Source organism: Spermophilus citellus (assembly GCF_964194105.1).
Source record: "Spermophilus citellus genome assembly, chromosome: 8".
Lineage (NCBI taxonomy): Eukaryota > Metazoa > Chordata > Mammalia > Rodentia > Sciuridae > Spermophilus > Spermophilus citellus.
The window spans coordinates 97,355,539-97,499,717 of NC_138189.1; the positions used below are offsets into that span (position 1 = coordinate 97,355,539).

Below are 144,179 nucleotides of genomic sequence, written 5' to 3' on the forward strand. Positions count from 1 at the left end.
AAGATTCAATAAATGTATTCTTGCTCTGTATTCTGTCTTGGGATGAGAACTTGGAGATATAGGAAGTAGGCTAATATGCTAAAAAAGGATCCAAATGGACTGGGTAATGGTATGGCTCAATGGTAGAGCTATTGCCTAGTATGCTCAAAGCCCTAAGTTTGATCCCCAGAATTTCAATAAATAACTAAACAAACGAAGATATGAGATACAATCCCTCCCACTAAAGCAGGTTGCTGTGTAATAAAAACTGAGAGGAACATATAAAAATTGCTTAGTGTTTATTTTTTAAAAAGAACCGAAACACATGGCTTAATATTATAAAACTATATGCTATTAACTTTAAAAGAATCCAGTATTACACTACACAAGCCTTAATACTATTTATAAGTTACTTAAAGTAGCACATGTTCACTGGCTACATCATCAATATAGTGTTAAAAGCAAAGTAAAAGGTAAGCAGATTATGCATATTTGTTTTAGGAATGAGTATAATTACTTAATTTCTACTGAGAATATTTAAAATCTTGCTAGAGAAAACTAGAAAAATATACTGTAAAATATGTATATATACATCATCACACATTAATCAAATTATCTATAACAGTCTAAAAAGATTCCAAGTTAACATGTACCCCAAAAGCAAAAAGAGCAGCAAAAACCATGAAATCCCAATAATGACGACACACTCAAAAGAAAATGCCTGAGTGTGATACAAGGTGGTTTCTGTCAGTTATCTTGTAAACCATCTGTGAAACAGGATCTGTATATGTACTTTTGGGCACTCTTGTAAAATTATAAACTTTGTATGTACAGTTAACAAGCAGAGTCCTTAGTAAACTCTAATGGTAAATACTGATTTTCATTTTTGGATACAAATTTTCATGATCTTTAGTAACTCATGGGTTACTAGTAATTAATACTCATTGGTCTAAAAACAATGAAAGTCTACAAAGCTGTACATTATTGTTCAATAATTGAAACTAAAAAAAAAAAGGAAAAAAAAAGTCTTTCATTTTTGTAACAGCTCATGTTACATTAAAGGCAACGCAGTAACAATTTCTGAGTCTCCTCATGATGGTTACCTTCCCCACTCAAGCCATCTACACATACATCCCCTGCCTACTTCTCATACACATCAAAAGGCAGGCAGGAAGATACAGATCATGTCTCTGAATTCAGACCAAAGAGAAAATTAATTATCAAATGTCTTCCTACCATTTTATTTTTCAGGTATTTTTTGCATGTTCCAAACCAAGCTTGAGTGTTGCTTTTATTTTTCCCCTTGAATTATCTTTTCTTTCAGTAATTTGTGATCCTATCTGGATAATTTCTGCAGGGTTCTCTTCAACTTTGTATGAGTTTTCCTCTCTTCAGAAATATTTTTGGAGGAAAACACTTTGAAAAGGAGGGCTCATGGTTTCCTTAATGTAACACTTTGTTCAGCTGTGCATTTCCTGACTTCATGAGTTTCCTGCAATAGAGTCATATCCATAATAGCCATCAAATAGTACTTACTACATACACATAATACATAGAAACTCTTCTAAAATACAGTATGTATATATGGTCAAGCCATTTCCCAGGTGTTGAATATCAGATTTGGGGAGGAAATTCTGTTTTCATTCCCAGCACCAACACTCAGAAAGAACCAGTTTTAAATGAAGTGTCAACTAATTGAAAAGAGGACTCCTGGCAAGCATACCCTTTCCTCTCACCCAATATTTGTATGGCTCACGAAGCAACTGGCCTAGACACTTCTCCCATTAAGGGGTAATAGGAATAGCTTATCATCTTTCTTCAGGATTGATTTAATCATGCCTATACCCTGGTTTGTCAGTCTCTACAAGTTGACTGAAACCTGACTGTTCTCTCAGGACACTATTCCTTGCAAACCTTTCAAAGAGTGGCTATTTTTTTTTTAAATTTTTTCTTAGTTATAGATGGACACAATGCCTTTACTTATATTTAGGTGGTGGTGATGATTGAACTTAGTGCCTCACACATGCTAGGAAAGCACTCTACCACTGAGCTACAACTCTAGCTTCAGGAGTGGCTATTTTTGATCCCAAATCTCAAGAAGGTATCTCTTTATTGCTTGTCTGTAGGCTTCTGGATTATTCTTGCTCCTTTTTCTCCCTAGGTCCTTCATGCTTATGCTATCCTGCCACATCATATGCCTTGCCACTCCTTAGTACAATCATTACAGTCCCCATATCACCACTACTTCTGACATTTTGGGGCACAATTGTAATAATCAAATAGAGAATTCATTTAAAACCCTGGGCTCCATGTCTGCCCTCTTCCCTTCTAGTTATCTTTAAGAGCGTCAATACTCACTCCCATGGACATTCTCTACGTCTTATTGCCAATATTTAACCTTCCCCTGCAATCTCAATTCCAAGTGGCCCATATCTGACTACTATTTCTTTTCTTTACAGCTTATTCATTCTGTTATCCGTACTCTAATAAGTTTTTGACCTCAGCAGAACCTCCAAACCACTGGGCTCACTGATTTTTCTCTATTACCTATTTTCTCTAGTTTGTGTTCCTTTAAGACACTCTCTTTCTCAAAGCCCTGACTTGTTTCTTATACCAACCCTGATTAAATCCAACTTTCCACCAAGCACTGAATGTAGCTGAAGGGAAGAGACACGCAATGCTTTAAGTTCATCCCAGGATGGGCCTGCAGTATTGTCTGACAATCCTACTTAACACCACTAGCCAATATCTCACTATTATTACAGACTAATTCATGAAATCACTAACATTCCTATTTATTTGCTAATAACTCTGCAGTGTCTTTCACAGAGAAAATGGGAGTAATCTGAAGACAACTTCCACATTCATCTGCCATAAAGTCCTCCTTCTTAACCTCGTCTTCCAAATATTCACAGGACTTGAGGTCTTTGCTCCGCTCTTTTCATAAGGGACTTCTCTGTTACTGTGAAAAATTGTATTCTCAATCCCTTTACCCAGATTTATTTTTCTTCACAATATTCATTGCACTTGACAAATTATATAGAATTTTTTCTCTCTCAGCCTTCCACATTCCAGCACCAGAGCATTAGCATCATGGAAGTAAGGATTCTGTTTTGTGCTTGGAATGGTATCTGACAAGTATTAAGTGCTTTTAAATTATTCAATGAATGACAGAATATCCAAAGGCAAAATATTTGTTTTTCTTAAAGTAGAAATACTGTAGTTTTTGTTGTAATATAAAAGCATTTATTTGTCCTTGGGGGTACTGCAGTTTCTACTGCAGTTTAATAAGATTCTTGCTGGAGACAGCATGGTATGGGGACAAGTACAGTCCTGGGGAGGGGTGGGGGTGGGGGGGCGTATCACTGGGTGGGGAGAATACTTGGCATTTATTGTTGCCTCTGTCACTATTTAGTATGTTATATCATTTAGGATGAGTCATTTAACTGCTCATTTCCATCAGGGAATGTAAGAGTACTTTTATTTTTATCTACAGCAAAGGGATACACAAAACCAGTAAAGATCACTCACCAAAACACGAGTGCCTTTTTTCCTTTCAAAGTTCATCACAGGGATGTTTGCAGTGAACAAAATAAAATTCTATTCTTTAAGCTAATGGACCATTAACAGTTTCCTCATAAATAAGCTGACGTAGATCAGAAATTTCTTCTTTTTACTAGGTGCTGGAGATTAAACCCAGGGCCTTACACATATTAGGCAAGCATTCTACCATTAAGATACATCCCTAGCTCAAGAGATTTCTTTTTTTTTTTTAATAATTTTTTTTATACATTTATTTTATTTGTTGATTTTTATGTGGTGCTGAGAATCGAACCCAGGGCCTCGCACGTGCTAGGCGAGCGTTCTACCGCTGAGCCACTACCCCAGCCCCTCAAGAGATTTCTTAATCCAAGTAAAATCACTCTCTAAGTTCCAGACAGTAATCAAGTCAATTAAATAAAAAGGACAGTCATGTTATTAAAATTTTGTTATAAATATGCATGAAAAAATGCTTAATTTAAATGACAAAGACAATTTGAGATTTATACTTTGCAATTGAATGTATTTTGGAAGTAGCACCATTTGTTTTTAAGAATACAAACGAAAAGTTAGTACTTGGAAATGTCCACAAAGTAATGAAAATTTACTGATTCACATGTATTCCTAATTGAAAAGCAGTATTGCTGCATTTCCCCCAATAATTAAATTTAGTATATCCTAGATGTTAAAACAAAAACAAAAACAGAAACAACACACATCAAAACAAAAATAAAAGCAAAAAACCCCACAAAAAACAAAAACAAACAAACAAAAAACAAAAAAAACCACCAAACCAATTGTCAAGCAAAATATTTTTAATTAGTAGGCTGATCATAAATAAATCCACATAAAAGATTTAACAGAATTACAAAGAGTTTGTGTTTCTGTGGACTCAATTCATAATATGCATTAGTCAACCTCATTCTCCAACTGTGACAAAAAGAGCTGTCATCCAACAATGCAGCACAGTTTAAGCAATTCATATTCTGTAGTTACATTTTTACATTTTCTTTACAAATGTAACATTTATGTACATTATATATATATATATATATATATATATATATATATATTTTCTATAGTTTGTGTACTGAAACTCTATTGTCTTTACAGGGAAAATGTTGAATTCATTTAATGAGTACGAATCATTCCTTGTTAAAAAGTAATTCATATAAACAAATAACACGGTACCACTGCCTTTTGGCATCTCTTGACAGAGTTCAAGTCCAGAAATGTTATATTAATTATAAGAAAAAAAATTCATCTAATTTTACATTATGACATTCCACACAGCTACGTAAATTTGCCAGCTTGCAATGAAGAGAGCACTGAACTGCTGCACTACTGGAAATGTGTAGAAACCAATTCAAAATATACTTGTTGAAACAGCATCATCATTACCATTAATTTATGCTGAAGAAAATCTGCCAAGTTCCTTCTTCCCATTTACGTTTTGCCAAAACCTCAGAGGGCTGTGCATTGTCTCTTATAACAACAAATGCTTTCACTTCAAATTTCCTATGTGCTTCTGTGACAGATTATGCTTTACCTCAGTTATGGATCTTTTTCTTCTTATTCAATTTTATTTTCCTTCACTTACATATTTGCTGCTGTACATGAAGCAAAAATTCATAGTAAGAGAATGCAGCTTCTGTCCGGTCTTCAATCAAATGTTGAAAAAATTCTGTTTTGGCAGGACTCTCATCTCTGACAGAGAGAAAAAAGCATTTATCTAAAAATATATAATATAAAAGAATAATTATATATTTAAGGAAGCACTAATACATGAGGACTTTTGGGAAATGTTATTAATCAGGTAACAACACTCTACCACTAGAATATATTTTGATATTAAAGCTGCGTTAAGGACAAGTAATTTCAAAGGTCACACTGGAAAAGACAGCTTCTTATTAAATTATAGAAGTACTTACTTTACCACATGAAGGACTGCACTTAACGGTCTGCCATCTTTAAGCCAAGTTATAAAGGATCTGGTCCGTTCTGATGAAAGTGTGTCTAGCTCTGGAAGATGTGTCTGGTAAAAGAAATATAATTAGGAAATTATTTCCTTTCTCATAGACTTTAGCAGTATTAGAATTAAATCACGATTTCCACTACCACTAATCTAAACTACCTAAACTACCTATAGTCTTATCTCCAGTCCAATAATAGTAGCCACATAGATAAAATTTAAATTGCTGAAAAATCTGTTTATATTTTTCTGGATAAGTTAAAAAATGACATTTTAACCTGAATAACCAGATAAGTTTATATATAAAGCATAATTGGTATGACACTATAGATGTGACTCTGCACCATGTACAGCCAGAAGAATGAGAAGTTGTGCTCCATTTGTGTACAATGTGTCAAAATGCACTCTGTCATGTAAAACTAATTAGAACAAACAAAAAAAAACACCACAATTGGTATGTGAATAGTAGTATGTTGCACTGTTTCTTCTAATGGAAACATTCAAATGAAGGGGACTTCCACTAAGTTCCAAATTCCTTTAATGATTTTTACACACACACACACACACACACACACACACACAGATTTTTCTTTTACAAAGCCAACTTAATAGTAAGCTAAATAATAGTATTTAATAAAATTTAAATTAAAAAGTTAGGTTAATTAAATTTGTAATGTCAAAATTAAAAAAAGCAAAAAAAATTCCACTTTGATGTAAAAATTTCCAGATATTTTCTAAGTGTTTATAGCTACTACTACTACAAATGGATCATATTATGCATTCTAGTCTCTTCAGATTTTTTGTTTTTGTAATTTTTTTCTAGTTGTAGATGGATACAATAACTTTGTTTATTTTTATGTGGTGCTGAGGATCGAACGTAGGGCCTCACACATGCTAGGTGAGCGCTTTACCTCTGAACTATGGCCCCAGCCCAGATTATTCTTTCATAAATACATATTCTTTAATAAATACATAGATATTACTTATTTAATGAAACAGAATGTGTGTACATACACATATTTCTATAAATATATCTATGGGATATATTTTTAGGAGTAAAATAATTTACTGTGTCATACAGTATGTGATTTTAATTTTAACAGATAATTTTACAGGCACTAGTGCATGCCTGTAATTCCAGCAGCTGGGGAAGCTGAGACAGGAGGATCGTGAGTTCAAAGCCAGCCTCAGCAATGGCGAGGTGCTAAGCAACTCAGTGAGACCCTGTCTCTAAATAAAATACCAAATAGGGCTGGGGATGTGGCTCCCTGGTCCAGTGCCCCTGAGTTCAATCCTCAGTACCAAAACGAAAAAACAAAACAAAAAAAAACAGATATTGTCAAATGGCTCTCCAATAAGGTTTAAAAATCTTTTGTCGATGTGGTAAAAGAAATGCTGTTATTATTTTATTTTGTTTTTCTTAATTACAATGAGGTTGAATGTTGTTTCATATGATCATTACAATAATGTTTCCCCCCTGAGAATTGTTTGTTCAAATCTTTTACCCATTTTTCTTTTCTTTTTTTTTTTGGTAGGAGTGGGAATCATTTCTTAAGCACTTTTCATACTAGAGAAGTTAGCCCTGTTTAGTCTTGAGTTATAGATAATCATACAATTTTATTGTCTTTTGGCTTTACTTTAAAATTACCAAATAGAAACTTTTCATTAATCTTTCAGATCACTGGCTTACAAAGGCCTTGTCCATTTTAACATTATTCAGTGGTCTCAAGATTATTTTTGCAATATTCCATTTTTTCCACAGTAGTTTTAAATGCAATCTTACCACATTTTCATGAATGAGATCCATTTCTGATCCACTACACTACGTTCCACTGATGTGCTTATTGTGCCAGTATGACAGTGTTTAAATAACTACAGCTTGAGAATAAGGCTTCCCATTTATTTAGTAGCATTTTTATTTTTCATGGTTCCTTTTCTGCTGACATTATTATTCCTTTTCAAATGTTTCCAACTATTCTCACTTGCTGAATCTTAGAAATGAGTCTGAGATTAACTTGTCAAAATAAACAAATAAAATCAATAAACAATGGATTGCGACAACTATTACCATGAATTTATGTTAATCTGAGCAAAAATGACACACACATATATATAACATCCAAGAATAAGGTAGACCTTCCTTTTAGTTAATTACATAAACATGACTAAGGTAATTAAAATTAATACATAGAATTGCTTTCAGCATCACATTTCCTTGGTATTTGTTAACATATATATTCAGTAAAGACTACTTAAAAATATTTGTTTATTACTAGCAAAATAACTTAAAGTTTAAATGTGTTGGGAAATAGTGTGGCAGTTCTTCATAAAGTTAAACATGAAAGTTATCAGATAACCCAGCAATTTCACTCTTAGATATATAACCGAGCACAGAAAACATGTCCACACACAAAAAATGTGCACAAACATTCATGGTAGGGCTATTCACAAAAGCCCCCAAACAGAAACAACCAAAATGGCCAACAATTGATATTTTTCAGTCATAAAAAAGAATTAGGTATTAATTTAATACATGTCAGCACATGGATGCATCTTGAATATGTAAAAGAAAGTAAAAGAAGTAAAAGAAACCAAACACAAAAAACCACCTATTATGTGATTCTACTTCTTTAAAATATTCAAACCAGGCAAATCCACAAATGGAAGAGAGATTCATAGTTGCCTGGGGAGAAGGGGAATGGAGAATAAGAAGTTAAAATTTGGGGGGGGGGGGCCAAGGGGGACTTGGCGGGTGTTGATGGAAATGTTCCAAAATAACAAAAAAAAATTTTAAAAGTTAAAAACAAAAAGTTACCCACTCACTGACCATTTTCTGTGGTATTGATGCAAAATTAGGATACCCAAGCACATCCTCAATGAAGTTATTGTCACAGCCTTTTCCAATCCAAATGTAAAAAACCTTAAAAAAAAAAAAAGCAAAATATTAAAACTCCCTAATAGTTTAAAATCCATCATAGTTAATTCTCTCAAAACTATGGTGTATAAGAGGTCAAATATACAATCTCAAATACAGTAGAAACAGACATAAAAGACAGAAATCTGTAATTGGCACATTGAAAATCTATATCCAAGAATAGGAACCTAGTTCTTATCTCCTTTGCCTAAATTTTAAGATTTCTCAGAAAATATATTTTACCTGCTTCCTCACTTATTTCCCTGGGAGGAATGTAACATTTTAATCAGGATAACTTATTATGAATACTTCCATCCACTATTTCAATTACTATCTCTGTATTTCAACCCCAGAATTTTCCCCCTCTTCGGTGGGTATCCAAACCCTTTTCTTGCTTGTAAGATACTATTTTGAAGCTTCACTGACCATTCTACATCCTTTAGCATTACCACTGTATGGTTACCTCTGCTGGACTCTTTTTTTTTAAATATTTATTTTTTAATTGTGGTTGGATACAATACCTTTATTTCACTTATTTATTTTTATGTGGTGCTGAGGACCGAACTCGGGGTCACGAGAGCGAGACGAGTTCTCTACCGCTGGGCCACAACCCCAGCTCCTCTGCTGGACTCTTAATCATTAACAGGATTTCTGATAATGGATGTAAGTTGAACTAGATAAATTCTTGAGTTCCTTTGAATTTTATGATTCTTATAGTAAAGTCCTTGAAAACAAGAATTCATCTCTCTACTCTTCTTTACCAAGTACACATAATCCATGATAATAAAACTTATTAATCTATGATAATAATATAATGTCCAACTCGAAAGGTCTAAAGTAAGTTGATTCTTGTCTCAGTCGACAATTTATTATATCATATCTCCAGATCTCCCTTTCACTGCTTGCTCTGTGATAACAGAACTAGACCCTGGTAAAAGTTTCCTCCTTTACCAATAGAAACAGTGAGAATTTTTGTAAGTAAAAGATGCTTACAGAGCCACAGTCCATAAGGAAAGCACCTTCTCTTGTAAGCTTCTCTGCAGACAATTTTTGAAGAGGTGGCTGAGGTACCACCCTGTCATTAACATGTATGGCACCCTGAAAAGAAAAGGAAGAATGTGAATGAGTTAATAATACTATCAACAAAGTGTGGGAACTAATGGCCACAAACTCTATAGGAAATACTAAAATATGACACTTGAGAATTTTTTTAAATTTTTTTTTTTGTCTTTGGGTATCAGGGATTGAACTCAGGGGCACTCAACCATTGAGCTACATCCCTAGCCCTATTTTGTATTTTTTTTGTTTTTTTAATTAGAGGCAGGGTCTCGTTTAGTTGCTTAGCATTTCTCTAAATTGCTGAGGCTGGCTTTGAACTCATGATCTTCCTGCCTTCGCCTCACAAGCCGCTGGGATTACAGATGTGCACCACCGTGCCAGGGCCCACTTGAGAATTTTTTAGGATGCAAAAATATTGATCATATCAATACCACTTTGGCTATAGAATTAATACACCCCAATGTATTCAAATTTAAAAAGTAAAAATGTAAAATAAATAAAATGATTTGTCCTGTTTACTCTCCTTTTGGGATCAAGATGTATTAATAGTACGGTTGTTGACAGGACTGCACAGCAAACTACTTCTTTACATTTGTTTAGTAACATAGTATTATTGTAGGATGAATACTAATTCCAAAGACTATAGTTTCAACACAAGGAAGAAGAAAGAGTCTACACATTTCCACATTAAAATTATTGTTGGATACTAGATTTAGTTTACTACATAATCAATACCACAATCTGATCATATCAGAAACTGCCAATGTCTACAATATATAAATAGAAATATCCATTATATAACTTTGCTTTGTAATAATAAGTTATTTCCTATACTTTTGAAAACTCCATATTCACACCTGAGAGTCCTATTCAGGTCCACAGCTAGTGTCCCTTATTTAATGTATTATTATTTTTTTTAAAGACTTTTTTTTAAGTTGTAGATGGACATAATACCTTTATTTTATTTATTTATGTTGTGCTGAAGACCAAACCCAGTGCTTCATGCATGTGAGACAAGAGCTCTACCACTGAGCCACAACCCCATCCCTTAATGTATTATTACCATAGGAAAAAAAGAAATGGAAGAAACTGCAATAATATATTATCATCTTAGCAATAAAATAGACTCTCAAATATACTCAAATTTACCAATTTCAAATGCACTAAGATGCATACCTCATCTGTCAATCTGTCTATTCTATATAGGTTGGGATGAATCATTTTCATTAGATGAACAAGAGGCTGAGACTTTATCTGACACATGGCATACACACGATCATCCAGGCGTGTGCTTGTACCAGTTCTAAATGCTTTCTACAAGAAAAAAGACAGGTTTTTAAGGAATACATAAAGGTAGTGGACAGATACTAAAGAAAAATATACTACAGACAATGGAAGAAGTATGTTTTCAAATCAGACAGCTCTGACACTTAATAGGTATATAAATGAATTACTTAGCTTCTCTTTCCTATACTGTCATCCTGTGAGGGTTAAAAAAATGATGTGTACACAGTACCTATTACAGTGATTGAGTCAATGGAAAGATGTTCAATAAATATTAGATCCTTTCCTAAGAGTTGGCTATGACCACTTCATTCTTCAAACTATTCACACATATTAAAGAAAGAGAATATGGTTTCACAAGAATCATACTGTATTTGTCTGCCTTCATTTTCCTTTGATTTTTCCCCTATTTTTTTCGAAACACTTCCAATGCTCAAGTACATCACCCTCTAAGTATTAAAAGATTATAACCACCTAGACTTCATCTATTTACATATGTATCTGAGAATTTTTAAAAACTTCATTAAATACAACAACATATACAGAGCTACCTGTTTGAGAAGGGCTAAAACATAGAGAGGAAACAACTTGAGGGAGCCAGGTGCTATCAATGCAGAGTGCTGCAAATTTGAGACAGTAGAGCCATAAGCAGACAGTGAATCCACTACAGCATTCACTAAGGCATCTCTTGCATCTGACAGACTTGATGAAACTGATCGATCCACAGCTATAAAGCAACCCAAAAGAAAAGGTGTTTAATCATTAGATTCCATTAGTTTCCAAGAAACACTACAAAAGATAAAGTATTTATGCATTATTTAAGAAACAAACAAAATGCATTTCATCTGTTTTCTCATTTTAAGCATCTCCTCGTTACACATTTTTTTCTGAATTAAAAGCTGAGTAAATCTGATAATCAGAACAAGTCTAGATACTTTTAGACTGTGTTTAATCTTTTAAATCTAAAAACACTTAAACATTATTGATATTAGAGAACATATGTTCCTTTTAAGATGTTTCCATTACTCAAATGGAAAGCACATGTTAAAAACACCATTTTTTTCCCTATACAACCAATACAAATTTCATACTGTAAGTCATCTCTAGTGATCTCTAATGATCTTTGCAAAACATTTCAGATCAACCAATTAAAAAAAAAAAAGAGGGCCAACTGAATTTGGGTTTTCATATAGACATTAAAGAGACAAATATCAATGTGAAACTTTTTCCTCTAAGAAAATATTTTATTAAAATAATCTATTAAATTAAAATAATCTAAAACTGTGCCCAAATACTTAAAAAAATAAAATAGAATGAAAAGCAATCAATTATGGTATAAATAATTAAAAATCTACATGTAAAATGACTCTTTAAAAATTGTGATCCCAGGGATAGGTATGGGGTTGTGGCTCAGCAGTGGAATACTCGCCTAGCATGTGCGAGGCCCTGGGTTTGATCCTCAGTACCACATAAAAAAATAAATAAGATAAAGGTATTGTGTCCGACTACAACTAAAAAACAAATATTCCAAAAAAAAATTGTGACCCCAGGCTGAGCCTATATAGTTCAGTGGTAGAGTACTTGCCAGCATGCACAAGGCCTGAGTTTAATCCCCAGAACTACATAAAGAAGGGACTCTTTTAGTGCTATTATAATTAATTCTATTATAATTTTTCTCAAGTGAGTAACCACTGTTTTCTCCAGGACTATATGGAAAATAGCAAGGCTCTTTTTATGTCTAAATTTATAAATAAGGAAAATTTTTGTTCAAACACTCAGTAGTATATTAATTCCCTAATGGATTTTTAAAATTCACTAACAGTAAAATTTATTTTTGACTATAGTTCTATGGTGGTTATGTGTCAAATGCATAGCCATATAACCACTACCACAATAAAATATACAAGAGTTCTATCACCCTAAAAATATCTCCCTATAGGCACCTTTGCAGTAAAACCTTCTCCCTGTCCCCAGTCCTAGTAACTATTGATCTATTCTCCACTAGATAATTTTCCGTTTTTGAATGTCACGTAAATACAATTATATGGATGTGGTCTTTTGAGACTAGCTTCTTTCCCTCAACATAATGTCTCTGAGAATCATCATGTTATTAGTCCAAGTAATGATAGTTCATTACCTTTCATACCGAGCTATACTCCATTGTAAAGATGTATCAGTTTATTCACACATTCATTAGCTGAATGGCATTTAGGTTTTTAAAGAACAGTCTTACTCTTCTTGCAAGTAAATGAAAATGCAAAATACATACTTTTTAAATGAGAGAGTACAAAGCTTAAAAAAAAAAAACCCTCAGTTCCAGTTTTTAGAATACAAAACTATATTTTGCCTGCTCCTCCCCTTTCTACTCACCCATGTTTGCTAGGAGGCAGATGGCAGCTTGTACATCTACTCCTGCATATACATCTGCTAGCGAACTTACCACTGGCAAACAAAGTGTATGCACTCTAATTCTGCGTTCACCTAGAGAAAATGGAGAATAACTGTCATTGTATAATACATTAAGTTAAGAAAGAAATAAGGCAAACAGGTCAAAATCTTATTCAAATACTGGTTTGGCTATATTAAATTACCAATAGGATTCTGAAATGTAAAAATGTGTTTTACAGAAAATTAAAAGACTCTCTAAGTCTGTAGATCATGAACATTATACTACATGTTGCACAGAGTTGAACATTAGGCCTGATTTTATTTTAATGTCACTCATGCTAAATTATTCCCAATACAAGCTGGGTGTGGTGGCACATGCCTGTAATCCCAGTAATTTGGAAGGTTGAGGTAGAAGGAACTTAAGTTCAAGACCAGCCTCAGCAAACTAGCAAGACTCTGTCTCAAAATAAAAAATGAGAGGGGGGGGGGGAAAGGGTTGGGGATGTCACTCAGTGATTAAGCACCCTTGGGTTCAATACCTGATACCAAAAATAAATAGACAAATCAACAAATTATACAAATAAAATAAAATATCAGAAAATGCAGATTGTCAAATAACAAACAAAGGCCTTAATTACTACATAGTTCATTTTATGGGGCAAAACAATACAAAGGATGGCATAATTGGATTTAGCATGAGGTGCTTATGAGAAACATATAGGATCCTACAAGTTTTCCACAAATTAAAAAAAAAAAATGTATTATCTGAAGATTCAAAAGGAGAGTTAAAAAAAGGAGAGAAAATAATAGAACATATACTGGATTAATGCAAATTCTACTACTTCACAGTTTGAATTCATCTCCCCCCCATCCTCCAATCTACTGAAGAGAACATGAAAACATTTCAGATAACATTACCTTTGCTTGATGTATATAACAGGGCTGTTTGGAAGCACACTAAGGAAGTATCTGTCAAACTTTCTTCAATTGACAACTGCACTGCAAACCCAGCATCAGGATTGATATTGGCAAGGGATAACAAATCAGTGGAACGCACAAAGAAGTTTCCATGGAAAGTATGCATTGAAAGACCTAAGAAAGAAAAACCTGATATAAAAAGACGAAGTAACACCAGTATCTTCACCTCAAGCTAGTTTTGTTTTAAAGTTAAAGATGCCTCTGATTTTGAATCAAAGGTTAACTAGGGAGTAAGGTTGGAGTGCTGACAGAGGTTCTAAAATACTAATTAAAAAATCCAATGCAGGTTATATAAAAGTGAGACTGTATGTTTAACTTGTATTGATACTTATCTTATTACCATGTTTCATGGGTGACCTGGAGACATAAACCTAATATATAAAACTAAATAATTCAGGATTACTATACAACTCCTTTTAGATTTAAAATAAGGGATCATAGTTCTGTCAGTAAATAATCACATAAAATGCCAATGAAACATAAATTATGTGTTAATAAAGGCAAGGATCCTTAAAGATTTCATTTAAGATCTTCCCTATTCCCCTAATTCTCCTCAAATCATTTGCAATATGGACTTTCTCTTAGGTTCTTCCTAAATAAACCAAAACATTATTTTTACCTACTTAGACAAATTATCTTAAAAAACTGCACAATGGCTACTCACAAATATATGTTGACTTAAAACAGTGTATAACCAAGTGGATCAAACACCAAGTTCTACAATGAACAATCATCATCACTGGGAGTCAATATATGAATGCTCACTCATTTTGATATATGTAATGTAAGGCAAAATTTGATACGCATACCTTTAGTACACCTTATTCTCATAACGGCTTCAAATCCAATTTTTCTTGTGAGATATCGTTTTAGGTCTTTTTGTAACTTTTCTGCCTGTGAAGGATTGTGAGTATGGTGGAAAGATGGATAATAATAGATGCACCCTGCAGAATACTTGGACATACAAGCTTTAGAGAGAAATACAGAAAGTATTTTCTTTAGAAGCAATAATATTCTACTTCTACAGTAGTACAGATGCTATATTATGAATATAAATAATAAGAAAGCTTAAGTTGTCAAAGTAAGAATAACATTTAAATCTGAGAAAACAAAAGTATTTATAAAATATACAATAAAGTTAAGCAGAATGGTAAGGGAATCATATAAACAAAATACTAATGGCATTTTATATTTGTATGGGGCTTTAAAGTTTACTGATAATCTTCATATTTATCTAATTCACATGCTTTCCCCCAAAATATTGAGAAAGCTTACTAAGAGTTTGGATTTAATAATATACTAAAGTGTTTAGGTAAATAGATAACCATTACAACATATTCTTACCTAGAGAAGCAAGATCAGAATATTGTGAACTTAAAAGGAACAAATCCACCGCAGTTTGCTGTCCTGAGCAATCCAAAGCAAGTTTCTTATAAAAATCAGTTGCAGGGCCAAGATGCTGTACCACCTGAGCCAACAGATCATAAAGTAAGAGTCAGAGGGTTTTAACTATGCACATGTTTGTATGCATCTATTATAATTAAGGAAGAGGACATCTGCTGCCTCACTACCAAACTAATGAGTTTTAAAAAACAAGGTCTAGACAGGTGGCACAGATTTCCTATAACAACAGCTAATATTTATAAAAAGTTCTGTAGATACAAATAGCTAACAAATATATATATATATATAATGTTCAACATTATTAGCAATTAGGGAAATGCAAATCAAAACTACAATGAGATTTCATCTCACATCAGTCAGAATGGCAGTCATCACGAATAAAAACAGTAATAAATTCTGCAGGTGATATGGGGGGAAAAACATTTACACTGGTGGTGGGATTGTAAATTAGTACAACCACTATGGAAATCAGTATAGAGGTTCTTAAAAAACTAGGCAAGGAACCACCATATGACCCAGTTATATATACCACTTCTCAGTATTTAATCCCTAAAGAATTAAAATCATCATACTATAGTGATACATGAATACTCAGGTTTATAGCACCGCAACTCTCAACAAGCAAACTATGGAACTAACCTAAGTATCCATCAGTGGATGAATGGATAAAGAAAATGTGATATTTATGGAGTTTTATTCAGTCATAAAAAGGAAAAGAAAGGTGGAAGGTCAGGGTGCGGAATCTCGTGAAAATCTAGGGAGAGCAGTAGAGGATGGGGTCCAAGGGTGGGAGATGTGGAAGGAAGGAGGAAGTACTAGGGAGTGATACTGACCTAATTATATTGTTACACTGTGTGCATGCAGAATATATAACAACAAAGCTCAATATTATGTTCAACTATAATACACCATTAAAAATGTGGGGACAAAAAAAAAGGGACTTTCTGTGCCAGAGATTTTATATAAATTAAATATATATTATACATAACACAATTCTCAAAGGGTTTTAATGATTTACCTTTAACAGATGAGAAAACTAGGGCAAAAGCCAAATAACTTTATCAAGTTTATACAGTTATTGAGTGGTGAATGCTAGATTAAAAATTCAAGAAATCTGATGAGAGTAAATGCTGTTAAATCAGTATTATGTGCTATTGTACAACACAAAGTGTAAAAGGAAGGTCTGATTACTTGGCACCCAGCCATTGAATAGTTAAATTAAGTACTTTCCCATTTACCAAGATGTATATATTTTTAAGAGTTTTAGGAACCTCAAATAATATTCATGAGAAAGGCCAGCTAAAAAATATAATATGTATTTATAAATGATGCCCAATTATGCTTATTTGTTTGTATTAACAATGCTAATCTTGTTAATGAGATTATTAGTTAATTATATATTCCTCTATTTTCCAGGTTTTATATAATAATAAGTATTATCTTTATAATTGCAAATGTTTTAGGATAAGCATGCTAAATTATAGCAACTCAGATTTAGTAAGTTTTTCTTTGTATAACAGAAAAGAACACAGGAGTCAGGAAATCATGCCACATCTTTACCACTAGTTATTTAACCTCTGGCAGGACACTTTAATCTATTTCCTCATTTGTAAAATGAAAAGATTAGACTAAATGATTTCTAAATATTTTTGGCTTGCAAACAAATAAGAAGAATGCACTGCAACACAAAATAATTTGAGTTCCACTCTCTTGCTAGCTTATTACCATTACTAATGAAAAATAGAATAAAGAACAAATAATTATAGTCTGTAATAGGTAGAAAACACAAGGGGATATGACAGAGAAACTAAACATAAAATACCTTTGTACTTGACCTTTGATTAGGATCTTCTCTGGACTGCAGAAGCCCTGCACCCAAGGAAGGTAACTGTGTCTGAAATACAGACACACGGCCACCTGTTGGAGACATTAATTTAAAGGCAGCCTGAAGCGCAGGACCAAGGGCACTGTGTGTTTCTCTTGTATTGGTGAACATATTTGGTAATGCATTCAATAAGTCTTTTATAAGCTGGGAAAACAAAGATTAAACGTTGAATTACTGAGCAGGCAAGGCAATGTTCTTCTTTAAAACATTCCAGAGTACGGTATGAGTCACTACATCTCTGGGGACTATAGAAGAGTCAATAGACGTGTCACCTACCAATGCTTATTGTCTAATATTAATATATCAAGTAAACAAATATTAATATCTAGTAAACAGTGGAGATGACAAAAATAGTTGATGTTTTAAGAAAATCAATCAATCTCACCTCTTTACTTTCATAGAGATTCACAAGTAAACTATCTGGAGTAGGTAGAAAAACATCTACAGGGAAAACATAAAACAATGCATTATTAAATACATATACTCTGTACATACTATACATACATATACACATGTAAAAACATATTTAGTAATATGTAAGAAACTTTAAAGTATTTCCAAGAAAACTTTTTTTTTTTTGTACCAGGGATTGAACCCAGGGACACTTAACCACTAAGACACATCCCAGCCTTTTTAAAATTTTTTGATTTGAGATAAGATCTTGCTAAGTTGCTTGAAGTCTCACTGAAATGCTGAGGCTGGCCTCAAACTTGTGATTCTCCTGCCTCAGCCTCCTGAGTGGCTGGCATTATAGATATGCATCACTGTACCCAGCTTCAAGAAAACATTTTAAAGCAAGTATCAAAATGGGCCAAATTATCTCCATAGCATATGACAAGATGTACTGTTAAAGAAGCCTCCATTTCAAAGCCTGTAGTTAGAAACACTTTAATTTTGCTGACTGCTTACCATCAATATCAGATACAATCAACATTTGAGGCTGTGATAATCCTTCCTGTAAATTATAGAAATGAATAGTGCTGTCAAAGGTCATGAATCCTATTCTTGTCCGTGAATCTCCAGGAAGCCTAAAGATAAAATTATTGATAAAGATAAATTGACAAATGCTCAGTAACATTTTATTTTTTAAAAAAATAGAGAAACAGTAAGCCATGTCTAAGGATAATTTTATAGGCAATAGAAAAATTATCTCAATCTAAACCCGTACAGAAAATAGAAGAGTAAGGAGGAAATATTTTGTTTTCAGATGAAACCACTTATATGATTAGAATTTATAATTCAGAAAACTGAACTACATTAGTATTCAAATAAAGGGTAAACCAAAACTAAAAATGAATTTATTTTTAAAATGTAAAGATTTCTTGCTAACTTTTCTTTGAAACATATTCTTTTAAGTGAAAACATAATTTTTCAGTTCACATATTACAACACTGGATCCTTTTTAAGCCTTTTAAGGGTGGAACGACAAAAAAACACTTTTCAAGAAAAGGTTGAGTGCAATGCAAATAAGATTTCAATGTGCTAAATTTTAAACAAAAAACACAGTTAAGAACATTCAAACATTTATCTATCATTAATTATTAAAATTTTTTCTATTAGAACTGTTTCAGAAGGCAATGCCATGGAATAAAAAAGTAAATTACCATTTCATCATCTGTCAAGCTTCCCTTATTAATACCATGATGGATGCCTCATTTTATAGATGCATATTTCAATAAGTACCACCAACTATGTTAACTGCAGTTATGTAATTTATTCTTTTAGCAATGCTTTAAAATACTTCTGAATATTATAATATGCCAAACTAGAATGTGCTTCAAAGCAAGAAGAATTCTTACTACTAAAGATGATCAATCAGGCTACTCAGTCTGCAAGGTAGGCTAAAAGAATTCCAGTGAACAGAAGGCACATATTTGGCTTACCAGTACTAGTCAAGATTTATGATGTCGCCAAACACCAATTTCCACTTCTTTTGAGATTTCTCTGGTCACTTACATTTAGGGTCATTTATTATCAGTTACTCGGAGATTGCTGATCCACCCCCCAAATCAAAATATATGAAGTTGAGCAGGAGCTGCTGCAGCATCAAACTCTTCTTTCTCAAAGATGTTTGCAGAACCCTTTCTAAAACTATGTTACTATACTGTTGCTGTCCTATTACCTTTATTATTCTTTTCTAATTTTCTTAAGTCTTCTATTTTCCATTGTAATCAAATGCAAATATCTTTAAAACACTTTCTATCGTTAATATTATCCTTCTGGTTTTGTAATCTTTTAATTTATAAAGTCACTCATTTTTGTCAGTGGCTCTTTCTTTTCTGAGAACAATATAGTTAAGTGGATTACTAGAACAAGGAGATGGAAGACAGCTTGTTCCATTACTCCATGAACAATTCTGGTATTGTGGTACCTCCAGAAGCATTATACCCTTGAGAGAAATTAAAATTTGGTGTTTACTAGAATGGAATCACCATTTGGACCCAGTTATCCCACTCCTCAGCATATACCCAAAGGACTTAAAATCAGCATACTATAGTGAAGCAGTCCCATCAATGTTTATAGCAGCTCATTTCACAATAGCTAAGCTAAGATGCCCTTCAACAAATGAATGGATTAAAAAAAGTGGTGTATATACAGTAAATGAATGGAACTAGAGACCATCATGCTAGGTGAAATAAGCCAGTTACAAAAAAACCAAAGGCCAAATGTTCTTCCTGATATGCGAATCTAACACACAATGGGGGAGGGGAGCAAAGAAGAGAAGTTCATTGGATTAGACAAAGGGGAATGAAGGGAAGGTTACAGGGTTGAGAATAGGAAAGACAGTAGAATGAATATGACATAACTTTCTTATATTCATGTATGAATACATGACCAGTGTAACTCTACATCATGTACAACCACAAGAATGGGAAGTTAGCTGAGCGCGGTTCGGTGGCACACACCTGTAATCCCAGTGGCTCGGGAGGCTGAGGCAGGAGGATCAAAAGTTCAAAGCCAGCCTCAGCAAAAGGGAGGTACTAAACAACTCAGTGAGACCCTGTCTCTAAATAAAATACAAAATAGGGCTACGGATGTGGCTCAGTGGTCAAGTGCCCCTGAGTTCAATCCCGGGTACCTCCCACCTCAAAAAAAGAATGGCAAGTTATACTCCATGTGTGTATGCCAAAATACATTCTACTATCACATATATCTAAAAAGAACAAACAAACAAAAAAAAAAACAAACTTCTTGTTAAAAAAGATCAAAGATTTTTATTCAGTGTGGTCTTTTGCTACTTGGTGTTAAAGCTATTTCTGACATAAGCACTTGTGATTAAATAAGGTAAACATTTAAACCAATGATAAAAATATAAAAACTAAATTATTAACAAACTAAAGGCAAATCTTTCAATACATCTGAATTTTTAGAATCTTGAATATCTTAATAATGTCAGTTTCATTTATAGGCCAAGATTAGTGACATGCAGACCGTAGTGTCTACTTGTAGCTTTGAAAGACTCCCAAGTTCAAATAAAGATGGGGGAGAACTTTTTGGAATTACCCACTGTACTCCTGACAAAGTATATATAAAGATATACTGTAGTGGGCTGGAGTTGTAACTCAGTGGTGGAGCACTTGCCTCGCATGTGTGAGGCACTGGACTAGAGGCTCAGCATCACATAAATAGATAAAATAACTAAGTAAAGGTATTGTGTCCATCTACAACTAAAAATACTAAAAATAAAACAAAACAAAATAAAAACCAACCAACCAAACAAACAAACAAACAAAAAAACCACTGTAGTAGTGTACCACTGTCATTAACAATCTTAAATCATTATCTCTTATGGATATTGGAATGAAAAAGAAATGTACAAAGAACTTTGTTCCCAGAGAAATGTATAATTTTTAAAGCTAGTTGAGGAAGTCCTTCACAATTAACATTGGTAGACACACAGGAAGGAATTATGAGCCACATATAAACTACTTAGCCTGTACTCTGTTCCTATTTCCACAACATGGTTGTTTACTAATGTGCTAAAATGAAAAGGATTGTCCTGGCTTCCTAACATATTTAGCACAAAATCGGTTCCCTCCTCCCCTTTCTTCAACTCATTTTATTCATTAGTGAATAAAAAATAGCTTATGTGGGGCTGGGGCTATAGCTCAGTGGCAGAGTGCTTGCCTAGCATGTGTGAGGCACTGGGTTCAATCCTCAGCACCACATACAAATAAACAAATAAAATAAAGGCATTCTATCCATCTAAAAGTACAAAAAAAAAAAGTAAAATTCCATGCTCAGGCATAAATTATAGGTATATTTCTCTCATCTAGATTATTATCTTTTAAATTTTTTGTTTGTTTAGTTATAGTTGGATATAATACCTTTGTTTTTATTTACCTATTTTCATGTGGTGCTGAGGATCGAACCCAGGGCCTCACATGCCAGGTAAGCGCTCTACTGCTGAGCCACAACTCCAGCCCCCCTCCTCATCTAGATTCTTTGAAAAATCTTTTAAATTTATTTTTAAATTTTAAATTGTGGATTGACTAAACCTAGTTAATTAACATAGGTATTCCCTCATAAAGATATCATTTTTGTGGTGAGAATGTCTCAGATCTGCTCTTAAGTGTTTTTCAAGAATATAATATATTGTTACAAATATAGACAGCATACTGTATGATAGATCTCTTGAATGTTCTCCTTCTAAGTAAAATTTTGTGTCTTTAGACCAAAATATCCCAACTCCACACCCCACTGACATCCTAGCCTCTGGTAACCACCATCCTACTCATATGAAATCAATTTTTAAATATTCCAAATATGAGTGAAATCATGTGGTATTTATCTTTCAGTGCCTGCCTTATATCACTTAACATAATGTTCTTTCAGTTCAGCCATGTTTGATAATAGTCTCATATAGATTCTTGATACTCTGGCCAAGTTAGGCTTTCTGTGTTGGAATTCTACGGAATTTGACCAGTGTTCAGGTCAGCTAAGTCAGAGGGAAAACTAGACAAGATCTAAATTCTTTACTAAGTATTAAAATTTTTATGATTGAGGTTACCAAGTCATTAAATCATCATAACTGAAGTAGAAGGACCCTTATTCTATGGTAAACAGGAAGTACTCTTTTAGTTTATAGGAAAATACAAGGTTAACAAAACCAACACTTTAAATTAGTAATAAATACTTCACATTTACATATATTTACATAGACACGATATTATGAGCAAAAAAATATTCTTACTTGTCTAAGTTTTCTAATAGTGACTGGCACAAAATTGTCAAATACCCAGCTTCCACTGCATTATGAGACACATCTAAAACAAACAAGTAAACTGCAGGTTGAGGAGGACGAAGCTGAAAGAAAAAAAATAATGTAGTTTATTTAGTGGGTACAACCTATTCTTTTTTTAATCACTATTACTGCTGAATATCTATTGAGTATATTATACCAAAAAACACCCAAATAGGATTGCTATTTATAAGCTCTTATGTGCTAATGAAAATGACATTCCTTCTTGCAAAGTTCCCTGTAGATTAAGCGTGATCAGAGAGTTGTAATGGTTAAATAGATGGTTTAAATGTATTCCAGATAAGGAATGTTGGCTAAAATATAACCTGAAGACCTGCTGTTAGTACTAACTACTAGGTCACCTGGTAGTGGCCAAATTCCATAGGTTAAGTGCTAAATATAAAGGAAATCCTTGTGCATACATATTTATAAAGGCTTTCTCTTGTCATTGAGATATATACTGATGTATTTATGGGTGACATGATATCTGATATTATCATTTAACATGATAAACTCTAGGGAAAGTAAAGGGGTAGGCTGGATGAAAATGAAATATATTTGGCAAAAAGTTGACAAATGTAGCTCAGTCATGGGTAAACAATAGTTCATTATACTATTTTCTCTTTAGAGTACGCTTAAAAATAACTGGTGTGGAAAGTTATAAAATGATAAATAACGTCTTTTTTTTTGAGGTGCTGAGGATTGACCCCAAGGCCTCATGCATGCTAGGCAAATGCTCTACCACCAACTACACTACCAACTCGTAAAGTCTTTAAAAAAAAAAACAAGTCAACCAAAGGTCATATGAATCATATGACAAAAATTAAAGATTTATTTCTTGCTTCACCACTTCAGTTAGATTAAAAACCGAAAACAGAGTTCAGAACATACTAAATTATAAAGGTAAAAAGCTGAAAGTAATCATAAGCAAGTTTACATGGAAATAGACATGAGAACTGTACCTAAGTCAGCACAGGCTAAATTAAAATAAAAGACTATAAAAATGACAAAAATAAAGATGGGCCAAGCACCAGGAATTTACTGCTTATCAAGTGTTCCTGTTCACCTTCCTCCATTAGCAGACAATGAATTTGAATTTCTGCAGGCAATGAAGATTAGAAGATAGTTATTATAGATATATTAAAAACAAGAATATATTACAAGAAGAAGAGCAAGGACTTAGGTAAAAAAATCATTTTTATAAGTGAAAATGAAGAATAAGATATAGAGTCAACATAATTAAAAAACAGTTAGATGGGCTGGGGATGTGGCTCAAGCGGTAGCGCGCTCGCCTGGCATGCGTGCGGCCCGGGTTCGATCCTCAGCACCACATACAAACAAAGATGTTGTGTCCGCCGAAAACTAAAAAATAAATATTAAAAATTCTTTCTCTCCTCTCTCTCTCTCTCTTAAAAAAAAAAAAAATAGAGTTTTTCAATGGCATAATATATTCTTCTAGGAGATCAAATAACATTTAGGAAGAACTTGCTAATTTTTAAGTAAAAACTTTCACCATTATTTAAAAAAATACTATGCATTAAAAATTTGGACAAAAATTCACAAAACATGGGCTGGGATTGAAGCTCAGTGGTAGAGCGATTGTCTAGCATGTGTGAGGTCCTGGATTCCGATCCTCAGTACCACATAAAAATAAATAAGTAAAATAAAGGTATTACGTCCATCTACAACTAAAAATATTTTTTTAAAAAATTTACCTAACAGAAATCAAATGACCAATATAATTGTGTCCCATGACTAATTTTAGCCCGGAACAGTTACCATGTAATCTGAAGAAGCAATGAACTCCACAGTTGAATTCTGAACTTCTGGTCGTTTATGAGGTTCTCCATAAGATCGAGTGAGGGGGTTATACATAAATTCTTCAGGAACTAAACAAGAGATAGGAATCCAGTATGAATTCAGTAACATGCCTAGAATTAAACACCTTTATTATCACTGTCTGAGGATGTTTGCCAACAATTCTGTGAACATTTAATGATAACAATAAATTCTGCAAGCTGGCTTTAATAAAAACAACAACCAAAACCATATTTTCTGAAATATGTGAAGAAACCAATACACAGATAACTGGTTTCTTAGACTTGTTTCTTATTTATTATATTCTATGACATAGAAAACATCAGAAATGCAAATTTGAAAGCGATTATCATAGGGAGACCTAATATATGAGCACAGGGGGCAACAGACATGATGCATGTGAGCGTCCACACACACTGGTAAAGGTGCCCCAGCTCACATTCTTGCCATTAAAAATAGCATCATAGTCTGGGGATGTGGCTCAAGCGGTAATGCACTTATATGGCATGCACAGGGCGCTGGGTTCGATCCTCAGCACCACATAAAAATAAAATAAAGATGTTGTATCCACTGAAAACTGAAAATAAATATTAAAAAATTCTCTCTCTCTTTCTCTCTATTTAAAAAAAATAGCATCAAAGTTGTTTTTAAAGCAATGAAAGAATTGACTAAAATGTTGAGAATAATATTAAGAAACATTTTAAGAATCTCACCATCATTAACTCTATAGCACAAGTTGCATTTCCATCTACGTTGATCAATGAAGGACACAAAGGGGTTGATGTATGTTCGACAAGATCGGCACCTCACAATGGTATTTGATGTTATTACTGGTAATTGCTGGAAAACAAAATAAAAATGTTGTAGCAACAAAAACACCCTAGGGAGAAACAGAACACCCACTGCTCTGCTCACACACAGAATAGAAACCAGAACTCTGTCTTTGTATGGTTTTATATTGAAGAGTATTATTACATTCAGTGATGAGCTGAGCAACATAAGCAACTGTCAAGTTTTCTCTCCTCTCATCACAAATCTTAATATGAAAACAAAGTCATACCAAATCTGATAAAATAACTAGCTGACAAGAAAACTTTGGCCAAGAAAATAATATAAGCTACAGTTCATCAGCTAGACTCAGGAAATAACAGTGAGAAAGAAACATATACCACATAAGAAGGCCTTTGTCTGGCTGTTCCTGGTACTACTAGCTAGCAAGCAGTGCTTGGTGGACAGTGACAGCAGTCCTAATGAGAACTGAGGCCACAAGAATCCAAACACAATGTACATTAAATTAAAAAATACTATGCTTAGTTTGGGAAAGGAACTTTATATTCAATGTAGAAATTAAGAAAATGGGAATAAATTAAGAGATCATAGCTTATTCTATATCTCTGAATTAACTTATTATTTCTTTTGTATTCTTCATTCAGAATTTTTAAAAATCTACACAAAAACATTATCTTTGTATTTAAGATTTTTTCACTTATACTGTTGTGTGCATATGTGTACATGCATATGAAAGAGAGAGGAGAGGGATGAAGTGGGGAGGGAAAGACAGACCTGGGACTGAACCAAGGGGTACTCTACCACTGAGCTATATCCCCAGCCCTTTTATTTTGAAACTGGGTCTCTCACTATGCTGCTGTGGCTAGCCTTGACCTCGTGTTCCTCCTGCCTCAGTCTCCCAAGTAGTTGGGATTATACAGGTGTGTACCAGCACATTCAGCCCATATACGCTATTTTTATTACATAAGTAGCTACAGATCAGGTGTGAAAAAAAATCAGGAAATACAATTAACTGAAAGTGAGAAAATTAAAAATGACCCTAGAGAATATTATGTTAATATTTTAGTGCACGCACTTCCAGAAGATCATATGTGGAATCTGTATTTAGAGAACTACTCTTATCTATGGATATAGCAAATTGACTGTCTTGGCTTAGAAATAAAGGTTGTAATCATAGGTGATTAAATAGTATTTACTTAATGAATAAATTCAAGGTACTTATCACATAGAATTATTTCACTTTTTATTCACTTTGATCCATTCTGTACATCCTAGTAGAAAAGTAAGGTCCACAAGGAAGGTGAGTGACCTTTGAATCTCCAGCATCTAGTATTAGATAGGCAGATATTAAGTATTTTTGTTTTTTAATAACCGAGAGAAAAAGAAATCTGTAGCAATAGGAGGGGTAGAAAATCATAGTAGTAAAAAAGTGTGAGGGAGAAATGCAATTTGTGAAGTAAAAATAAAATGTCTCTGGCTAATATTTTTTCTGAGGTTTTAAAAATGTAGTTTAAATACAACACATATGCATGAAATACCTGAAGCACATGTAAAAATCTAGCCAGCTATGCATTAAACAAAATGGACTGCAGAAACTTAAACAATACATAAAAATTTTAACTCAACACAATCTGAAGTGTTCAGATTTTCCCATTATTTGCTTAATTTGGAACAATTATGTAGTTCTCTTCTCTAACTGGAAATCACTTTAATAAAGAACTCATAAGATTTAATCTGCCTTTTACTTCCAAAATGACTAATCTTTCAAAACACACTTGGGACTTTCCATCAGTTATAGAAAACTTTACTATACAAAGAGGGATCACTTCTTATACTGTATTCACAATAAAAACATCACATAGATTTGATTAATTACATGTATTTATAGTACTATATATAACAATTTGTTTCTTCATGTGGGTAAGGTCAATGATGTGATCAGGGCTTAGCTTAGGGTATGATACAAAGCAGTTGCTCAGAAAATGTTTGTTGACTTGAATTGGCAGAAATGATTATTTCTAACTCCAAATAAACAATGATGAAAACTCTTAAGAAAATATAAAATTTGAATACCTTGTACATAAGCACTTGTCATTACTTAAAATATTTTAAAATATGTCACTTTACCGTTAGGTCTCTGAAGGGATGTAACAACAATCCTAAGGGAAGCTTAGCTTTATTCAGTAAAGCCTGAGTCTGTGGAATATTTGTCAAAGTACACCGAAATGAACTGCAAAAAACAAACAACATGGAGGACATAAGCTGTTAGGAAAAAAATACGATGAAGTAGATGGGATAATTAAAAACATTTAAGGGCATAACTGAAAATCATTTGAGCATGTTATTATAACTAAAAGCAGTGTTCTAGAGATATAACTTGGTGATATAGCACTTGCCTAGCATGTGTGAGGCACTGAGTTCAATTCCCAGTATAGCAAAAAACTAAAATGAAGCAGGGAGGTCCTGATTACTTTAAAAAGGCATATATGTAATAGATGTCAAAAGACCTAAATTAAGGAGTCAACATTTTCATGGTGGCAAAGCAAAACACATTCAGGAAAAAAAAAAAAAAAAACGAGAGCCTATTATATTAGCCAGTAGGACATGAATAAAAAGCTCTAGGAAACATGAATGAAAAGCCAGACTTCTTTTGTGTCTAACAATGCTGTTCCTGCTTCACTGTCCCCCTTTCACCTGACTAGACTGTCACTCTTACTACAGGACTTATCAAAGTTATCACTGTTTCTGAATACTCCTTTGCCTCTTCACTCCCCATATCAGAAGCAAAGACTTCTTTCTCTGCTCTGAGACAGGCTTAAGCTTCAGTGCTATCAATTAGTCTGACTTGCCTTGGTTGGCTATGGACTTCCTCTACCTTCTGCTGTTTCCTTCACAGAATGATTGCTTACAAGTTAGTGAGTTATAAGTTAAAGTTAACAGAGAAAGAATCAATAAAGGAACAGCCAAAGAAGTAAGTAGCAGTGGAAACCAGAAAAGGTATTTAAGAAGAGCAGATAACATTGTGTAGAGAGATCTATCTACTCCAGGCTTAGCCCTGTTCTCCAAAAATGCCAAGCTTATTCCCACTTCAGGACTTCCTTTGCTGGTTGGACACCTTGGAACAAATCTTCCCAGAAGTCCTGTGGCTTGCTGTCTCACTCCATGCAGACCTGTACTCAAATGTTATCTCTTTGTGAAAACCTAATTACAGACTTCTCAGCTAAGACAAGTACCCTCTAGCACTCACATAACCCTGTGTTTCACTAATATAAGTTCTCTAATTCCATGAGGATCAGGAACTTTGCTTATTTACAACTCTATCCCAAATACTTGGAAACAGTGACTTGTGCTTAATTAACTTGGTATTCAGTAAATATTTATTGAATTGATGATTTATCTTAATATGTAGGTACCATTATTACAGGTTTGAAGATTTTTAATCCAAAAACATGAATTCTAAAATGCTCCAAAATTTGAAACTTTGAATAAAGATGATGCTTAAAAAGTTGCAGATACTGAAGAATTTAATTTTTGGATTAGGGACGCTCGAGCAGTAAAGTCTGTGCAAATGCTTGGGTCCACAAGTATTTGGATAAGATATACTTAACCTGTATTCTGTTTTATAGTTGACAATACTGAGACTCTGAGAAGTTAAAAAAGTTGTTGTACTGTATTGTAGCTACCTACTTACTAGTGGAACCTCAGTAAGAACTTAAGTTTGTCCAACTTTAAAGCCTGTGCTCCCAATTACTTGTTCTTATTTTGATAAGAAATATTAAAAAAAAACACACATAACCAAGCAGGAAACATATACACCACTCCCCTACCTATGGGATCTCTTATACATATACATACTTTATTTATCTACTTAAGAAAAGCCTAACCTTTCATAATACAAGGCCATAATCAATATGATAGCAGCTTACACTCAAAAGGATGGGCAGCTGTTGTCAGTCTCTAATCCAAGATGCCCTATGCTTTTATAGAAAAGATTGTAGCACTGCTTTAGTCACTGATGGGTGTTGGTGATAGCATGAGGTATGAATGAGAGGCGAGGAAACCCTCGAAGAAATTTCACTTTGTTTTCAATATTTGAATTCTATACAAGACTTTGATGAAAAAGGAGTCCCGTTCCCCCCCCCCCCCCGGAATGCTTGGAAACTACTGCCTTAAGAAAAGGAAAATAATGGTTCTAAAAGAGAGAACTCATTTTCCTAACCCAAATACAAGGAAGAAGACAATGATGTTCTGTGAATCAGAGCTTACTTTGTGAGGCGAAGAAATCCAGAGCAGGAGAATGTCTTCTAAAAATGATCTCCCCCCCCCCCCAAATGATCTGGGCCAGAGGAATAACCTATTCTCAGAAGCAAGAACATCTGATCTAGGAGGTGGCCTGGGAGGCCCCAAGACTGGAGCTAGTTGAACTATCCACACAGACAAATCACCAAGACTTGGAGGCTGCCAGCTAAACTTCTCTAGGAGTTAAGGAAACATTCGATGAAGGAAGTTCAAGTTTAAATTCAGGCTGGATCAATAAGCCTGGGGGTTAATGGTTTTCATATTCTATATCGAGTAGGAAAAGAAAAATCAGAGATAAATCTTATCTAATCTATTCTTGGGATTTCACAAGTGAGGTCTGTTTCCTTTTCAAGCTAAGCCTGAAGAAGGGAATAAAATTTTAAAGGTTCCAATTTACTAAAAAATATCAGAAGTTAGTACTGACAAACAGTGGTGAAAAAGAGATTTAAGAAAAGAAAAACTCTAGTTACATTTGGATTACTGAAACCCTTCATTCAAAAACAGATAAATTGCCTCACATTAGATGATGGGGGAAAGGGACAGGTTTAAGACAGAGATGGGAAGGGGAAGAGATAACTCAGATAATTTAAACTAAATTTTACATCTATTTCTATACAAAGTGAAATAAAAAAGTCCACATGAACTTCCAGTCAGGAAGTTAATGCCATATTACTTTTACCTTTTTTTTCAGTACTGGGGATTGAACCCAAGGGTCCTCTGCCACTGAGCTACATCCCTACCCCTACTTTTATTTAAATTTTACTTTGAGACAGGATCTCACTAATTTACTCAGGCTGGCCTGGAACTTGTGATCCTCCTGCCTCAAAATCTCAAGTATCGGGGCTGGGATTGTGGCTCAGCGGTAGAGCGTTCGCCTAGTGTGGGCGGGACCCGGGTTCGATCCTCAGCACCACATAAAAATAAAGGCATTGTGTTGTGTTCACCTACACCTAAAAAAATAAATACATATTTTTTAAAAAAATTTTTTTAAAAATCTCAAGTAGTTAAGATTACAGGCATGTGCCATCAGCTCAGCTATTTTTAAAAGTCATACAATGTTTTCATTAAGGTATATTACATAAAGAAAGATTATAAAAGAAATGAATACCTACTCTGGGCTACAGTTTAGCTTTTTGAGTTCTAAGTTCAAGTTAGGCACAGGAGGCCAAACAGGAGTCATGGGTAAAACATTCCTCTCCTGAGTGAGGTTTATAGGTCTCAGGCTTTCTGGTTGTGGAGAACTCTGAAGACTCAATCCTCCTAGACCAGAGGACAGCTGGTTGACACCAGGATACTGCTGAAAGATCAAAATTAAAACAAAACAAAAGAACAATAGAACAAATGTGAATCAAATTTCATATACCAGACATAGGAGGAGTTCAACAAAAAGAAAAAATCAAGAAGGTAAGAAAATTTAAATTTGTCTTGAGAACAGCAGAATGACTTAATACAGCAGGCAACTTAAAGTATACTTTAAAAAATCTAATTAGCAAAGTTAAGTCTCACAACAATATTTCAGCAAACATGCCATTCAACATCAAGAATGTGGTTTCCCTGAATATAGCTGAAATGGACAGGCAGGATAAATGCTTACTTGTTTTCAACTTTTATCAATTAACAGTTTTAAAAAACTGAGATGATGCCATAGAAATATACAATGGTGTTCAATGAGTTTTGCTTTGCTTAATTTTTCTGTTCCTGTGTCTCAAATGTATCTGATTTGATAATGTTGTTTTTAATCTTTAAGAATTGCTTTTAATCTTTCTTGACTTAATAAGTTTCAGTAAAGATATTTATATAATTTTAATGCCAAAACATCATAATCAAGTGTATCCAGAGATATTTTATTTCATTTTAACCTCTCTACCTATAGTTAACTATTTATTATTATTTTTTATTTAATCCTGCCATTATTTATATTTATTAATATAAAATTAATATATACTGTTCCAACTATGGCCCTATTTTTTTAATCCAAGAAAAAGTCCTGGCAATAATTCTGTGGCTACATTTAGAGATCTCCCACATTTCTTTATACAGGTACCAAGTGCTCTATTACGTGAATATACTTCAGAATTCCAGCTAATACATACTGTATGATAATTTTAGGAAAGTCACTATTTACCACCCATCCTGAAATAATTCAGGTAATGGTCACCTAGAATAGATAATACCTACATATCAACAGATTAACAAAGCCAATAGGTAAAAGCTTAATGTAATAAACTGCGTAATACAGTGATAAAGAGGTCATCAAATGATGCTCTAATTAATCCTAGCACTACAAGTGGTACAACCAGATATCATTATGAGGCATAAATCATTAAATATATCATATTCTCACGTAAATGAATAAATACATGAAGTAATAAATCTAAATATTATGAAACTATTAGATTTAACTTCTAAAAAATATCAGAAATATGGATCAGAGGAAAAGTTAAATGATACAAGGAAGCAATGAGTCAGGTTCAAAATACGGGACATTCTATAGGACAACTGACCCAGTTTTCCCATTGGATCAAAGGCATGAATAGAAATGTTTTAAATTACAATGAAAAGCATGACATATAAACAAGTATAAATAATAAAATAAACAAATATTGATTTGTATAAAAAAAGTGTGAAAAGGTATTTTTAAAATAGCTAGGGAAATTTAAATATGCACTGAATTTTAAATGGCATTTAGAAGTTATTAATTTTGTTGGCTGTGATAGTGTTATTGTGGTTATGCAAAAATGACCACCTTCCCCCAAGAGCTTCAAAGTCTTTAGGAAGAAAAGGAAGTGGGGAGAGAGATGAAAAGAAGTCTAGCAAAATGTTAAAAGTAACTGAAGCTGTTGAAGTCAAGGAAAAAAACAACTGGATAATAAAAAAAAGTTTTCAATAGAGCTGTAAAGGATAAAGGAAAAAAGATCACACGGGTCAGTAACAGTATATAAGGGAAAGCTCAAAAGTGGATTCAAGTTTAGCATTTAAGAGATAAATAAAGGTGGGATATTCAATCAGTAAGAGAAGATTTTCAAATAAATGACAGTGAACTAAGGGATAACCATTTGGATGGGGTAGGAAGGAATGATTGATTCTTTACATTATATATCAAAATAAAATCTTAGATGGATTAATAGTGCTTGGACAATAAATACTGTAAACCTTTGAAAGGCACAATCTTGGCACAACTACTCTGCTCTATTCACTATGGCGCCAAAGCAATCATAGACAGTTATACAAAACACTGGGCATGGCTGTATGCCAATAAAGTGTTCTTACAAAAATAGGGGGCAGGTCAGATGTGGCCCAGTGGTCATAGTTTGCTGAGTCTTGCCCAAAGGCTATTATGGAACACCACTTACTATTTCAAAATAAGTTTTATTTGCTTGCCCAACATTTCTAAGAACCAATCCTTTCTTTAAATTTGGTTTTCTCCTCATTAAAGTGTAGAAATAAATAATAAATTATGACCCCAAATGGGAATTCACGTACAGTACAAGTCAGATGAGATTGAAATATTCAGTGTTTCATATGAACCAAAGAAAACCTAACAAAACCAAAGGCAGATAACTGTATACCAAATCAATAAAATTTTTCAATGCCTCTCCTAGTTTTCTTCTTTCCTTTTACCCTTCAACCTTAATTCTAAGATTAAATTCCCAAAACAAATGATTTTCCTATGTCAAAGTTTAATTCTTAGTTCACCATAAGATGAAATTTCTATAAAGTTAATCTACTAACAATGGTTTATTATAAGTAGAAATGCTTACACCATTTCAATCATTTCCCTATATGTCATTTCCTCTCAATAAATGTGAAATATCTACTGTTCTTATATGATTAAGATAATATGATCTTCCAGAGGTGGCTCCAGAAAAGTCAGTCCTGGTGGCAGTCAATGAGCACATGAACTGACGAGCTTGTGCCTGCACCAAGGTTCTCACCAGGTCAGTTCTATGCCATAAAGAGTTCTTCAACTGAAGGGTAGAGACTAGAGTAAGTTCTAAACCACATTCTCCTGTGTCATTTCCTATGGAGAATGCCAGCATAATAATATGGAATTAAAAAAAAAAACTTAACATTCACTTTAATTCCCTGCCTATAAAATTAACACCTGTGTATTGCAGACTGAAAACTAAAGATACAATCAAGAAAATAAAAATCAGAGCGAATGTCCTTATCAAGATTTAACTTCTTTAAAAATTTGATCATCAAGGGTTTATTAGAAGTGATAAGTTTTACAAATTTTAGAAATGCAATGTCTGTACATGAGGATTATATACATACTTGAGGATACTGCTGAAATCCAGAATACCCTTGGCTACTGGGATGTACTCCAGAATTAAGTGGTGCTGCAGCATTCTGATAACCAGGCTGAAGAATTGGGTAACCATAGCCAAAAGGCTTAGCCATTTTTGAAGGCTGAGGAGCAGCAGGAGCTGGTGCTGGCGCTGGAGCTGGAGCAGGATCAGGCTCAGGGGCTGGATCAGGAGCAGGGCTGCTGGCCGAGGAAGAATGCACATCTAGCCAAGGCAAAAAAAAAGGAAAATCAGGACTCTATAAAGACCTGATTCCTGGGTGAGCCATAACCTTTGGCATTTCCCCTTTCTTTTCACAATGTTTTACAATGAGAAATTTTAAACACAGAGAGATTAGAATCTGAACCAAAGAAAATCAAACTAAATTAAAGGCAGATAATTGTATACCAAATCAATTAAATTTTTTAATGCCTCTCCTAGTTTTCTTCTTTCCTTTTATCCTTCAACCTTAATTCTAAGATTAAATTCCAAAAACAAATGATTTTCCTATTAATAGAGCAGGCAACTTAAAGTATACTTTTAAAAATTTAATTAGCAAAGTTAAGTCTACAGGCCTATTACCCAGCTTCAATTGCTGAGAGCCATTGCCAAGTAGGAATGCCACATCGAAATTTCCTTGCCAGCATACCCCATGTTGCTTAGAGGAAGAACTCGTGGAAATGGACATTTGAAGTGACATTGCATGTATGTTTGAGAAAGGTGACCCTGCTCAAGGACCAGGGTGGATCCGGGTTTAAGAAGGATCCTACTGGATTAGGGCGGATCAGGTTTTAGGCAGTATCCCACTCCTTGGGTTTAGGGCGGTTCCAGGTTTAAGATTATTCCTGCTGGGAATAGGGCGTATCCTGCTGCCTGAGTTCCCGTTGGAATTCAAAAGTATTTGGGATTCAAAGCCTGGTGGAGTACCTGAATTTGGCAGCAGAACGTGGATTTCCCCAGAACGTGTTTGTAGAGGGCCGGTGTGAGTTTGGGAATAAAGAATTGCTGTTTGAATCTACAAAGCTGTGAGTGGCTCCTGATTCTGTGCCCAGCCAAACTGCGGCATTCAATCATTATCAATATTTTGCTAATCTCATTTTACATATGGTTCCATCCCATATTTTGAATAATTTCACCAAGTTTTTCAGTTGGTATTTCTTTTTTTTTAAATTTATTTATTTATTCTAATTTGTTATATATGACAGCAGAATGCATTTCAATTCATAGTACACATATAGAGCACAATTTGTCATGTCTCTGGTATCTTAACACATGTACTTTGGGTAATGGTGTCCATCTCATTCCATCTTTCTTACTCTCTGCCTCTCCCTTCCCCTCTCTCTCCTTTGCCCTATCTAAAGTTCCTCCATTCCTCCCATGCTCCACTCCCCCAGCCCCATTATGGATCAGCATCCTCTTATCAGAGAAAACATTCAGCATTGGGTTTTGGGGATTGGCTTACTTCACTTAGCATGATATTCCAACTCTATTCATTTACCTCCAAATGCCATAATTTTATTCTCTTTTAATGCTGAATAATATTCCACTGTGTATATATATCATGGTTTCTTTACCCATTCATCTACTGAAGGGCATCTAGGTTGGTTCCACAATTTTACTATTGTGAATCGTGCTGCTATAAACATTGATGTGGCTATGTTATTATAGTATGCTGTTTTTAAGTCCCAAGAAGTGGGATAGCTGGGTCAAATGGTGGTTCCACTCAAAGTTTTCCATGGAATCTCCATACTGCTTTCCATATTGGTTGCACCAATTTGCAGTCCCACCAGCAATGTATGAGTGTGCCTTTCTCCCCACATCCTTGCCATTCAGTTGGTACTTCTATCAGATAATACAAACATGGATATGTTTTATATATATACATATATAAAACATAAGATATATATCTCCTACCTTTTTGTTTTAATTCTCTTAGCAGTATTAGGACTAAGAAGCAAAAAAAAAAAAAAAAAAAAAAAAAAAAAAAAAAAAAAAAAGAGCATCTACTACTCTTCTAAGTTGTCTTTTATCTGACCCTGCCATTTCTATATAATGTTCATGGAAAGACTGACATATTTCTACAATCTCCTAGAAGTTATTTTCATAGGTGAACCATGAATAAAGAATGAGAGTGTCTAGAATAGTGTCCAGCTCCTAGAACAATATCTGGTACGTAATAGATGCCAAGTTAAAAAAAAAATGTTTACTGAGTTTCTTTTCCTCGTTAAAATTTAAAACAAAAACTAAAATTTGAATAAAACTGTTTATAATTTAAATATCATACAGGAAAAATAACAACAAAAACTCTTAAAAAATTACTATATAACCATTATTAACATTTTGGTATACTGACTGGAAGTCTTATTTTAAAGTCAACTCAATAATGTGTAATCATTTTATTTTTATCAAATAAAAATGGTACTCTCCATTAGCAATCAGACTCTGCTAAAACATTTTCTGAAAAGCATCTGACCTAATTTGTTTTTAAAAAGTTTCTTGACGAAACACATCTTTCTATTCACTTTGTTGATTCTAACTTTGAGGATACATTCCTTAACATTCTACTATCATCTTTTCCTGATTATTCAAGGGTCATAACTTCAATGCAGTGTAGATTCCTTAGATCACCTGCTTATGATGGAAACAGAGGTAGAAGGATCCCTTAATATGAAAACAATCATCAGTATAAGAAATAAACATTGAGTCTTGAAGACAGAAGTTTAAATATTCTCTCCTTCTTTAGGAAAGGATAATACGTCATACATTTCTGTACTCCTAAGATCTATCCTAGTACTGGATATATAGTAACCTTCAAGTCATTTGATACTATTAGTGTTCACAGATTTATCACATTTTAATGCAGTATAAATAGCTAGAAAACTTGTCCAAGATCACTAACATACTGTCAAAGCACAATTCATTATAAGATTAGAATTTGTTGATTGAATTAATACAAACAAACCAATATCTGACTCTCAGGTCATGATGTTTTAACTATACCACAGGGACTTTTCCCTTCAGGTTAATTCAGAGCTCACAAAATACTAAAGAATTGTAGTATTCATCTTTTAGTGAATGAAGTAATTCCCCTATGACTTTTGTTAATAGTGGTTGCTCTTGGAGTGGTTTATAACTTCTTATAAACACACAACTACTGATTCCCTAGCCACAAGGACTGAATAGTTTATTCAGGTATTCTTCAAAAAGTATGAGGGACTTTATACTACGCTGAGATTAAAGTTTTCTACTGATTCCTACCATAACAATAGTGGGTACTGTGTGAATAACAGAACATTCCAACTTCAGTTATGCTCTGTCCTAGATTAATCAAAGTGATAAGAAACAAAGATGTATATCAGACTTATTTGATATGTTAGTCATGAAGTTTGAAGTCATTAGGAACAAAGAGAGAGGGGGGAGAGAGAAAGAAAAAGGTCAGGTGCTTGTTAGGTCGTCAGAAAGGAGACAGGAGACTAAGGAAAACCATAGTATAAATATAATAATAAAATGACTATTAATTATAAGTTAATTCACTAGTTCCTTTAATACTTTCCACTATTTATGTATTCTTATGTAATGAATAGTTATTTCCAGATATGGTTGAAAATTATACACTATTAAATATCTTTGGAAAAAGGAAACTAACAAAAAATAACAGTAATAAATTTCTTCAGGTCTTCCAAAAATAATCTTCATAGTTGTCATATGAATGCCAGGAAAATGTCCCTTTTCTCTGGTAAAAATAGAATCTACTAAATATGTATAATACATGATCATGTCTGAGAGCAATTGATAGTTGATGACTAAAAATGAACATCAAGCAAGCATAAAACAAGTTACCCGGGTAGCTGCCTCCTTCCAGGGCATCATAACTGTTGGGCATTGGAGAAGCACTGCTTGTGGTAGAAGAGCTGTCAACACCTGAAAGGAAAATCAAAACACCTGCTAAGTTGAAAATGAAACTTTCACAGCAGTTACTGGCAATTTTGAAAAAGAGATTTGTGCTAAACTAGGAAAATTCCTGACTCTAGTAAAAAAGTAAAATGATTGATGTTTAAAAACATAAGGTCTGCTAATAAGAAAAATGTGTGAAGAAGGGAGAATATGAAGCTGTTGAGTAGATATAAAATTCAGGTAAACACAGGTAACTTAGAGAACAGACATTAAACTATTAAAAGTTGTCGAACGGGGGTTGGAGTTGTGGCTTAGTGGTAGAATGTGTACCTTGCATGGGTGAGGCACTGGGTTTGATCCTCAGCACGACATAAAAAATAAATAAAGGTATTGTGTCCATCTACAACTAAAAAATATTTTTAAAAAGTTGTCAAATACACAAAAATACATTTAGGTTGATAGAAGTATTAATATATCCACACCTTAAAGATTATGTCCACTAAATCTCAAGATATTAAATGCATATTATTAGTATTGCAATATTTTAAGATAACTAAATTTTAATGACTTTTAAAACTCAGCACAGCTGTTTGGCTTGTGTTGCTTCCTTATGTATTACTAAGCTGTTCTGTGCCTCAATTTATTCATCTGCAAAATGGGGAGTAAATAATAGCTAATATATTTAATAAGGTAACATAAATGAAAGGAATTTTAATAAATATAAGAATTATACAACAAGATTTTTATAGTTTATATTTATTCAAAATATAAGGTTTTATAGTTTATATTTATTCAAAATATAAGGTTTAAGTGAAAGAGTAGATATGAAGCCACTTATAAAGTATGAGAGCTATAAAATAAGTAATGAATGGAGGGCTCTCATATTTACCAAGTGCCTTCTTTGTCATAAACAGAAAACTGTTGCATATGTATGCTATTCTTCTTAATAAAGAATGGAAAGAATGGCTCTTCCTTTTTGTTCATTCTATTTATGAATTTATAACTAAAGAAAAATGTTAACATAAAGGTCAAAAATCTCACAATGCCTGTAATCCCATCTACTCTGGAGGCTAAGGCAGGAGGATAGCAAGTTCAAGGCCAGTCTGGTCAACTTAGTGAGACCCTGTCTCAAAATAAAACAAAAGGGGACATGGATATAGTTCAGTGGTAAATTTCCCAACAACACCCAGTACTTGGGTGGGGGGCAGTCTTGTAGTAATAGCATTAAAAAAAAAAAAAGACATTAAAATCCAAGTAGTCATCAACAGATGAATGAATAAACAAAACATGGTGTTATCTCCATCAGGGACAGTATTCATTCACAAAAGGAATGGAATACTAATACTAATACATTCATGCAATGTAATGAACCTTGAAAACATGCTGGTGAATGAAGCCAAACACAAAAGGCTACATATTGTCTGATTCCTTTTATATGAATATCCTGAATAGATAAGTATATAGAGTCAAGAGAGTTGATTGGTGGCTGTTAGGGCCTGAGGGGAGGGGGAAACTGGGAATTACTATTTAGTGTTTTCTTTTGGTTTAGTACACTCACAAAGTTAGAACTAGATAGATGTGGTGAATGCACAACACTGTATATACACTAGATGCTACGGAATTATATACTTTTCAAAAAAATTTTTTTTAGTTGTAGATGGACACAATGCCTTTATTTTGTTTATTTATTTTTATGTGGTGCCAAGGATTGAACCCAGTGCCTCACACATGCTAGGCAAGTGCTCTACCGCTGAGCCACAACCCCAGCTCCCCTGAATTATATACTTTAAAATAACTAATTTTGTTATGTAAATTTTACCGAAGACTAAACAATTTACCAAACATTTCAAAGAAGAAAAATTTTCTTTTCAACAAATACTTCAGAAAAACGAAGCTAGACTCCTTCTTTATACCTTATACTAGGATTAATTCAACATGAATTGCAGACTAAATATAAGTGCTAAAACCATAAATCTATAAAACTCTTATAATATAGAAATATTCATAATTTTTGGCTTAAGTATTGAATTCTTAAATATGACTTCAAAGGAAAAAGCAACAAAAGAGAAAAATTGATAAACTGAATCTCAACAAAAATTTTTAAAATAGTGGAGCTCTAAAAGCTACCAAGAGACAACCTCCAGGCATGGCAACGCATGCCTGTAATACAGCAGCTCAGGAGGCCAAGACAGGAAGATCACCAGTTCAAAACCAGCCTCAGCAACTTAGTGAGGCCCTAAGCAACTCAGAGAGACCATGTCTCTAAATAAAATATTTAGAAGGGTATGAATGTGGCTCAGTGGTTAAGCACCCCTGGGTTCAACCCTTGGTACAAGAAAAGAAAAGAAAGAAAAGAAAAGAAAAGGAAAGAGACAACCCACAGAATGGAAGAAAATATTTGCAATTATTTGTCTAACATGGTCTGGTATCTAGGGAAAAAAAAAACGTACATATACACTCATGTCTCAATAAAAGACAAATATCCAAAGATATTTCTGAAAAGAAGATAAACAAAAAGACAATAAGCACCTGAAAAGATGTTCAACATCCCTAGTCATTAGGGAAATGAAAATTAAAACACTGAGATAATACCTCATATCCACAAGGATAGTTATAACCAAACAGACTGGTAAACAGTTTTGGCAAGGATGCGGAGAGACTAAACTGTTGTGCAACTGAAAAATAGTACAGCCACTTTGGGAGACAGTTTGGCAATTTCTCAAGAGGTTAAATATGGAGTTACCACATGACTCAGAAATTTCACTCAAAGAGAAGTGGAATATAAACCTACATAAAATTTTGTTGACAAATGTTCAATAGTGGCATTATTCATGATAGTCAAAAAGTAGAAACAACCTAAATATCTAATCATTCGTGAATGGATTAATAAAAGATGATACATATACCTAATGGAATATTTTTCAGCAATAAAAAGGAATGAATTACAGATACATTCCATAAAATTAAAACATTATGCTAAGGAAGCCCAGTAACAAAAAAACAAAACAAAAAACAAAGCATGTAAGAAATATTTATATCAAATGTTCAAAACAGGCAAATCTAGAAAAAAAGAAAGTAGATTAGAGGCTCCTTGGAGCTGTGTGCTAGGATGGGTAGAATGTGAAATGACTGCTAACAGTTACAGAGTTTCTATTTGGGGGTGATAAAAATGTTCAGGAATTACATGGAAGTGATGGTTGACAAACTTTGTGAAATACTAAAAACTGCTTAACTTTAAAATTTAAGCAGTTGAATTTTATGCCATATAAATTATCTCAATAAAACTTATAAAAATACTATGTCACTCATCCTGCTCAAGAAAAACTTTTCAAGATGTAAATATCAAGAAGTGATTTAAAAAAAAAAGAAGTAATTATTCTTGGAAAAAATGTCCAAAGATAAAAGATTGCTTATATATATCAAATTATTTCAAGATCATAATACTATTAATTATGCTACTTAGCTTCTTTCATGTCAAATAAAATGTAAACATTAAAAATACTGCCCATTTTAATTATGCCATAGCTATAAACTTTTAAAAGATATCAATTTTATGAAAATAGTAATTCTATTTATTTGTTGAATAATTTTAAATTTGCTAGTTTACTTTAAAATTCACTTTCTGAAGAAAAGACTAAGTACAAAGCTCTATCCTAGAACCTGTCAAAATGTCAAAGAAACTGTACAGATATAAACCCAGAAAAATCACTAAGTTAGACTACATAGAGTCAAAAATTATAAGATCTTATTATTTAGATTAATGCATTCTCATTAGGCCATGCCATCACTGCCAAAACCAACCAGAACTGTAAATTTAAAAACACAAAGAGAGCACGTTATGAAACTTCTATGTTAACACTTTGAACATGCTTCAAAATACTTTCACTAATTCCCATGCCCTAAAGAATAGAGTCTAACTAAATGACTCAACACTGTACTTCAGGAACTTCAAGATTTGGCTTACGCTTGTCTTTCACTTGAATCGCCCACATACCCCTGTACCATTCTCCCTTTTACCTTAAGAGAAAACCATAACAAACTCCTTCCTCATAGCCCTGAATATGCCAATTTTTCCTTATTTATGCACATTACATATCCTTTCCCCACATGGCTTATTCCTATTCATCCCTTCAAATCACAAATCCTTTGTGAAACTTTTCTCATAAACCTGTGGAAAATCATTTCCTCTCATATGCAAGAGTGTATTTTTCAATCCTGAATTATGACACATTTCAAGAAGCCAGAAACTATTTGGCCTTTGCTTTTTAGAATTATGATACCATTCAAAAATACAGGTTAATCAATCCTTACCCAAAATGCTTGGGACCCAAAGTGTTTCAGATTTCTTTCTTTCTTTCTTTTTTTTTGAGTGTGGAATATTTGCATATACATGATGAGATATCTTAGGGATGGGTCCCAAGTCTAAACACACAATTCATGTACGTTTCATGTCTACCTTCTATGCAATCTAAAGATAATTTAAATAATATTTTTAGTGGGCCTGGGTTTGAGTGTCACCGTCATGAGGTAAAGGTAGAATTTTCTACGTGTGGCATCATGTTGGTGCTGAAAATGGTCTGTGTTTTGAAGTATTGAAGATTTCAGATTTTTAACCTCTATTGCTTTCAATGTGGAAGCTGGTTTCAGATGGATGAGTACTTTTATAATTATCCCACTATTTACTCATATCCTCCCATAAACAAGGGCATTTTTTTTTTCAATCCTGACTTACAACACATTTCAAGATGTACTTAATTTCACCATGGTGACAACAAGAATTCTAAGGCCAAATGGGGGACAAGTACAAATGTAATACTTACGAGGAACTTTTTCCTCATTCTTTTAATGGCTCTATGTCATAGCTTGAAAGAAGAAAAGGGGAAGGAGAAAAAAAATTTAAAAAAAAAGCTTAAATTTGAGGAAGCAAGGAATAGAACAGATCAAAAGAAAAGTTCAGAATCCTTGAAGTTGAGGAAAAGTATAAAGAATGATTTAAACCTTTTAGAGAAGGCTTCAGTTGTTCTCCCTCTGAAAAACAACCAATGTGGGTCAACAAAAAGACCAATATATTTACTAGTTTTGCCCAACTTCAAATTAATCATATAATTTGAGGGTTTTGTTCCTCATAATTTGCATAAAATATGGAAAAAGCATAAGCCAAATTTCATGAAGTTGAAAGAAAAAAATAAACAATATCTAAGCTGCTCCTTATTAGTACCAACAGGTTTCAAAATAATAGCCACTCAACAGGGCTAACTAAGGAGTAAGCATATGCAGCAGATAATACATAATAATACTAGCATGAGACTCACAAAATGATCTTCATTTTCTCTTTGCTCTCCTTATCCCAAACAGCACTACAAATATGGCAGGGAGTGAAAAAAGACAAGAACCTCTTGATTGATCAATTATCTTTGCAGAGATTTGAGTCAAGCTTTGTACATGTTGCAATCAGATCTTGATTTCTAAAATACCTGTCTCCACGAATGAAACCAGGACTACTTGGAGAAAAGGCTCATTCCAGGATCACAGCAGGATAAGCACAAGATGAGTTTGGAATTCCTACTGTGGTTTTAAAGCACTTAAAGTAACTGCTCAAAGATTCATAGGAATATTTGAAAATAATATCAGGGCTACTTTGAAGGAGTCATTCCTAGCCAAATGGATACAATGACTAGGACAAATGGATACAATGACTTTTCTTTATAATACAAATCCAACTCATCAATATAAGGGCTATCAGAGTTTAAAGATCATCAGCTGAATTCCAAAACAAATGGGTGAGAATTTAATAAAGAACAGAATATTTATACTGCCTCAAAGAATCTCTCCACAATTATTTATTAATTTCATGAGGGAAAAGTAGTTAACTTTATAGTAGAGAAATCTAGCAGATTATTACCTAAACTACATAACTGAAGATCAAGTCATCAATATGGGAGCAAATTAACATCTGATGCCTCAGACAAGATGCACAGAAAACACAATATACTTTAAAAATCCCATAAAAAATGCAATATCTAAATCTAATCATGAGGAAAGGCAAATCTTTTTTTTTTTCTAAAGAGAGAGTGAGAGAGGAGAGAGAGAGAGAGAGAGAATTTTTAATATTTATTTTTAGTTCTCGGCAGACACAACATCTTTGTTGGTATGTGGTGCTGAGGATCGAACCCGGGCCGCATGCATGCGAGGCGAGTGCGCTACCGCTTGAGCCACATCCCCAGCCCCAAGGCAAATCTAAATTGAGGAATATTTCACAAAATAATTCGCCTATATTCTTTAAATATGTGAAGGTCAAGAATAAAAATCTAAGGAACTGTTCTAGATTGTGAAAGTCTAAATAGACATGACAACTAAATTCAATGCATGATCATGAACTAGATCTTGGACCATGAAAATAGCTATAAATGATCAAACTGAGATACTGTGGAGATATGACTATGGGCAGATATTATTATATTAACAGTGCTCAATTTGCTGACAATTATATTATACTTATGTAACACATGTCCTTATAAATAGGAAAGACACACTTTTGTACTCAGGGGTTGTTATGGTTTAGATGTGAGGTGTCCCCAAAAAGCTCACGTGTGAGACAATGCAAAAAGGTTCAGAGGATAAATGAAATCCCTGATAGGGATTAACTGAGAGATAACAGAACTGGTAGGGTATGGCTGGAAGAGGAAGGAATTGGTGCGTGGCTTGGGGGTATATATTTTGTTTCTGGAGAATGGAGTCTCTCTCTCTCTCTCTCTCTCTCTCTCTCTCTCTCTCTGCTTCCTGATCATCATGTAAGTTGCTTCCCTCTGCCACACTCTTCCCCCATGATGTTCTGCCTCACCTCTAGCCCTGAGGAACGGAGCCTGCTGTTCATGGATTGAGACCTCTAAAACTCTGAGGCCCCAAATAAACTTTTCCTCCTAAAATTGTTCTGGTTAGGTCTTATAGTCACAGCAACAAAAACACTAACTAAAAGAGAAGTAAAGTTCACAATGTTTTCAACAACTCACTTTCAAATGATGTAGGAAAAAAATCCAGAATTATAAACCAAGTGGTGCAAAAATGGTTTACCAGCATAACGTGTATATAAAGTTTCTTTTAATCTTTTTTGCAACTTTTAATTAAGTTCAAAATCACATTAAAAAAATAAAAATTTCTGAAAGATAAATGAGTAATTATATATTTAAAATAAGAAAAATTACTCCCCTACTTTCTATTTTTATCCATCTCAAATCATGTAATAAGATATGAATATTTTAAAAATACACAGAAAATAGAAATTTCTGCTTAAACAAACTGTTTATAGAGCAAAGCCTCCCATCATTTAAAAAAAAATAGGAGAATCATGGTTACATATAGTAATTTGAAAGATCGTCACACTTACTGGGTCAGTCTACAACTATTAAAATTAATAGAGGGATTAACTACTTAATTTTCAGCAATGTTCTCTCTATCAAGCAGAAAAAGATATTAAACAGATTGCAACACATAACTATACGCACAACTACTTTATGATATGAACTACTACTTTGTGATATGAATTACTACTTCATGATCAGGAAAACAACTACAAATTGTGGACATTCTAAATACTTGATAAAAAAAGACCTAGAGGACATCATAAAACACTGTCCTTTTTCTCTATCACTATTATAAAATCCATATGGCTCATTTTCATTAGAACAAAGTATCATGCAAAGCAGAAAACATATTCCTCTAAGGAAGCTATAGCAATCATCAGCCAAGAGCTTGAGTCAGGACTCATTCCTTTGCACATGACATGGGAGGAAATGCATTTCTGAAAGAAGAAAATACTCCACAATCATGAGTGATGGATTCTAACCCTATTACTTACAAAATGATAAAGATGTCCAAAGGAGGAAAAACTAAATAAACACTTTATTTCAAGTGACCCCACCTTCTATAACCCAAAGCCAAGTTAAGTTCATCTTGTTAAATCTTTAGATACTTTTTAAAAGGCTAAGAATATAGAAATAAAAGAAAAAAACTAGAGTAGGAAAAGATCAAAGACTGGTGTAAAGCTAAAGCAGACCTGCTTCCTCATCCTCCTCCTCCTCTTCCTCATCATCGGAAGTTGATGACAAGGGAGTTGGTGCGGAGCTAGCTTGATTATTAACATATTCACCATACTGCATGCCTGTAAAGTGGAAAGCACAAACACAAGAGTCAAACCAACAGGAAAGACGAGAAATAAAATTTTGACATTGCATTAAAAGTGAGAAAGAACTCTGACATTCCAAAGAACATCACAGCATGCATATTAACATTAGCAAATTTATTATCAAAATTAAAACTGTTAGGCAATCTCTGCAAAGCAGTTTAGTAAAAGCAGCTTTAATATGAACTAACTGATTTAAGTATGAAAAAAGTACCACATATTATACTGAAAATATTTAGGAAATTGCAATGATAGTCTCTGGAAATTTTCCTAAGCTTTATACACATTTACCTTCTTTGACCATTGGGCCCTTGTGGTATACTTCCTTTGAAACTGTGCATTCTTGGTGGGCAGTGATCATTTCTACTGAACTAAATTTGTACAGCATCCAAAACACATTCAGATATTTGGTACCTTCCTTCTGCCAATGCCAACTTGACGGTAAGACAGTCCCCATTAACGGAAAAGAATGACAGTTAAAGAACTGTATTCAGCACAGTTCTCTGTTCACAGCAGATGCTCAAAAAAGCCAAAAATCTTATTAATTGTGGCCTTACAGGTGTGAGAATTGCAGAAAACTGGGTTTCCTGAGATAAGGTGGTCAGTCATATCAGTGTTATTTTATTGCCTAGATGTGGGTCTGAAGTAGGTAAGTAGCTCTGTGTGAGCTACACCAACAGAAGGCAGAGTCTAACAAAAAAGCTCATAACTGGTACTGGTAGCTATATAGTATTTCCCTTTTAAAAAGCTGAGTGGGCAGCCTCAGCAATTTAGCAAGATCTTAAGCAACTTAGCAAGACCCTGTCTCAAAACTCAAAATAAAAAGGGCTGGGGATATGGGTCAGTGGTGAAGCACCCCTCAGTTCAATTCCCAGTATCTCCCCACCATAACCCCCCCCAAAAAAAAGTTGACTGGGTATTTTTATTAATTATTTTGGTAAAATCAAGAGATGAAACATTAACATCCATAAAATTTTTAAGGGGAAAATAAAATTCATCTTAATTAAAAATGAAAACACTTCATAAAAAAAGAACAAACATGCTTGTAATAAAAATCTTACAGCTCTACTTTTAAAAAACAAAACCAAAAAACCCCCAGGAACCTAGTGGGGATTTCCAAGAATACTTCATAACACTGGGAGTACAACAAAGCCATAATCACCAAAATCACAAGGTTGTCCCCAAATACTCTCTCCACTGTTTCTTCAGGTGACCTTTGTGATTAGCACATGGGCAACATAACTCTTCTCTATTTTAAGAAAAAAGCTATTAACAAGTAAAACTTGAGTTTAGAAGAAAGCAAAGGTTAAACTGTATATCAGTGAAGCTTTGATCCTCCCAATATGATTAAGAGTCATGGAAAATCTGCTAGCTTTGCTGAAATATTTTTTTAATATGGATAAAATAGCTGTTATCACAAATTCATCTGAGGAAATAAAACTCAATGTAAAGTAAGTTCACACACTATAGGAAGCAAACTTGATACCTTCCAAATTCAGAGTTGCGTGTTCCTCTAACAAAAGCCTAGTTAAAATGAAAATGCGACTAATATTAGACTTTAGGTTAAATACACGAAAAAGTTTATGACAAACTAGATCAATAAGTTTTCTAGAAAAATCCTTCTAGAAAAGGCCTTTAAAAAAAATGAAGACCTTTCTCAAAATACTGTTAATAATGCACTGTAGGGCGGGGGTGGTAGCTCAGTGGTAGAGCACTTGCCTCCACGCGTGAGGCCCTGGGTTCGATCCTCAGCGCCACATAAAAGTAAACAAATAAAAATGAAGATGTTGTGTCCATTCACACTAAAATAATAATAATGCACTTTATTATTTTTGGATACCATTAATCAAACTCAGGGGCACACACCACTGAGCCACATCTCCAGCCCTGTTTTGTATTTTATTTAGAGACAGGGTCTCATTGAATTACTTAGAGCCTCATTTTTGCTGAAGCTGGCTTTAAACTTGCAATCCTCCTGCCTCAGCCTCCCAAGCAGCTGGGATTACAGACATTAGCCACTGCACCTGGCCACACTGCACTTTAAAAGATAAACATGTGTGTAATTTATATAATAAGAAGAAATTCTGTTCACTATACTAAGCTAAGAAAGACCAACAACCAACAGAAAACTCAGAAGAGAATATACTCTTTTTATGACTGACTACTGACTCTAATTAAATGTGCCAAAGTACAGGGCAGGTTTACATATGCATGATGAAATAAATATTTTCCTCCAGATTTACTGAATAAGAAAAAAAATGATTAATTTCAACTAATATCAGAAAAATATCCAATGCCTAATGATTTTAAAAAATTTTACACAGCTACTACTTAACACACTGAAACAAACCTAGAATAAGATAGAGTAATATTTCTCAGTATAGAATCATTTTAGACTGTACCGTGGTATTAGATTAACAGACTGTCACACAACATACCCAACTTTTCCTTTCATGAAAAAAGGTAACATCTGTTTTGAGAGGTGCTGGATATTAAAGCATCAAGAGTTCAGCCCATGACTCTTAACATGCTCACAATTCAGCTTACCTTTGCTTTGCTGGTTCAAGTAAACTTTGCTAACAGTTTGGGAATATTCACAGGACAAGAATATAACGCATTAGTTAACCCACAGAGGAGTGGCAAGAGATCCAGAATAATATTCATTTCATATTTAAGTGCCCTCCTCTAGGTTATGTGCAGCAAATGGGGAGTTGTAGCCACAAAACGGTGGACAGCCATGTCATCTACTCTATAATACATAAATGATTATGACACTTTCCTCATACTCAGATGCTCTTTATGCATAAGATTCAGGTCAAATATATGAGGTCTTCTTCCAAGTTCAGTCTAGAACCCCCTGTAGAAACATGCATGGAATACCTAGTATCAAAGGGATACTGAATGTACCTAGGATCAAAGGGAAAGTGAATGCTGCACCCTGATTCATTCTGTCTTAATCAGAGATTCTAAGGTATGAATCTAGTAAAATAAGAAGCAAGAAACATTTCATAGAATCTAACACAACAAAGAGCTCTGTTATTAACAGCCTCCAGTATTTTTTAAAAACACCCCCTTCTCAAAAAAAAAAAAAAAAAAAAAGAAGAAGAAAAATTATAAACATCACACCCTCAATTATTGGGGGTTGGACTGTAGCTCAGTGGTAGAGAGCTTACAGAATGCACAAGGCCCTGGGTTCAATCCGAGTATGGGGTATGAGGGTGTGATACTAAAAAGGACATCCAGATTAAACTACCTGCTATTAAAGCACCCTGAGGCAAAATTCTCCAGAAGACCACATCCTTTAGGACTGCTTAATAAAAATAAGATGTCTTCACTGTTCCCTAGATACAGCCACATTGGGAATAAATCAAAACTGATCTTAAGAGAACAAATCCCTGTGGAGGCTGGTTTACTTAAAGAGTCTGGAGCAACTGTTATTTTTCCTAAGCTGGTCTTCAAGCTAGGTACATATACTAGCAGGCTTTTCAAGGGTTCCCACAAAAGAATGGCTTTATAGGAATCAATTTTCAGATATTAGTATCTGTAAGCCTTCTCTTTCCTAAAATGTATCCACTTAAAAACTGTCTGTGTGGACAATAACCTTTCTCTCACTTCACACAGAAAACTTACCTAAATCTTACTGTGACATGTTGCCCTGAGATATAAAACCTATCAAGCACTAAAAGGAAAGCCTCCTCCTTCCTTCAATAGTTGACCAAGGCATTCCAAAAACCTAATGGCTTTTTTAAAAAACTTTGAAAGACACATTTCAGTTATGGGTGAAATATGTTAGAAACAGGACTGATTCTCACTAGGATATTCTTAATTCAGAAATATGAAAAGTGTTGTGATAAAGAAATGATAAATCAATTTAGTTAATAATTCTGCCTTTATGTAGACCCAGACCACTACTGTCAAAGAATCCATTGCTTTTAAAAGAGCCTGGTGAGGATTCCAACATGGCGGCGGGCACAGAAAGATCAAGTCCCTGACTTCTTCAGCTGTGCAGGCATAGGGAGTCGTAAACAACCTAAATCTGTTTGCTCAGGATCACTAGGCAACACTGAGCTGACGTGGATCTGGGGTGAAGAGTCTGGGCCTCTCAGAACACACACTGAGCCCGGATCCGCTGAATTCAAGCTCCCGTTCGCCTGCTTCCCACAGACAAACAGCTGTGACTCAGCACTAATCCATCCGGCTGAAACAACTGGTCAACCCTTCTCATCCTACGGAGGTAAATGCCTACCGAGCCTTCATAGGTAGTGGCCACAGGTTTGAAACGGGGCTTGGGAGAGACAGTAAGGACCCACCCGTTGCATTGGTCGCCCGGCAAAGGGAAACGAACTGTCGCCATTTGCAAGAGACACCACCATGGAGAGAACTGACGTCATCAGACTGCAGCGGAGGAGAAAACTTCATTGAAACCTGCGGCTACAGGTGTGTAATTCCCTAGCCTTCCCTCTCCACACATCAGGGAAACCTTAAGTGCCCCTCCCAGCTCTCCCGTAAGGGCCCTTCCCAGCTCTCCCGTGAGCGCGATAGCCAGCCCGAGGGAATGAGAGGTGGCGCGGGACCCGTGGCTCGGAACTACCGCTCCCACCAGGGCTGACTGCTGAGGCCTCTTGCACCAGCTACCGGGGGCGTGGCTACCGGAGGGCAAGTAAAATCCGCTGAGGATTCTCACCCCAAGCTCTACAAACTTAGGGTCTGAGGGAATGGCAAACTGGAAGAGTGTGCCAAGTCGTTCATGAAAACAGGGCTCCCGGGAACAGCAGACCTGGCGTGTAGCCAATATTGTGGTGAGCGGCACCCGAGAGAGAGGCCTGGCTAGAGGAAAAGTGGGAAGTGACTAGACTCAAGAGGAGGCCCTAGGCACTCAGGATTGGAGACTCGCCCAGTCTGGGAGGAGCTGCTGCACAGTGATTGGTTCCCGCGTATTGACAGGAGAAACTTGGCCTGGTGGGCACAGCGCCACCTACTGGAAGAGAAGTTAATCAAACTCTAAGACTGCATTTATTAGGTTTTTTTTTCTTTTTTTCTTCTCTTTTTTTTTTGATTTGGGTTTTTCTTTCATTTTCATTTTTCTTTCTTGTTTTTTTTAATTTTTTTTACAATTTTTTTAAAATTTTTATCTTCTAATTTTAATTTTTTTAATTATTTTTTTTTAATTTTTTTCTTTTTTTATTTCCTATTTTTTTCTTCTTTTGACTTTTCATTTCTTTTCAATTATCTTATCCCCCCTTCCTTGAATTCTACCTGCTTACTCTCATTCTCTTTAGTGACTTCTTCCCTTCCCTTCAAATACCTTTCCTCCCAAGCATCAAATTAATTTATAGGAGTAAACAGTAACTCAGCAGTCAAACAGAACAAGAAGTAACATGAGCAGCTTCAAAAACCAAGGAAGAAAAGGAGTACAAACAATGCAGGACAGCCTAAATATTCAGGAGGACCTAGAGTCATCAGAAAAATGGTCATATAAAGAACTCAAGGAATACCCTAGACAGATGGAATGGAACCTTAAAGAGGATACAAGACAGCGAATTCAAGCAGCGAAAGAACACATTGAGAATGAATTACATAAACAGATAAAAGAAGAAGTTAAGCATCTTTATCAGGAGATAGAGATTATACAAAATAATCAAACAATAATTCTAGAAATGAAGGAAACGATAAACCAAATTAAAAACTCAATTGAGAGTATCACTAACAGAGTGGAGCAAGTAGAAGCCAGAACGTCAGATAATGAAGACAAAATATATCATCTTGAAAAGAGTCTAGCCAACTCAGAAAGGCTGGTAAAAAATCACGAGAAAAACATCCAAGAGTTATGGGATAACATAAAAAAAACAAACTTACGAGTCATCGGGATAGAAGAAGGTACAGAGATTCAAACCAAGGGAATGAGTAACCTGCTGAATGAAATAATTACAGAAAACTTTCCAGAAATAAAAAAGGAAACAGATATACAAATTGAAGATGCATGACAACGAGCACATAAAATCACAGTAGACCAACGCCAAGACACATTGTTATGAAGATATCCAATATACAGAACAAAGAGAAAATATTAAAAGCTACAAGAGAAAGGAGACAGATTACATTTAGGGGTAAACCAATAAGGTTAACAACGGATTTTTCATCACAGACACTGAAAGCAAGAAGGTCATGGAACAATGTATTTCAAACACTGAAAGACAATGGATCCCAACCAAGAATTCTGTATCCAGCAAAATTAAGCTTCAGGTATGACAACGTGATAAAAATCTTTCATGATAAACAAAAGTTAAAAGAATTTGCAGCCAGAAAACCAGCATTGCAAAGCATTTTGAGCAAAACACTACACGAGGAAGAAATGAAAAACAATAACCAAAACCATCAGTGGGAAGTGCCTCGGTAAAGACAGAGGGCGAGGGGAAAGATAATCATGGAGAAACAAACTAAATTTTTTAAAAAAAGGATAAATAATCAAACATGGATGGAAGTACAAACCATATATCAATAGTAACTCTGAATGTTAATGGCTTAAACTCTCCAATAAAGCGACATAGGCTGGTATCATGGATTAAAAAAACAAATCCAACAATATGCTGCCTCCAGGAGACACATCTGATTGGAAAAGACATACAGAGGCTGAAGGTGAAAGGATGGGAAAAAATATACCACGCACACGGTCCTCATAAGCAAGCAGGGGTGGCCATCCTCATATCGAATAAAATCGACTTCAAGACTAAGTTAATCAAAAGGGATAAAGAAGGACATTATATACTGTTAAAAGGAACCATTCACCAACAAGACATAACAATTATCAATATTTATGCACCAAATAATGGTGCTGCGACATTCATAAAACAAATTCTCCTCAAGTTCAAGAATCAAATAGACCACAACACAATAATTATGGGTGACTTCAACACACCTCTGTCACCATTGGACAGATCCTCCAAACAAAAGTTGAATAAAGAAACTATAGAACTCAATATCACAATCAATAACCTAGACTTAACTGACATATATAGAATATATCAACCATCATCAAATGGATATACTTTTTTTCTCAGCAGCACATGGATCCTTCTCAAAAATAGACCATATATTATGCCATAGGGCAACCCTCAGTAAATATAAAGGGGTGGAGATAATACCTTGCATTTTATCTGATCATAATGGAATGAAACTGGAAATCAATGATAAAAGAAGGAAGGAAAAATCCTACATCACATGGAAAATGAACAATATGTTACTGAATGATCAATGGGTTACAGAAGACATAAAGGAGGAAATCAAAAAATTCTTAGAGATAAATGAAAATACAGACACAACATATCGGAATCTATGGGACACAATGAAAGCAGTTTTAAGAGGGAAATTCATCGCCTGGTGGTCATTCCTCAAAAAAAGAAAAAACCAACAAATAAATGAGCTCACTCTTCATCTCAAAGCCCTAGAAAAGGAAGAGCAAAACAACAGCAAAAGTAGCAGAAGGCAAGAAATAATTAAAATCAGAGTGGAAATCAATGAAATTGAAACAAAAGAAACTATTGAAAAAATTAACAAAACTAAAAGTTGGTTCTTCGAAAAAATAAATAAGATCGACAGACCTTTAGCCATGCTAACGAAGAGAAGAAGAGAGAGAACTCAAATTACTAACATACGGGATGAAAAAGACAATATCACAACAGATGCTACAGAAATACAGAAGACAATTAGAAATTATTTTGAAAACCTATATTCCAATAAAATAGAAGATAGTGAAGACATCGATAAATGTCTTAAGTCATATGATTTGCCCAGACTGAGTCAGGAGGATACACACAATTTGAACAGCCCAATATCAATGGATGAAATTGAAGAAACCATCAAAAGACTACCAACCAAGAAAAGCCCAGGACCGGATGCGAATACAACGGGGTTTTACAAAACCTTTAAAGAAGAATTAATACCAATACTTTTCAAGTTATTTCAGGAAATAGAAAAAGAGGGAGCTCTTCCAAATTCATTCTATGAGGCCAACATCACCCTGATTCCGAAACCAGACAAAGACACCTCAAAGAAAGAAAACAACAGACCAATATCTCTAATAAACCTAGATGCAAAAATCCTCAATAAAATTCTGGCGAATCGAATACAAAAACACATCAAAAAAATTGTGCACCATGATCAAGTAGGATTCATCCCTGGGATGCAAGGCTGGTTCAATATACGGAAATCAATAAATGTTATTCACCACATCAATAGACTTAAAGATAAGAACCATATGATCATCTCGATAGACGCAGAGAAAGCATTCGAGAAAGTACAGCATCCCTTTATGTTCAAAACATTAGAAAAACTAGGGATAACAGGAACTTACCTTGACATTGTAAAAGCTATCTATGCTAAGCCTCAGGCTAGCATCATTCTGAATGGACAAAAGTTAAAGGCATACCCTCTAAAATCTGGAACAAGACAGGGATGCCCTCTCTATCACCACTTCTATTCAATATAGTTCTCGAAACACTGGCCAGAGCAATTAGAAAGACGAAAGAAATTAAAGGCATAAAAATAGGAAAAGAAGAACTTAAATTATCACTATTTGCAGATGACATGATTCTATACCTAGAAGACCCAAAAGGGTCTACAAAAAAACTACTAGAACTAATAAATGAATTCAGCAAAGTGGCAGGATATAAAATCAACACGCATAAATCAAAGGCATTTCTGTATATCAGCGACAAAACTTCTGAAAAGGAAATGAGGAAAAACACTCCATTCACAATATCCTCAAAAAAAATAAAATACTTGGGAATCAACCTAACAAAAGAGGTGAAAGATTTATACAATGAAAACTGCAGAACCCTAAAGAGAGAAGTAGAAGAAGATCTTAGAAGATGGAAAAATATACCCTGTTCATGGATAGGCAGAACTAACATTATCAAAATGGCGATATTACCAAAAGTTCTCTATAGGTTTAATGCAATGCCAATCAAAATCCCAATGGCATTTCTTGTAGAAATAGATAAAGCAATCATGAAATTCATATGGAAAAATAAAAGACCCAGAATAGCAAAAGCAATTCTAAGCAGGAAGTGTGAATCAGGCGGTATAGCGATACCAGATTTCAAACTATATTACAGAGCAATAGTGACAAAAACAGCATGGTACTGGTACCAAAACATGCGGGTGGACCAATGGTATAGAATAGAGGACACAGAGACTAATCCACAAAGTTACAACTATCTTATATTTGATAAAGGAGCTAAAAACATGCTATGGAGGAAGGATAGCATCTTCAACAAATGGTGTTGGGAAAACTGGAAATCCATATGCAACAAAATGAAACTGAATCCCTTTCTCTCGCCATGCACAAAAGTTAACTCAAAATGGATCAAGGAGCTTGATATCAAATCAGAGACTCTGCGTCTGATAGAAGAAACACTTGGCTCAGATCTACATATTGTGGGGTCGGGCTCCAAATTCCTTAATAGGACACCCATAGCACAAGAGCTAATAACAAGAATCAACAAATGGGACTTACTTAAACTAAAAAGTTTTTTTCTCAGCAAGAGAAACAATAAGAGAGGTAAATAGGGAGCCTACATCCTGGGAACAAATTTTTACTCCTCACACTTCAGATAGAGCCCTAATATCCAGAGTATACAAAGAACTCAAAAAATTAGATAATAAGATAACAAATAACCCAATCAACAAATGGGCCAAGGACCTGAACAGACACTTCTCAGAGGAGGATATACAATCAATCAACAAGTACATGAAAAAATGCTCACCATCTCTAGCAGTCAGAGAAATGCAAATCAAAACCACCCTAAGATACCATCTCACTCCAGTAAGATTGGCAGCCACTATGAAGTCAAACAACAACAAGTGCTGGCGAGGATGTGGAGAAAAGGGTACACTTGTACATTGCTGGTGGGACTGCAAATTGGTGCGGCCAATTTGGAAAGCAGTTTGGAGATTCCTGGGAAAGCTGGGAATGGAACCACCATTTGACCCTGCTAGTGCCCTTCTCGGACTATTCCCTGAAGACCTTAAAAGAGCATGCTACAGGGATACTGCCACATCGATGTTCATAGCAGCACAATTCACAATAGCTAGACTGTGGAACCAACCCAGATGCCCTTCAATAGATGAATGGATAAAAAAAAATGTGGCATCTGTACACAATGGAGTACTATGCAGTAATAAAAAATGACAAAATCATAGAATTTGTAGGGAAATGGATGGCACTAGAGCAGATTATGCTTAGTGAAGCTAGCCAATCCCTAAGAAACAAATACCAAATGTCTTCTTTGATATAATGAGAGCAACTATGAACAGAGCAGGGAGGAAGAGTAGGAAGAAAAGATTAACATTAAACAGAGACATGAGATGGGAGGGAAAGGGAAAGAAAAGGGAAACTGCATGGAAATGAAGGGAGACCCTCATTGCTATACAAAATTACATATAAGAGGTTGTGAGGGGAATGGGAAAATAAACAAGGAGAGAAATGAATTACAGTAGATGGGGTAGAGAGAGAAGATGGGAGGGGAGGGGACGGGGGATAGTAGGGGATAGGAAAGGTAGCAGAATACAACAATTACTAATAGGGCATTATGTAAAATTGTGGATGTGTAACCGACGTGATTCTGCAATCTGCATTTGGGGTAAAATTGGGGGTTCATAACCCACTTCAATCTAATGTATGAAATATGATATGTCAAGAGCTTTGTAATGTTGTGAACAACCAATAAAAAAAAAAAGAGCCTGGTGAAAACAAAGCATAAGACAGTAAGAAATAATGAAAAGAGAAGCAATATGAATGGCTGGGGTTGTGGCTCGGTGGTACAGTGCTTGCCTAGCATACATGACGCACTGGGCTACATCCTCAGCACCACATAAAAATGAAATAAAGATATTGTGTCCACCATCTACAACTAAAAAATAATTATACATTTTAAAAAGGAATACGCAAGAAGCAACATGACAATGCAGATAAAAATGGAAACTCTGGATCCAATTCCACGTTCTACTACCTATTATTAGATAGATAATACTACCTATTATTAGATGTGTGTCCTTTGATATGTTCTAAGAAAGTCATCACCTTCTCTGTCCTTCACTTACATCATCTGTAAAATGGAATAATAAGTACCCCAAATGGTTGTTGTAAGGATTAAAGGAGTTAACATATTTCAAATGATTAGACATGGTACCTGGCATACACTAAATACTATGCAAGTATTAGCTATTATCATTGCTAAACCTTAACATGGTTTTGAATATTTAATTAAACAATTATTTTCTATTATTCTAAATACTCATCCCTAGGGCAAGTCATTAGTAAGGGGTGGAGGAGTCTTCCAACCTGAGGAGTTCACAAGGCACTTAGTAATGATAAGTCTTTTAAAATAAGCAGAGAGAGCTATTTGTGAGGCTGAGGCAGGAGAAATGCAAGCTCATGGAAGTTTGAGCAACTTAGTGAAACCATGTCTCAAAAAAGAACAACTACCACCACAACAAAAAGTGCTTGAAATGTCACTCAGTGAGAGTACTTGCCTAGCATGCACGAAGCCCTGGGTCCAATCTCTAGTATAAAAATAAAATAAAATAGAATATTTTCTAGGACTATCATTTTTTTTTCAAAATACATGGGTAAAACTCTAGATAAAGATCCTATGAGGGCCAAAGGTACTGTGGTACAGCACCTGCCTAGCATTTGAGAGGTCCTGGACTCAATCCCTAGCACTGCAAAGAAAAGACAGATCCCATAGAATTTCTTTCAGAGTCAATGAGAAATATACAAGAAAGTACTTCACAACCTATCTTATCATAAAATATTTGTAATATAGTATAAATAACATACTATTAGTAATACTAATTGCTGAGATTATTTTGATAAAACGTAATGAAAGAACATGGTAGGATATTAGATCAGCAAAGTGTGTAAAGAAATTCTCAATATTCTGAGTAACTGCTGATAGAGGAAAAGGAACACTGGGTTTAGAGGTACAAGGTCTATGTTGAGTGTTGGCAACCTCGCAGAAAGTCTAGATGTTTTTGGGAAAGACACCTAATCTCTCTAAACTTTAGTTTCCTCATTTATAAAAGACCTGTAATCCTGGCTGCTCTGGAAGCCGAGGCAGGAGGATTCCAAATTCACAGCCAGTCTGTGCAGCATAGTGAGACCCTGTCTCAAAATAAAAAATAAGAAGGGCTAGGGATTTAGCTTAGTCGTAGAGCACCCTGGGTTCAGTCCAAAGTGTAACCAAAGAAAAAGTGGAAGACAAAATGTGATTTGCCTGTTTCATGTGATGAGCAAACAAAATAAAAAATATTAAAGGCATTTATAAACTTTAAATTGTTACATGAAAATAACATTAACTACTATCTACAACTTGGAAAATAAAATCTAACAAATGACAATTTCTGACATGTAACTTAGAATACTAAAGAGATTAAAAATATGAAAAAGTCTTCCAATACCATTCTTATTTATATGAACAAAGTTTCTCATTAATTAATTATATGTATAAAAATGTGAACTAGGAATGAAATTAATCTGAACCCTATCTATTCTAACAACGAATCATATTAACCCAGATACAAAGCTCTGGTGGAGACTGGGGAAGGCCATTCATCTCACTGAAGGATGTATTTCCAATAAAAATATAAATAATTAATAATATCAAAACTCATGATGTTTAGACTGTTAGAATCAACTATATGATAAAAATTATAATGACAGCTTAATCCAAAAGAAAAAAATCATAATATTTAGAGACTTATGTTCATAGAAAATGAAGATTTTTAAATTTCAATTTATATATTGTGGCAGACTGTAACAGAATGATAAAAGAGTTTGTGCCTCAATAATATATGATTATATTCAGGGAAAGGGACAAGAATTTTTTTAAAAAAGGAAAAAATATAAATGTTAAAGAAGAGTTCATTCGGGTACTTTTATAAAGATGATGGTGGATATCATTTCAGTAGATAAGTTTTAAAAGTCAACAAAATTGCTTAACTGAAACTACTTACATTTTTTATTAAAAAAAATAGATGACTATCTGAAAATTGTTCAAGTAGTTAAGTAGTTTTGCAAGATTTTTTTTAAGTGATACTCAAGTAAACATGTGAAGTCTCCCCTCTAAATAATGGTAAAAAAAAAAAATGTTGTTTTGGGAGAACAACTCAACTAAACTAAAAGATAAATGACTGTTTTAAGTACAGTTGTCCTTTTGTGTCTGCAGGAATTTATTTTTAGGAGCACCCCCAGTCAGTGATATAAAAATCCATCCATGCTAAAGTTCCTTATAGGAAATGGTATCTTATTTACATATAATCTATGCACAACTTCCTATATACTTTAAATTCTCTTTGATTATGTTAATACCTAAGAATACTCAGAAATAATACTTACAAATAACAACAAGAAAAGGAAGGGGGGGGCGATAGGAACAAAAAGGACATAACTTTTGTAAGTTCATATACAAATACACGACCAGTGTAACTCCACATCATGTACAACCACAAGAATGGGAAGTTATACTCCATGTATGTATGTGTCAAATACACTCTGTCTGTCATGTATATCTAAAAAGGAAAAGAAAAAAAAAAAGACTGACAAGGAAAAAAAGTATAGTATATTTAGCATAGATACATATCTTTTCTGAATAGTTTCTATCTGTGGTTGATTAAATCTGCAGATACAGAACTGAGACTTTGGAGGGCAAATTATATTAATATTTTAGTAGTCAGATTAGGCCATAACCTATGTTGATGGTACACTGCACAATTCCTAGGGGCTCCATTCGTGAAGACTGCAACTTGAACAATCATTTATTATAGCTTATATATGCAGATATCCAAAGAAAAAGAGCACGCTAAGAGGCCAAGCTCCTACTTAAGAAAAAGGAAGAATAAAAGCTACAGTTCACATGTCTCCAGTATTATTTTCTCTCTTACTCAAGCAAGTATTTTAAGTAAATCAAGAGTTTGTCAATAGCCAACAACAACAATATTCCAGCCACATTTAAAGAACACAAGATAGAGAGGTTTGAGTTAAAAATCTTAGTTGTGAGTATAACTCAGGGGTAGAAGACTTGCCTAGAAATCTTTTGCTCTATTAGTTATTAAACTATAGACATGGGCATGGTACTTAAACTCTGTGAATTTTGCTTTTTTCATCTGTAAATCAGGTATATCTATGTCAAAGGATTAATATAGGGATTAATAAGATGATAATTACAAAGAATCTGGAACGTAAGTGCTCAATAAATGGTAGCTCCTTCTCCAAATCTATTTTCTACTAAAAAAAGAAATATAATTGTGACAGTTAAGTGGTAGACTGTTTTACAAAATGATAATTATAGTAAGATGATCAGATGGCATTTAAAGTGAGATGGTCAAAAAGAAAATACAGTAGATGGAAAGAAATTGGAAGGAACAATGTAAATAGTCAAAAGGAGAAACATTTAAGAAGTAGGAGACAGCCATCAATATTCAAGAAAGATATGGAAAAAAACACCACTCATTTACTTAGGGTTTTTATCTACTCTCAAGGTTTTTCTACTCATTATAAGCAAAATATTCCTACCAGCCCTTTACTTTGAAGGCAAATGCTTATAAAAACTAAATTCTATTTCCAGTACAAGCACTGACTTTGGGAATCAATAAACATTTTTTTGTATTGCAGTTGGTTTTCCTTTAAAACCAAATAAGAAAATGTATAATGTATAATCTGATTGATGGAAAGACCTCTTTTGACCACATAAACACTTCACAGATACAAGCAGCAAGATCAATCTACAAATTTATGATGCTTCTTCTTTTTTTGAGTTTCAGAATATAATAGAAGGGTTCTTCATAATCAAGGCTGGAAGCTGTCATTACATAAAACAGTCCTTAAAATACTATAATGGTTGCTCTGGAAATACAAACTACAGATTCCTGAAAATATCTGGTCAAAGGAAAAGTAGAGCATTTGACCTTTGATCAAATGAAAAATAGAGCATATTAACCTGAAACATCAATACTCTGGAATTTTAGCTAGATAGAAAGTGACCCAAAAAACCTTCCAAAAGAAAAGAGTATGTATGGAAACAGAATCAACACATTTTATTGCCTGTCACTTATACCAACCTTAAGGGGAAAAAAAAGGAAAAATATCACATGATAGAACGATGAATTAATAAATCCTAATATATCAACATAATGGGTTATTAGTCATGAATATGGCTAAAAAATATATATGAAGAACTGAATAATTTAATAAATGTAAAAGCAAAACACAAAAAGGTATGATTCTAATTATGTAAAATACATCATCATAAAGAGAAACTGGAAGTTGATATGCAAAAGTTGGGCCTGGGTTGAGATTATAAATTATTTTTCTTCATGTATTCTATAAATTATGGTTATAGTTTGACTTTTTAAAATCAGCCATTTGAATAACAAATTTCTCAAATACCTTTCTGCTGTAATAGCTCTGATGGCTGAGTAACTGGGGCCACAGGTTCTGTTGGGTGCTTTGCAGCAGAAGGCATTCTTGTTGATGAGGCTCCTGACAATACAGTGGATACTACTGGGCTGGACTTTCGAGGTTGGACATTTTGCATAACAGCACAGGATAGAGAATCTGCAACTGAAGACAACATACTATTTTATCCACAGCAAGAACTTGAAATATATTAAAGCAAATTTACTAACAAAATACAGTTAGTGAGTTTTTGAAGTTTTGTAGAAAATACCTTGTATTATTTAGAAAAGAAGGTGGTCCAAACAACAGCTTTTCGAAATTCACCAAATGTTTTAATAATTTTTAATGGCAATTTTCCTAAAACATTGCACAAGTTTCCTTACATTCTTAAAGAAAATGAACCCCAAACACCTTTTCTTTAACTAATGAACCATTAGTACACTAAAAATTAGTGTACTCTACAATGGTGTCTCAGGTAAGAAAACGAATAAAGTTTACAGCAGTAATGTGTTCTCTGAAATTCACAAATCCTTCTAGCATTAGCTCAGATTTCATTTTGTATTGTAAACTGCCACTTCTCAGTTGCCTTTCTAACCAGATGCCTTATTTCACATGCACCAAAGTAAGGGCCTCACCATAACACTAGATTGGGCTTCTGGAATGAAGTACACTTAATTCATAGTAGCTTTTACAATAGTTTAGATTACCAAATGTCTACTAAGGGGGCAAAATTGTTGTCCCTAGATGAAAAACACTGACCTTTAGGATAATCTTTAAGACAGTCCAACCAAGAGATAACTGAAAAACCCATGGTAAAAGAGTAGTGGTAAATAGTAACTATATATTGAATAAAAGCACACATATATGTGTATCTGTATGCATAAATATAAATGCACATATGTATGTACATATAAAGATGATATATATATGTAAAAAAATTTAGGTCTGAGACTGAAACAGTATAGGAATGTGGTGACAGAACAAAATGTTTATATTTCATAAAAAATATGTAGGAGAAAGAGAAAAGGAGGTTAGAAGGTAGTCTAAATAGGCAGATTGCTTCACCAATTTTAGTTAGGAAGACTGTCATTATGGGAAACTGAAAACATTGTCACAATATAGTGCAATTCCTTTCATCAAGGCAGACTCTGTTTTCCCACCCCTTGAATTGGAGCTAACCTAGTGACTGGCTTTACTCCACAGAATGTTATAGGAGTAAAACTGTGCGGTCCCAACCTTATTTCAAGAGGCCTTCCAGCTTTTCTGCTGATAAAATGCTGTACAGACCATCACATAAGGAAGATGATCTAGTCATATGGAAAAAAAAAATGTGAGTGTCCCAGTAAAGAGTAGGTACCATTGTTAGACTTGTAAAGGAAGCCATCTAGGATCTAGCCTAATGAACCCTCCAGCTAAGTGAAGACACAAGAGGGAACTTAGGAAAAACCAGCAGAGGAACTGCCCAGCCAACCTGCAGAACACTGAAAAATTACATCACTGTTGTCTTAAACCAGAGATGGATAACTGGTATCATTAAACTTCAAGTGTAACAGGCAGATTAAAATATTTAAGAGCATGCAAGATCAAACTAAGATGTAATCATGTATAATTAGATGTATGTACCTGCACGTGTAAATATATATATACACACACATATATATTTCCACATGTCTATCAAAGCATATAAAAGAAATATTCCTAACTTAACATCCAACTTTGAAGATAAAACATTCCCAATTCTATTGAAGTTCTCAGTATGCTCCTCATACAAGGAATGCACTGTCCCCACCACCCCGAACTGGTTACTGTTCTTTGCTTTACTTTGTAAATAATTTGTCACACATACAGCTATCCCTAAACATTATTTCTGCTTGCTTTTTAACTTTATAACAATAGCATACTGCATGTATTCCTCTAAGACTTCCTATGTTATATTTCTGGGATTCATTTGAATTAATAAATATAACTCTATTTCATCATTTTCACTCGTGTTCAGAAGTCCACTGCAAAAAACATATTTATCCATTCCACTATAAAAGGCTTTTAGGTTGTTTCCAATTTTTTGTTTTCATACAGCACAGCAGTGAACCAAGTCCCTAGTGCAGATGTGCAAGTTTCTCTACCACAGTTTCTGTGTGTATACACTGTGGCTTGAATAGGTGGAGGTGTGCAGAAGAAACTCTGAATCTTTAAGCTCTGGGGGCAGCTAATGGGAAATGAGGCTTTCATCCTAGAAAGCAGATCAGTCTCTTTAACCCCATGCACTAAGCATGTTATTTGCCATACGTGCTATACATCTAAAGTAAGAAGTGTGCTCTCGGGCTTTCCTATCAAAATGTGATCTGTGGATTAGCAACACTTCACACAGAAGCTTGTTAGACATGTAGAATTTTTAGAATTTTCAGTCAGATGGTACTAGACCCAGTGAATCAAGTAAATCAACACCTGCATTTTAATAAGACCTCAGGTAATTCACATGCACAAAGTTTGAAGAGGATTCCTCCTGAGTATACAGAAGAGGGACAGCTGTGTTTTAGGGTGGGGTTATTTTCCATTTTACTAATGTCAAGTGTTCCTAAAATATTGACCAATATACCCTCCTATCAATAATGTCTAAGAGTTTGCTATTACTTCCCATCCCTTAGTATGGTTAGACTTTCAAATTCTTACCAATCTGATGCCAAGTATAAGACAGCCCATGCTCGTTTTAATTTGCTTTCCTCCAATTATTAAAGTTGAGTATGTTTCATTTCAACTTCTATGAAAATGCCTGTTCATGTATATTTCTATTGTTTGTTGTCTTTTCTATATTAATTTGTATGTCATTTGTATATTCCGGAAAAAAAGTATAAGTTGTTTTTTCTCCCACTTCACAGCTTGTCTTTTCATTTTCTTTGTTGTTGACTTAATCATGTTTACCTTTTATGGCTATCATATTATCTAAGAAATCTTTCCCTATTCCAAGGCTCTAGCAATAATCTCCTATATTTTCTCTGAAGAATTATAAAGCTTTACCTTTTTACATTTAAGTATTATTCACCTGCAATTTATTTTATTACATGGTGAACTGAGCCCTTGGATTATAGCTAAAACATCGCTTCCTCAGAAAACTTCCTTAAGTTTCATGACTAACAGGCAAAATGCACCTAAAGTTAGCTCTCTAAGTATGATAAACCCCTGCTTCATATCACTTGATGGCCATTTTATATTGACTTGTGCATCAAAATAATGTTTACTTCCCCAAGTGGGAAGTAAATCAAGTCTTTTTACTATTTTACCTCCCAACACTAGAACAAACCCTGGCACATAGTTGGCTTTCAAACATTTGCTGGATGGAGATAAGACCTACCAACATTAGGGAGAAAAACATACCAACAAGAAGTTGCTCCTTTCATAAAGGGAATTTGACAGAATAACAATATATAAAACTGGCACTATGCAAAATGAATTGCTGAAGTACTGTTTCGTTTATGGGGTATTCTGAGAAAGAAATCGTGATTTAAGAATAAATCTTGTCTTTTTCTCATAACTAAGGTGGTTCTTTAGTTAGTAACTCCTTAGTTCTTTATAAATTTACTTAGAATTCTAACCCTCATACGTATTATATATATATGAGGATTAGATATCTGGCCAACATCTCAAAAGAATACTCCTTAACACCAGAAAATAAACCCTATTTTAAGTACTTATGATTAAAATTCTTTAGGAATTAGGAGAGATTAAATAAATTCTCAGTTAATAGTACTACCACTCATTCAAATTCTTTAAGATAGAAATTTTAAGTCACCTTTTATTCCATTTTCTTCATAAACTATATCAACAAATCTTTGAGGTCATCTCTGTGATCTGCCCTTTGTCTAAACCATTCCCAGACCAAGTTGTCATGCTCCACCTGAATAACTGTAGTAATTCCTTCTAGCTTGTCTTCCAGCTCTAGATTCTTCCTCCTCTACGCATCTATACCACCCTGCTCATAGAAGAAAGTTTGAAACACAAATCTGACAGTGGTATCATCTTGTTTATAAACCTTTGATGGCTGCAGACTGGACCAAGAATAAATTTTCCTCCATTAATTTCTCCCACCTATTCACCTATTCAATGTCACAGCACAAGAGAAACTGAGAAACTGACACACAGAAGAAGGGAGAATGATAAATCCAAATTCTGCAGGAAGTGAACATGAAGATGGATCTCACTCATCGTCTAAGCTTGGAGGAGTATATGTAGAAAAATTTAGAAGTGCTAGGAACCAAGTTGAGAAGACATAAGAAGGTGTAATAGTAGCTTAGAAAAACTGAAAGAATAGGACTCTGAGGGAGCAAAATTATGTTACTCCGATCTCACTCTCTATAATCTCACCAATTTCCAAAGCTAAAAATAACAACTTATGCTCTACTATTTCTATTTTTCATGAACATTTCCCCAATGAGCCTAATTTTTTTCCTAACTTATTTATTTCTAATTTCTTTCTTTGTCCAGATAATTATCTCCTACACAGTATTTATTTTGCTTTTCCTCAGGTATATCATCAATTACAGATAATGAATATAATATTAACATCGATGACTGTATCTTAGTGTCATGTATATAGTGGACTTTTACACAAAGATTATATAAATGTTTATTATTTTTAAACAAAAACTTTATGAATGTTTTCTGTGCATAGTACATTGACATCAGTCAGACACTATAAATTTTATAATTATGCTATCCATATGCAATTTTATTAAGAAAAAATTTTAAAATAATTTATTTTAATCAACATAATTTTTCTGGTAAAATTCTACATCTTGGCAACAAAATTTATCTTGTTAATTTTTTAAAGTATGTGCTTTTCAAAACAAAGAGATACTAAAAATAAACTAAAGAGAATGATATTAAATTAGTTTACAGAGTTCTGGTATTTATTTAGCTTGTCAAAAATGGGTAACATTATGAACTGGCATGCTGACACATGCCCGTAATCCCAGAAACTCAGGAGGCTGAGACAGTAGAATAACAAGTTTGTGGCTAGTGTTAGCAACTTAGCAGGACCCTATTTCAAAAAAAGAAATAAAAATTAAAAAAGGAACTGAGATTGTAGCTGAGGTAGAGTGCCTCTGGTTTCAATCTGTAGTATCACAAAAAATAGGGGGGTAATCTTTATATCCTAAAGTCACACACTCAAGTATCAAGCAATTCCACCTCAAACTTTAAAAATAATTTCTGTACTAGATTATTTGATTGTACTAGAGAGTCCCATATAGGGACAGTTGACTATTTTAAAATGGCCTAATGAAATGACACCTTTTAAACACTAGTTAAAAGTTTGGCCCAAGTTAACAACTAAACACAGCACCCAAACATACATATTTGGAGTAGACTTTTTAATAAAATAATATGAAATTATAGTGCTGAATTACAATGCATTAATAGGCTTTCTTCAAAAGACAAGTGGGGGGACTGGGGTAGTGGGTCAGTGGTAGAGCTGACCCACTTAGTAGGTGCAAGGCGCAAGATTTGATCCTCAGTACCACATAAAAATAAATAGATAAAATAAAGATATTGTGTCCAACTACAACTAAAAAAAAAAGACAAGTGGCATCACATCCCTGTAACCCAGCTACTGGGGAGGCTGAAGCAAAAGGATCACAAATTCAAGGCTAGCCTGGGCAAATTAGTGAGCCCCTATTTCAAAATAAATATTAAAAAAGAGCTGAGCCAGACACAGTGGCACACGCCTATAATCCCAGCAGCTCAGGAGGCTGAGGCAGGAGGATCATGAGTCCAAAGCCAGCCTCAGCAACAGCAAGGCTTTAAGCAACTGAGACCTTACCTCTAAATAAATTACAAAATAGGCCTCAGTGGTAGAGTGTCCCTGAGTTCAATCCCCAGTACCCAAAAAAAGGATCTGAGCCTATATATGTGTATGACTACACTACTAGTGTGACTCTGCACCATGTGCAGCCACAGGTATGAAAAACTGTGCTCCATTTGTGTACAATGTATCAAAATGCATTCTACTGTTATGTATAATTAATTAAAACAAATTAAAAATAAAAAAGGAGGGGCTGGGGCTGTGGCTCAGTGGTAGAGCACTTGCCTTGAACATGTGAGGCACTGAGTTCAATCCTCAACATCACATAAAAAATAAATAAATAAATAATAGAGTTCACTTTCCCCTCCAAAATATTAAAAAAAAAAAGAGTTGAGGCTGGGCACAGTGGTACACACCTAAAATCCAAGAGGCTCAAGAGGCTGAGGCAGGAGGATCGTCAGTTCAAAGCCAGCCTGAGCAACTTAGTTGAGATCCTGTCTCTAGATAAAATATTAAAAGGGCTAGGGATGTGACTCAGTGGCTAAATGCTCCTGGGCTTAATTCCCAGTACCAAATAAAATAAAAAATAAAAATAAAGGAGCTCAGGATTAGCTCAGTGGTAGGGTGCTTGCTAAACAGGTAAAAGGCCCTGGGATCAGTACCTAGTATCACTGGGTGGGGCGAAGCAAATGAAATAACATTTAATATCTCTTTTATTCCATGTTTTCAATATTACGATATCAACTGCCTGGGGGGGAAATAATGTATCCATCACCATATTTTTGATATTTGCTTAACTTAAATGTATAGTTCAGATCTGATATTAAAGTCCTAAATTTAAATAATCTAATTGTCGGGGCTGGGGCTGTAGCTCAGTGGTAGAGTGCCAGCCTTGCATATGTGAGGCATTGGGTTCGGTCCTCAGCACCACATAAAAACAAACGAAATAGGGGTACTGTGTCCAACTACAACTAAAAATAAATAAATAAATACTTAAAAAATAATAATAATCTAATTGTCCAGGGAAGAATACCTTTCCATAACACCTTTGCCATATGGCTATCTGAACACTGATAAACAACTTAAAAAAAAATCAGAAAACTACCACAGTTTTATGAACTATTGTTCTTTGCATGCATTTTCATATGATTCAAGAACACTTTGTTAAATTCTAAGTTCATGAGTTGAATTAAAGTGAGAATAACCTATGAAAACACCAACTTAAAAAACCATACATCTTACATACGTGATTTTAAAAACAATACATTTAACTATATCTTGATTTAGGAAGGTCAGAGAGGCGAACTAACAAGGTCCTCTTCATGCATCTCATTTCTCCCTCATTCTTCATCCAAATTTACCCATTTGAGAATGAGAAAACAACTTTTATGTGTTAACACATATCTTCCTTGAAAGTCCCTCACAGAGGTTAACTTAGGGAAGCCAGTGTAATGTCACAGGCATCATCTTTTCTATGTCAGTGGGACTCTAGATGGAAACATGCTTGCCCCACTCGAACATAGAAAAGAGAAAGTAATGGCCAGCAAGACATCCTCAAAATATACCCTTCCAGTTTACCCCATACCCGGTTCACATTAAAGACAACTATTACAGAGGCAAATAACACACGAGCAAATACTGCCTGAGGAAGGAACCAGGCTATACAAGGAAGACAGCTGGGTGGCTAACTGTAAATGGTAAGGCAGAAAGGTTCAGGGAGATGCAGTAAAATACCACAAAAAAATAAAGCAAATGCACTGTAATGGTGAGTTTACTGCCAAAATTTCTACCAAGCAGTATATCTTTATCCTTCCCATAAATAACCTGACAGAAAAAACACTGATTTTCAACATTGTTTTGGTGAACTGTTCATTCAACCTACCAGTATTTGTCGGGTTGCTGTTGGTTGGAGCCAGGGACCCCGTGTGGTTTCGGATGAGACTGTCTGGGGTTGATGGAAGGCCCGGAGCTGACCATGATAGGGTATTATATCCTGAAAGACTTTGCTGTTGCTGTTGCTGCTGCTGCTGCTGCTGCTGTGACGGTGGAAGTGGTGATGGATAGCTGATAACTGTATTTTGGCCAGGAAATGAATTATCTTTAACTGGCCTGACAGTGGGAGCATTTTGTGAGGTAAACATTTGCCCATATGGATCACCAGCAGGCAGAGAAGGATATGAAACACTAGGATACACAGCATTAGAAATAGTTGACATAGCGTAATGACCACAAGTAGAGGGAAATCCCTGAGAAGCAACAGAAGAGTTGACAGAGTACATGGCTGGACTATTGTAGTGATTCACAAAAGAGGAATATGGCTGGGAGGCACTCGTATACAAATGGGATGCTGATGATGCAGCACCTTGGAAAGATCCTGGAGTGGATCCCACAACGTGAGGGGCAGGAGGACCCCTGCCATACATCTGCTGTGCTCCTGATTGGTTTGCTGTGCAAGGAGTCACCACATTTTGTGTTGGTACTGTATAGAGACCAGAGTAGTAATCATCACGCTGGCTCTCCAATGGCAATGAGGTCATTTTTCCAGGTCCTTGAGGGAAATGTCCTGAGGGGGCAATATAGTTTGGATGATGTAATCCATACCCAGATGGAACCTGCATTTGACTGTGTGCTGGACCTGAAAAAGAAAATGAAAAGCAAATATTTATGGGAATATGTAAAGAGATACCTAAATTTTAAAACAGTTCCATCTAAATGTTGACCCAATTAATTTTCTTCTCCATAATCCCAATTTATCACAAAAGATATATACTGTCACAAACCTACTGTGGTAGCTAGCCTTTGGTAAGAACCCTAATGATCATATTGCTCCTACTATTCAGATCTTGCACAGTCCTCCCTCACAATGTATAAGGAATGGTCTGTGTGGTCAATGAGGCACAGATGGAGATATCATTTCCCAAATTAGCCCAGTCTTGACTTCTGATGTTCTTTCTCTTAGATTAGTCTTAAAGAAGCAAGCTGTCAAGATGTGAACAGTCCTATGGAGAAGCGATGTAGTGCGGAACAGAATTGTGTGACCAACAGCCAAAGAGAAACTGAGGCCTGCCAACAACCTCGAGTGAGTTTGCAAGTACATTATTCAAACTCAAAGAGTCTTGAAATAATGAAAGCCCAACTAACAACTTGACTACAATCTCAAGAGAGACCCTAATCCAGAACAACCAAGTCAGACCACCCCCAATTTAATGTCCCTCAGAGACTGTGATGTAAACATTTGTTGTTTTAAATTGCTAAGTTTCAGCGGATTTTATAATGCAGCCATAGATAACTAATACCCAGTATGAAAGGAGTTCAAACCTCTTTGTATCAGTTTTGTTTTTCTTATTTATAAAATAACAAGCTAGGGGTATAGCTCAATAGAACACAAGCTTAATATACACAAGCCCTGGGTTTAATCCCAGGACCCCAAAAGAAAAAAAAGTAACAATTACATCTGTTGCTTTAAAAAAAAAATACAAATAATGAAGACTATAAAGTAAAAATCCCTTCCTCTCTTTGGTAGCTGATATTGTACCTCCAAGATACAATCTGGTAATTTTTTTTTTATTCTTTGCATACCCATGTATGTATGCATATATAAGCATATATGACATTTATTTTTTTTAAACTGCATAAAATCATAATAGTTCACAACTTGCTTTTTTCACTTAATATATTTTGACTATCCTTCTGTTAGTATATGTAAATCTGCATTATTTTTTAAAGCCTATGAAATATTTCATTGAATAAATGACACTTACTAAATCCTCACTGATAAATATTTATTTCAGAGGGTGGATTAACATCTGGGATCAATATGCAGGATAAGTTATCTATAAGTGAAACTGGAAATTCAAAGTTTTTGTGCTTTAAAAATTGGCCACATTGGGCTGGGCTTGTGGCTCTGGCTCAGCAGTAGCACACTTGCCTGTCATGTGTGAGGGATTGGGTTCAATTCTCAGCACTGCATATAAACAAATAAAGGTCCATCAACAACTTAAAAAAAAAAAAAGCCATGTTTAAAGATCTCTCTTAAAATGTCTACCAATTTAAACCTTCCATCAATGATGCTTAAGAATGCTTCACCTTCCCAATGTAAATATATTTAAATCTTTGCCAATATGACATTTTAGCTTGCATTAATTAACTATGAGTGATGCTGAGACTCTTGTCTTTCTCTGTATTTGTCCTTTTTCTACAGGGCATACTCTCCTTAATGAAAATTAGCCCTACTTTATATGTTGTAAGTATTTTCTCTCAGAGTACTGTTTATCTTGTAACTTTGTTCACAGTATCTTTTGATATACTTTCATGATTATTATGTAATAAAACCATTCTTTATGTTTGATATATCTTTGAATTATACTTAATAGGCCTTCCACATTCCAAGATTATAAAACTATACATGTATGTTTTCCTGTAATGCTTGTAAACCTCCTTCATTAAACAGATTATATTATAAGCCACTCACTATTCTAAATGCTTTACATAAACTCCTTCCATTCTCTGAAGTAAATAGTGTTACCATATCCACTTTTTAAGTTAAGTGAGGCTCAGAAGTAATCTGTTTAACAAAGTTTCATGATTAGGAAGTAACAGATGTGAATCAAGAAAACCAGCTCAAATCCATGCTCTTAACTAACAACCTGCTGCCCCTCACTACAATTAAATCCAGCTTGCTTTCTTTAGCCAAGCAAATGGACAATTATCCCAACAATGGAATTCTAGTCTTGGTCCAACCACTTTTCTTTGTGTTTGGGGCATGCCTTAATTATCTTAGGATCTAGTTTCAATCTCCTGGGGAAGGAAATAAGTATCTGTGCCATAAGAAACAGTAACAAGAACAAAATTCATAAACTGCTTAAAATTCCCTGACACAAGTAAACAAAGGAAGTACTGCTGTGCTCCTTGTCATAATAATGTTTAAAAACAAATGTATAAAAGAGATGAGAAGGGGGCTGGGGATGTGGCTCAAGTGGTAGCTCGCTTGCCTAGCATGCATGAGGCACTAGGTTCGACTCTCAGCACCACATAAAAATAAAATAAAGATAGTGTGTCTGCCTAAACTAAAAAATAAATATATAAAAAAATAAAAAAGTAAAAAGTAAAATAAAAGAAATGAGAATAAAGCTTACATTTCCTGGTTGTATTCAATTTCTACTAAATAATGTGGTAGAATCTTCATTTGGGGCCATGTAATACATATTCTACAGCCAACACAAAGATAATTTATAATCAGGCATTAAAGGATAACTAATATCCACAACTGTATAATTTCAAAAAGAATACTAAGACCCAAAATTCACATAACATTTTACTAGGTTTAAAATTTACTTTTCTTACAGGTTATTTTATATAATCACAGTTTACCTGAAATAACTTATTTACTTAAAAGGAATAGTTATTGGGAATAACTAATGAGCAATGTTCTCCTCCTCTCCCTACTTACATATTATATAAGATAGATTTTCTTCATTTCACTTTAACCTCAGTAAACTACGCTATTAGCACTATAGTCTCAGAAATCAGTCTGGTAGAATGTTCTGAAGAGAATGTAATGAAGAGAAGATCCAAGTCAAAATCTACTTAAATATCTACCACTTAATTATTGATTTGCCTCATCCATGGTAAATGAACTGAAAATAGAGAAATGATCATCATGTCCAAACTATTTAAATGTCATTCTTCTAAAAATAGTGGAAATGTTATATCTGCTAAAATTTAACATCAGTGAATTACCCACCAGAAGAAGCCTTTTTACTTCCCAGTCCATTCAAGAAAAAAATGTACTCTGGGGGATTTGGGGGCAGGAATATTTAATCATATGTAGAGGTTTACCATTTCTTACTCAATATCACAATTTAAATGTTCCAAAGGTATGAAAAAGTATCTGAAAACTGATGGCCCCTATTTAGGATTTTTTGACTTGATTCAGTAGAAACTGAACTTCAAATTTTGATCTTGGGCTGGTAACAAACTGTAGGATACTCTCACCATGCAGAACAGCAGCAGGGAACCACAGCTCTGGTCAGCTACATAATCCTCCATAGTATACTGTGAGGCCAACATTCTTTGGATACTGATATTCAATAAATTACAATGAAATATCCAACACTTTATTACTACTTATGTTATGACACTTTTTATGTTTTATAGTTTTGTGTTAGATAATTTTATCTAACTATAGGCTAATATAACTATAGGCTAATATAATATAATATACTTAAGGTAAACTAGGCTAAGCTATGATATTTGCAGGTAAGATGTATTAAATATATTTTCTACTAGTGGTATTTTCAACACAAGACATGTTTATTGGAATGTAAACCCACTGTTTGTGGAGGAGCAACTGTAATAAAAATTAATCAAAAGATAAATATATCACATTAACATGCATTCAGTATTTAAAACTTAATAAGATATCTCATTTTTTTATTTTTCCTCAAACCCCATTGTGTATATTTTACACTTAAAGCATTTCTCAATTCAGATTACCCAAATTTCAAATGTGGCTAGAGGCTACCATATTGAAAAGTGCAGTTTTACAACACCTGTCTATAATTCTGTTGTTTTTGCCTCTCCTTATATACATAAAAAAAAAAAAAAATCAGTCTTTGGTTTTTTTCTCTCCATTCTTTTCTAGAGTACCTGTTTCAACTGTTTTTCATAGCTTACCTAAGGCCTCCAAATATTGTTTTCTAGGAAGGAAGGAACTAAGAGTATAACAACAAGTTTTTCTAAGAGTATAACAACATAGTACACTGTACACATTTACATACATATTATGTTAAACTTTTTTAAAGGCAATACTTTCTTTTGTAATAATTATTGAAACTGATCTTTCTTTCTATTGAAAATGATTTTGTGGTACATATTAAAAGACTACTGGTAAGGTTAGGGGTGTAGCTCAGTGTAGGGTGTTTGCCTGGCCTGCATAAGGCCCTGAGTTCGATCCCCAGCACCACACAAACACATACACAAAGAGTTATTTCAATATAGCAAAAATGGACAGAGACAATGGATATGGAAGAGAAAATAAATTAGCAATACATGTAGTTGAGTTTTTGAAAAATAACTTTAGATATATTTTACTTATTGCAAATGTGATGGTCATTATTTTAAAAGAAAGTGACAAAAACTGTCTGTAATCTTACTGAAAAAATTGCTATTAACAGTCACACTTTTCACCAACATGGCATCAAAAGAGAAGGAAACTTCTATCCCAGGCAAACCAAAAGCTTTGAAAGCCAGGAAGGCAGGGCTCAAAGGCATCTACAACCAAAATAATAATAATAATAATTAATTAAAAATAAAAATAAAAAAGTCCACACATTACCCACATTCTGGTGGCCCCAGACACTGTGGCTCAGGAGTCAGCCCAAATGCCCTTGGAAGAGTGCCCCCAGGAGAAACAAGATTGTTCACTCTGCCATCATTAAGCTCCCCTTGACTACTGAGTCTGCCATGTAGAAGATGGAAGACAAAAACACACTAGTGTTCATTGTGGATGTCAAGGCCAATAAGCTCCAGATCAAACAGGCTGTGCAGAAGCTCTGTAGCACTGATGTTGGCCAGCAAAAGTCAATACCCTAGTCAATCCTGATGGGAAAAGAAGGCATGTGTTTAACTGGCTCCTGAATATTATGCTTTGATGGTTGCCAAAATTTGATGTTGGGATCCTCTAAACTGAGTCCAGCTGACTAATTCTAAATATACATTTTTTTCATCATTAAAAAAGATACATAGGAGCTGGGGTTGTGGCTCAGTGGCACAGTGCTTGCAGGCAGAGGTGAGGCACTTGGTTCCATCTTCAGCACCACATAAAAATAAATACATTAAAAAGATATTGTTTTTAAAAATTTAAAAAAAAAAAAGAGGGTTGGGGTTGTAGCTCAGAAGAGCGCTTGCCCAGCATGTGTGAGGCACTGGGTTTGATTCTCAGAACCACATACAAACAAATAAAATAAAGGTCCATCAACAACTAAAAAATGTCTTTGAAATTTTTAAAAAAATAAAAAAAGATACAGAAAGTAAGCAAATAAAATTCATCCATAATCTTACTACATGAGATAACTGCTCTTAACATTCTCACGCATAACCATTCAATATTTTCTTTTAGCATATATATGCCCAATTCAGTAAAGAAGAAGTGGGTATAATTTAACATGAATCCTTCATTATGATGTTCATGAATATCTTTCCATCATCATTTTTAATGTGAATAGGATTCCATTACATGGATTTATTATTATAATCCATTTATTATTATTAATATATTATTTATTACTGATGATTTGGGTTGTTTTAAAATTTTAAAGTTATACTATGTGACAAAAAATAAATTTGTAGGCAAATCTTTGTGTCAACTTATTTTACTTTTCTAAAAGTAACTTCTTATCAGTTACAATTGTTGGGTCAAGTGCCTTGTCGACAGCTTAACTGTGTAGACAAAGGACACAACAAAATGCCCAGTAAAAAAGCAGGCAGACCCCAGAATCGAAGAGATCCCAGAAGTTGAATTCAATAAAACACAAGCTTCAAAACAGTTATAAATATGTTCAAATAAAGAAAAACATATTCAAGCCTAAATTGTTTCCAAACAAGACAAGAATGTCTATTTCACCATTCTTATTCAGCACTGTATTGGAAATCTTAGAGCAATAAAGCAAGAAAAAAGGGCATCTCAAACATTAGAAGCTTTTGTATATGCGAATAATAAAATTACTAAGAAAAAAATCAAGAAGAAAGCAATCCCATTCACAATAACTTCAAAAAATCAAAATACTGAAGAATTAATTTAAGGAAGTAAATAATCTCTACAATGAAAATTACAAAACACAATTAAAGAATCTGAAAAGAACACACACAAACGCACGCGCGTGTGCACAACCCCCCCACACACACACACACAGAAATGGAAGGATCCCATTTAGGGATCGGAAAAATTAATGTCCAACCAAAAATGATTTATGGATTAAGTCTAATTCCTATCAAAAAACCAATGACCTTTTTTGCAGAACTAGTAAAAATATTCCCAAAATTTGTGTGGAACCACAAAATAGCAAAGCAATCCTGAGCAAAAAGAACAAAGCTGGAGGCATTACAATACCTGACTTCAAAACATACTACAAAGCTATAGTAACCAAAACAGTAAGGTATTAACATAAAAACAGACACTTAAAACAATGGAACACAATAAAAAATCCACTTATTTACTGCCAACTGATTTTTTTTTTTAATTGGGGGAGGCTATGGGGCACTCTACTACTGGGCAACATCCCCAGTTCTTTATATTTCTTATTTTGAGGCAGGCTCTTGTTAAATTGGTGAGGCTACAAACTTGCAATCCTCCTGCCTTAAGCTTCCTAGGTTGCTGGGAACAGACTGTGTGCCACCATACCTGGCCTGCCAAATGATTTTTGACAAAAGAAGCAAGAATATAACATCAAGAAATGAAAAATCACTTCAAAAAGAATCCACAGGTAAAGACTATTTTTCTAACAGTGCTAAGATGTCATTTGCCTTCCACGATGTGTTAACCTTTGTACAAATTATATAAAAAAACATTATTGGGGGGGGTGTTGAAGCTGTGGCTCAGCAGTAGAGCCTTCACCTAGCAAGGGTGGGGCCCTGGATTTGATCCCCGGCACCACATAAAAATAAATAAATAATTAAAAGATATTGTGTCCAACTACAACTAAAAAATAAATATTAAAAAAAATACATGATCGGTAACATGCTAGACTTGTGGCATAAATTGAAGTAGTGGGACCAAGCAGTACTAGTTACTAGCATATTCTTTAACACTATGCACTGACAGGGAGAAAATGGCTGATTTCCCTTAAGAATGTTCTAAATAACACAGTAAAAATATTAATTTTATTAAGTACCAACAATGGAGTATACGTTTTCTTAATATTCCCTATGATGAAAGCAGGAATAAGAACACAGCACTCTTATTGCTATTATGCTTTGGAAGTGAGGTGTCTCCCAAAAGCTCAAGTATGAGACAATGCAAGAAGGTTCGGAGGAGATATAATTGGGTTGCAAGAATCTTAACCCAATCAGTGAATTAATCCCCTGATAGGGATTAATTGAGTAGTAACTGAAGTGGTAGGGTGTGGCTGGAGGAGGTGGGAATTGGGGGCATGACTTTGGGGTATATGTTTATATCTGGCAAGTGAAAACCTGTCTGCTTTCTGATCATGATGTGAGCTGATTACTCTGTTACATTCTTCCACCATGTTTTTCTGCCTCACCTGGAGACCTGAGGAATAAAGTTGACTGTCTATGGATTGAGGCCTTTGAAACCTTGAGCCCCTAAATGAGCCTTTCCTCCTCTACAGTTGTTGTGGTTGTGTCCTTTAGTCACAGCAGTGAAGTAGCTGACTAAAACAACTGCATACTGAAATATGAAGGTTATCGTGTGGAAAAGTACTGGTTAAACTTAGCTGCAAGCTTTTTTCATGAACAAAATATCAACAAATAAAATATAGTAGAATAAAAAAAGTAAAATGCATCATAATCAATCTGGTTCATACCAGGAATGAAAGGCTTCTTCAACATTTGAAATACATCCAAAGTAATTTATCATATTAAGAGATTTAAGAAGAAAAGCCATATAATACCACAGATACAAAAAAAAAATACATTAGATACAACTCAATATCCATTCATTTAAAAAAAATCTCTCAATAAACTAGAAATTGCAGTGGAATGTAGCTAATACTATACCTCAGTGGTACAGCATTTGCCTACCAAGGCCCTGGGTCTTATCCCTAGTACCAGCAAAAAGAAAAAGAAAGAAAGGAATTCTTAGGAAAATCAGCTTTTCTTTCTTTCTTTTTGCTGTGCTTAGTATCAAACACAGGGCCTTAGGCATGCTAAGCAAGTGCTCTACCACTAAGCTACATCCCCAGGCCCTAGAAGAAAACCTTCTCAATATAATAATGAATAGCTACTAGAATCCCATGGTAAACATCATACTTAATGGTAAAGGAAAACTTCTTCCTAAGGAAGAAAACAAGATGTCCTCTTCTACCCCTCCTGTTCAAAAATTTATAGGACCTACTAGTTACTTCAATAAAGAAATACATCAATTAAAAAGAACAAGTAAAATTCTCTTCATTTGCAGAATGACATGACTGCTCAAAAAATAAAAGGATGGGGGAAATGGACACAGGAGCCAACCTGAAAAAGCTCCCAATGGCTAAAGTTGGAATAATGTGAAAAACAAAAATAAATAACAACAGTATTATAAGCCAAAGGATAAGTTTACAATAATACATATGATTGAATAAATGTTAAAATGAGATTAGCAGGGGGTTGAGGATACAGCTCAGTTGGTAGAGTGCTTGCCTTGCATGCACAAGACTCTAGGTTCAATCCCCAGCACCACCAAAAAAATAAAAAATAAAGGATTAGCAGGGTAAATCTTCCTTACAGAAAAATTCAAATAATGAACACAGAAGAAAGGAAAGAAAACTGCCATTAGAATTCCACAGCAATAACTGCATCAGGAAGTCACTGAGTAATGGTTAAATTATTAAAATTTTGCCAGGCTCAGTGGCACACACCTGTAATCTCAGTGGCTCAGGAGCTTGTGGCAGGAGGATCCCAAGTTCAAAGTCAGCCTCAGCAATTTAGTGAGGCCCTAAGCAACTCAGTGAGACTCTGTCTCTAAATAAAACACAAAAAGGCCTGGGGATGTGACTCAGTGAATAAGTGTTCCTGTTCAATTCCTGGCACACAAAAAAAATTTTATAAACACAACACACACACACACACACACACACACACACACACACACATTTAATATAAATTTTAAGGAAAAATAGAACAATAGAATAACTTCAAAGTATCTTCCCCAAAACATTTACTAATTACTGTGATGATTTTAACATGCAAAAAAAAAATCATTTAATACACCTCATTCCAAAAAGTGGAAGTTAAATTTCCTTTCTTTTGAATGTAGGCTATAGTTAAGTCAAGTCAGTCCTAATGAATACACTTGGAAAAGAAAATGATAATTTTATAGTAGAGGAATCAGGCAAACCCCTATGGACTGAATGTTTGTTCTCCCCTCCCCAATTATGTTGAATCCCTAATACTTAATTTGATGGTATTAGGGAGGCGAGTGGGTTTTGATTAGGTTATGAAGGTATGACAACCATAATGGAATTAGTGAACTTATAAGAGAAATCTTTCCATGTACATACATCAAAGAAAGGCCATGTGAGCACAAAGCAACAAGATGGAAAGGTAGGCCCTTGCCAGAATGTAACCATGCAGCCACCTTGACCTTAGACTTCTAATCTCCAGAACTATAGAAAATAAATGTATCTTGTTTTTAAGGCACCCAATCCATAGTATTTTGTTATAACAGCCTGAGTTATAATACCCACTTAAATAAGTATCCAAGGTTAACATGACCAGCTTAAAAGAAAAAAAGTAAAGCTGATGTGCAAAGCTGATATGATGTCACCTCCATGACATTCTTCCTAAAAATTCATAACTCACCCCTAATGTAATTACAAACATTAGCAAATCCAAAATAAAGGATTAAAAACAAAACACCTAGGCAATATTCTTCAAACTATCAAGGTCATAAAAAATAAAAGTCAGGCACAGTGGGCACACACCTGTAATCCCAGCCTCTTGGGAGGCTTAGGCACAGTGGTACATACCTGTAATCCCAGCCCCTCAGGAGGCTTAAGCAGGAGGATCGAAAGTTCAAAGCCAGCCTCAGCAAGAAGGAGGCACTAAGCAACTAAGTGAGACCCTCTCTCTAAATAAAATGCAAAATAGGGCAGGAGATGTGGCTTAGTGGTTGAGTACCCCCGAGTTCAATCTCCAGTATCAAAAAATAAAAAATAAAAGACCAAGAAACTGTCACAGACTAAAGGAATACAGGAGACATGACCACTAAATTCAACATGTTATCCTGAACTGGATCCCAGAACAGAAAAAAGACATTCGTGGAAAACTTGGTGAAATTTAAAAAATTAAATAAAAAAATAAATCTAGTTTAGTTGTATTTCACAAACTTAATCTCTTAAAACAAATGACTACCCTAAACAGAGAGTGATTTTCCTAAAAAGCAAATCCAATTACTGCTTCCTTGTTTAAAGCTTTCTAATGGTGCCTCTGACTATAGAAAAAAATTCAAATTCTTTAATATGGCCTGTAAGACCTAAGTCCTACTCTCTGAAACTTGTGAATACATGAGGTTACTTGGCTAAGGGAAGTAAGGCTGTAGATGTTATTAGATTCTTAATCAGCTGACTTTAAAATACTGAGATTATCCAGGTGGGCTCATATAATCACAAGACTCCTTAAAAGTAGAAAAGGGAGGCAGAAGAGAGTCAGAGGGAATTCCCAGGGAGATGCTTTAAACATGGAGAAAATGGGTTGTGTGGGCCAAGGAATATGAGCAGCTTCTAGAAGTTGGAAAAGGCAAAGACATGGATTCTTCGATAGATCTGCAAAAGGGAATCCAGCCTTGCAGATACCTTGATTTTAGCCCAGTTGGACTTCTAACCCACAAACTATAAATTCATGCTTTAAACCATCAATTTGTGGCAATTTGTTACAGCAGCAAATAGAAAATGAATACAATTTTGTATTCATTCACATTCATTCATATTCATCATCAGCCCTTGCTGATCTGTTTGATCTGCTTAACTCTCCTGCTTCATAGCTCACCACTCCTTCACTTAGTTTTGCTACAACTAAGGATGCTTGCTGACATGCAGGCAAACAGCTGGTAAGGTGGTGAGAAAATGCAAGAGGTTGATCTGGGCAGAATACAGTTTTACTTTGTTAAAGGCTTAAGTGAATATGTGATACTTTCCTGAAACTTGGTTTTTTAAATACATACACACACACACACACACACACACATTCATACACATATATTCAAAGCTTAATTATTTCAGTAATGCCAATAAAAATGTTAGCACTAAAGTAGTTGCAAATATGAAAAGGCTGAGAATAATAGCTCTATATACATTCTTTTTCTTTTAGCGGAATGCATTATAATTCTTATTACACATATAGAGCACAATTTTTCACATCTGGTTGTATACAAAGTACATTCACACGAATTCATGTCTTCATACATGTACTTTGGATAATAATGTCCATGCCCCCTCCCTTATACATTCTTATTACACTAGTATTTTCAAGCCAAGCCTTCTCATCTCTGAATCTTTTCTTTTTTTTTCTTTTGGTAGCAGGGATCAGGGGTACTTAACCACTAAACCACATCCTCTGCCCTTTGTAAATTACCCTTTTAAAATTATTTTATTTAGATAGAGGGTCTAAGTTGTTTGGGGTCTCACTAAGTTAGTAAGGCTGGCTTTGAATTCACAATCCTCCTGCCTCACCTCCCAAATTGCTGGGATTACAGGCGTGCACCACCACATTGGCTTCTCACCTCTGAGTATTCTTATGGGTTCTTACTCTGCAAAGACCCTTCCAAAATTCTCTCTTCCTCCTTCATCTGCCTGACTCTTAACTCATTGTTCAGATTTCAGCTCAGCTCTTCCTTTAGAAAAATATTCTCTAACCCTACAAGTGAATTCTGGCTTAATACTGCTTCAAGACCTGGTTGCTGGCTCAGGAAAACAATTACTATATTTTGAAAATTATCAAGTCTAATAAAAAAAATCACCAAATATTTCTGCATCTGATACTTACCTCAATGTCTCAACAATTCTTACAGAGAAAGAACATGAAACTTTACAAGCATCCATTATGTAAAACAATTTATGTGGCAATACAAAAGCAAATACACAGATCTGAATATTTTTACTTTGGCATTTTATACTTTTTACTCTGTGATAGTACAAGAATAAGAACAACATTTACAGCAGAAATAGAAATTTACTGTATTTCATTAAAACTAAGGTGTTTTGATTCGGCCACTGGAAAAAGAAAAGTCGTAACTAGGGTGTAGTAGTCTCCTACTGTTTCTGTAACAAATTCCAACAAATTTAGTGGCTTAAAACAACAAAAGTTTATGGACGAGGGTTGTGGCTCAGTGGTGGAGCGATTGCTTAGCATGTGTGAGGCTCTGGGTTCGGTCCCCAGCACCACATAAAAATAAAAACAAATAAAATAAAGGTATTGTGTCCATCTACAATTGAAAAGAAAAAAAGCTTATTCTCCTAAGAGTTCTGAAGTGCAGACATCCAAACTGATTTAAGTTCAGATGTGATGGGGTAAAGCCAGTTTCTTCCGGAGAATTCATTCCCTCACCTTCTTCGGTTCTAGCAGTCACCTTTATTCTTTGGCATTTAGCCCCTTCCTCCATCTTCAAATCACCTCGTTCCTGTGATTATATCAGACCCATCCAGACACAGGACACTCCCCATCTCAAGTTCCTTAATTCACACAGCTGTAAAGGTTTCAGGGATTAGGACACTGACATATTTGGGGGCCTATTATTCAGCCTACCGCATCAGTGTCAATGGGACTTCTACTTCACAGAATGCAATTTAAAAAAATTTTACTAGCCTAAGATGCACCCCAATTTCAAAAGTAAAAATGTAGAAAGTGTCTTAGAATCAATTAAATAATTGGATTGCATTCACCAAATAGCCTAACACTGTACAAAAAATAAAAAATAATTCAGTTTATATATAAAATCTGAATTTTGAATTTTGCATTCATAGTTTCAAATACAATATGTCAAATAAAAGAAGGAAAGGGATTATCCTAACTCATTATCTACTCACTGGGACCAATCTGAATTGAGAAATAAAAGGTTTTTAGCAAATAGTCTAGGTACCTTTTCCATGGAATTGTATAGTCAGTCAGCCTGAGTGATAATGTCATGTACCAGCAAGACACAGCCTCTGGTTTTCTATAAGCATCAGTGTCCTCCTCTGCAAAATCAAATAATCACAAAATCTACCCCAAGAATATATCTGCCTCAGTGACATACTCTTTTCAGAGGCTAGATTCCCACCAAAGGAATTTGATTCTATTCCTGCTTTAAGCAAATGTGACTTGAAAATTATTAAAACAAGCATTTTATGGAATATCTAGCTATAATACAGAATTTTAAAAGTACAGAATCTCTTTAAATAAATGAGTTTCTTTAGGGCAAAGACAATATGCTACTGTTTAAAAATTTTCAAAACCCTCTAACAGACTGCCCTTTATTCCACTTTCACTTCCCTGTAATTCATGACCAATACAACCAAACTACTTGCTAACACTCCCCTAGCACACAATTTTCAGCAGCTTTTTTTTTTTTTTTTTTTTTGGTTCAAATGAAGTCCAAATCTCTTAGGATAATTTCCAATAACCTCTACCAACAGCCCGAACATACCTTCAAAAAACTATTCTTTTGTTACTTTCTCATGAACCTTTCCACCTCTCAAAGTACATTCTTTAAATTCCTTGCCTTTGATTCCTATGCATTCTTACCGTGACCATTCAAAGTCTGTTCATTATTTTAGACAAGGACCTCTTCCCTTAAGTTTTCCCTACTACAAATTAAGATTGCCACTGGCTAGTTAGGGCATTATTTTATTACTATTTCATCATGTTTTTCCCCGTTTTTATTACAAAGAGTTTTTTACTCACAATCTTAGAAAACTTCAGATCCACTAAAACAACCTTCCTGCAAGTTGCCTGACAAAGGTAAATGGCCTATTAGCAGAAACCTTCCAAGGGTGGTTTTGTGGGAGGAAGAGCTAGAAAATAAAGAAAGGCCCCAAAGAGGGACTGATCCTTAAATACAGTAAGAGGGTACATTCCTGTTAATGGCCAGCCTTCAAAAACAATAATGAGGGCTGGAGATGTGGCTCAAGTAGCGCGCTCACCTTGCATGCGTGAGGCACTGGGTTCAATTCTCAGCACCACATAAAATTGAAATAAAGATATTGTGTCCACCTAAAAAACTAAAAATAAATATTAAAAAAAAAACAATAATGAAATATGAAGTCAAGTTCACTAATTCAACTGTACCTGCTGTATGTTGCTACTTAGGTATATAAAGAAAAATCCACATCATCTCTGCCATTCCAAGAATTTATAGTGTTCTGAGGGAAATGGAATAAGGGGTACTTTCACTGCTAAATACCTATTAGTACTAGGTACCTTAAAAGAGTTTCTCATTTAATGTAATCCTGTCAACAACTTTACAAGGAATGGATCATTATACTCTGAAGCTCAGAGATATTAAGTAGTTTTCTCCCCCAAAACTTGGGCCGAATCAAAGCCTCCAGCTTTTCACTAGTCCACACCTTCTGAATAATTCTGAGAATGCTTAGCTTATTATAAATCATCTCTCTCTAGGGCTGACTATAATAGGATCTCCTCGAACATACTACAGTGCTATGAAAATACCTCCCTCTAGGAAAGTCCACTGAAAACTGGCTTCAAATCTGAGCATCAAACACTTCAGAGTTTACAGATGAATTAGAAAGAGGAAGTTAACTAAAGTACTATTAGTGGCAATGACTGTAGTGTAAAAAAATTATTACAGCTATAATTTCAGAAACCTGAGGGGCAGAGGATGAAAAGATGCTGCAAATAACTAAAGCAACAATATAATAATAAAAAATAAACACAGATTTAAAAACACTTGTTTATAATGGAGTGAATACTTTTTAAATATCTTTGAGATTTCTCTTAATCATTTTAGATGGGGAGAAATTATGTATTCAGATAGCTCCATAACAATGTCCACACCTGCTGTCCCAGTTACTTTAGAGGCTGAGGCAGGAGTATCTCAAGTGAGTTTGAGGCCAGCCTAGGCAACACAGGGAGACCAGCATAGGCAATACAGAAATATAGTGAAAGCCTATTTTAAAAACAATTACCTCTCTCTCTCTCTCTCTCTCATACACACACACACACACACACACACACACACACACACACACACACTCACATTGTATAAAACCCTGGAGGAAAATAAAATGTTCATTAATGTTGAAAAAAAAATGCCATGGCAGTATCTTCATGAAGGTCCCCATGTTTCTGGTGAACTGTAAATGCTGACTGGAAACCTGACACACAGAAGCTGCTCTGATCAAAAGGAACTTAAACAGTATGGAGATCTGTATCAATTTAAATTTTGCATGTGCTTTCAAAGTTGAAGGGGTTCCTATAACTGACAGACCAGATAGTTGTTGTTGAGTGAATGGTTTATTACCACTTATTATGCCCTTCATAACAAATTCTATTGACTCCCACAGTCTCACTTCTCTTGCATTATCAACAACTAAAATGATAAGACTGCCAGTAGTATCATGGAAAGAGCATATAGAAGAAGAAGGCACATTTTCATTTGAACAAGAGCAAATTTGCTTCCTAAAGGTGAAGTTAAGAAGCAGTGTTGTGTTGGTTCAATCTGGATGTATCTTAACCCCCTAAAATTAGTTAAAAGACCCTTTCAATTTAAGTCAATTGAGAACAATCTTGGAATTACATCACTACCAGGTTTTTACCTCACTTAATCTTCCTATGTTTGAGGATTCATCTTTGTAAGAAATTTCACAAGGCAGAATAAAAGATGAAAAATACTCAACTAATACTTCATGTAGAAAATACAAATAATTCTAAAAGTCTGTATGCTGCTCTATGAAAAACTGAAGAGTAGAAATATAAAAATCTAAGGAAGGAGGCTCAACAGAAAAGATTTCACAGACTCAATGAAGTCAAACCATGTCTTCAAACAAGTTGGGGAAAAGCATATTAGTAGTTCCACTTAGAGAAAAAGTAAAAGTGGTAATAAAGATTCAGTTTTCTGCCTCTCTGTTCCTTACCCTTCCCAAACAATGTCAAAGTTTTTAAAAACAAACTTCTTAGAATCTACTAATAGAAAGGGATCTGGACATAAGAAATTAAGAGAACTGGACTTCAATTTACCAATGTTTAAGGACTAACTACAACTTGCTGTTTATAAGTATTATTTCTGACCTTGAACATAAAGCAAAGAACAAGAGACAGACAAAACTGCTCCTCTCAAAGCTTACATAGGATTTGGTGAAAAATATACCTATCTTAACTTTTCTGGATCTTGATATCATCTGTAAAGTGAGAAAAGTGGACTGTTTTTCCAATTGTTCAAAAAACAACAGGACCTCCACCTCTACTTTAACCACACCCAGTTTGGTTTTTTCTAATTTCTCTCAGTGCTGCACCCACCATTTCCTTTGGAAAAACAAATCTTTTTTTTTTTTAATGTTTATTAACATTTCTTGTTTAAAAAAAAAAATTACTCTGCACAGACCACCTTGTATGTTCAGATGTTTGTGGGAATATTCTCCCACCAGCAATTCTCTATTGGACATTAACCGGATGTCCTTAAATCCAACACAACTCTGACACTATCTACCTGAATTTAAGAGTTCAGATGCCACATCTGAAGAGCTCAGTCCCACAAGACTGGTCACTAAACTCAAGGAAATATACTTATCGGTCTGCTATAAAGGATATTATAAAGGACAGAGATGAAGGGCTGGCGAAGAAGCTTAATAGTAAAGTACTTGTACTTGTGAAACCCTGGGTTCAAGCCCCAGCCTTTTAACAGTGGTCTACTTTATGCTTTGAATATAACCCTTGCTGCTCTGCCACTACAACTTACTTTTAAAACGGACAGGTTTCTTTCTCTTCCCCTCTCCCTCCTCCTTCTTAATTTTCCCCCCTCCTAATCTCCAGGGAAACAGGATTATCTTTCTCTCCCACTGTAGGCAGAGTTATCAGTCCCAGAGTACACACTCACCACAATAGGAAGGAGGTAATCCATACTTTGGGGAGGTACCAGCAGGTCTCAGAAATGACCACCTCCCAAATTAACAAGTGAATCACAACTCCAGCAGAGAACATGTGGAAGGTAGCCTTTGAGTCACCTATTTTAAAGCCCTCTGTTCCTGCTGATGGACAGAATCACAGCCTTTGGGACAGGAATCCCCTGCTTCTCCTTCGCTAGCAAAGCGATAAGCCTTCTTTTTTCTATTTCTCAAAAACGTTCCCTGGTTATTGGATTGGCATTGGGGGCAGGGAGCGAGCTTTCGGCAACAGCATGGCAAAAAACAGCAATAAAAAAAAAAAATTTCAACAAAACCCAAAAGTATGAATACAGAAAAACAGCCACATGGAAAAGAAACAGAGCAAGATATTGCTGAGGGAGTGCACTGCCACCCTGCCAGCACCTCCATTCCTTCAGCAACAGAGCTCATCAAATCTTATTAAGTTTCTATACAACTTCATCTCCAGCCAGCATCCCAGCCCCTACTCTCCCAGGGTTGGTGGGTAGGGACCAAAAATTCCAACCCTTGGGGCTGGGGCTGGGGCTCAAGGGTATAGCACTTGCCTGGCATGTGTGAGGCACTGAGTTCAATTCTCAGCACCGCATACAAATAAATAAACCAAGGGTCTATCAACAACTAAAAAAAAGAAGAAAAAAATTCCAACACTCTAATCACTTAGTTTTTCTAGTAACCAGTCCCATCCGGAAGCTATCTGGGACTTCACCCTAAATCACTTTATTAGGTATGACCAATGTATTCACTGTGAGAAACAAAAGATACTCCTATTGCTCAGAAAATTAAAGGGCTTTAGCTCATGACAAGAAGCAGAGACAAAGAGAAAATATATTTCATATTATACCAAATATTTGAAATAAATTATCTCATTTTGTCTTACATGATGTTTTCAACTCAGACTTCTGACCTATTTCTTTATCACCATGTCTGGAATTCCATAGAGATATATTAAAAGGCAAAGAAGTTGATATAGGATTGAACAATAAACCAGAAACCCAAGTGACTGATGGGCACATTGGCACACATCTATAATCCCAGTGACTGGGGAGACTGAGTCAAAAGGACTGCAAGTTCAAGTCCAGCCTCAGCAATTTAGGGAGACCTCTAAGCAACTTAGTAAGAACACTGTCTCAAAATTTAAAAAAACAAAAGCGAGGGCTGGGGATGTGGCTCAGTCTTTGAGCATGCTTGGGTTCAATCTCCAGTACTGCCTCCCCACCCCCCCAATAAAAAAATAAAGAAAGAAAGAAACCCAAATGACTGCATAAATTTTACCCATTTTCTCTTCCTAAAATTAGCAAACAAAACCAAAAAACAGACTTGATCTTGTTGCTTCTCTACTTAAACTAACCCCTTCAACAAAAACCAAAAGCCAGGCATGGTGGCACCCACTTGTAATCCCAGTGATTTAAGTGGTTAAGGCAGGAGGATTATTAAATAGAACATGTCTCAATAAAAAGTACTGGGAATGTGGCTCAGAGGTTAATTGCCCCTGGGCTCGATCCCCATTATAAAAACAAACAAACAAACAAACAAACAAAACAAAAAAGTCTGACAATAGTCCTGTATTCCAAATTTCTTACCTAAGGCCTCTCTGTGACCTGGCCTCTTTGAACCACTCCTTTCAGCTTCTACACTTTGCTTTCCTTACCAACCCTCTCCCTTTCTCCCCTCTGTGGCTTTCATTTTCTAAATATGGCCTACACTTTCTAAGTGTCCATTTCCAGACTTTTGTTCAAGCTCTAACCTCTACCTAGACACAGCCATTCCCTCCTGTCAAATCTCTCAAGGCCAGTCAGAACAAATGTACATTCAGAACAAATGTACTACACCATTTGAATGTCACCAAAATACAGGTCAAGTTAGGAAAGAAGAGGGATTCTGTCTTGTCTTGTGTCCTAACCTTGAGTACCTAAATAATAAGCACACAACAAATACTGAAATGATTGCTGCAACTTCAAAGGAAAGCAAAGATCATAAAATGTAGAAAGCAAGCATCAAGCTATATTTGGCATCAAAACATTGATTTGTTCTTAAAAATTTAACATCCTATTTGGCTGAGTAAATACTTTGGCATCTGAGTGTTCATAAAATTTATAAGGCTACAATAAATATTTGCCACTTTTAAAAATTGTTCATTCAAAACGATAACGTATATTCAAAATCAAGGAAAGACACAATCCTTGAATCACTATTAAACTTGCATTTACAATGTTCTAAAAGACTTGGGACTATTCCTAAATATCCTGTTCTAGTTTCTTCACAAGCAAAGTTGTCTCTAGGAAAAAAAAAAAAAAAACAATTTATATTAAGGTTGCAAGAACAAGAACTGCTTATACATAATATTTTTATATACATTCAGAACAAATGTACTACGACATTGTTCACAAATCCCTTTACAGTAAACAATAACTACTGAAAGTAAAACATGTAATCTTGACAAGTATGAATGATCTGAAAAACATTAACACTAAACCATCACTTTTGATTATGAAAAATTCAACCTCCGGTTCTCAGGATGGATAAATAACTCTGTTTGTAAAGCATCAGTTTTAAAACTTTGATGTTCGTTAAACTGAAAATAAGGTCTAGTAAATTTTCTTTAGCAAATTAAATAAAGTCATCACTTGATGACTACTGATGTAGCTTTGTTCTCTTACCAACACAAAGCACACATATTTGTCCAATGCAGTCAATTACTTTCAAGGTTCTCATCTGACATACTATCAAATCTATAGAGTTCCCCCTCCCCCACTCCTAACCGCGAACACTCCAAATCTCAAGATTAGGGAACAGATTTCCTAGAAATTATTATTTTTCAGCTGAAATTCCTGCATATTCAAAGCCTATGATCTTAGTATAAAAGCGGCTTTCATGCTGTACCGGCTGCTCCCCTATGAAGGCCTTGCCTCAAAGCAGGACCAACCAACTCTGGCACTTTTTTTTTTCTATTTCTGAAAGTGGAGCTAGAATTAAAAAAAAAAAAAATCAAAAGACAGACCGAAAAATATTCGTTTAGATCCGTTTGACACCTGCTCTGTTTCAAACACCACAAGCAAACTCCAAAAGCTTAAGCAGCAGAAGCAACATCAATGACAGATCTTGAGGCCAAACTGGGTCAGGGTTACTGTTACACTTAGATAGCATATTTACGCCCTTTTGTCTACAAACTTGGGTGCAAACTTAAGTTCTCTTCAAGTCAGCCCGCTCCTTGGGACTCGGAAATCAAAGCAATTTTCCTGAGACAGGAAGGGTATAATCCACCCGGCTTAATGACTGCATCAGCCTTCCACAGACCACGCACTCTGCGGCCTGGGCTGCTCGCCGGCTCTCCCAGCCAAGGGGTCGCTCAGGCCAACTCGCCCGCGCCCAGGCTGGGTAGCCCGGGTTCACTCGGTACCTGGGCTGCCCCTTTCCCAGGACACCGACTCCCCCGCGGCGCTTTAGGGCCTGGGGTCACATTACATAAATACCCGGCCCCGGGCTTTCCCAGGCCGACCCCCACCCCCACGCCAGGGCGCCCCTCCCCTCGCGTCCCCACCTCTACCCCCGACCCCCACCACTCCCGCGGCGGCAGGGTCCCCGCGCGGTACCCCCAGCCCAGCGCCTGGCCCCGACCCCTCCCGGCGCAGGCCGCCCCAAAGCGGCCGCGCAGGCCGCCCCGCCGGCGCTAGGCCCCGCGCTCCGCCTGGGCCACCCGGCTCACCGTTCTGGTGGTGCGGCGCCGGGCCGGGGCCTGAGGGCGCGGCGGCTCCCGAGGCGGCGGCTCCGGCGAACTTGGGCGGGATCCGAGCGCTGGCGGCCGGGTGAGGGGACCCGGCGGGGGCCGACATGACGGCGCTGCTGGCGGCGGCGGCGGCGGCGGCTCCGCTTAGGGGAGGTGGGCGGAGGGAAGGGAAGGCGGGGCCGGAGAGGCTAGAGGAAGAGGAAGGAACGCGCCCGGCGTCACCAAGGGAGTCACCCGGGACCGCGAATGGATTGCCCACGCTCCACCGCGGAGCCCAGCGCCGCCGCTTGACCGCCGCGGGGCGCCGGGATCCTGGCCGGCAGGGCCCAGCCTCGCCCCGCGCCGCGCGGCGGGACTCCCACCTAAGGCCAATCCCCGCACGCGCGGGCCTCGCGCCGCCGCAGCGACCCCTGCAGGCGGGAGCCGGGCGAGTCTGAGGTTGCGGGGCCGGCCGGGGCGAGGCTGCTTCCTTGAGAAGCCTCCTTGAGAGCCTGGAGGCTGGGGGCTGGGGGCTGGGGGCTGGGGGCTGGGGACTTGGGCTCTGTTCCACCTGGAGCTGAGGCTGGAGCGGCCTCGGCGGCGGGCCTGGGTCGGGCAGAGCCCGGCAGTGGTATTCGAAGCTGCAGATTGATGTCCTGAGCTTTGAGCAACGCCAAACCCAAGGGACACACACCCCGCCCTCCAAAGAGGAATCTTGGCTTCGGTTTTGTTTTTTATTATTATTATTTTAAATATTTATTTTTTAGTTTTAGGTGGACACAATATCTTTATTTTATATTTATGTGGTGCTGAAGATCGAACCCAGTGCCTCATGCATGCTAGATAAGCACTCTACCACGGAGCCGCAACTCCAGCCCCTTGTTTTTTTATTTTTGTTTTTTTTTCCTCCTTGATTCCAAAGAAATACAGCATTCAAGATCTATGTCTGTGGGTAATGTATAATTCCTTGCCGAAGAAAAAGGAAGCATTTCTTTATGATAAACAAGACTCACCGTAAGAATTGTATTATTCAAAACTTTCCACGGTGACTGTAAAGTATCTAAGGAAGAGGAAGGCAAAAATAAAGGACAGCTGAAAGACAAAACTTCCATTTATTTATTTACTTATTTACTTATTTATGTATTTATGTTTGCCAAGGATTTGGCTGATCCTGTTGATATTCAGGGAAGCTGCGGCATTCAGAAGCTTGCTTTGTCTATATTAGTGAAATCTTTGAATTGCTCTGGTCTATCCAGCATGCAAACTGGCAAGCCGGGACTACCTTACCAAAGTCATTTTGGCATCTTGGAATCTTCAGGATGCCACTATCATTCTGTCCTTGAAAATGAAATTGCTAAGAAAGATTCCATTCAGAATGGAATCTAGCGAGACTATGTTTCTGGACTGATAAGAAGTCTAATTTACCTCAAGATTATGCAAAACATAAAGTGTGTTTTAGTCCCTGGGCAATACAAAGCTTTTCTTTTGTTACCACGAGTTAATGATGCTGGATACTTCAATGGACCAGAAAAACCACAAATAGGATTTTAGTGGCTGTATTTATACTTTTTAGTTCTAGGATTTTCTACTATAATATTCTCCATATACCTATATTTCATAGCCTTTCCAGCTTTCCACAGAAACCTAAGCCTCATTTGAGCAAAAAAAAAAAAGATCACACTCTGCCTCATCAAGGAGATTACACAGTTGAAAACGTCAACACTACCCAGGGTCCTTTGAATTTGGATTAAAGGCTGCCATTATGAGAGTAAGGGAATAACTAAGCTATTGACTTTGTGCCCCTGGAATGTATCTTCCCAGGTTTGAGAAGCCATAGGTATGTGGAGTTAAGCGCTAAAAGCGCTCCCCTGAAGAGAAGGATTGGGACTATATTTTCATAGATCTTCCCCACAGTCTTTAGCACCTAAGCTGCTTCCAGTTGTCCTGTAACTCACAATAGTATTTTTCTAGCATGTTTATGCCAGTGTTCAGGACATGCTATACCAGATAGCATGTACACCAATAACACTTTGGTGTATTGAATATTTTAAGCCAAAGGAATTTGAGAAATGGTGGGTGTAGGAAGGACTCTCTGACTTTTCTCTGAAGTGGTCCAAAAGACCCTCATATCAGAGTTGACCTCTCTTCATCTGGGGAAGAAAATGCATCTTCAGCTCTGAAGACAGGAATGCTGAGAGAAGTCTAGGTGAACAGATCTTGCTAGTTGCCCCTTTTTGTTCTCTCATGTTTTTCCACATCTCTTTACTCTTCCTCAAACCTAATGTAAAACACTCATGTTTCATTCTTTCTTCAGGTCTTCATTTTCTTTATGAATTTGCATTAAATACATGTATATCCCTTTCTTTTGTTAGTCTGCCTTTTGTTACAAGGACCCCAATAGGAACCTAGAAGGATAGAAGGAAAAGATTTTTCCTCCCTTAACATTTCCTATCACCTCTATGAAAGTATTACTTCACTGTCTTGTTAAAGTTCCATAACTGCTAGGCCAAGCGCTGTGGCCTGTAATCTCAGTGGTTTGGGAGGTTGAGACAGAAAGATTGTGATTTAAAAGCCAGCCTCAGCAACTTAGTGAGGCCTTAAGCAACTCAACGAGGCCCTGTCTCTAAATAAAATATAAAAAAGGGCTGGTTCCGTGGTTAAGCACCCCAGGGTTCAATCCCTAGTACCAAAACAAAACAAAAAAAAAAGTTCCATAACTGCTAGGGACAAAGAAAAGGATGAAGAATTGAATGAATACTTGCCATATAGCAGGCATTGGGCGTGTGTGTGTGTGTGTGTGTGTGTGTGTGTGTGTGTGTACATATATATGCATATATTTAGTTCTCACAATTATCCTATGGGATATTTTTCTTACCTGCATTTGGCTGGTGAGTAAAAATCATGAACCTGTAATTAACAGAACCAGAGATCAAACCAAATTCTATTTAGCTTCAATGTTTTTGTTCTACTCACTGCAAACTAGACTGGGTTCATATTTCTCCCCATAGAGTTATGCTAATTATGATATCCTATTTTGTATCTCAAAGGATTTTCCGTTTTACATATTTAGGATTTGTTTCAATATTTTTTGGTTTGATGGATCTCAAACTGTTTGAGATGCAAATTCTCAGGCCCAACCCCAGACCTACTGAATCAGACACTCTGGAGATAGGGCCCAACAACAAGCTCTCCAAGTGATTCTGAAGTACTAGAAAGTGTTGAGAATCATCGCTTTTAAAGAGCTGAAATTGACTCATTCATTTTGACTTTGTGAGATGATGATCCTTTTTTAAGATATCTCTCCAATCTTTTACAAACCCTTATAAGTGGTATTTTGTACATTTGTGATTACAATCCCATGAGTGCCAAATATGGTAGTTCTTTTGTCACCTTACATGGTTTGATGTGCAGGGCTAATGGAAATGCTGACGCCAAGTCTGTTCAATGGGGCAAAATTGAAATTAATACCTGCCACATAAACAGAAGGGAAATTTTTGATGTGTGTCAAATTGTAACATAGGGCCATGCACAGTGGTGCATGCCTATAACTCCAGCAATAGGAGGATCACGTTAGAAGCCAGCCTCATCAATTTTGCAAAACCCTGTCTCAAAAAAAAAAAAAAAAAAAGGAAAGAAACAGATATCTTTAATTATCATCCCAACTTAGGACTCACTGTCTGTAGCTGAAGTATGACAGCCTTGGACAACTGAACACCTACCTATTTCAAGAAACAATTGTCCAGTTCTTTTTCTATGTAGCCTGGTTTTCCATATTCCTCCACCAGGTTTTATGCTCTAGTTTTAAATTACACTTGGCATTTATAGTGACATTTTCTATTAGTTATCCCCTCCAAATATGAAGAAACTTTTTATTTCTCCTTTATTTGAACTATTTACAAATTCACTGCAAGTTCGAGGCCAGCCTCAGCAACTGTTTTAGTCAGCTTTTGTGTAGCTGACTACACAGACATACACAGATGAATAAGGTGTATTCTGTCCCCAGAAGTATGCAGAATCTTTTAAGTATATTCCTACTCAATTGGATTTGGATTTCTTAATTTTTTTTCCTACAAACTTACTATATTATTTTCCCTTCGGCTCATTGGTGAATCTTTGTTTCTTCTTTTCATTATGGCATTCTAATTTGAATTTTACCATTTATATTGTCATGGGAAAATTAATTTCACTAACCTTTATGTTATTTAATCATAGGTAGTTGTCATTTCACTATCATTTACGTCTCAACTAAGACCTAGGTAAGATTCTAAAAGAAGAAAAAGAAAGAAATTACTAGTCAAATAATTAACACATAGTCAAACTTTGCACTTACAGGAAATTCCCTCAGACTCTCTCATTTGACTGTTTTTTTGTTTTGCTTTTTGTGGTACTGTAACAGGAAATTAAAGAGGCTGCCTTTATTGAAAGCAATGTCCTTTAGGTCTGCAGATACCCAATGGGTAACTAAAAGCAGGATAAAGCATGGCATCTCTGCCTTCCTTTTCTGTCATCCTTAAACTTTTGTGACCTGCTCAGCTCTGCACATAGATATTTTAATCATTTAAGGAGTTTTCATCTACAAACTGGTAAGACAGTTTTTTTTTTTAGCCTTAAATATACCTAATCTAGCTTATCCCCTCAAGGCTGAGGCAAGATTTTGTAGGGACATTTACAATAGCCTGTTTTAGACCCCAGGAATAACACCTAGAAGTCTATAGACACTTTCCAGGAACAGCAGAATCTTGCAGGTACATCACCCCACAATGAGACTCCCCTGCTAAGTAGGAGCAGTCATCTCCTGGGAACCCAATAGTTCTTTCCAGTATCACAGGTCTGATAGATGAAAAACCCTGAGCAGCAAATGGAGCTTGACCACTCAAGTAATAAGGACATCTCTAGAGCCACCATGGAACCAAAAATGAGATAATGATTAACCATACCAAAATTTGATCAAAACTGCTTAATTATACATACTTCTCATTTCCTGCCCAAGTTTTTCTTCTACTGAAACCTAAAAGGTCATGTCAGCACCCAGAAGACAGGTCTGAGATGCTTGATCTATCTTTCCCTTCCCAATATGACCATAGTAATTAAAGTTCCTTTCCTGCTTTTCACCATTACCTTTTCAGTTTGGTGTTTGGGTGGCCCAACCTGGTTTGGGCCCAACCTAGTTTGTTGGATCCTACAGAGTCAGGCCTCTGGCCTAGTATTCCTGTAACAGTGCTGGTAATTGAACCTAGAGCTCATGCATGCTAGACAACCCAGCCCTTTTTATTTTTTATTTTGAGACAAGGTCTTGCTAAGCTGCTCACACTGATCTCCTGAGTCCCTGGATTACATGTGTGTGCCAGTGCGCCTGGTCTTAGCTATTGGTATTTTTTTTTTCCAAGCCAAACTGTATCCAGCTTTATTAAAGATACTTTTCATAAACAATCATGGTATTTCAGGCAGGATTGGCTATTATTTTTGATAAGCTCTAATTTTTATAGAAAATTATCCATCCCATATTAGGAACAATGAGTGACAAGACAGGAAGGAAATGCTATTGTTATAGGCATGGTAAGAGCAACAATCCTGTTAGTTTCCAGACTAAGTATAGGAAAGAAAACAAAATTAGAAAAATGGAAGAATTAAAAGTTCTTCCTGCATATCTGCAATCCAGGCTGCTCAATGAGGCTGAGACAGGAGGATTGCAAGTTTGAGGCCAGCATCAGCAACTGTTTCAGTCAGCTTTTGTGTAGCTGTGACCAATATATCTTGTCTGGAACTGCCACATAGGAGCTGAGCGCCCCCTAGCTTTGAGTGATGGAAATGTGGAGACTGGCTTCTCTGACTGGGAGACAGATGGATCCCCATTTCAGCTTAGCAAAGGAGCACAATTTTGGGAGTGGGCATTACCCAGTAGGAGTGGGCTGCCCCTTGTAAGATTACCCCTCTGCCTTATATGGATGGAATGTTCTTTCAAACAGTGTACCCCAATAAAACCCGGATTTGAGGTGTGCTCCCTCTCTTTCTTGCCTGTCTTGCTTCTATTGTGGGAGCTGGGTCAGAGGGGTGGTCACAGAACCCAAAGAAAAAGATATATCTCTGTCTGTGTGTGATTAATTCATGCCAGCCCAGTTCTCCTGGAGTGACTCTTACTAGTTTAGTCATGTGTCATGGCAATATCTGATAAGAATAATTTAAAGGAGGAAAAGTTTATTTTGGCTCATGGTTTCAGAGATTCAATCCATGGTCATCATCTGACTTCATAGCTCTGGGCTTGAGGTGAGACAGAACATCTTGGCAGAAGTTCGTGGGGGTGGAAAGCAGCTCAGGACATGGCAATGAGGAAGCAAAGAGCACTCTGCTCACCAGGGACAAAATATAAACTCCCAGAACTCACCTCCTCCAGCTACACCTACCTACCTGTCTACAGTTACTATTCAGTTAATCCATATCAGTGGGTATGTTCACTGATTAGGTTAAAGCTCTCATAATCTAATCAGTTCACCTCTGAATATTCTTGAATTGTCTCAGTTGTGAGCTTTTGGGGGATACCTCCTATCTAAACCTAACAGCAACTTAGTCAGACTGTCTCAAAATAAAAAATAAAAAAGGCTAAGTGTGTGGCTCCGTGGCAGAGCATCTCAGGGTTCAATCCCCAGTACTACAGTGGGTAGGAGAGGGGATTGACAGATCCTTTTTAGAATTTTAGAAACATTTATATATGAATGAATTAAGTTCAAAAAGCTCTATCTTTCATAAGTTCCAATATTCACAAGTCCAGAGTAGGCAGAAGAGTTGAAACTCATAGGCCATAAGTACGTTTACACCAAACAGAAAGGAAGCCAGTCCTTTGATGCTTTAGAACCAAGCGTACTCTTCTGCTTTTGATGATACAAGTTGTAAAGTGGTGCATCTCCAACTTTAATATGTATATGAATTACCTAAGGGTAATGTTAAAATGCTTTGGATAATGATAGGATAGTTTGGATGGTCTGAGATTCTGCCTTCTTGGCAGGCTCCAAGATGATGCTGATGGTGCTGGTCCATGGACCACACTTTCAGTAACAAGGTCCCAAAGGATATCTTTTCATTTACATTTGAAAGTCAATTAAAGGAGAAAATATCCTTCCTTGATGATAAGGGAGTTTCTTTAACTATAGTGTATTTACACCTAGTAGCACTCATATGAATGTTGTACAGATTAAAATATGCCTGACATCCTTTCTACAGCAACAGTACTTTCTTAGACCTTTAGATACTTAAACTGTTTTGTAATGGATTAATGAATGCCCAATGTTAACACTGATCCTTTCATCACATATTCAATAGTATTTTCATTTTTTCAATTACCTTTCTTCTTGCTAATTATTGTATGTTGTAGAAAATGATGAATTAGTCTGCTTGGGCTGCCATAACAAAATACCACGGACTGAGTGGCTTAACCAATAGAAATGTATTTTCTTACAGTTATGGAGGCTGGGGAAGTCAAATCAGGGTTGCCAGCATGATTGGATTCTGGTGAGGGCTTCTCCTGACTTGCAGATAATCATCTTCTTGCTCTGTCTTCAGATGGTGGGAGGTGGAGAGAAGAGAGCAAGCAAGTTCTCTGATGTTAAGTCCCATAAGGGCATCAGTTCTATTGGATCATGGTAGGTGTTCCCTCAAAATGATTGTGTTAATGTAGAAATGTTTGAAGGTGAAGTAATAGGATTGTGAGAGCTATAACCCAATCAGTCCATCCTAGTGTGAAAGGACTAACTGGGAGGTAATTGTAGGTAGGCAGAGTATGCCTAGAGGAGGTGGGTCACTGGGGGTATGTCCTAGAAGAATTCCCTGTGGCCCCATGCTCCCCACCCTAACTCTTTCTCTGCTCCCTGGTCACCATGAAGTGAGCAGCTTTCTTCCACCAGACCCTTCCACAATGATATTTTGCCTCACCTTGGGAGACTATGGATTAAACCACTAAAATCATGAGCCTAAGTAAATTTTCCTCCTCTAATTGTTCTTGTCAGGTATTTTGGTGACAGAATGCCATCCTGACTAATAGCTGGCTTTACCCTTATGATCTCATTTAACTTTTAATCTCTTTCTCAAAGGTCCTTTCCTCAATATAATTAAGTGGGGGTTGCAGTTGCAACATATGAATTTGGGGGGGGACACAAATTTAACCATAGCAAATGGCATTTTCACAGACAGCATGATTCACTCCATTCTTTTCAAATTCATTGCTACTTTTTTTTTACTTTTTAAATTTAATTTTTTAACTTGTTTTAATTAGTTGTATATGACAGTATAATGCATTTATGCACTTTGATATATCATACATAGATGGGATATAATTTCTCATTTTTATGAGTGTACATGTTGCAGAATTATATTGGCCATGCAGTCACGTATATACATAAAGTAATAATGTCTGTTTCGTTCTACTGTCCTTCCTATTCCCACATCCTCTCCCCTCCCTTCACTTCCTTCTACCTAATCTGAGGTAACTCTATTCTTCTCTAGTGCCTTTCCCACCTCATTGTAAATTAGCACCCACATATATGGAAAACATTTGGCCTTTGGTTTTTTGGGATTGGCTTATTTCACTTAGCATGATATTCTCCAACTCCATCCATTTACTTGCAAATGCTATAATATCATTCTTCTTTAAAGCTGAGTAATATTTCATATATATAGCTTACATTTTATTTATCCATTCATCTATTGAAGGACACCTAAGTTGGTTTTATGATTTATATATTGTGAATTGAGCTGCTATAAACATTGACATGGCTGCATTACTGTAGTATGCTGATTTTAAGTCCTTTGGGTATAAACTGAGGAGTGGGATAGCTGGGTCAAATGGTGGTCCCATTCCAAGTGTTCTGAGGAGTCTTCATACTGCTTTCCATAGTGATTGTACCAATTTGCAGTCCCACCAGCAATGTATGAGTGTATGGTTTTCCCCAAATCCTTGCCAACATTTATTGTTGCCTATATTCCTGATGATTGCCATTTGATTGGAGTGAGATGAAATCTTTGTGTAGTTTTAATTTCCATTTCTCTAATTGCTAGAGCTGTTGAACACTTTTTCATATATTTGTTGATCGATTATATTCTTCTTCTGTGAAGTGTCTGTTCAGTTCCTTAGCCATTTATTGATTGGGTTATTTGGTTTTTTTTTTTTTTGGTGTTAAAGTTTTTTGAGTTCTTTATATATACTAGAGATTAATGCTTTATCAGAGGTACATGTGGTAAAGATTTTCTTCCAATATGTAGGCTCTCTCCTCACATTATTGTTTCCTTTGTTGATAAGAAGCTTTTTTAATTTTAATCCATCCCATTTATTGATTCTTGATTTTACTTCTTGCACCTTAGGGGTCTTATTAAGGAAGTCAGATCCTAGACCTACATGGTGAAGATTTGGACCTATTTTTTCTTCTATTAGGTGCAGGATCTCTGTTCTAGTGCCTAAGTCTTTGATCCACTTTGAGTTGATTTTTGTGCAGGGTGAGAGATAGAGGTTTAATTTTATTTTGCTACATGGATTTCCAGTTTTGGCAGCACCATTTGTTGAATAGGCTAACTTTTCTTCAGTGAATGTTTTGGTACCCATGTCTAGTATGAGATAACCACATTTATGTGGATTTATCTCTGTGTCCTCCATTCTGTACCATTGGTCTAAAAGTTTATTTTGGTGCCAGTACCATGCCATTTTTTGTTATTATAGCTCTATAGTATAGTTTAAGGTCTGGTATTGTGATGCCTCCTGCTTCACTTTTCTTGCTAAGGATTGCTTTGGCTATTCTGGATCTCTTACTTTTCTAAATAAATTTCATGATTGCTTTTTCTTATTTCTATGAAGAATGTCATTGGGATTTTAATAGGAATTGCATTAAATCTGTATAATGCTTTTGGTAGTATGGCCATTTTGACAATATTAATTCTGCCTATCTAGGAGCATGGGAGATCTTTCCATCTTCTTAGGTTTTCTTCAAATTCTTTGTTTAGTGTTCTGTTTTCATTATAGAGGTCTTTCACCTCTTTTGTTAGGTTGATTCCCAAGGTTATTTTTTGAGGCTATTGTGAATGGAGTAGTTTTCCTAATTTCTCTTTCAGTGGATTCATCACTGCTGTATAGGAATGGGTGCTGATTTTATATCCTGCTACTTTGCTGAATTTATTTATTAGTTCTAGAAGTTTTCTGGTAGAATTCTTTGGATCTTATAGATACAGAATCATGTCATCAGCAAATTGTGATAGTTGCCTTCTTTACATATTTGTATCCCTTTAACTTCTTTCTTCTAATTTCTCTGGCTAGGTTTTAAGGATGGTGTTGAATAGAAGTGTTTAAAGAGGACATCCTTGTCTTGTTCCAGTTTTTAGAGGAAGTGGTTTCAGTTTTTCTCCATTTAGAATGATACTGGCCTCGTGTTTAGCATAAATAGCTTTTACAAATGTTGAGATATGTTCCTACTATCCCTAGTGTTTCTAGTGTTCTGAACATGAAGGTGCTGTATTTTGTCAAATACCTTTTCTGCATCTATTGAGATGGTCATATAATTCTAGTTTTTATGTCTATTAATATGATGAATTGCATTTATTGATTTACATATGCTAAACCAACTGTGCATCCCTGGGATGAACCTCACTTGATCATGGTGCACTATCTTTTTAATATATTTTTGTATACGATTTTCCAAATTTTTTAAAAATATATTTTTATTTTAAATTTTTAAAAAATATATTTATTTTTTAGTTACAAGTGAACACAATATCTTTATTTTATTTACATGGGATACTGAGGATCAAACCCTGTGCCTCACACATGCTAGGCAAGCGCTCTACCACTGAGCCACAACTCCAGCCCCACTTTGCCAGAATTTTACTGAGAATTTTTGCATCTATGTTCATCAGAAATACTGGTCTGAAATCTTCTTTCCTTGATGTATCTTTGTCTGGTTTTGATATCAGGATGGTATTAACCTCATAGAATGAGGTTAGAAGGGTTTCTTCCTTTTCTATTTCATGGAATACTTTGAGGATTGTTGGTGTTAATTCTTCTTTGAAAGTCTTGTAGAACTTGGCCGAGAATCCATCTGGTTCTAAGCTTTTCTTTGTTGGTAGGCTTTTTTTTTAACCTTTATTTTATTTTTATGTGGTCCTGAGGATCAAACCCAACACCTCCACATGTGCTAGGTGAGCATTCTACCACTGAACCACAACCCCAGCCCCTGGTTGGTAGGCTTTTGATGGTGTTTTCTATTTCATTACTTGAAATTGATCTGTTTAAATTGTGTATGACCTCCTCATTCAGTTTGGGTAGGTCATATGTCTCTAGAAATTTGTCGATGTCTTTGATAGTTTCTATTTTATTGCAGCATAAATTTTCAAAATAGTTTATAATTATTTTCTGTATCTCAGACATGTCCATTGTGATATTTCCTTCTTCATCTTGTATTTTAGTAATTTGTCTCTTCTCTCTTTTTCTCTTCATTAGCATGGCCAGAGGTTTATATGTTTTATTTATTTTTTCAAAGAACTAACTTCTTGTTTTGTCAAATTTTTTTTTAAATTTTGTTGTTGTTTTGATTTCATTGATTTCAGCTCTGATTTTAATTATTTCCTCTCTTCTACTGCTTTTGGTGTTGACTGTTCCTATTTTTCTAGGTCTTTGAGATGTAGTGTTAGGTCATTTATTTGTTGGCTTTTTATTCTTTTAATGAATGCACTCAATGCAATAAACTTTCCTCTTAGTACTGCTTTCATAGTGTGCCAGAGATTTTGATATGTTGTATTGTATTTTCATTTACCTCTAAGAATTTTTTTTATTTCATCCTTGATTTCTTCTACTATCCATTCATCATTCAATAGCATATGATTTAGTCTCCATTTGTTAGACTAGCTTCTATTTTTTATTTTATCATTGATTTCTAATTTCATTCCATTGTGATCTGATAGAATGCAGGGTGGTATTTCTGGGCTTTTTTTTTTAACTAAGAGTTGTTTTGTGGCATAACATATGGTCTATTTTAGAGAAGGAGCCATGTGCTTCCAAGAAAAAAGTATATTTGCTCATTGATGGATGAAATAGTCTATATATGTCTGTTAAGTCTAAATTATTGATTGTATTATTTAGTTATGTAGTTTCATTATTTAGTTTTTATTTGGAACATCTGTCCAGTAGTGAGAGAGGTGTGTTAACGTCACTCAGTATTATTGTGTTGTGGTCTATTTGATTCTTGAAATTGAGAAGGGTTTGTTTGATATATTTAGATGCTCCATTTTGTGGGGCATACATATTTATAATTGTTATGTCCTGCTGATATACACTTCCCTTAAGAAGTATGAAATGGGGCTGGGATGTGGCTCAAGTGGTAGCTCGCTGGCCTGGCATGCGCAGGGTGCTGGGTTCAATCCTCAGCACCACATAAAATAAAATAAAGATGTTGTGTCCACTGAAAACTAAAAAATAAATATTAAAAAAAGAAATATGAAATGTCTTTCTTTGTTTCTTCTGGTTAACTTTGGCTTGAAGGCTACTTTATCTGAGATGAGGATGGAAACCCCTGCTTGTTTATGCAATTCATATGAGTGATATGTTTTTTCCCATCCTTTCACCTTCAGCCTATGGATGTCTTTGCTCATTAGATGAGTCTCTTGAAGAGAGACTAATTTGACTTAGTTTCTCCTTTGGTTGAATATTCCTTTGTGTAGATCCTCCCTTTGCTGGTTTTCACTATTTTTTTTTCACTTCATCCTCGTGGAATATTTTGTTGAAAATGTTCTATAGTGTAGGCTTTCTACTTGTGAATTCTTTTAATTTTTGTTTATCATGGAAGGTTTTAATTTCATCTTCAAATCTGAAACTTAATTTTGCTGGATATAAAATTCTTGATTGGCATCCATTTTCTTTCAGTGCTTAAAATATATTATTCCAGGACCTCCTAGCTTTGAGGGTCTGGGTTGAGAAATCAGAGAGACCTCCAGGCATCAGGTGAGATCTGAGTTGGTTTCCCCTATATATAATTTGATTTTTTTCCTCTCACAGAGTTTAAGATTTTATCTTTATTTTCTGTGTTAGTCATTCTTATTATAATATGTCTTGGTGTGGGTCTGCTGTAATTTTGTACATTTGGGGTCCCATAAGCCTCTTGTATTTAATTTTCCATTTCATTCTTTAGATTTGGGAAATTTTCTGCTATTATAGCATTGAAAAGATTGTGCATTCCTTTGATTTGTTTCTCTGCTCCTTTATCTATTCTGATAACTCTTAAATTGGTCTTTTCATGTTATCTCATAATTCTTGGATGTTCTGTTCATGATTTCTTATCATCTTCTCTGCATGGTCAACTTTACTTTCAAGATTATATATTTTGTCTTCATTGCCTGAGGTTTTGTCTTCCAAGTGGTCTAGTCTGTTGGTGATGCTTTCCATTGAATTTATAATTTGGTTTATTGATTCCTTCATTTCTAGGATTTCCCCCCAATCTCTAACTCTTTCACTTCCTATATTTTTTTCTTTGATTTTACTCCTTACACTACCCTTACTTCACAGATAAATTTTAACTATATACATTCTGAACTCCTTCTTGGACATTTCTTCTACTGTCTTATCAGTGGCTTCAGTTGTTGGAACCTCTTGGTTTGTTTGGGGCACTTTAGTCCCTTCCTTTTTCATGTTATTTGTGTTTTCCCATCTAGCAGTATGGATCTAAGGCAGCACAAATTCTATCCTGTAGGCCTATAGTGTCCCTGAAGGTTTCTGGTGCCTTACCTTTAATGGTGAGACCAATATCAACAGCACCCGGTATAAATAATAGATAGCCTTAAACCTAATAGCTCCCACTAAGGTGTCTATTGCTTTCTTGCATTAAACCAAAATGATGAGTTCAATAACTATCTATAGTATAAACAGAAAATTTGCTAAAACAGTTTACAATTTCAAATGGTGGATGAGAGAACATAAATAGTGTAGTATGCGATGTTCTTGAGGGAGGAAGAGCGGAGCTGGAAGCAAAAATTCACAGGAAGCGTGGAAGAGGAGCTGACAGAGACTGGCTGTTGGTTGGAGAAAAGTTGGAATGAAAATCCAAGAAAACAGACAAGTGAGAGGAAAAATATGAACAAAGAGAAAAAAATTAAAGACATAAGAATACAACAAAAATGTAAAACACCATTCATATTTCATTGTCCTCCATACACTGATATATAAAAAACACTTGTTCTAAATATGGTCGAGAGATTAGTAAATAGAAAAATAAAATAAAATAAATCTTGATGGAAAGTCAAACTGTCTCCTTTAGCATTCAAAAGTTTTTCAGCCCTGACTCTGATACCTCATGGGATCACCAGGCCCAGATCAGCGTTGGCAGACCCAGTCACTATCCCACTGATCTGGGCTTCAGATACCTCAGGCTTTGCCATGCTGCAGTCTCAAGATCTCAATGCTGTTCCTACTTGCAGAGAGACCACCAGGATATGCTCATGCAAAGGAGTGACCCTGAGATGCAGCAGCAAGACACAGGCCAGGAAGGAAGACCCCCATGCCTCCAAATCCACAGGCACCCCAACACTGGATCTGCAGTTCCCCTCCGGAGTTCCCAGACAGGCTCTTGTGGCAGTAAACCTGCTGGCACCCTGGCTCCAGGTCCTGGCCAGCATCCCAAGATGGGTGTGGCTCCATGCAACCAAACCTGGAGTCTCCCCTGCAGCAGACCTCTAGATGGTGGTAGCAGTGGTAGTGGTGGTGGGTGGTGGCAGCAGGCGGTGGGTCAGCAGCAGCTGCAACTGTGCCTGTGAGGGCAGCGTCATCCAGGCAATCTCTGGGGTACAGCAGCAGTGTTGGCAATGGCTGTATCGGTGGCAGTAGAGTCCACAGTGGCAGCAGTGCATGGGCAGCAGCACCCGGGAAGAAGAACTCCGTGACCTCTGGGTGGCAGCAGTGTTGGCAGTAGCAGTGCAGGTGGCAGCAGACTGAAGAGACCTCCAGGCATCAGTGGCAGCGACCTCAGAGTAACAGCAGAGGAAGTGGCAGCCCTACCCAGAGAAAAGACCTTCCGGCACAACAGCGGGGTCTGCCACAGGTGGTGTCTGCCCTGTTTCTACTTTTAAATGGGTTGTCTCACTATAATATTTATCAGTATGAATTTTCATTTTTAAATATTCTTTTATCAGCTTCATCAAATCACTCTTCTTACTACCCCCTTCAAAATTCTTATTGTGCCAATATAGATGTTGCAAATTAATATTTGTAAAATACATTTTGAAAACATGACCCTATGTTAGCCCCCAAATTAATAAGAAAGTAATCTCAATCAAAGCATCACATTACCAACACATACTATGGACTGCCGTTCATTAAATGGTATACCAACATGCTCTCCTTCGGAGCTTCGGATAGCTGGGGAAGTGCTGAGATTATCAGACTAGTCTTCTTTAGCTGCAAGCATATTTGTCCTTTTCCTTGTATTTTCCAGCTATGCTATGACATGAAGGGGGTGGGAAATGCTGCACTAGACCAAAATTATTGGGCATGATCTCCAGTGCCATCTGCTGGAAGCAGGCAAAGTTGATCTACTATTGCTATAGAAAGCAGGGGTTTTTGTTTGGTTGGTTTGGTTTGGTTTTTGATACTGGGGATTGAACCCAGAGTTTTGAGCATGCTAGGCAAGAGCTCTGCCACTGAGTTACATCACCAGCTCATCTTATTTTTCTGAGACAGGGTCTCACTAATTTCCTCAAACTAGTCTTGAATTTGTGATCCTCCTGTCTTAGCCTCCTGAGTAGCTGGGATGAGAGCAGCTTTATTTTTATTTATAAAACTATAGACATTACAAAAGATCATTAGAAATGATATTTTGTATTTTTGTATTGCAAAATGGTATTTTGTAGTAAAAAAGGACTTATTACTATTTGAAAGGATAAACTTCAATTACGTGGAAAAATAAGAAATTCTACTCTTTATTCAAAAAACAGATTTTAAAAAATATTATTGAACATGCTAATTCACTTAGTGAGGACACTACATATTAAAAATAATATTGATAAGCTAAAGCACCAGTATGATGGCAAAGAATGTTTAAAACTTTTAATATGTGATACACCGTATTAAAAAAAATCAACTTGAGATGGGTTGAAGACTTCACATTTTTTGAGACACAAAATTGTAAAACTACATTACAGAGGAGAACAGAGGGACATTGGTCTGGAGATATTTCTTGGATCTGATCCCCAAAACACAGGTAAAGCTGGGTACACAGTGGCTTGTGCCTATAATCCCAGCTATTTGGGAGGCTGAGGCAGTAGGATCACAAATTCAAGGCCACACTGGGCAATGTAGTGAGACCCTGTCTCAAAAAAAAAAAAAAAAAAAAGGAAGGGTGTTGTTTTCAGTGGTAGAGTGCTGTTTCCCTGAGTTCAATACCAGTACCACGTAAATAAATAAATAATAAAATAGAACTACCATATGATCCAGCCATCCTACTTCTGATTTCATACCCAAAAGAATTGAAATCAACATACTAAAGAGACAGCTGCACTTCCAAGTTAGTTGTAGCATTAGTCACATTAGCTAAGATATGAAACTTATGTAGGCATTTGTCATTAATAAATAGATAAAAATATATATACACAATGGCATACTATATATCTGTCATTTGTGACAACATGGATGAGCCTGGAGGATATTATATTGAATCGAATAAGCCAGGTACTGAAAGACAAAATCCACATGATCTCACTTACATGTAGAATCTAAAAGTCAGTCTCAGAAGTAGAGAGTAGAATGAGGGTTACTAGAAGATGGGGGAGGGGTGTGAATGGGCAAAGGGAAATATTGATCAAAGGTACAAATTTGTGACTAGATAGGTAGAATAAGCTTTACTGATCTAATGCACAGGGTTGAGACTATAATGAATAATCATACATTGTATGCTTTGCAATTGCTTTAAGAGTAGATTTTAAATGTTTTCACCAAATAAACACATGTGAGTTGATAGATTTGTTAATCAGTTTGATTTAATCATTGCATAATGTAACCTATATCAAAATGTCACATTGTATCCCATTATTACATTCAATTATTATTTGTCAACTAAAATAAAATTAAAAACAGTTTGGGATATGAGAAATGTTAAAGAATTAGGGGAGTTGGGTTAGAGAAGACAAGATCATGAAAAAATGATGCACATCTTAAAATATTAGAAAGTTGTCTAACATACCAAAACTCAACCCATTTGCCCTTATTCTGCAGTATGAAGCAGAACAAGGGCAAATGGGTTGAGTTTTGGTATATTAGATGTGTTCTAGTACGAATGGATGTACTTATGCTGGGATTCCTGGAAAAGCTATTCCCACATTGGGAGGGAAGTTCCATTACATGCTTCCTCCAATTCTAGATTCTATAACTTGTGATTTTATTTTTATTAATGTCCCTAAGGTTTTTAAAGGCATATCTAACTTGAGTATAATTTAAATACTTTTTTCTCTATGTTTTATTCAAAAAATGAATAATATCTTTAATTTGTTGGTTCACAATCTTGTTCAAAAAGGTTTTTCCTGTTACAACTTTCTTCTTCACTAATGAAAAGCAGAAATCAAGTACAGTCCCATATGCAATTGCTATGTAATGCACTAAAACTAATAGTCATCATATTCTAGGGAGCTCATATGGTTAGAGGACTTAACATGCAACTGGGATTGGAGAGAGGGATTTTTTTTTTAAGTCAAGCGTCATTATTTATTTGAAGCAGTGTGCTGCTGATTTGTCAAAGGTCAATGCTATCGAATATCTCAAGAAAAGTATTTCTCTCAGAGGAGAATTCAGCATGTTATTTCATATATTACCAATGCATTCCAGCACAAATGGTTGTAAAATTATATTCTCATTACTTTATGTTATAAAAACTATAACACATTCCCAAAGGGCAGAAAAATAAATGAGCAAACCTTCACAACGTACTAAGTAAGCCGAAAACTTTATTGTCTACGTATGTGTTTCTAAATAAGATATCATTTGTTATTATTAACTTTACAAAACAGCTTTTTAAAAAATTGACACATGATAATTATGCATTTTTATGAGGTACAGTGCAATCATTTGATCAGCACTGATCAAATGGGAAGAGGGTTATTTTAAAATAGCAATTTCTCCCATGGGATTCTCTCCTTTTAAACATAACAAAGTAGAGGATTTTATTCTCCAGGAATTCTCCATGAGAAAATTTCTCATGAGAAAAACATGAAGGAGGAAATAAATATGCATTCTAAAGAATGTCAAGTAGAGAGATGGAAGTGTAAGGCCTCCAGCTGCCCTCCATGTGTGGTTGGTAGGCAGGGGAATAAGAGAAGCTATTCACTTTTCCACCTTGAAGGTAGAACGAAGAGGACAGGGAGATGCAGAGCTGTGAGGGAACAACAAGGAGGGATGGGGAATTGAAGGAGGAGGAGGTGGAGGATTGTATCAGTTGTCATGAGTAGGCAACTTCAGAGAGAGGAAAGATGGAGGAAAGTATTGTAGAAAGCTTAACTTCTTTAAGGCAACTCATAGTTAAGATTTATACTATTTATCAAAATTAGCTCACTGCTTTTGAATGAGACTCCCCACAGAAATATATTACATGGATCTTTAGTTGTAGAGTGCACAAACTTAATCCAAAAGCCAACTCTAGGCTTGGACACTCTTCTTTTTGGATGTAGGAGATTTCTGACATGAGTGAAGTATGTCTATTTCCCAAGGTTAAAATACTGTCTTTGTTTTCTACAGAACTCCAGTGCAGCTGTAAGTTGTATAGCTGAAACCACACCATATAACCCATATACTTTCTCCGTAAGACAGGACAGGAAGTGGTTCTGATATCTATAAGTTTTCCCTATGAGCTGAAATTTGGAAAATATGTGCTTTGAGACACTCACATTTTGGGCTAAGGTAACATTTCTTTTCTGTGTGTTTATGTATTTTATATTGTTGTTGTAAAATCAGCCAATTTAACTCAAGCAACAAAAAATTGGGTGTCTGCAAATACATGAGTTATTTTTTTTCAGTTTAAAATTTATTTAAAATAAAAACATTATTCATTACTTTGAAAAAATGCTAATGTTTCTCCTATTGTTTACAAATTAAACTGCAAAGGAAACCCCAATAAAAATTGCATAAATTATCTGAAAGCATCAATAAATCTTTACCACATACTTTCATTTGGTTTCACCTTATGTTTCCACAAAAATACTACTATTTGATGAGTATGAGAATTTACTTTTTTTTTTTTCTGGCTTTGACCTTCAGGTTACTACTAAAGTTACTACTCAAAAATCAAATTACATGTGCTATTTGTTTACATAAAATATCATGTAGTCTTATTTGCTTCTCTAGACCAACTTTCATTAAGCACAATTACAAATACCAAACTCAAGTTGTTATCACACCTCACAGTAGTTTTTAAACTGTTTTGAAAATAACAATTCACATTATCACATAATTTTAAATAGAAAAAGTTTTAGTAACCATATTCCTTGGAAATAGTTAATACATGAGTTCTTTGCAGACACAAAATATAGACACTTTGATAGGAAATATGCACAAATCTATATACAAAATAGGCACAATCACAATTTTGTTACATGATGATTAGGTACAAATAATAACTATACAATCACTATAATTAATGTCACATGTCTACTTTGAGAATAGGATAAAAATTTGAGGTAACAGTAGTAACTGTTCCCAATTTTTAGAGCACTTAGCAGGTGCCAGGCATTGTTCTATGTACATTAATATGTTATTTCCATTAAGAAGTAGACATTTGAGAAATAATTCTAAGGATGAGAAAGTTGACATTCCCTAAGATCACCCATTAGTGAGTGGAATGAGAAATAGAAGTCACACAGGAGGAAAGGAAGGTTTCCCAAAAGTCTAGCTACAAAGTTCCAGTTACCAGTAGCTGACAAGGTCCGTTATAGAATTTTCTCCAGTATGCCTCAGTTGGGCGTGAAGAGCATGAAATATTTCAACCACATTGAGGAACAGCAGTTTGTATTTCTTCCCTAGATTCAATGAACAGATTACCGAGAACTTACAAAACAAAACAACAAAAGAATTCCTTAGTAAAATTTTACCAAGGCCTTGGTAGTCATTACAATTTTGTTTCATTAAAGGAAGAACCAGGAAATATAAATCTCACAGGTTAATAAAAATACTTTGTTGTTAACATTTCTTAAAATTAAAAAGAACTTTTAAGGACTTATAAATTAAAGTTTTTAAAAATTTAAAAAATTAAGAAATGGGCTTATAAAAAGACCACTATCTGAAGTCCTGAAATGCAACAGACCTTTTCCACTTAACAATTAATTTTACTTTTTTTCTTTTGTCGTGCTGGGGATTGTCACAGGCCATCCATGGGTGTGTGTGTGTGTGTGTGTGTGTGTGTGTGTGTGTGTGTGTGTGTGAGATATGCGCATTTGAGCGTATGGGAAGACTGTGCCTGGTTTTGGACGATCTTTGGGCCATGCAACACACATGTACACTTTACTCTTGCTCTGCGTGTGTTCCCACACAGCACCCGAGATGGGTGTGACTTGCCAAGATGTCAATCAATCTACTGACCACAAGACATCACAAAGCTAGATTCAACCCCTTGCCTTATTTGGAAAAAAACATTTTATGGAACCTCCCTTTGCGTGCCCCCCCCCCCCATAAAAATAAAGAATCCAGGTGCAAGCTCTTTCTTTTCAATGGACCCCTAAGGTCGAGAGCTGTCCTGGATTTTGAAAAGGTATTTCTGTGTGCTTGTGTACTTTCTTCGCCATTTTGTAAATTATTGATGTAGACAGAATTTGTGAACCCAGCATTGGTCGCCATCCCAGCTTGTTGGTGATAGGGGATCAAACCCAGGGCTGTGGTCATGCTAGACAAACAAAACCACTGAGCAACATCCACAGACAGAAATAAATAGTTTAAAGAAAAAAGATCAGCCAGGCTCCTCAGCCCATGCCTGTAATCCTAGCCGCTCGGAGGCTGAGGCAGAGTTGCAAGCAAGTTCAAAGCTAGTCTCAGCAATTTAGTAAGGCCCTAAGAGATTTTTATTTTGTTTCAAAATAGAAAATAAAAGAGCTGGAGATGTGGCTCAGTGGTTAAGCACCCCTGGGTTCAATCCCCAGTGCCAAAACAACAACAACAAACACATAAGAGAAAGTCTTACCCTCCTTTTCTTTCTTTGGTGGTCTGTGGCTGGGCTTCCATCGCCATCTGGTGGTCAATGTATAGATATGCTCTGATTTAAGATGATTTGGAGGCACAGAGGAGTGTGATGTTTTCCATTAGTGCAATTGATCTGAATGCATGGGATATAAAAACTAAATGGATAAAATAATTTATTTCTAGGTGATTAGAATGGGGAAAATTTTTTGCATGATGGATATTACATAACCAAAGAAACCAAAATGTTCTTCAATTCTGCTGGAATCATTCAACTAACACTTCGTAGCATCTATGCACTATGAACTAACTTAAGTAAAGCTCTTTGTGTGGTGGTTGAGAGGAGAGGAAAGTCTGCATCTACATCCAGTTATATGTATTTTTTGAATAATCTCACTTGTCCTGCATATATATTTTCAATATAAAGAATGTACTCCTGCTGAGGGCCATTACCAAATAGGAATGACGCATTGATTTCCTTGCCAGCGTACCCCATGTTAAATTTGCTGTGACCTTGCATGTGTGTTTAAGATGACCCTACTCAAGGACGAGGGTGGATCCAGGATTAGGGTGTATCCTGCAGTTTGAGGAAGTATAGTATCCCGGTCCTTGGGTTTAGGGCGTTCCCAGTTTAAGACCTTGGGTTTTAGGGAAGTTCGATGTTGAGGATTATTGCTGCTGGAAATAGGGCGTTCCTGCTGCCTGAGCTCCCGTTGAGCTCTCGTGAGATTCAGAGAGCATTTTGGGAAGAAAGCCTCGTGGAAGAGGTGAATTGGGTGGCAGCAGAACTGGGATTGCCCCAGAACGTGTGTGGAGGCCGGTGTGAGTTCGGGAATAAAGAATTGCTGTTTGAATCTACAAAGCTGTGTGGTGGCTCGTGATTCTGTGCCCAGCCAAGACTGCGGCATACTCCTACTAAGAGAAGTCCTGAGCAACTGAGTGAGATCCTGTCTCAAAACAAAAAATAAAAAAGGACTGGGAATATGGCTCAGTGGTTAAGCACCCCTGGATTCAATTCCTGGTATTATAATAATAATAATAATAATAATAATAATAATAATTTATTTCTGATAGCATTGTCCAGTTTTCTATTACTTAAGAATACATATAACTTTATATGCATAACATGTGGTGGAGGAAAAGCAGCTGGTAGTGCTGGTCACCAAATTGTCCCAGCATTCTACCATATACACATGCCTGGATTGTACTTGGTGGTTAGGATGGGCCAGATGTCCAGTTCAGGTCAATGAGGTATAAGTTAAAAATTTAAATATCCCAGACATGCATGGTGACATATATCTACAATCCCAGTTACTCACTTAGGAGGCTGAGGCAGGAGGATTGCAAGTGTGAGGCCAGCCTGGGCAACTTAGTGAAACCATGTCTCAAGATAGAGGTGTTAGGGATTTAGTTCAGTGGCATTCAGTACCCCCCATACAAGATTTTAACTATCCCTAGGATTCTAGACAGTTAGTTAACATTTGACAGTAAGGCAGCAGAGTAACTCTCATAATATTCAGCAATTTGGGAGTTAATTTCCTTACTCATTTCTCCAATAGTAGAACAAATGAGACATTCAATATACTGCAAGCTTAATATCACCTTCTCCTATAATTAATATGACAAATGGTATGAGATGTAGTACTATATAATGAAATTATTTTTCATACTTTTAACCTTCTATATAAACGCTGCCTTTCAAAGCAGTCAATTCAGGTATTATTTCATCAATTCTCTGGCACTCAGAACACTGGAAATCTTAAGCCTCCATATTTTCCCAGCCACCAATGTCTTCAACTATTAGACAGAGACTGAGATTTTTTGCCTGTCCAAACTCTTGTCAGGCTTCTGAAACTTCTCCCAGGTCATTTTAGCAAGAATTCTCCACCTTTGATATCTGATTGTCCTTGGTATCTAATCAGCTTCCTCATGCTCCACCAATTCCTAGGGGATGTCTCTGATCACCCTGGCCTGTCTTTAGCCAGATCTTCTTAGTCAGATTAGGCAGAATCCCCTTTACTCCTGATGTTCCCTTTTAGTAATTTTCCATCCACTGAGCCCCACCCTGTGCCTGATGGAACCCAATCTCCCTGCCCCCTGTCATGACCCCCACTGCAGAATCCCTATGCTTATTTCATTGATCCTAAATAAAGCCTTCCTTACTTCCTTACTGTGCTTTAACAAGTATCACTAGATAGTTTTTTTTTTTTAATACTGGCACCTATTAGATATGGAAAATGACAAATCCCAAAATACTGAGGCCTGAGAAAAGGGAGTGAGAAAGGGAGCCATACATTGAGAGCATTGACCCTGTGCCAATACATTCTTTCCTTGTGATAAAACAAACCCTGGGGAGGAGGTGTCCATCAAGCCTAGAAAGGCAGTCTCTGGGAAGAGGCCAAAATATTGATCCTTCCCTAAACAAGTCCTTTCCAGATACCAATCACTGACCCCAGGCTCTCTATCCAGTTCAATAAGATAAATCCCAGGGACTGACCACTGACCCCAGACTCCCTCTCATTTTACAGTAAAATGACCCTAAATTCCTGAGCGTCCTAGCTGACATGCTTATTAATTAAGTCACCTCTCAGTTAACCTATATAGGCCCAGTCCCCTCCTTTGTTCGGCGGCTCATTTTCTACCAAGAAAAGTCCATGGGGTTCATTTTCCACCAGGAAAGTGGGTCCATCAGAGGGACGGATTCTATTCCTGAATAAAAGTTCTGCTGAGATGATCCCGTCCTTTTGTGCTAACAGCCCCAACTGATAAACTACTCTAAGAAGCTATATATGATCCTCAGCCCTATAAGTGGTAGTATCTGATATAACTAGGATGAGTTCTAAGACCTTCATGTCCACAACTCACATTGAACCGGGTCCTACCCTACCTCTGTTGGATTGCTTAATGCTCAAATTTAGGGCCAACCCTTCAGTTATACAGGTTCCCTGAAGACCTGGTTTCCTCCACTGAACCCAGGGTGATGGTGTGTAGTGGATAGCTTATTGGTTACCTCCATCTCCTGCTAGTAAAGTAGTTTCCTTTCCTCCCTACTGCCCACAGCTCTCTAACCCTCCTAGTCTCAGGTGTCACTCTCAGCCACACTGATTTTGCTACATGACCCTCCAGCTGATGGGACTATAAAGCACTTGACATGAACTTTTCTTTGAAAAAGGTAAATCAGAGCCCCTTCACTCTCAATTTAGAATCAAGGATAAAATAATTCAATTTGTTTCGAACTCTCTTAAATGTAAATTCTGGGTCTGTGGGGGACCATGTTCAACTTGACAGTTTGAACATGAGTAGCATCTCTCTTGTCTCCCCGTGATTCCGTTATTATCAGGGAAAAAAACTGGAAAAAGAGTGAAAGACTGGAAGAAGTATCACTGCAAGTGGAGGACTGGCAGAAAGGGGTGACAAAGAGCACTGCTGTCAGCCACCAAGGCCTGATCCAGCCCACTCCTGAGTCTTAGCTCCTTATGAGACTGGGACAAAGGATAGACAGTCAGCTTAGATAACTAATGATCCAGGGAAGATGGGGGATAATTCAAAGAAAAGAACAAAATGCTAACACCTCCAACTGAAATAACAACTGAAATAAAAAAGACAGGTTTTTAGACAATTTTTAAAATTTTTGATTAATTAATTAATTATTATTAATTTTAATGCATTAATTAGCTTTGCTTCATGCTACCTTTTATCTGTATTTCAAATCTTCAAAGCCTATTTTATTTTGTAGGTTTGAATGACAAAAATTGTTTCTCACGTTAAGTAAGCTTAGAGCTAAATGTTGAAGAATGTTGTGTAACTCTTATCAAATAAAGTCTTTGATTTTTTAATATTAAAAAAGATATATTAGTTATACATATTAATAGAGTTCAATATGATATTTCCATACATGCATACAGTATGCACTGATTAAATCCAGTTTCCCTTTATTCTCCCCCACCCTAATCTCTAGTAATCACTACCCTATATTCAGATTGACTTTTTCCCCCACAGATGAGAAAGAATATGTGATATTGTCTTTCTGAGTCTGGCTTATATCACTTAACCCAATAGCCTCCAGTTCTACTCATTTTGCTGTAAATGACAGATTTCTTTCTTATTGATGAAATAAAATTCCATTTCAAATTATGCCTCATTTTCTTTATCTCCATTCATCCATAGATGAACACCTAAGTTGAGTTCATATCTCACAATAAACATGGGTGTGCAGGTATTTCTGATATGACAATTTCATTTCCTTTGTATGTATACCCAGAAGTGGGGTAGCTGCATCATACAGCAAATCTATTATTAGTTTTTGAGGAACCTCCATAGTTGGAGTGGTTTCAACTAACCAATGTGCGACTTGAGACCTGAATGTGGCCAGTGAGTCCTGTGGACCTCCTGAGGTCTGTGCCTTTCATCAAGTTTCTCTGTTACCTGGCAATAGGTTGCTGTGACTCCCATGCTGTAATGCTTTTCCTTGTCCCCAGCAGGTTGAACGTACCTGTGGCAATCATACCTGTCCTTGGAGGTCTGAATCTCAGTCTCTGTGAGAGATGCTCTTTCTGAATTTCTAAATTTCCTTCCTCTTGCACTCTCTATTGACTTGAAAGGAGAAACTGCCATGGATTCTATACTATTCTATATTGGACATTCTGTATTCTTTCTATATTCATCCAACTCCTCCTTTTTGGTACTATGTCGCTTTTTAACTATGTCATTGCTTATATTAAACTTCTCTTTAGATAACTGGGTTTTTTTCCTTTTTAAATTTTTATTTCTGAGGTACTGGGGATTGAAAGCAGGGATGCTCTACCACTGAATATACCACCAGCCTATTTTATATTTTATTTTGGGACAGGGTCTTGCTAAATCGCTCAGGCTGGCCTCAATTTGCCATCCTCCTGATTCGATCTCCTGAGTAGTTGGGATTACTGGCATGGGCCACTGTACTTGGCAAAACTGGTATAGTTTTTATTTTCATTATTGGCCTCTGGCTGATATAACAAATCAGAGGGAGGATTTGGGAAAGACACCACATAAAGCACCAATCATAATATAAAAAAATTAAATAATCTGATTTCATAAAAATTAAAGATTTTTGTTCTTTTAATGATACTGACAGGCGGCAGACAGATGTGAGTGGTGGAAACAGAACACGATGTTAAGGGAATAATTCTTTAAAATGGGGCCACTGTGCTTATCCCCACCTGCTTTCTTTCCAAGAAGGAATTTGCATGCAGCCCTGTCTGGCTTAGGACAGGATATGTCACATTCCTCAGCAAACTACTTGTTATCTGCAAGGGAATGCAGATAACTTTGAAGGGAGATAATTTTGAGACCCTTTTCACAGACCAGATTCTGGTAGATAAGGATAATTCTTCCTAACCATAAAACCTGTAAGAATGTATGATGAAGAATCCAATTAGAACCGGCCAGCATGGACCAAGGTGACCTAGAGTTGTCATTACAGTGGGAATTTGAAAGTCTGATGTCATCCTACTGTCAGTCAACAATCAAAAGGTGGACCTGGGTGGGACTCTCTGGAAACTTCTCTGGGATCTCCTATAGAAAATCCTTTTTTATTTTTTTAAAGAGAGAGAGAGAGAGAGAGAGAAAGAATTTTAATATTTATTTCTTAGTTTTCGGTGGACACAACATCTTTGTTTGTAATGTGGTGCTGAGGATCGAACCTGGGCCGCACGCATGCCAGGCAAGCGCGCTACCGCTTGAGCCACATCCCCAGCCCCTGGGATCTCCTATAAAACTAGAATGTAGGAGAGGCACTCTGTCATTCTCTCTCTCTCTCTCTCTCTCTCTCTCTCTCTTTAAAAAAAAAAAAAGAACTATGTAATGTTTTGAACAACCAACAATAAAAAAAGACCTACTCTTCTTTTCCTATCCCTTCAATAAACTCATTCTTGGTACTCCAACCAAGACATCTGAAATCTTTCTGGCTTGATCCCTAGAATGAGGGTTTGTATCGAGGGGATCTTCCCCCTGCATTTGTTTTCTGGAAGGCCCCAGCCCTGTAACACTATCAGTTCCTTCCCATAGCACTGGAGTCCTCTCTTCTCCCTTATATAAATCCTACTCTGTTCACTCTTCTCTTTTGTTATCATCTGGATTTTATTCTTCAAATTTTCGAGACAAGTGGAGTGCAGTGGCACAAGCCTGTAATCCCAGTGGCTCTGGAGGCTGAGGCAGGAACAGTGCAAGTTCAAAGCCAGCCTCAGCAACTTAGCGAGTCCCTAAGCAACTCAGTGAGACCATGTCTCTAAATAAAATATAAAAATGGGCAGTTGTGGTTCAGTGATTAAGTGGCCCTTGGATTAAATCTCCAGTACCAAAACAAAATAAAACAAAACCGAAACCAAAACAACTACAACAAAAAAATCTAAATTTGTGAAACAAGAACCCAGAAGGAAATTGGTGAGAACTGCAGCCTGCACAAATCCCATCTTTCAGCAGAAGCCAGGAATCTAGTTTCATCTCAAAACTCTGGTTTCAATACTATTTAAAAAGTAAAGAGACAATTCAGTCTAGTAGAAAATATTTGCAATAGATTTAGCTAACAAGAAACTTGTGTGCATAATATGTAAAGTATCTAAAAAATAAGAAGATGCAGGGCTCAGGGACACATGCCTGTAACCCGAGTGATCTGGCAGGCTGAGGCAGGAGGATTTCGAGTTCAAAGCCAGCCTCAGCAATTTAGTGAGGTCATAAGCAGTTTAGGGAGACTTCGTTTCAAAATAAAAAATAAAAAGGGCTAAAGATGTGGCTTAGTGGTTAAGCACTGCTGGGTTCAATCCCTGGTTCCATAAATAAATACATACAAAAAATAAAAAATAAGAAGATTGTGTTAATTTGATAGGGTTGCCATAACAAAATACCACTGAGTGGCTTAAATAACAAAGATTTATTTTCCCACAGTTCTGGAAGCTAGAAGTCTAAGATCAAGGTGTCAGCAGGTTTCCTTTCTTCTGAGGCCTCTCTCTTTGAAGATTCTGTTTCTTACTCTGTTCTCCCATGGTCTTCCCTGTGTGTGCCTGTCTGTATGCAGATCTCCTCTTCTTATGAAAACAAAGGAGGTACTGGCATTGTATAGCCTGAGCATTCTCCCTATTGCAATAGTTCTTTGCTGAGGGCCATTGCCAAGTAGAAATGACGCATCGAAATTTCCTTGCTAGCGTACCCCATGTTAAATGGATTTCGCTGTTGACATTGCATGTAAGGTGACCTTGCTCAAGGAAGGCGGATCCGGGTTTAGAGCTGATCAGGTTTGAGGAAGTATCCCGGTCCTTGGGTTTAGGGCGTTCCCGGTTTAAGACAATAGGGGTTTTAGGGAAGTTGGAGGTTGAAGATTATTGCTGCCGGGATTAGGGTGTTCCTGCTGCTTGTTCCCGTTGAGTTCTCGTGAGATTCAAAGGAGATTGGAAAAAAGCCTCGTGGGGTAGGTGAATTGGGCGGAGAAGAACTGGGCTTTCCCCAGAACGTGTGTAGAGGCCGGTGTGAGTTCGGGAATAAAGAATTGCTGTTTGAATCTACAAAGCTGTGTGGTGGCTCGTGATTCTGTGCCCAGCCAAGACATTGGCAGTTCTTTTCCTCCTGCAATGAAGCCTCTTCTTACCCAAGACTGGATTTGATTTGCCATTTCATTCCCATTTACCATATATTCAGAGTGGTGAAATAGAGTAGGAATTAAGCAAGTAAATACCTTAATAGCCACTTACAACTCAGTAAGGTTCACATTTTGCAGATCCTGCTAAATAATTTTTCAGGCCCAGTGAAAAATGAAAATTCAGGCTGTCTTGTTCAAAAGAGCAGGTAAAAGTGCCAATAAAAGAACTCAAATAGTTTTTTTTTTCTTTTCTTCCATAGTCTTCTCAACTTCTTATGTGTCTTTTACTTTTTATTAAATGTTGTTTTAAATTTAAACATTTTTTAATTTAACTATTAGCACAGATTTTACCATTGATCTTTTTAATAATATATTATGCTTACATCTTTTTAAATACCTTTATTTTATGTATTTTTTATGTAGTGCTGAGGATCGAACTCAGGGCCTCACATGTGCTAGGCGAGTGCTCTACTGCTGAGCCATAGCCCCAGCCCTACCATTCATCTTTCAAATGTACAATGCCAATTTAAATGCAAACATGTGGAATCTCCAAAATATACAATTTGTGCTTCTTGGTTTGTGTATGCATATGCATTTTGTTTTCAGTGGAAGATTAAAAATGTACAAGATTAACTTTTTGTGTGCATGCGGTACTGAGGATTGAACTCAGCGCCTTGCATATGATGGTAGGCAAGCGCTCTGCTACTGAGCTATAACCCCAGTCCCTTTTTTCATTTCTTGACACACTCACATTCTACTAACTGTCTCCTTTCAGCTTACAGAAGAAAAAGGAAGGACTGAAGGGAAATGCAACTATGAATTCTCCTGTATTTTCCTCTCCAATGACATTTTTAGTGTAAGTGGTTTGTTTTAGTCAGCTTTTTTGCTGCTGAGACTGAAAGGCTGGACCAGAACAGCTGCAGAGGAAGAAAGGTTTATTTAGGGGCTCGGAGTTTCAGAGTTCTCAATCCATAAGAGGATGGTTCCATTCCTTGGGGCTCAAGGTGAGGTAGAACATCATGGCAGAAGACTGTAGCATAGGGAAGTGGCTCACTCGGTGATCAGAAAGCAGAGAGAGAGGTCTCCACTTGCTAGATACAAATGTATACCCAAAAGCCAAACCCCAATTCCCACCTCCTCCAGCCACACCACCAGCCTTCAGTTTCCACTCATTTAATACCTTTTTGCGGGGAGGATTAATTCACTGATTGGGTTAAGACACTCACAACCCAATAATTTCTCCCCTGAACCTTCTTGTATTGTCTCACACGTGAGTTTTTGGGAACAACACATCTAAACTGTAACAGGTTGGTTCACGTGAGAGGGGGGTGTAACATGAATAAGGAAAAATGTAAGGTTCCTTAGTTATTTATGGTTTTTAGAATCCTGTTAACTTTTTTAGGCATTCAAAGCAAATTCTTGTTTGGATGAAAAGTGTGGTTTCTTGAGGCTGAGAACCAACACCCCAGTCACAGCCTAACATGCTCATCTGCACTCTCCTTGAGCCTCTCAGAAACTCTGTCTCTTCCACCAACTGCATCATCCTTGGGCAAACTACCATCCTCCATTACCTGGGTTACAGATAGAATCTACTGAGTCATCTCTCTGTTTCCACTTCTTTTCCTGTAACCTGTTTTATGCTTTGTAGCCAGAGTGGTCTTTTCAATACCAACCCTGATCATGTTATCCCTAATTTTTTAAGAAAAAGCCCTTTAGAGTTTTGCTGTATCTTTTTGCTGCAATTTCATTTTGCAGCATGCTCCATGTCGGGTTTTCCATTCCTGGCTTTGCTGCTCTTTGATTACCCCATTTCTTCTCTGCTCGTCATGAACTTGCTGGGTCTTGTCTGATCATCCTACATTTTAGTCAGCTTTGACCAAAAGACCTGACAAGAACAACTTTAGAGGAGGAAAAGTTTATTTGGTGCTCATGTTTTCGGAGATCCTAGTCCACAGATGGAAGACTCCACTTCTCAGGGCCTGAGGTAAGGCACCATAATAGTGGAAGGGTGTGGAGGAGGAAAGCAGCTCAGGAGTGACTACCAGGAAGCAGAGACCCTGCAGACCAGGGACAAAATGTATACCCCAAAGGCATGCCCCAAGGACCCACCTCCCCCAGCCCCACACGATCAACCTACAGATACCACCAAAGTAATTCCATCAGGGGATTCATTCACTGATTGGGTTAAGGTTCTCCTAACCCAAACATTTCACATCTAAACTTTCTTGCATTGTCTCACACAAGAGCTTTGGGAGGACACCTAATAGCTAATCCAAAATACCCTATTTTTTTCCTTCCTTCCCTTTTTAACAATTACCCTATTTCTTTATATTCTTTCCTGGAGAACACTTCCCTACTTTCATATAGCCTATTCAAATTAAATCTCACTCATCCTTCAGGTTAAAATTTAAATATTCTTTCCTTGAGGAAACTCTAACAAGTTCAAATTTTCTAATTATCTTTCTTGTAGAATTAACTATATCTCCTCGTAGCACTACTCACAATTGCAATCTTAGATCTGTTTTTGTACTTATTCAATTACCTTCCTTTTCCAGAGTATAAATAAAGGAGAGAAAAGAAACCCCTTTTCTGCACACATTTTTTTTTTGGTCCACATTTATTGTGGGTGGGGACTGATGATTTATTCATGAGATTTCCTGAATGATGTTTCTTCCGTAACAGACCATGTCTTTTTTATTCACTATTATTTTGTCCTACTCCTATTACATACTAGGAGCTCAACAATTAATCAATCCTTGAATGAAATGATAGGCCAGCTGATCAGACTTCTAAATTATAAAGAATTGCTGATTTCAATGAGTGCCTAAGTAGCATTGAAAATAAACATATTAGCTGCTTGTAATGGCACATGCCTATAATCCCAGCGGCTCTGGAGGCTGAGGCAGAAGGATTGCGAGTTCAAAGCCAACTTCAGTAATTTAGCAAGGCCCTAAGCAACTTAGAGCCTGTCTCAAAATAAACAAACAAAAATGGGCTGGGGATGAGGCTCAGTATTTAAGCACCCCAGGGTTAAAAAAAATTCCCAGTACCTAAAATAAATAAATAAACCCATTGTCCAGATGTCTGAACACTCCTTTGTCTTGCAAATTTACCTTAGTCTCTTTCAAAATCACAATTGTAGGATGAGTCTAATCCTCTGGCCCTTTGAAGCAGGAATTTGGAAGGATTCACATGATCTTACTACTTTCTTCATCTCCACACATCTCTGAACCCTCTTTCTGTCTATTCCTGATATAGTTCTTGCTAAAAATCCCCCTTTTCTCTCTTTGGGCCAGTCTTATGGTGCTTCCAACATCTGGTATGGTTTATGGGGACTCTTGCTTAGAAATAGAAGTTCTTTCCAGACCACAATATAAATGTCTAGTAAACACAAATGAATGAATATAGCACGAAGAACCATTTCATAAGGAAGTTGCCCTGGAAGAGGGCTGCTGTAGGAAAAGGAGACATTAGCCTGTTACTTAGTCCCTGTAGCCTGTTCACTCCAGCCCAATCAGGAACTTTCCGTCACATTGTGTGGTTTGCTCTTCCAGTGCTAGGCAGACTGTATGGATTATAGTATGTGCATTGGCACTTGTTATATAGCAAGTGCAAACAGCTGGGCTTCTTGTGTCAGTCCAGTGCCAAGATAGAATTCCTCATAAGACTTTTAAACTGCTTTTGCAGTCAGTAACATCAGTGACTGGGAAATCAAACATTTTATCTAGCGGTTTGTGAACTTATTGCTATTTTCCAGATGTTTTCTAGGGCTATTTCTCAGATGTTGATTTGTGGTGGTGTTGATATTTTCTTTCTATAGCATTTTATTATTTTTGAGCAGTGATATTTAATTTAGTTGGGGGGAAATGTCTTTTCCAAACTCCTTGTTTCTGATGACACACAGTTATTCTGTGTCTCATGTTAATCCCACAAACTATGGGACTTGGCTCGATATAGACATGACTAGATAAAAGCAGCTTTAGCAGAGCTGCTGCACCAGACTTCCACTTTTATCAAGCCTTCCAGATACACTGACAGCTCATAGATCCACAGCATGTTAGAATTGGCAACATTCTTTATTCAGACCCCCTCTCATTCACAACAGCATAACTGGAACTCATAGTTGCTAAGTAAGAGGACCCTGGGCCACATGGCTAACTATTGGTAAAATTGAAACTGGGACCAGATCTCCCAGATACAGCAGAGAGGAAACCATTTTTTCTTACCTTTTTACCTGGAGGCATGTGTAAGGATTCACTGGTCCTCTCCAGTAACCCCAAATTCATTCATTGGCAAAGAAGTATCTTGATTGCATTTTTTTTTTTTTTTTTTTTGGCCTTGCACATGCCAGGCAACCACTATGCCATTGAGCATATTCCCCGATCCCTCCCTGCCTGGACAGTATTCTGGGGAGGCAAGACACCCTCCTGCTTCATATTTAGGGCCTATCACTGGGCCTCATGGCCAGCCCTGCTGTGTGGGGCACTGCCACCTCCTTTCCTACAGGCTCACACTGCTGAGGTGTCACCTAGTGGAATGGCTCCATGCAAAGCCACTTGGTCCTTTGTCACCACTCTCTAGTCCCTTCTTTCTCTCCATAATTTCCTCCCCGCCACACAAACTCACCAAGGGCCTCTGAACGCTTTCTCCATCCATGGTGAAAGTTCAATCAAGTTCAGTGTGCTACGAGGCAGAAAAGTTTGGCCAGTTTGACAACAGTTTATAAATAACTCAGGGTGGATGCTGTCGACAATGGGAAGTATATATGGGGAACACCAACATTACCAAAATGTGTTCTTTGAAAATGAAGAATGACAGCATCCAGACCAATTCCCCCAAAGCTTAACAGAAATTCTCATAAAACTGCAGGTAAGCTTACAGTATATTATATAAGTTTTAAACTCTGGAGCTGGGCCGAAAACGTCACCTGCTTTAGGTCTTCACATAGACACTTAAGAGCTACAGAGCAATACAACTGACCAGCAAAACACTTTTAGATTTGGTCGTAATCATTGTAATCTATAGACTGTCAACTTGGGGGTAACTGGTAAAGTAATTTGTGGTCTCTTTTTGTCTGTTTTTAATTGATGATTTTTCTCTGCAGCTAGCCTTACAGGAGAAATTGAAATACAGCTGCTGCATTATAAATCCACAAAGTGAAATACGTGGTGTCCAGCGAATAATGAGAAGGCCCCCAGAATAGCTCCTCTAACAATCCTGCTGGCTTCTTTTACTGGAATCCTTCCTTGTGGGCTCAGGGATGATTCATGCGTTGAGGGTAGGGGGATGTGGAATTCAAAGCCACACTGGGGCAGAAAGGAGCCCAGAGCATATTGTTGAGAATTAGCCAGGTGAATTAACAATAGCACGAAGGACTGGAATGAGCTTGGAAATCCGAGTCAAAGCTCAGCCCTATGAGAACATACCTGATTAATCTTATTTGATTACGTTAACTCTTTTACTATTTGTCAGCATGCATATACTTAGACTTGTTGGCACCATTGTCCAATACAGAACATATTTATGGTCAGTACTGTGGCTGTCCATTCTGGATCATATTTAAGTGGAATCTTTCCCTTGGGCAGGCTGGGCCAGACTGTACCGCACATTTACTAGACAAGGCCCTCCTGTCCCAAGTGCCTGGCTCACCAGCCTACTCCCTCTACATTCCATCTTCTTCCCCTCTTGGCTGCTGATGTTGATACTTCTCTGTGGTTTGGGTCCTCACCCTACTCTTCTAACTTAATATAGCTTCTTTTGGCTTTTGAATTTGCTTTTTTTCTCTTGTCCACATTTTCATTTCTCTGCCTTGGCTTGAAGCATGCAGAATCTGAGGATGAGAAAACTATTCTACACTTAGCTTTGGCATCGGCCCTTGGCATGGCCTTGCCACTCACCTGTCCTGGGAAGGCCCAGATGCTAATTAGGAAGCAATGGTAGTGAGTAGCTTTTTTTTTTTTTTTTTTCTTGGTGGTGCTGGGGATTGAACCCTGGGCCTTGCACAAATGGTATACAAGTGCGTTACCACCGAGCTACATTCTTAACTGGAAGGTAACATTCTAAAATAATTTTTCTATCCAGAAGGTTTAAGTAGAGTTTGGATATGTAAGGAGGGGATGGGGAAATGAGGAGGTGGGCAAAATCACCTGTACATATTATTCAGCTATTCAAATAAGTACATTCCTCAGGTGCCCCGAAGGAATACAATCTGATCGCATCAACATGTTGCTGTATTAAAATGTTCCCTATTCATTTGGTACATACATTCCATTTGCCAATTAAACTTAGCTTCTCCAGGGCAGAGAGTGAAACTTTATTTCTCTTATTTCCGTTGCAGAATAGGCACTCAATTTTTCAAAGTGATGAACTGACAGATTCACCAAACCAAACCCTGCAGGTTAGAAAGTGTTAGCTGTTGATTTGGGTACAGGTGTCACAACACATTTAGAAGGCAATCCTTGTAGACCTGATAAATTGCATGATGTGGGCATTATTCTCTCCACCTACCTGTTCAACCACACAACACTGGTATTTTATTGAAACAAAATTCTATTAAAATAAGTATCAAGTAATGACTCCAGCAACAGAATCAACACTGGGAATTTTAGTAAACTAATATATATGCACTCGTGGCCTAAAAATTAGAGTGACAATATCATTTAAAATGCAATATTTAGGCTTTCTGGGGACTTGTGGAAACAGAGGGGCATTGTTGCTGCCAGGCCATTTAGCTCTTCCCTCTTCGCTTGCTTAGTGGCTTTGATAGGTGGGGACTTTAGCTCTACATTTCTTTCTCCACCACTCACTGCCTCAACAATAGTCCAGATGTCCTCAATCTCAGACCTTATTGATAATAGCTTCCTCATTTTACTTTCTGCCTTTAGTTCTTCCTTTTCTTGTCCATCCAATGTAATCCTATGGGATTGACCTCCCTAGAGTACAGGTCTGATTGCGTTGACTGTTTAGTCATAGGGTTCAATCTGTCTTGTGTGTTTAGATCCTCTTTCCTTGGTTCAGCAATCAGCACCATGCCTGAGCCAGCTGTAATCCACAGCTATAATCCATTCCCCTGTGTTTACCTGAACTGCCTGGTTTAGTGCTCTGGACTAGACACCCAGATTTTAATATTAGATTTGGTCATTTCTACCATCTTTATTATTAACTTGCTTAAGTTTTGGGGTCCTTCACTGGTAAATTGTTGATAATTGTAACTATCTCATAGGAATATTTTTGAAGATCAAACAAGGTAATGAGTAGTAATGAGTATAATACATTTATCTCTAGATCCACAGTAAAGGTAAAAAAATTCTGTTATTTTGTTTAAGTCTTACTATTGCTATAATTTCCTTACTAGATTCCAACTGTCTTGAGGGTTAAATCTTTTTCTCTAGAAGGGGTCAGCAAACTTTTTCTACAAGACCAGCTCAGCTAGTCAGTATTTTAAGCTTTGCAGGTGACGCATCTCTGTTGCCTTTTAAAATAAACCTTTTAAAATGTCAATTCATCCCTGGCTCATGGGTTGTAGTTTGCTAATTGCTGCTAGAGAGCATCCAGATCAGTATTTCCTGTGAGGAAATTTCTTGAGCTGTTGTCTGATTTAACAGCTGATTCCATATTGGACCCTACAAGTATGTCTCTGTTCTTGTTTTACCCTTTGCAAATGACTCCATTTTGCTCTCACACACTCTAACATTCTAAATCCTGATTTTCTCAGCAAATCTGGTACCAGGAACAACCTGAATGGAGGCTGGGGTGAGTTGTCCCTTCACACAGAGACTTCTCTAGGTTGTTAGTTTGTCTTTAATCCAGTCTAGCAGGGAGACCTGTGCTAGGATAAAAAGTGGTGAGAATGTTAGAAAAATATTAAGTTGCATTTAGATGGCAGCAAATGGTTTCTCCAGGAAAGTGTAAAATCCTTGCTTCCACACTGGCTTTAATTGAATATCAGACAAATTCAACATTACTGTTGCAAAAGAAAATGAGAATGTTGGTATTTGCATAGATTCTCTCCCCTTGCTAACTACATTTACATATCAATCCTGAGATAGCATTATTTTCTTTTAAGCCTTGATTTTACCACAACAGCAAAAATTACATCTAGGTAATTTTACAATAGGAAATAAGAATCTTACCATAGGTAATATGTGTTTAAGAATGAGTGGCTTACTCTGAGAATTATTATTGTTGTCAGTTCAGGTGCTGGCTATGCTTTAGGAAATAATATGACATAACTAAATTTAAAGCACTAAATGTGTTTCATCACCCTTAAAATACTTTCATCATGTGCAACATGATAAAGTGGGGTTCATCCCAGGGATGCAAGGTTGGTTCAGCATAAGAAAATCAATAAATATCATTTATCTCATCAATAGGCTTAAAAACAAGAATCACATGATTATCTCAATAGATACAGAAAATGCATTTGAGAAAATGCAACATTTATTCATGTTCAAAACATTAGAAAAATTAGGGATAATAGGAACATAACTCAACATTGTAAAAGCTATCTATGCTAAACCCAAGCCCAACATCATTCTAAATGGAGAAAAATTGAAAGCATTCCCTCTAAAAACTGGAATAAGACAGGGATTCCCTCTTTCACCACTTCTATTCAACACAGTCCTTGAAGTTTTACTCAGAGCACTTAAAAGAAAGAAATTAAAGGAATATGAAGAGGAAAAGAAGAATTCAAACTATCCCTATTTGCTGACGACATGATTCTATATGTAGAAGACCCCAAAAACTTCACCAGGAACCTTCTAGAACTCATAAATGAATTCAGCAAAGTAGCAGGATATAAAATTAACACCCACAAATCAATTGCATTCCTATACATCAGTGATGAATCAATTGAAAGAGAAATTAAGAAAACTATACCATTCACAATATCCTTGAAAAAAAAAATACTTGGGAATCAATCTAACAAAAGAGGTGAAAGACCTCTACAATGAAAACTACAAAACACTAAAGAGAGAAATTGAAGAAGACCTTAGAAGATGGAAAAATCTCCCATGCTCTTGGATGGGCATAATTAACATTGTCAAAATGGCCAAACTACCAAAAGCTCTCTTCAGATTTAATGGATTTCCTATAAAGTTTCCGATGATAATATTCATAGAAATAGAAAAAGCAGTTATGAAATTAGTTTGGAAAATTAAGAGGCCCAGTATAGTCAAAGCAATCCTCAGTGAGAAAAGTGAAACAGCAGGCATCACAATACCAGACATCAAATTATATTACAGAGTGATATTAACAAAAATGGTATGATATTGACACCAAAACAGACATGTAGACCAATGGTCCAGAATAGAAGATGCAGAGACAAATCCTCATAAATACAGTTACTTCATTCTAGATAAAGGTCCTGTAGACATATATTGGAAAAAAGATAGCCTCTTCAACAAACGGTGTGTGGAAAACTGAAAATCCATATGTAGCAAAATGAAATTAGACCCTATCTTTCACCCTGCATAAGGCTCAACTCAAAGTGGATCAAGGACTTAGGCATTAGACCAGAGACCCTGTGCCTGCCAGAAGAAAAAGTAGGCCCAACTCTCCAACATGTTGACTTAGAAACTGACTTCCTCAACAAGACCCTAAAGCACAAGAGGTAAAATCAAGAATCAATAAATGGGATGGTATCAAACCAAAAAGCTTCCTTCCAGCCAAGAAAACAATCAAGAACATGAAGAGAGAGCCTACAGAATGGGAGAAAATCTTTACCACATATGCCTCAGAGCATTAATTTTTAGGATATAGAAAGAATTCAAAAAGCTTAACACGGAAAAAATAAATAATCCAATCAATAAATGGGCAAAGGAACTGAACAGGCACTTCACAGAAGAAGAAATACAATAGGACAAAAACTTATGAAAAATGTTTGGCATGTCTAGCAATTAAAGAAATGCATATTAAAAGTACACTAAGATTTTGGGCTGGGGTTGTGGCTCAGGGGTAGAGAGCTTGCCTAGCACATGCGAGGCACTGGGTTCAATTCTCAGCACCACATAAATATAAATAAATAAAATAAAGGTATTGTGTCCAACTACTACTAATTTTTTTAAAAAGTACATTCTTACTCCAGTCAGAATAGCAATTATCAAGAATATAAGTAACAATAAATGTTGGTGAGGATGTGGGGAAAAAGGTTCACTCATACATTGCGGATGGGACTGCAAATTGGTGCAGCCACTATGGAAAGCAGGATGGAGATTCCTCAGAAAACTTGGAATGGAACCATCACTTGACCCAGTTATCCCACTCCGCAGTTTATACCCAAAGGACTTAAAATCAGAATAGTATAGTAACGCAGCCACATCAGTGTTTGTAGCAGCTCCATTCACAATAGCTAAACTGTGGAACCAAACTCAGTGCCCTTCAACAGATAAAGAAAATATGGTATACATTATACAGTAGAATATTATTCAGTTATAAAGAAAAATGAAATGATGGCATTTGTCGATAAATGGATGGAACCGGAGACTATCATGCTAAGTAAAATAAGTCAATCCCAAAAAAACAAGGCCAAATGTTCTTTCTGATATGCAGATGTTAACACACAATAAGGGGGTGGGGAGTGAGAATAGAAGTTCATTGGATTAGATAAAGGGGAAGGGGAATAGAAAAGAAAGTGGAATGATGTTCATATATGAATAAATGTCCAGTGTGGTTCCCCATCATATGCAAACACAAGAACGGGAATTTATACTCCATGTAAGCGTAGTATTTCAAAATACACTCTATTGTTATGTATGACTAAAAAGAACAAATAAAAAAATAAAAAAAATACTTTGATCATTTTCAATAACTTTGAGTCTGATTATTATTATTTATATCATTTAAACTCTATGAATTCACATGTTTTCTTACCAAAGCAATATTAAGAAATAAATCTTAAGCAAACTTCATTCCTTGCAAACTTCATTCCTCAAAACAAGCCGACATCACACTGTGAAAGTACTTTTTCATAGAGAAGTACTAATATATCCACTAGGTGTCGCTGCTGTACCCTGAATTAGCCAAAAGAAGGTAAAGGGAGAAAATGTAATAATTCTACCCATAAATTCATTATAATGATTATTTTAAACAATCATTACTTCGGAAGATATAGAAAAAATGGTACTTAACTTATTTATATATAATTTTGAATACTCTTTCATTTACAACTTTTGTTTTATGTATGGAAAGAAAAATATCTTGGGAGAAAAGTTAATAAGTCAATGCCAATATTTATTTTTTAGAAAAACAACCAAAAGGAATATATAAAAATTAAAAAAAAATAAAAATAAAGTATATAAATAGGCTATAGACAATGTTATGTATTAGGAATGTTGAAAACTTGGTTAACAGTTATTAATCTGAGAATTTGGTAAAATTCTGTAGCAATCAAGTGAAGTCTTAAAGAGAAAATCTTAATTTTGATTCTGGCTCAAAATTCACACCCTGTTCATTTTATTTCTAGACCTATAGAGTGCCAGTAGTTGGTAACACATTAAGTGTAAACTGTAAATTTTATGAAGCATGCTTTAATTTACCTTTTAGGACTGAGATGTTGAGAGTCTATGACATTATTATTTATGACAAAATTCGAGACACAGAAGGCCAGGAGACAACAAGCTCATGCCTGCTGTTTGCAGATACTGCAGTAGTTGAATAAAGGCAAAGTGAAATGATGTGGAATTTTTTCTTTTAACTTCAGTTTCTGTTTTCTCCAACCTGTGGGGAATGACTGTAGACTGCACTTTTCAAGCCCACAATGAGAGCATTACTGCTGCGCTGCTCCTTCCCTCTTATGGAACAAATTTGCAAGGTCTGTGGCAGTGATTCATAGTTCAGGAAAGACACACCTTCCCGAAGCAAAGAGGAAGAAAGAAGGATATTATATGTTTAGTCTTTGCTATTTTTTACCCTTTTGGTTTTCAGTTAAATTATGACTTACAATCGTTTGGTTTTGGTGACCCATTAATTCACCAAACAGAAGCTCCATTTGAGTCAACAACTCCTTTTTTTTTTCTTAAGTTAAAAATGAATGTATATGCTCTTATGCTTTTCCTGAAACATGTTCTGTCAGTTTGCTAATGTTGGCAGTCTAGCCAATAGGCCTGGACACATCACAAATAAAAATTTAGAGTTTCACATGAATAGCTAAGTAATGATTAGTGTTTTCATTAAAAACGAGCAAATGAAGTCCAAATTAGTTTTTTTTTCTTTTTCTGTCTGTGAGTATAATATGAATTAAAATTGCTACCATACATAGGAAGTATTTTTAAGATTGAAGTTGACTTAATGGTATTGAAATATTTGGATCTTCTGATTGTTCCTATGGTTGGGAACTCATTCCACATAAAATTTCATTTTATGTGCTTAATGTTCATCTGTTTCTTTAGCATCTGTCTCTCCCACTGGACTACAAACACAAAAACTTTAATATAAACACTGTCTAGACAAATAAGTGCTATCTATCTATTGGCATGAACCAGCAAATGAATAAATGAAGAGAAAAACTGAAACATATGAAATATTAGCCAAGACTATATTCAATCTTAAATTTTTTTTGTGTGTGTGAATTGTGAGTCAATCAGATTATTCCTACTACTGAGTGCAGAAGTCCTTTGGTTAGGAGGATCATTTAGATGCTAAGAAACTTGTCATCTTATTTCCTAAATTCACTTGATCCTTAATTTCTCCTCTAGAATAGTTTTCAGCACCTTGTTTTTTGACTCTGCTATTTCATGGCAATGAACCTGCCACTTGGGCAACTGATGTGCATGAATTCCTTTTTGGTTTCATCTCTAACCATTGGTTACTCCAGATATTCTAGGCCCACAGGAACACTGAGCAATTTAATTTAGGCCAGTAAACACTACTGTGCATTGTCTGTGCTTGGTCCTGGGCTAGTATTGTGTATATACCGTGATGTTTATACCTTTGTGTCTTTCCCCTTCTCCTTCACAGCAAAACCCCTGCACATTTCCTTCCCAAACCAAAGGGCAAGGCCACCATGCATGGCTCTATTAGAAAATCAGTACATTGTTTTAGTGTTTATGTGTCCATATCCTCCATTGAACTATAAGCTCTTTAAAGGAAAGCAGTCAGAAGCAATATGAAGAGAACTACATCCTATTTTTTTTTTAATCAAGAACCTATCTATATCTGTATCCAAATACTCTGTCTTAGTGCTAGAGTAGTGGATGGACAGCCACTTATTTATCTACAGCCAATCTACAAGGGCACTTCCCTTGCACTGTAGTTTGTATTGGTATAGAATTCTAGTTCTGGAATTATTCTGAAAATTATTCTGGAAATAATTTTCTTTCAGAAATTTGAAGGCATTTTTTCTATTGACTTCTTGTTTACAACATTGCTGAGAAATCCAAACCATTCCTAACATTTGTTTTTGTCTAAAATTGTATATTACAGAAAAATTTAAATATGTTAGGAGAGAAGAATATAATGAATCCCCATGTATCCATCAGTCTGTTTTGACAGTTGTTAACTTATAGCTGATATCATTGAATCCTTAGCTCACTCCAATTCTTCATCCAACTTTTGATTATTTTCCATCAAGATCTAAAATCAGATTTTCATAATACATATTCAATATTTATCACTAAAAGTGATGATGGATCATATTTCTGATCCTTTGTGTTTTTATGTGATTTGCTTTATTTTCCCAGAAAGATTTTAGGAACCTACTGTTTTTTTTTTTTTTCTAAAATAATTTCTGACATTTTTCAGTGACATGCCCTGTGCCTATTTCTGAAGGCCTTACTTTATCTGACTTTCTTTGGTTCTAAGAAATATTCATAAATTGTTTGATGATTTCTTTGTCTCATTACCCCGATGCTGGACTTCTTGGAATGTTGCTCTTCTGTTTTGTTTGTCTCCCTTTTTCCTTTGTGGTGCTGAGAATTGCATCCAGGGTCTCTTGGGTGCCAGCTGAATGCTTCATTGCTTCATCGCTGAGCTACATCCTCAGTCTTTCCTGTCTTTTTTCCCCGATGTTTTTTTATTGGTGCATTACAGTTGTACATGACGTTGGGATTTGTTGTTACATATTCACACATGCACACAATATAGCAATAGAATTTGGTCCTATCTGATTTTGATCACTGACTTTTTGTTCAACTTTTCTTAAATATTTTCTCAAATTTTATCTTCCAACCCATGTCTTAGAGCTCTTTCCATGTCTTAGAGCTTTTTTCTGCATTATTTGGATGTTTCTTTTTTAACAATATCTTGCTTTTATTTCATAGATGGAATATATTCTCTTTTTCTTTTTGATCATTTAATTTTGAGGTTTTTCTCTCCCTCAAAGTAGCCCCCTCCTCCTTTTTGTTTGTTTGTTGGCTGGTTTGGTTCCTGACCAAGAAAGTGTGAGACTGCAAAATTGATTGGCATGCTGAGTTTTGCTGAAGCAGAATCTGCGTGGGCTGTTTATGGGGGAAACTCCGAGGTTAGTATCTTTAAGTCTTGCTCTTGGGCAGGTCAGATTCCGAAGAAAGAAGCTTTTCAGTTTGGTTTTGGATGGTAAACCTCTGCCTGTCAGCTCTCTGAGAGTTGTGTTGGGGGATGGGAGGAGGCGGGATAGGGGTGAGATGGGGCTGGTGGAGTCTGCTTTGGGCCCTAGATGTGTGATCACCAGACACCCCTCTGGTCTCATGGCATCCCTTCTGTTTTATCTAGGTTGGGGTAAGGGATTTGGGAAATCGATCTGCTTCTCAAACAGTTTTTACCCACACTTCCTTATTTAGGAACATTTTCACGCTCAGTTGCAGATTTTTCTGGTGTTGCCAATTTCTGATCATTTTGAGAACTGTAGTGCACATTACACTGGATCTGAACTTTCCTTCCTGCCAGCTAGGGATTTGCATTTCTTGGAGGTGCTAAATCAATTATTACACATCCATTTGCTTTCCAACTTCCAAAATTTTGTTGCTGCTGTTGTCTTTATGGTTTTCCTCACACTGGCAGGTTTTGGTATTAAACAAAACATTTATTGTACTCTTGTGTGTTTATATTATCTTAAACTGAAAGAGTGCCTCCTTCCCTGTCCTTCTAAACCTTAAATCCCATAGCCACAGTTTAATATAAAGGTGAGCCCTGCTCCTCCTGGTAGGCCTTTTGGTAGGATTTCTGGTAGCCATTGTGGTACCAGAGCCTCTGTACTTCTTGGATTTGCAGTGAGGAGAGTGAGCTGTCAGCAGGGTCTGGTCCTACTTGATGAGGATGTCTTTGGTCTTCTTAGAAGCCTCATCCAGGTATTTCTGGTAAGAGGCACCAGGCCTTTGGAGATGGACCAGCAAATTTCTTAAATCTGGGTCACATGATCACCATCCTTCACACAGCCACTATGTCTATGCTAACCAAACACTCTTTGCTCAGAGGTAGAACAGATTCTAGCAACTTGTAGTGCTGTTTGTTTGGTTCACTCATCTCCAGGAGTGACCCATTCACTTTGTTGAAGTTGTTGGCCCATTTGCAGTGTACCAAAGCTGTGACCATCTTCTATCCCAAGACCTGCATAGATTGCAACCAATTCTTGGACAGCAAGGATGTGAGTGTAGACAACAGCTTTTCAATGTGCAGCTCTGCACCCACAAAAGGAGATTCATATGGAAATTCAAAAGTCCCCGAACAGCCAAAATAATATTGAAAAAGAACAAAGGTGGAGGACTCAATACTTCCTGGATTCAAAATCTACTTCAAATCTGCAGTAATCAAGACAGTATGGTATTGGCATAAGGTTAAACATGTGCAGCAATAAAATAGAATTAGAGTCCAGAAATGAATGCTTACATTTGTGGTCATTTGATTTTTAACAAGGTACCAAGACCATTCAATGGGAAAATAATAGTATTTTTTCAATTTTATTGGTGCATTATAATTATACATATAATTATGTATTGTCATTAAACACAATAGTGGCATTTATTGTTGCATATTTATACATGCACAAAATAGAACAATATAACTTTATTAATTTCTTTCCCCAGAACCTCCACTTTCCCTCCTTCTCTCCCACTCCCTGGTAAGAATAGTTTTTCCAACAAATGGTGCTGGGACAACCAGATACCCATATGGAAAGGAATAAAATTGTACCTCTAATTCATGCTACAAACAAAAAAAATTAGCTAAAATGGAGCAAAGACTCAAAATTTAAGAGGAAAATTATAAAACTTTTAGGTTAAAACAAAGAAATACATTCACATAGCTTTGGATTAGGTAGTGCTCAAACAACAAAAGAAAAAGATAAATTGGATTTTATCAAAATTTAAAATTTTAGTGCTTCAAAGTACACTATTAAGAAACTGAAAAAACTGACATAACACTGGTGAAAGAAATTAAAGAAGATATATATACAAAACTGCAAAGATGACCAAATTATGTGCATGTAAGAATATGCCACAATGTATCCCACTATTATGGATAATTGCAATACAACAATTAAAAAACAACCTGAAAAAAGACATCCCATGTTCATGAATTGAGAGAATTTATACTGTGAAAGTGCCCATATAGCCTAAAATAATTAACTGATTTAATACAAGTCCCATTGAAATACCAATGGCATTCTTCACAGAACTAGAAAAATTATCTTAAAAATTATATGGAAGCAATACATACACACACACACACACACACACACACACACACACACACACACATATATATATATATATATATATATATATATATATATATAAAACCCATACAGCTGAAGCAATCTTGAACAAAAAGAATAAAGCTGGAGCAATGCAATGCTCAATCGCAAGGTATATTACAGGCCTATAATAATCAAGACATCATGGTACTGGAATAAAAATTGACACATAAACCAAAGAAAGAGAATAGAGATCTAAGAAACAAATTCACACATATATATAGTCAATTGATTCTTGACAAACTTACCAAAGACATACTTTGGAGAAAAGACAGTCTCTTCAATAAACAGTGCTGAGAAAACTGAAAATCAATATGCAGAAGAATAAAAGTTGACCCTTACCTCTCACCTTGAACAAAAGTTAACTTAAGGCCTGGGGTTGTGGCTCAGTGGTAGAGCGCTCACCTAGCACATGTGAAGACTGGATTCCATCCTCAGCACCATATAAAAATAAATAAATAAAATAAAGGTTTATGTCCATCTACAACTAAAAACAATTTTTTAAACAGTCAACTCAAATTAGATCAAAGACCTAAATATAACTATGAAATCTTTAGAAGAAAGCAGAGGGGAAGCCCTTCAAAATACCAGTATAGGCAATGATTTTTTGCATATAGCCCTAACAGCACAGGCATCACAAACAAAAACTGACAAATGGGATTAAAGCAAACAAAGAAATGTCTACACAGCAAAGGAAACAAACAGTAGAATGAAAAGTCAAACTAAAGAGGAGAAAATATTTGCAAACTATCTGACAAAGGATTAATATTTAGAATGTATAAGGAATTCAAAAACATTAGCAACACCAAAAAATCCCCCAAATAATCTAATTTAAAAATGGGCAAAGATCTGAACTGACATTACTCAAAAAAAGAAATACAAATGGCTGACAAGTATATGACAAAAACCTTAGTATCACTAGTCATTGGGGAAATGAAAATCAAAACCATAATGAGATATCATTTTACCCTAGTCAGAATGACTATAGTGGGGGGGGGTAGGGAAAAATGAAGGAATTTTGGATTGTGCAGAGGGGAGTGAGGGGAGGGGTGGACAGTGGGGACGGGAAGGACGGTAGAATGAGACAGACATTATTACCATATATACATGTATGATTACTCTACTGGTGTGAACTCAGTACCATGTAGAGCCAGAGGAATGAGAAGTTGTGCTCCATTTGTCTACAATGTGTCAAAATGAATTTTCTTGTTTATATTTTGTCATCAAGAACAGCAAAACTGAATTACAAATATGACCGCTGTTTGACTCAACTAAAAAATGGAAATGGAATTAATAATTGGGTCCCCCACACATGGTCTCTGGACCCATGTGCTATTTCTTACAGGTTATTCGTTTCTTGGGGATGTTGGAGACCTATTCCTTACTTCTTCCTTGAATAAATGGGTTTTCTACTGTTAAAAAAAAAGAAAGAAAAAAAGTGAAAACAACAAATATTGGTGAGGATGTGGAGACAAGAGAACTCTCATGCACTATTGATGGAAATGTCAGTCAGTATACTCATTATGGAGAACAGTACGGCGATTCCTCAAAAACTAAAAATAGATTTACCATATGCTACAGTTATCCCACTCCTGAGTATATATCCAAAAGAAGTAAAATCAGTATATCAAAATTACCTGCATTTCCATGTTCACTGCAGCACTATTTACAACAGCCAAGATATGGAATCAATCTAAGCATCCATCAATGGATAAATGGATAAAGAAGGTGCGATACACACACACACACACACACACACACACATAATGGAATATTGTTCAGCCATAAAGAGGATAGAATTCTGTTGTTTTCATCAACATGAGTGGAACCGAGGACAATATGTTAAGTGAAAAAGCCAGAAACAGAAAAACAAATACCATATGTCCTCTCTCATATGTGGAAGTTGATCTGAAAGTAGAATAGTATTTGTACCTGGCTAGGAAAAGTAGGAGGAAGGAGAATGGAGAGGATTGATAACAGGTACCAAAAGTATGGTTAGCTAAGAGCATTAAGTTCTAGTGTTCTATAGCACAATAAGGTAGCGTTTGTTCACAACTTGTTTATTTTATAAAAAGCTTGAAGAGAGGAACTTGAAGTTCTCAAACATCAAGAAGTTATAAAAAGATGAAAATGCTAATTATATATGTATTCAAAAGTCACACCGCACCCCATCGATATGTACAATTATGTTTATACATAAGTAATAAAAAGGCACTTAACTTAATTACAAATGGACATGAGGACACGTCTCTCTAAATATATCCATGTCCTAATTCCTGGAACCTGTGGACATATTAAAAAACATTGAGTTGTACACTTTGATTTTTTTCTTATTTTTATTTTTTTGATCATGAGGATCAAACCCAGGGTCTTGTGCATGCTAGGCAAGGGCTATGCCGCTGAGCTACATCCCTGACAGTTTTACACTTGAATTGAGTGAATTCAAGGTAAGTAAATTCAACCTCAAAGAAGTTTCTTTTTTTTTATTATTTTTTAAAAAACAGTACAAGGAACTCCCATGTATTCTTTACCTACTTTCACCAATCATTTACATTTTATCCCTCTCCTTTGTCATTCTCTCTTTCTCTCTGAGTGTGTGTATGTGTGTGTGTGTGTGAGAGAGAGAGAGAGAGAGAGAGAGAGAGAGAGAGAGAGACAGAGAGAGAGAGAGAGAATGTGTCTATACATCTTTTCTGAGCCCATTGAAAAATCATTAAGGACCATTGTGACATACAGTTCAGTAATAAAAAAAGAACTATTAATACACACAACAACGTGGGTGAGAACTTTAATAATTATGAGGAGTAAAAGAAGCTGGACAAAAGCCTGTATGTTTCTATTCATATAGAACTATAGAAATTCAAACCAATGAATAGTGACAAAAAGCAGATCTGCTGTTGTCTGGGGAATAGGAAGAGGGGGGACTACAAAGGAGCACAAGAAAACTTGGGGAATAATGAATGTGTTCATTGTCTTGATTGTGTTTCACAGGTGGACACACAGGTAAAAACTTAATCAAGCTGTTCAGTTAAATATGTAGTTTATTGGATGTAAATTGTACTTCAGTAAAGTTTTTAAACTTTAAAGTTGTACACTTTAAATACAGGCAGTTTATTGATGTCAATTATCTCAATAAAGTGTTAGTTGAAAGTTGAAAGACAAATGAAAACTGACAGAATACTTGTAAGTCATAGACAAAAGGCTAATTTCTTAATATTAAATCTTCCACTAAATTAATAAGAAAAAGGCTAAAAATATATTCAAAAGTGAGAAGGGATATGAGCAGTTCACAAAAAAGGAAGTACAATTGGCTCTTAAGTCTAGAGAAAGATACTCAACCTCATTCAAAAGCTTCAAATTAAAACAACACTGACACTGTTTTTTTTTTTTTTAGAGAGAGAGAGAGAGAGAGAGAGAATTTTTTTAATATTTATTTTTTAATTTTCGGTGAACACAACATTTTTATTTTTATTTTTATGTGGTGCTGAGGATGGAACCCAGCATCCCGCGCATGCCTGGCGAGCGCGTTACTGCTTGAGCCACCTCCCCAGCCCCACTGACACTGTTTTTAACTCTTTTTTTTTCAGTGGTACATTATAATGATACATAACAGTGGAATTCATTAGGCCATATTTTACATATACATATTTTGATCAATCTCATTCCCCAATAGCTTCCCTTCCTCTCCCCTTGATTCATTTGCAATGCTCTACTGACTTCCCTTCTATTATTATTATGGTTTTTCTAGTTAGTGCATTATAATTTGTACTTATATAAATTACATAATGTGTATTACATATGCATTTCATGTATTGGCAATTGTGAATAGTGTTGAAATATTATATATTATTATTTTACATGTACAAATTTTATGTATAATTATATGCATAAATATATATTATAAATAAAATATATAAAATCATGTACATATGTGATGGAATATAATATATACATAAAAGATGAAACATTATTCATCCTTAAAAAAGTGAAATCCTGTCATTTATTTACAACAACATGGATGAATCTGGGGGACATTTAAAAATTTTTTTTAATTTGTTCTAATTAGTTATACATGACAACAGAATGCATTTCAACTCATTGTAAACAAATGGAGCACAATTTCTCATTCCTCTGGCTGTACATGATGCAGAGTCACACTGTTCATGTAATCATACATGTACATAGGGTAATAATGTCCATCTCATTCCACCATCCTTCCCACCTCCACCCTCACTCCCCTCTGTCCAATCCAAAGTTCCTCCATTCTTCCCTAGCACCCCCACTCATTATGGATCAGCATTTGTGTATCAAAGAAAACATTTTTATTTTGGTTTTTGGGGGACTGGCTTATTTCACTTAGCATGATATTCTCCAACTCCATCTATTTACCTGAAAATGCCATAATTTCATTCTTCTTTAAGGCTGAATAATATTCCATTGTGAATATGTACCACATTTTCTTTATGCATTCATCTGTTGAAGGGCACCTAGGTTGGCTCCATAGTTTAGCTATTGTGAATTGAGCTGCTATAAACATTGATGTGGCTGTGTCACTGTACCATGCTGATTTTAAAGTCCTTTGGGGGACATTTTTAAATGAAATGTCAGGCAGAGAAAGACAAATACCACACATTTTCACTTATATGTGGAAATTAAGAAAGTTGTTCTTATAGAAGTGGAGGGTAGAAATGTGGTTACCAGATGCTGGGGAGGGTGTGGCAGTGGGAAGATGGAGATAGGTTGTTTAACTAGTACAGGGGCACCATTGGGTAGGTGAAATAACTTATAGTGTTTGCTAGCCCAGAAGAACAGTAACTATGGTTGACAACAATTAGTCAATTGCTTCAAAATAGTTAGCAGAGAGGATTTGGATGTTCCCAACATAGAAAATGGTAAATGTTTGAGGTAATGCACATAGCAATTATCCAGGTCTGATCATTACACATTGTGTCCAAGACTGAAATATCATGTGGTATCCTCAAAATAAAAACATTTACTATGCATCAATTAAATATTTAAAAATATGTTTTAAGAAGTGCCTTACCTTAATTCCACTCTTGAATTGAAAATTCAAGATTGATTGAAAGCAGGGGCACTCTACCACTGAGCCACATCCCCAGCCTCATTTCGTATTTTATTTAGAGACAGGGTCTCACTGAGTTGCTTAGTGTCTCACTTTTGCTGAGGCTGGCTTTGAACCCTCAATTCTCCTATCTCAACCTCCCGGGCCACTGGGATTACAGGTATATGCCATCATGCCCAGGAAGAAATGTATTTTTTAATTATTTTGTTTTCTTTTTAGATTTTTTTGGTAGTTGTAGATGGACAGCATGCCTTTATTTTATTTGTTTATTTTTATGTGGTGCTGAGGATCAAACCTAGTGCCTCACATGTGCTAGGCAAGTGCTCTACCACTGAACTACAGCCCCAGCCCCCTCAAAATATTTTTAATGTAAGATTTCTGGGTGTTTTTACAGAAAGAAGATTTCTGGGTTACATAGTTCAAAATATTTCTAGATATTGAATTTCTCATTATTTAAAAAACATTTTCTAGAGGTAAAAAGATGTGAACATTTTCTAATATTTAGAAGCATTTTGCCAAATTGCTTCTGAAAAGATTATATCAATTTATATTCTTACTGAAGTTAATGGAAATGCCCTTTCCTTGATCTTTCATAGTTTTTAAATGCCAATTCAATTCCATGGGCTAAATTCCTATCATAGTTTTAATCTGCACTTTTAAATTGTAAAGAGTTTGAGCAGGGCTTGGTGGAATAGGCCTGTAATCCCAGTGGCTCAGAAGGCTGAGGCAGGAGGATCATGAGTTCAAGGTCAGCTTCAGCAACCTAGTGAGGCCCTAAGCAACTCAGCAAGACTCTGTCTCTAAATAAAATATTTTTTAAAAAGGGCTGGAGAGGGGCTGGGGATGTGGCTCAAGCTCACCTGGCATGCGTGAGGCCCGGGTTCAATCCTCAGCACCACATACAAACAAAGATGTTGTGTCCGCCGAAAACTGAAAAATAAATATTAAAATTCTCTCTCTCTTAAAAAAAAAGGGCTGGAGATGTGGCACAGTGGTTAAGTACTCCTGGGTTCAATCCCCAGTACCAGAAAAAGAAAAAAGTTTGATCACTTTTTCAAAGTTATATTGGCCATTTTATTTCTCACACAAGAAATATATCGATTGCCTTAAAACCAATTGTCATTGAAATTGTACATAAATACAGCAATGCTTGATAAATATAATGTTAGTTAAGGAATCTATATTTTTTCAGAGTTAAAAAATTTAAAGCAACTGCTTATTAAAAATCTACTCTTTTGGAGAATTGTAACACATTCTGCTGTCATGTATTTTAAAAATAAAATCAATTTAAAAAAGAAGAAGGGCTAGATAATAATAAAACAAATAGAATCTGAAGAGTGTTTTCTTATACATAATCAAATTTGTTTCATTAAAGACTCAAACATAAGGAAAAAAAAATAAAAATGTACTCTTTTCGGCTGCAGTTGTAACTCAATGGTAGAGCGTTTGCTTCGCAAGTGTGAGGTACTGGGTTTGATCCTCAGCACCACACAAAAATAAAATAAATAAAATAAAGGTATTGTGTTCACCTCCAACTAAAATTTTTTTAAAAAATCTACTCTTTCTCTGTTGATTAAAAATAGCAATTCATTAATTTTAAATCTGCATATATTTTGGATGAGCCATTGGATTTGAAATCTGTTTTTTCAATCCTTCTAATAGCATGACAGAACTACATTGTCCAGATATTTTTGCTGAAGAATTTTAATTCCACTCTTCATTCTTTTGTTATATAATTTTGGAATCAGGATTTTTGATGGATTTACACTTATAAATGAAATTTGGGAGTTGGGAGTTTTAAAATTTTATGTAAGTTCTTCTCATCTGAGAACAATGTATTTTGTTTCATTTATTTAGGACTTCTTTTACATTCCCCAGTAAAGTTTTGTGTTTTCCTTTATGTCAGCACTGAATATTTCTTGTTAATTTACTCCAAGGTATTTGGAATTTATAGCCCCTTCTCCAATGGTTAGGTTACTTTCTTGTATTATATGATATCACTCAGTGTCGTTGAGCCCTGGGCAATACCCTGCTGTCAGAGCAGTGGATGTGAGCTTTGAATGCCATAGATCTTACGGACATTAATTTATTCTTCTCATGCTTGAATGCAGCCACTTCTTATTCTCCTTTTATGGCCTGCAGAGAGTTTACAGTGATCTACGGCTGGACCAGGAAGAACCAGGACCTCTAGTAGCCCTCCTTCATTTACATAAACAGCTAACTGGTTGGCTGCCAGCTTCTATGGTGCCACCCCACAGCAAGCTCACTACTGTGCTTCTGATCCCCGCTTGGGTATCTGATTCCAGGTATTTCCTTCCTCACAGGTCTTATCCCCGCCCAGGGCCCTTCCAACAACCCTAGAAAAAAAGTCAGTTGCTTATTTCTGTGTGAACTCAGAGACTTTCTCCTATTTTTATTAAATATCTCTACCATATCATAGGGCATATAAGAGCCTGGTTCTAAATCAGAAAATTTCAAAAAGAGAAAGATAATAGTTGTCTGTTGAAGTTGTCTATGTCATGTATGTGTTTTTTTTCAAGATAAAACAAGACCTTTTTTTTTTTTTTACACTTTTCGTTTTTAAAATTTTCTGTTGTGATAAAACACATGCAATTTACCTTTGTAACCATTTATATTGGTGCATTACAATTACACATAATAGTGGACTCATTATGTAATATTCATACATGCACATAAAATTTGCTTACTTTACTTCCCCACTACCTCCCTTTTCCCTCCTATCATAACAGTTTTCAAGTGTACAGTTCATGTTAAGTTTTCTTTCTTTTTATTGGTTGTTCAAAACATTACAAAGCTCTTGACATATCATATTTCATACGTAAGCTTCAAGTGAGTTATGAACTCCCAATTTTACCCCAAACACAGGTTGCAGAATCATATCAGTTACACATCCACATTTTTATTTGCATATTGTCATGCAACCAATCTCCAGAACTTTTTCATCTTCCATAATTGAAACTTTTTACTCATTAAACGATGCCTT

General features: G+C 35.9%; 1 protein-coding gene across 6 annotated transcripts; it reads right to left on the reverse strand.

Annotated features, from left to right (window-relative positions):
- Positions 1-4,567: 4,567 nt before the first annotated feature.
- SEC24B (SEC24 homolog B, COPII coat complex component) lies at positions 4,568-91,100 on the reverse strand. Of its 6 annotated transcripts, none has more exons than XM_081304644.1 (24): positions 90,658-91,098; positions 69,047-69,799; positions 61,359-61,532; positions 45,788-45,892; positions 37,681-37,761; positions 33,830-34,065; positions 30,664-30,845; positions 27,380-27,482; positions 25,177-25,303; positions 24,425-24,534; positions 22,598-22,710; positions 18,313-18,431; positions 17,789-17,844; positions 17,341-17,547; positions 15,459-15,582; positions 14,924-15,082; positions 14,055-14,228; positions 13,119-13,229; positions 11,300-11,475; positions 10,641-10,778; positions 9,399-9,503; positions 8,319-8,411; positions 5,451-5,554; positions 4,568-5,226 (listed from the first exon to the last, which is right to left on the reverse strand). In XM_081304644.1, the coding sequence occupies exons 1-24, from the start codon at positions 90,782-90,784 to the stop codon at positions 5,112-5,114; spliced, it is 3,792 nt and encodes a 1,263-aa protein (XP_081160770.1). In that variant the 5' UTR covers positions 90,785-91,098; the 3' UTR covers positions 4,568-5,111. The 6 variants fall into 6 exon arrangements, 5 of the variants coding, with proteins under 5 accessions (XP_081160770.1, XP_081160769.1, XP_081160773.1 ...); XM_081304643.1 differs by having other exon boundaries at positions 30,664-30,848; positions 90,658-91,097; XM_081304647.1 differs by lacking the exon at positions 90,658-91,098 and adding an exon at positions 47,400-47,437 and having other exon boundaries at positions 30,664-30,848; positions 69,047-69,275.
- Positions 91,101-144,179: the final 53,079 nt, after the last annotated feature.

What these genes read in the sequence shown, in the direction of transcription:
- SEC24B (XM_081304643.1), bottom strand. Translation starts at nt 90,784, where the DNA reads ATGTCGGCCCCCGCCGGGTCCCCTCACCCGGCCGCCAGCGCTCGGATC. An exon ending in CTATTAGAAAACTTAGACAA is followed by an intron (nt 18,432 to 22,597) that starts GTAAGAATATTT and finishes TTTTATCTTTAG; the next exon opens with GCTTCCTGGAGATTCACGGA. An exon ending in ATCTCTATGAAAGTAAAGAG is followed by an intron (nt 17,548 to 17,788) that starts GTGAGATTGATT and finishes TTGTTTTCCCAG; the next exon opens with CTTATAAAAGACTTATTGAA.